The 144,179-nt window shown below is 45.0% G+C and overlaps 2 long non-coding RNA genes and 2 pseudogenes across 2 annotated transcripts; 2 read left to right on the top strand and 2 right to left on the bottom strand.

The window, feature by feature from the left end:
- Positions 1-33,133: 33,133 nt before the first annotated feature.
- Positions 33,134-42,651, bottom strand: LOC144582261 (serine/threonine-protein kinase PAK 4-like; annotated as a pseudogene).
- A 12,883-nt stretch (positions 42,652-55,534) lies between these two features.
- On the top strand, positions 55,535-63,956 carry LOC144582260 (uncharacterized). Its single transcript, XR_013534700.1, has 3 exons — positions 55,535-55,666; positions 62,967-63,076; positions 63,799-63,956. It is a non-coding gene; the product is annotated as an uncharacterized LOC144582260 (long non-coding RNA).
- Positions 63,957-63,982: 26 nt separating this feature from the next.
- Positions 63,983-65,985, top strand: LOC144582259 (uncharacterized). The gene is made up of 3 exons (XR_013534699.1): positions 63,983-64,285; positions 64,820-64,899; positions 65,517-65,985. It is a non-coding gene; the product is annotated as an uncharacterized LOC144582259 (long non-coding RNA).
- Positions 65,986-78,014: 12,029 nt separating this feature from the next.
- Positions 78,015-111,182, bottom strand: LOC144582386 (acid phosphatase type 7-like; annotated as a pseudogene).
- Between the last annotated feature and the right edge of the window lie 32,997 nt (positions 111,183-144,179).

Here is a 144,179-nt window from a genome sequence, read left to right as displayed (position 1 = left end):
GTAGTTTGATCTCTCCATCTTTCCATTTTGGACTGCATTTCTCTAGCTGGGAAAGACTAACTAACAAAGCAAACTCCAAGGTGAGGAAAGGGTAAGATGCACAAGGACCTTAACTTACAAAGGTCATCCAGCATAGAGACGTCGTGGGCCTCCAGATGGCTGGGTATGGGTGTCAAAACCTCACCACCATTCTCAGTCCCCTCCTCTCCTAACCTGCCTCACTTTTGCCCCAAAGAAGCAGGGATGAGTGTGGGAGAGAGGATGAGCTTATAGTAGGTGTAGCAATTAGGGAAGAATGCCATCACACACGAAAAAGCCAAATATATATGTCTGTCTGTGTTACGCTTCTTTTTTCTCTAATGGCAGCACAGGCGGCAAAGCTGGGAGAAAGGCTCTCTCTGCAGTTCCAAAATGCTGGTGCGGGACGGGCCGTAGGAACAGAAAGCCAAATGCTGATGGAAACAGAGAGCACCCCAGCTCTACCAATGGGAGCCCTCTAGAAAAGGCAGTAAGAATGAAACCGGTGAGGGGTGCGGCTGGAGACCATCAGGGGCTGTACCCTGCTTAATGGCTTTTCCCTCATGCATTGGGGGGTATCCACTGGGTGGAGGAAGAAAGCCCCCTCTTCTGTGGCAAACCAGAATTCAGCCTCTTGGAAGTGAGGGTGGACCTCAGCAGAGAGTCTCCTGTTGACTCTTGGGTTAAAAGAATGGGGACTGAAGGTTACTGTGTGTTCATGCCTCTCTCTTGCTCTCTCACCATTGTACCTAGATGGCCGCTGGAATTCTGAGATGAAGATGAAGTGTTTCTCTAGAGTTATGACTGACTGTTGAAGCAATAATTCAGAAATCCTGGCTATTTATTGCATTAGAAAACAAAACTATGAAAGCACTGAAGACAGCTCTTTAATGTCCCTGCCAAGGAGATGAAGCTGAAGTGCAACTCCAGTCACACTTAACCTTGGGTTCTTTACTGAATGGTACCACCATCCTCATCCATCCATAGTCTGTGGGTCCATGTATGCTGTGTGGAGGAAGAATCTGCCCACTCTCACCACTTCTATTCAACATAGTACTGGAATTCTTAGCCAGAGCAATCAGGAAAGAGAGAAATAAAAGGCATCCAAAAATGAGAAAGAGTCTCCTCTCCCTTTAGAAATAACATAACAATATAATTCTATACTTAGAAAACCATTTAGTGGCTGCCCAAACTCCAAGATCTGATAACTGATAAACTACATTAGTTGTTTCTCACATCTCATAATACAAAAACAATGTACAAAATTCAGTTGTATTATATGTCTATCAACATCCAAGCTGAGAGCCAAATCAAGAATGCAATCCAATTCACAATAGCCACAAGAAAAACAAAATGACTAGGAATAATGCTAATTAAAGGTGTGAAATATCTCTACAAGAAGAATCATATAACACTGTTGAAAGCAATCAGAAATGACACAAACCATTGGAAAAACATTCTATAATCATGAATAGAAAAAAAATCAATATGGTTAAAATGGCCATACTACCAAAAGTAATTTACAGACTCAATGCTACTCTGGTCAAACTACCAAAGCTATTTTTTTACAGAATTAAGAAGAAACTATCCTAAAATTTATATAAAACCAAAAAAATAGCCTGAATAGGCAAAGAAATTTTAAACACAAAGGACACCTGTGGAGGCCTCAAACTACCTGACTTCAAACTGTAATAGGAAAATAAATTTTGGAACCCCCAAATCACTAAGTTAAAAGAAAAAGTCAAGCTGGAAACCAGATGGCATACCTGCCTCTCATTATATTCAAAGTCATTCTGCTCACTGAAATAAATGCATAATTGATTCCTTATTTGTAGAGGCTAATCAGAATCTCAAAAATATGCAAATATTTGTCTCTTCTACCTGTAACATGAAAGCTACCTCTTCTCTTCAAGTTGTTTCACTTTTACTTCAAGTTGTCCCACTTTTTGGACTGAAACAATGTACATCTTACACACATTGATTGATGTTTTATGTCTTCCTAAATTATATAAAAACAAGCTGTGCTTCTACCAACTTAAGCACATGTCATTAGAACTACCTGAAGCTGTGTCATGAGCACACATCCTAAACCTTGGCAAAATAAACTTTCTAAGTTAACTGAGACCCACCTTGGATTTCTGGGGTTTACATTTTGGTAACGATGAAGGGATTCTGAGTGAAGATGCCCATGACTTTTGGCAAATTTCCTACTGATGGTTGGTAGCAGCATGAGCTAACTTTATGACTAAATTCAGTAGGACAATTTGCTGAGAATTCCTGATCTCTCAGAATTTGGCTAAGATCCAAGTTCATTTTGTTGTACAACTATATTTGGAGTTTTACTTGTTTCCAACAAGGAAGGCAAGATTTGCTCTTTCCATAATAATAGAAGGCAGATAAATTTTTAATAGACCTTGGTCTCACTCCCAGCAAAAAATATGAGTTTGAGGGTTTTTCCTACTTCTAGGATGGCATAAAACAATCTTATGTCTGAGACCCATTGCTAGGTAAGTAGATAAATTAAGATTTTGTTTAGGCTAAAGTTTAAAAACAGGCTGGTCTTACTTTTTGTACCATTAGAACACTCAGTGATTCATATTGTTGGATTTTTGCGTTTTTCCTTTTGTTGTTGTTGTTGTTTGTTTAGATCTTTCTCCCATCAGATTTGACCAACTCTACCTTACTTGGTCAAATCTGAGTGGAAATTCCAAATTATGAATAACAAATTCCCTCTAGTTTGGCTAAAATTTTTGACAAATGCAAAAGTAGAAAACAAAAAAAAATAAACAAATAAAGAAAACAAAACAAATGCACTTGGTTTCTGTGTTTGCTTCCCATCTTAAGAAAAAGTTCTCTCATTTACTTTATTTCCACCCTATATCTCCTTCCCCATTGCCATCTCTAGTAACAAAAATGTTAGGCTTATAATGACTTGAAGTTGTTTAAAGAATTCAGAACAAAGACACCCCTCACCCCTTTGGGTGTCTTTTTTTTTATATTGCATGAGCTGACCTCTTTGGCTTTGGAGGTACCAAAGGTTACCTTGTGCTATGGAAAAACTTGGCTTTGGCATGTGTAATGGTGGCCAAAACTACAAAGTAGGAGTGGCTAAGCACAGTTTATAGAAAGTGGTGCTTGCTGTTGTTTTTCTCTCCTAAAAATTTATTGTTTAAGGATCCTGATTCTAGTGTGGCTATGTATCCTAAGGGGTCTTCTCTATTGCTTTTTCTCCCAAAATTAATCTCGATTCTTCTTGTCTGTGTGCATTTGTGTGAGAAACTGAACTGTTGTTTTCATAGGTAAAGAAGAAACTTAGATTTCTCATCTCTGAAGAGAAAAGGTGTTTGTTTCTTCCAGGTGAAAGGCACTCCTGGGTGACTGGAGGCCTTACAGGAGTGTATGGGGGGTTGATCCTCCCATGACATGCAGTGGCTCCAAAAGGAAATCCCTAACAAAAAATAATTTTAAAAAGGCTTATCCAGGAAACATATATAAGGGTTGATCACCTGGTATTAAGCCCTCTCAGAGGACACAGATTTCTGAAGAGAGAAACTGAGACATGTAAGTGGGTGGAAACAATCAGTACTGACACACTGTGGAATCCTGTCCACAAACAACACACATAAAATAAAATCATAGCCCACGGATAAGTTCCTCCTTTAAAAATACGTTGGAAACAAATAATCTAAAAATGAGAAGAAAAGGAGAATTACTGTCTTTCAAGCACTCCATAGGTTCTATGACATATCTACTTGCCAAAGTTTAGGTAAAATAGAAGTAATATGTCCATTGTGCATATTTACATTAAGGAAAAAGAGCTCTAAGGTTGATTTGATAATTACAGAGTTTCTAAGTTTACTTTCTCTTTTGTGCCTGCTTGAAATCTGCTGTCAATTTTCTATTAAGAGAAAAATTACAGTTTTGATATAACAGAATTTTTTTTGCACACCAGTGAATTTGCATATATCTCATGGTGTGACCACCCAATGAGTTCACCTAGCTCACCACCTAAACAGAGTCAATTTTTCAAAAATGGGGAATTGAAATACAGAAAGAGTAATGCATACATAGCCAGCAGTGCAGGAGATCAGAGTTTTATTATTATTCAAATCAGTGTCCCTGAGCATTTGAGGATAACAGTTTTTAAGGGCAACTTGGTGGGTGGAAAAAAGCCAATGAGTCAAGTGTGATTATTGGTTGGGCTAAAATTGAAATCATAGAAAGTTGAAGCTGTTCTCTTGTGCTAAAGTCATTTCCTGGGTTTGGCCTCAAGATAAGATGAGCCAGCTAATCAATCAGCTGATCCATCAAGTGCAGGGTCTGAAAAATATCTTGAACACTGCTCTTAGAGGCAGCTTAGGGAGGGTCAAAATCTTGTAGCCCCCAGCTGCATGACTTCTAGGCCATAATTTATAATCCTTTGGCTAATTGGTTAGTCCTACACAAGCAGCCTAGCACTCAGACAAGAAGGAGGTTTGTTTTGGGAAAGGGCTGTTATCATCTTTGTCATAAACTGTAAACTAAGTTTTTCCCAAAGATAGTTCACCCTACATCCAGGAAAGAGTAAGAACAGCTTAAGGAGTAAAAGAAAGATGGAGTCAGTTAGTTTAAGACTCTTTCACTGTCTCAGTCATAATTTTGCAATGGTTGTGTCAATGGCTAAAGTTCTCAAGTAAATGATACAGGATTGTTGTGTGTATGTGTATATACATTTTAAAGGTCCTTATACTATTTACAAATTTATGTTAATTGGTAATAAAATCCATTTAATTTTTCTCTATCAAAATTTTCTCTCCTTGCCTTATAATGTAAACTTTGCTGTTTGATTTTCTCCTGCATTGTTTTCCTTAATATGCAAATTTAAGACTATCTAGCTGAAAACTGCCCAGGGTTATCATTAATGAATGCAGATTACATATTGAAACAGGTTATCAAGAATTTGAAAGTCTAAGATGAGAGTATAAGATTTTTAATGAATCTATAAGATGTACCTCTATTGGTATGCCTAATACGTCTATGTATTTCTGTGTTGTGTACATAATGTTTCACTACTGAAAACATATAACATAACATATTAATTGGCTTAAGACAATAAAAGTGTTTGAATCAAATAGTTTATCAGGAAAGTAGAAAAGACTAGTAAAATGTATTTTCAAGTTTACATAACAAGTAAAATTTTTAGTAAATAAGCTAACTTTAAAATTATTGGTAAAGTAATATTAGAAATGTATTACAAATTGCCAGCATATAATTTTATTTGCATTTATTAATGAAGAAATTTTATAGTAATCTCTGCCAAATACTATAAGGTGTCAACATTTGGCATAAGGAATTGCAAAATTGTAAACCCAGACCAAAACAGAATAATCTTGGTTTGTATCATCTTTAATATATAAGACATTAATAAAGGTTTAATACAAATAGCTATATCTTGAATTTGGTAAGATTACTATAATTTCTAATCCTGTGTCATTACGAGATCTAGCCCACAGGCAGTAAGGTTTGTTTTGGGAAGATACTAATATCATCTTTGTTTCAAAGATAAACTATAAACTAATTTACCCCAAAGTTATTTTGGCCTGCAACCAAAAATGAGCAAGAACAGCTTGAAGGTTAGAATCAACATAGAGTCAGTTAGGTCAGATTTTTTTCACTTTCTCAGTTATAACTTTCCAATTGTGATTTTATAACTTTAAATGATAGCTATTGCAGTTTTCATAAATAATCTATGTACATGGTTAACATAAAATAATTAGGTAAATGTAATAATAAACACATGTAGATAAATGAATCATAATTTAGTCTAAATACATATTAAATTAAATAATACATATTTTATTTTTTGGATATCATCCAATAAAATGTATTTTTAAGAAATATTCTCTCTTAAAAAAAGTTCTTTTAAAAAAGGTGAACAATATTTGTCTAATTCAAAGCTTAAAGGTTATATAAAACAAGGTAAATTGAACCAGAAAATAAGAGAGAAGTAAACAAAGTTAGAGAAATAAATTTTTTTTGTAAGAAAGTTTACAAAAGTTTTATATGAGAAAGACTCTGTATGGTAGGTTTAGTCTTAGAATAAAAAAAGTCCAAGAAAGTCATAAATGGTTTATGTGAGTCACAATAAGTGAATTTATTTTTAAAAACTGAAAACTTTTATATGTTAAGCTATCTATAATTAAAGAAAAATTATCATGGTCTTTCTAGAAATTCGACTTAATGTAAAAAACACTTACACACTAAATAATTGGTTAGAACAATGAAATTATCTTGATTGTTTTACTCCTAATACACTATAAAAATTTTTAAGTCTTTTAACTGAAAGTCCAACTTTTATTGCATCTTACCATTTTTGTTTTTTTCTTCTTTTAAAGCATGCAAAATGAAGATACTCTCCTTAAACTCATTTTCAGTTCATATAAGTATTTTTTTCCCTTCAGTTCTGTTTGTTATGGTCTGATTCTAACAATATTTTCTTAAAGGTTTAAAGAAAATGTTTTCTTCCAACATCATGTTCTGTACAGTGCAGGTCTTTTTTTTCTTTTTGATCACTGGCCTAGCAGATTTTATGGTCTATAAAAACAACTCCTATGTCATTATTATGAAGGTTTGCTTTGCTTAGGAAAAAAATTAATTAAGATTAATATATCCATGTATCTTTCTGTATAGGCTTTTAAAGTATTTGTGACATTGAGTTACAGGGCTTTGACTCCTGGGTCTAAAAAGACACCAAGTCCAGCTAAACCTTTAAGACTGACAATAATTAATGTCTCATCTTTAGGCCCAGGAGAAGATGCCAATGAAAATAAACTGCATTGTTGAGACACAGGGCCAGAAATTAAAACTACTCAACTCCTCAATGCCAAGGAACTGTCTTGGAAGAGGTAGGCATGTGAGATTTTACGGGACAAGTAATGTTAAAGGCACACTAATGCAGGACTAGCATATGAGTCCTGGTGTCAGCTTAACAATTTGTTTTTTCAAGCATTAACCAGCACCCTAATACACCTTATAAAGGTTAGAAAATTCTTACAAAAGGTATAGCTGGTGGCCAAGATTAAAATTTTATAAACCGTTTATAAAATTTTGAAAACAAATTTAATTGACTTCATACTGCTTTTAGTAGGGTTTATTATTTTAGAATTTAAGTTTCATCTCTCAAAGAATGAAGGTTTTCACCCTTTTAAAAAAATCGTTTCACTTTTGTCAAATGAATAACTTATTTTACAGTGACCTGTGATATCAAGTGTTCTAAACTCTTGATATTTAAAAAAACCTTAGTAAATCAAATTATAAATTTTGACCATGTATGACCTAATTAATTTTTTGAGATATTAGGTTTTCTAAAGTCCAATAAATAACATAATTTGGCTTATGTGGTATAAAAATTATGCAGGATGCATCATCAAATATAAAATGGTGTTTGCTTTCCTTTAGTCTATATTTGCATAAATATGTTATTGGCATGTGTTCCACAATTTTGTGAAACTCCTAAAATTTTGATATAACAATCTACATTATCAGTAATAATTATAAAACTTCTGTTAAATTATTGTGTGTCACAGAGTTAAAAAATTTCCTTGTCAATTTGTGTCTTTGACTTGGACACAAAAAGTTTTCTAAAACTTTTTATCATCCATGAATAATTTTTGTCTTGTTTTGGTCCTCGTTAGAAGGTGGTTTTATAATCATTAATAAAACTCTAATAGGTGCTCTTAATACAAGTTTCTGATAACTTTGATAACTGTGACGTCGGAATAGAAAAAAAAACTTTCAGTACTCATGGAGAAATGTAATATCCATGAATATCAAGCAGAATAGGCATTAACTACATGAACAGAACTAATAAAAGACTGAAGTAATCTTTTTACTTCTTTGTTTAATATGCGCTGATTCTTTGTTGTTTTTTCTCAGAGTCAAGGAAACTTCTTTTGAGCTATTGAAAGCTTTTAACAATTTTATATACTCATATGTAGAAAATTTAGAGCATGTTTGTTTCTTTCTGTTTTCTCCAAAATTTTACTATTTTTTAGTATTCTGAACTTACAGCCATACAGTTATTTGCATAAATAAAATAAGAATCTGTTTTCACTTATAATATGACACAATTGGATAAACTGGTTATTTCACCAAGACTTTGCCTGGAATGATGTTCTTTCCTTTTACAAATCAAGCTTGACTTATGAAGGCAATAAAAACCCCTTGGGAAAACTGACGTCATACCTTGCCTACACAGTCCTTGTACAGGGTTCCTGACCTGTGACAGGTAAAGAAAGTCACCTGAAACAAAGTTTCATGAAAGCCAATTTAAAAGCTTACCTAACAAAGAAAATTATTCCTGCTGCACTGCATACAAATAATCAGGCCAAGTATAATAAAGCAAATCGGTCCTACCGTGATTTATTTTTAGAAAAAATGAAAAACTGGAGAGAGAAAATTTATGTTTCAAAAACTATATTACACCTTTGGTTAGATTCTAGTCTTACCTGACGTTATTCAATTGTAATTATTTTCTACAGTTTAGACCAAATTCTAATTTTTCTTGGCTACAAGTCTTCAGAACATTCTCCTGAAATTGTTGTCTTCAAAATATTGTCAGCCACTTTCATACCTGCCTACTGAGGTATAGACTTCAGAGTAATATGGCCTATATTGATTTTCCAGGATTGTTATTTTATTCGTTTTTTCTTTCTTCCTTACCCTACTCATCTATAAAAAAACCATCCTAGCTATGAGAGATAAGAAAAAAATCTGCAATCGGGGACTCATTTAATCTGAAAATAATTTCTCCAATAGATTTTTTTTATTATTATACTTTAAGTTCTGGGTACATGTACAGAATGTGCTGATTTGTTACATAGAATTATATGTGTCATGGTGGTTTGCTACACGCATCAACCTGTCATTTACATTAGATGTTTTTCCTAATGCTATCCCTCCCCTAGCTCCTCAGCTCCCAACAGGCTCCAGAGTGTGATGTTCCTTTACCTGTGTCCATGTGTTCTCATTATTCAACTCTCACGAGTGAGAACCTGCAGTATTTGGTTTTTTATTCTTTTGTTAGTTTGCTGAGTATGATTGCTTCCAGTTTCATCCACATCCCTGAAAAGGACATAAACTCATCCTTTTTATGACTGTATAGTATTCCATGGTGACTGTGTGCCACATTTTTTATATCCAGTCTATTATTGATGGGCATTTGAGTTGGTTCCAAGTCTTTCGTTACTGTGAAGAGTGCCCGATACATGACCATGAGTCTTTGTAGTAAAATGATTTATAACCCTCTGAGTATGTACCCAGTAACGGAATTGCTGGGTCAAATGGCATTTTTAGTTTTAGATCCTTGAGGAATTGCAACACTGTCTTCCACAATGAGTAAACTAATTTACACTCTCACCAACACTGTAAAAGTGTTCCTATTTCTCCACATCCTCTCCAGCATCTGTTATTTCCTGACTTGTTAATAATCACCATTCTAACTGGCTTGAGATGATATCTCAGTGCGGTTTTGATTTGCATTTCTCTAACGACTAGAGATGAGCTTTTAAAAATATGTCTGTTGGCTGCATAAATGATTTTCTTTGAGAAGTTTCTGATTATACCCTTCACCCACTTTATAATTTTTTTTGTAAATTTGTGCACATTCTCTGTAGATTCTGGATATTAGCCCTTTGCAATCCAGATAGATTGCAAAATTTTTCTCCCATTATGTAGGTTGCCTGTTTCTTCTAATGATAGTTTCTTTTGTTGTGCAGAAGCTCCTTAGTTTAATAAGATCCCATTTGTGAATTTTGACTGTGTTGTCATTGATTTTGGTGTTTTAGTCATGATATCTTTGCTTATTCTTATGTCCTGAATGATATTGCCTAGGTTTTCCTCCAGAGTTCTTTTTTTTTATTAATCACTTTAGGTCTTACCTTTGTCTTTAATCCATTATGAGTTACTTTCAATATAAGGTGTAAGGAAGAAATACAGTTTCAGCTTTCTGTATATGGCTAGCCAGTTTTCCCAACACCATTTATTAAACAGGAAATTCTTCCCCCATTGCTTGTTTTTGTCAGGTTTGTTTTAGATCAGATGGTTTTAGATGTGTAGTGTTATTTCTGAGGCCTCTGTTCTGTTCCATTAGTCTATGTATCTCTTTTGGTACCAGTGCCATGCTGTTTTTGTTACTGTAGCCTTGTAGTACAGTTTGAAGTTAGGTAGCATAATGCCTCCAGCTTTGCTCTTTTTTCTTAGAATTGTCTTGGCTATGTGGGCTTTCTTTGTTTTTATGTAAAATATAGTTTTGTTTAATTGTGTAAAGAAAGTCAATGATAGCTTGATGGGCATTTCATTGAATCTATAAATTACTTTGTGCAATATGGCCATGTGCACAATGTTGAGCTTTCCTATCCATGAGAAAGAAATGTTTTTTCATTTGTTTATGTCCTCCCATTTCCTTGAGCAGTGGTCTGTAGTTCTTCTTGAAAACGTCTTTTGCAACCTTTGTAAGTTGCATTCCTTAGTATTTTATTCTCTTTGTATAAAGCAATTGTGAATGGAAGTTCACTCATGAATTGGCTGTTTGTTATTGGTATATAGATATGCTTATAACTTTGCACATTGATTTTGTATCCTGAGACATTGCTGAAGTTGCTTATCAACTTAAGGAGATTTTGGACTAAGATGATGGAGATTTCTAAACATACAATCATGCCATCTGAAACAGAGAAAATTTGACGTCTTCTTATCCTAACGGAATACAGTTTATTTATTTATTTTTGACTACTTGTCCTGGCCAGAACTTTCAATATTATATTAAATAGAAGTGGTGAGAGAAGGCATCCTTGTCTTGTGCCAGTTTTCAAAGGAAACCCTTCTAGTTTAGGTCCAATTAGTATGATATTGGCTCTTATTGTTTTTAGATACGTTCCATCAATACTTAGTTTATTGAGTTTTTTAGCATGAAAGACTATTGAATTTTGTCAAAGGCCTTTTCTGCATCTGTTGAGATAGTCATGTGTTTTTTGCCATTGGTTCTGTTTGTGATGAATTACATTTATTGATTTGTGTATGATTTGTGATCCAGCCTTCTATTCCAGAGATGAAACTGACTTGATCCTGGTAGATAAGCTTTTTGATGTGCTGCTTGATTCAGTTTGCCAGTATTTTATTGAGGATTTTTGCTTCGATGTTCATCAGGGATATTGGTTTGAAATTTTCTTTTTTTAATTGTGTCTCTGCCAGGTTTTGTTATCAGGATGATGCTGGTCTCATAAAATGAGTTAGGGAGGGGTCTCTCATTCTCTATTTATTGAAATAGTTTCAGAAGAAATAATACCAGTTCTTTTTATACCTCTGGTAGAATTTGAATATGAATCCATCTGGTCCTGGAAACTTTTGGTTGGTAGGCTGTTGATTGCTGCCTCAATTTCAGAACTTATTACTCTATTCAGAGATTTGAGTTCTTCCTTGTTCAGTCTTGAAAGGGTGTATGTGTCCAGGAATTTATCCATTTCTTCTAGATATTGTGCTTTATTAGCATAGAGGTGTTGTTTGTACTCTCTGGTGGTAGTTTGTATTTTCTGTGGGATTGATGGTGATATCCCATTTATCATTTTTATTGTGTCTATTTGATTCTTCTCTTTTTTTCTACTTTGTTGATCTTTTCCAGAAATCAGCTCCTGGATTCATTGATTTTTGAAGTTTTCTTTTTCCCTCTATCTCTTTTAGTTCCATTCTGATCTTAGTTATTTCTCATTTTCTGCTAGCTTTTGAATTTGTTTGTTCTTTCTTCTCTAGCTTTTTCAATCATGATGTTAGGGTGTTCATTTTAGGTCATTCCTGATTTCTCTTGTAGGCATTTAGTGCTATAAATTTCCCTCTACACACTGATCTAAAAGTGTCCCAGAGATTTTGGTATATTTTGTCTTTGTTCTCATTGGTTTCAGAGAACATCTTTATTTCTGCCTTAATTTTTTCAATTTCCATGTAGTTGTGCAGTCTTGAGTGAGTTTCTTAATTATAAGTTCTAATTTAATTTCACTGACTGTGGTCTGAGAAACTGTTATAATTTCCATTCTACTGCATTTGCTGAGTAGTATTTTACTTTCAATTATGTCATCAATTTTAGATAAGTGCAATGTGGTGCTGAGAAGAATTTATATTCTGTTGATTTGGGATGGAGAGTGCTGTGGATGTCTCTTAGGTCCACTTGGTCCAGAGCTGAGTTTAAGTCCCGGATATCCTTTATAATTTTCTGTCTAATTGATCTATCTAATGTTGTCAGTGGGGTGCTAAAGTCTCCTACTATTATTTTGTGGGAGTCTAAGTCTCTTCGAGGTCTCAAAGAACATGCTTTATGAATCTGTGTGCTCGTGTATTGGGTGCATATATATTTAGGATAGTTATTGTTGCATTGATCCTTGTATTATTATGTGATCCCTACTTTGTCTTTTTTGGTATTTGTTGGTTTAAAGTTTATTTTATGAGTGACTAGAATTGCAACCCCTGTGGTTTTGTTTCATTCCATTTGCTTGGTAAATATTCCTCCATTCCTTTATTTTGAGCCTATGTGTGTTTTTGAACTAGATGGGTCTCCTGAATATAGCACACCAATGGGTCTTGACTCTTTTATTTAATTTGCCAGCCTGTGCTTTACATTTAAGAGTAATATGACAATGTGTGAATTTGATTCTGTTATTATGATGCTAGCTGGTCATATTGCTCATTAGTTGGTACAGTTTCTTCATATCATCAATGGCCTTTACAATTTGTTATTTTTTTGCAATGGCTAGTATCAGTTGTTCCTTCCCATGTTTAGTGCTTCCTGCAGGAGCTCTTGTAATACAGGCCTAGTGGTGACAAAGCCTCTCAGCATTTGCTTGTATGTAAAGAATTTTATTTCTCCTTGTGAAGCTTAGTTTGACTGGGTATTAAATTCTGGGTTGAAAATTATTTTAAGAATGTTGACTATTGGCCCACACCCTGTTCTGGCTGGTAGGGTTTCTGCAAAGATATCTGCCGTTAGTCTTATAAGCTTCCCTTTGTGGGTGAACTGATGTTTCTCTCTTGCTGCCCTTAGCATTTTTTCCTTCATTTCAACCTTGGTGAATCTGACAATTACGTGTCTTGGGGTTCCTCTTCTCGAGGAGTATCTTTGTGGTGTTCTCTGTTTCCTGAACATGAATATTGGGCTGTCTTTCTAGGTTGGGAAAGTTCTTCTGGATAAGATCCTAAAGAGAGTTTTCAAACTTGGTTCCATTCTCCTGTCAGTATCAGGTACACCAATAAAATGTAGATTTGGTCTTTTCACATAGTCCCATATTTCTTGGAGGCTTTGTTTATTTCTTTTCCCTTTTCTCCAATCCTTTCTTGGAGGCTTTGTTTCTTTTCACTTTTCTCTAATTTTGTTTTCTCACTTTATTTCATTGAGTTGATCTTCAATCTCTGATATCCATTCTTATGCTTTATCAATTTGGCTATTGATACTTATCTATGTTTCATGAAGTTCTCGTGCTGTGTTTTACAGGTCCATCAGGTCTTTTATGTACTTCTCTAAACTGGTTATTCTAGTTAGCAATTCATACAGCCTTTTTTCAAGGTTCTTAGCATGTTTGTATTGGGTTAGAACATGCTTCTTTATCTGGGAAGAATTTGTTATTACCCACATCTAAAGCCTACTTCTGTCAGTTATCAAATTCATTATCCATCCAGTTTTGTTCCCTTTCTGGTGAAAAGTTGTTATCTTTTGGGAGAGAAAAGGCATTTTAGTTTTTGGAATTTTCAGCCTTTTTGCTCTGGTTTCTCCCCATCATGATGGGAATCTTTGACGTTGGTGACTTTTGGATGGGTTCTCTGAGTGGACATTTTTGTTGATGTTTATATTATTCCTTTCTTTTGGTTTTCTTTCTAACAGTAAAGCCCCTCTGTTCCAGCTCTGCTGGAGGTCCACCCTAAATCCCATTTGCTTTGGTATCACGAGCAGAGGCTGTAGAACAGCAAAAATTGCTTGCTGCCTGTTCCGTCCTCTGGAAGATTTGTCCCAGAGGTGCACCCACCAGATGCCAGCCAGAGATCGCTATGAGGTGTCTGTCGGCCCCTACTGGGAGGTGTCTCCAAGTCAGGATACACAAGGTTCAGGGATCCAATTGATGAGGGAGTCTTTTCCTTATCAGAGCTTGAACACTGTGCTGGGAGATCTGCTGCTACCTTCAGAGCTGTCAGGCGAGATGTTTAAATCTGCTGGGGGGTGCTTTTTCCCTGGGATATGGTATTATTTATAAGTTTCTGACTAGGGCTGCTCTCTTTCAGAGGTGCCCTGCCCAGAGAGGAGAAATCTAGACAGGCATTCTGGCCACAGAAGCCTTTCAGGGATGTAGTGGGACCCACCCAGTTTGACCTTCCTGGAAGCTTTGGTTAGCTATGAGGGAAAAAAATGCCTACTCAAGCCTCAGCAATGATGGATGCCTCTATCTTCACCAAGCTCAGTCATCCCAGATTGAACTCATACTGCTGTGCTGGTAGTTAGAATTTCAAGACAGTGGACCTTAGCTTGCTGTGCTCCTTGAAGGTGGGACCTGCTGAGTCAGATCACTTGGCTCCCTGTCTTCAGCCCTCCTTCCAAAGCAGTGGAGGATTTTGTCTTACAGGTATTCCAGATGCACCTGGGGTGTGAAAAAAGAAAAGCTCCTGCCATTAGCTCCATATCTGTCCAAATGGCTCCTTAGTTTTGTGCTTGAAACCCAGGGCTCTGGTAGTGTAGTGACTGGAGGGAATCTCCTAATATGCTGGTTGTGAAGATCATGGGAAAACCATAGTATCTAGATTGGAATGCGCTGTTCTTCCTAGTACAGTCTTTCATGGCTTCTTTGGCTTGAGGAGAGAAATCCTTGTACTCCTTGTGCTTCCTGGGGGAGGTGATTTCCCCACTTTGCTTTGGCTTGCCTTTTGTGGCCTGCACCAACTCTCTAACCAGTCCCAAAGAGATGAACTGGGCACCTCAGTTGGAAATGCAGAAATCACCCACCTTCTCCATTGATCTTACTGGGAACTGCAAACCGAATCTGTTCCTATTCAGCTGAAATGTGAGAATTTCCATAGATTTTTTAAAAGATAAAGGGAAAAATGTGAAAGAAAAATAAATCTTATGAACCAAAGATTTATATTGAGCTAAAAAGTCAAGTTGGAAACTGGTTAGGGCAAACCTGCCTTCCATTCTATTCAGAGTCATCCTTGTGCTAAGATAAATTTATATATAATTGTCTCATTTGGAAAGACCAATTAGAAAAATGAATGCAATCATTTCTCTCTTGTCTACCTATAACCTTGAAGCCTCCTCTCCACTTCAAGTTTTCCCATCTTAACCTCCAATTATCCCATCATTTCAGACTAAACCAATGTAAATCTTTCATACATATTTAATTATGTCTTATGTCTCCCTAAAATGTATAAAACAAAGCTGTGCCCTTGCCACCTTGGCCACAAGTTATTTGGACCTCCTGAGGCTGTGTCACAGGTGTGCATACCCAACCTTTGCTAAGTAAACTTTCTAAATTTACTGAGACCTGTCTCAGATTTGGGGGGGTTACAAACTATACTTCAAGGTTATAGTAACCAAAACATCATAGTTCTGACACAAAAAATAATTACAGAAAACCAATGGAACAGGTTAGAGAAGGTTGTAGGCTGCACTTTTACAGCCATCTGATCTTTGACAAAGTCTATAATTGGAAGCAGTGGGGAATGGATTCCTATTAAATGAGTGGAACTAGGATAACTGGTTAGCTATATTCAGAAAATTGAAACTGTACAATTTCCTTCTAACACATTAACAAAATCAACTTAAGATGGATTAAAGACCTAAATATAAAACTTAAAGCTAAAAAAAACTTTAGACAAAAGCCCAGAGTATAGTATTCTGAACATAGGCTGTAGCAAAAGTTTTATGATCAAATGTCCCATGTACTCACTTATTTCTGAAATCTAAAAATCAAAACAATTAAACTCATGAACATAGATGGTGGAAGGATGATAACCAGAGGCTAGGAAGGGTAGTGAGAGAGTGAGCAGCATGTGGGAATTATTCATGGATACAGAAAAATAGAAATAATAAAACCCAGGTGACCATAGTCAGTTAAAACGTAATAATATATTTGAAACTAACATAAAGAGTGTAATTGGAATATGTGTAACTTTAAGAATGATTGAGGGGATGTATACCCCATTTCCTATGATGTGCTTTTTTCATATTGCATGCCTTCCATATCAAAACATGTCACATATGCAATAAATACTATATACCCACAAAGTTAAAAATAAAATATAAAAAATAACCATCTTTCTGTGTAGTAAAGAGAGCTCCAAATCCAAGGCTACAGATTCCCAAGAAACAACATACACTCTTTTCACTTGAAGAGTTTTCTCTTTGCTCTGTACATAAGTATTTGTAGAAGTTGACATTCTTTAACATTGACTTCCAACATAGCAAGAGGGATAGCCACACATATAAAATACAAGGACAGAGCAGAACTCACCGGTGCATTCTGTTGAAGAAGTGAGCAAGCCAAATTAAAATTGTTTAACTAATTGATTTTAGCTACTGCAAGGTCTATAGGACATGATCGGAGTTTCTGTAGGACCTATGATTTAGAATGTAAACTTGAATGTGATCGCGATTATTAATGAAGTAATTGCTGTAAAAACCCAAGTTGGTGTTGCCCACATAGGACTACAACATTCATATGGGGAGAATTAGAGTGTTTCTTTGACAAGTTCCTTTAAAGGCGGTGGTAAACTTAGTGCCTTTCAGTGTTCTCCTTTTTGCCATAGACTCACAGAGAGTGAGAGACACCTGGCACCTCCATGTCACTTCCTTATCACATCCTTAGCAGCCGAGATCAGCATATCACCCAGAATGAATTCTGGCTGTGGGAGAATATGGCACACACAGAGAGATGTTTGGCATTTGGTAATACCTAGGTGAGAGTTTTCTAAGCTCTTATGAAGCATATGATGCATAAGGTCCATTTCTAAAGACAAGATACATCATGCTGTGAAAGAATGATGTTTCAACTATAGAAATCATGCAGAATGTCTATAGTTGATAATGCCATGCAAAAAAACATGGCAATGTCCAGTGTCAGTAGTTTGTGTTTCCTCATTGTGTCACCAGCCCAATATAAAGTACTGTCAAAATTACACCTGGAGGTGCTAAAAGAAAAATAGTCTGAGGAAATGTATATTTTCAGACTCAAGTTCCAAAGATTGATCATCAAAAAATATGTTTTTCTCTATCTCGGCTGTCACCTTTACTACACTGTAGTGGTCTGCAGTGTGAGGTGTGAACAATGCAGAGTTCTGGTTGCCCTTGTGAGGTTTGCTATCATAAACTTTGTCAAAGAAGTATACCTGATTACAGAAATGAATGTTGTTCTCTGCCAATCAATATAGAATCCTGGGTCATACTTCTCTTCACATTTAATAATGGCTTCTGCTACATTTGTGATGTTCTGTGGGATTATATCACCTATATCTAACATCTGAAATGTGATGCAAGGCACTTTCATCCAAAAGGTTCTAGTCACACCAGAGATGACAAATCCTGGATAGATGTATTCCACGTATCTTACTGTTCTGTAAGTGAGAGCTATCATGGAATAATCATTTTGGTCTTCAAGGCCAAAAGCAGAAAAATTCCTCATGGCAGTCTGTTATTAAAATGTTCCTGAGATCTATTTAGTTTTTGAATTCTCCACAAGAAGAAAACATGATAAAAGTACTTAGTTTCAATTTTCACTGTATTACCTCCTCTCATCTAAGAATACTGACTTGTTTTTCATTTCTGATACCCAATATGCCTAAAGTCATAAGGCAAATATTTAGCTATTTCAAATATGTTGCCTAGAACTATTTGTGTGGAGTCAGTTCACCAGGTTTTCAAAGCACCTGAATTGTGACATTTGTTTCCATGTTTTCTAGAAGCAAGTTATCATTACATTATGTTTACATGAACACAGTCTGTTTTGGTTTTCATAGTATGGAACCGTATTTGTCTGTAGAGGACCAATACACTTTACACTCCCCAGTGGTTTTCTGTAGATGCCCTTTACATAGGTTTCCACTCCTCTCTCTAGATTTTTGCCAATCTTTGGTGGAAAAAACTTTTTCTTCTATCTTTCTGGCTCTGGTGGCCATGACAAATGCCATTTGCAAGAAGCAGTCTAACAGCATTAGATAGATATAATATCCATGCACTACTCTCCAAATATCTTCATTGAGTGCTTGTTATTCTATCATTTAGCTCATCACAGAATAAAAAAATGACTTCTGCTTGAAAATTAAAGTCCAACATGAAAGAAGCATCCAGAAAGTTCATCACTGTTTAAAATCAATTCACACTTACTGACAACTCTAAAAAGCATCTTCTTTCTGTAACTTAAAAATTTAGTGGATAGCAACAATATTAAAATTCTTTCAAGGCATCCTGCAGTGCTTATGAAATCACACCTTTCTATCTCAACAGAATAATTTTGAATCATGTATTAAGCTTTACATGACTTGGCAAACTATTAATCTTTATTTGTATACTCCTCAATGTCATCTTGTAAAATGACATACTACCTGATTTTGCTGGCAAAAAACTGAGAACGTTTACATTTTCATCATGCTTAATTTATGGAAGTTTTCTGTATAAGTGGGAGGTAAATAATATACATGGACATAGAGACTGGAAAAATAGACATTGGAGACTCACAAGGGTGGGCAAACAGGGGCAGGATGAGGGATGAGAAATCACCTATTGGGTACAATGTACACACTTTGGGTGATAGTTGCAAGGAAAGCCTACACTGCACCACTGCAGAGTACACCCGTGTAACAAAATCTATGCTGTACTCCATAAATGTATAAAATTATAAGCAAAATTTAACCTCAAAAAAAATTTTTCACCCATTGGCAAAATTTTGTGCCTCTAAAGTACTTAGACTCTCATCAAATCATTTTTGTAGAGAAATAACACAAAGCATAAGATTTTTTATATCAGCTAGCAGGGAGTACTTTTTGTATCAGAACAACCATTTAATTTGTTCTAAGTTATATGCTGCAGTGCTTTCCTAAAAACATTAGATTTGCTTTTTTATGATGTGCTAGTACATGAACCCAGGTAGAGAAAGGAGTTTGAAACCTCATTTAACATGGGCTTATATTACTTTTCCAGGCATTGAGGAGATCATAGAAGCACCGTCAAAACTATAAGTTAAAGTACATTGACTGAATTTTTAAAATAGCAATGAGACAAAATAAGTTACAATTTAATTATTTTTGTTAAAACAAATGTTTTATAATTGTTAATATTTTCAAGAGTCAGGATCATGCTGTTGCTCAGGCTTCAGTGACAGGGTGCAGTGGCTGTTGACTGGCACCATCATTTCACAGTACATCTTTGAACTCCTGGGCTTAAATAATCTTTCTGCCTCAGCCTCTGGAGTAGCTGGGACTACAGCTGTGCATTACTGCACTTGGCTTTTGTGATTTTCCCGTGAAAAAATAGTCAAACCCTAGATAAATTTCTTAATAAGTCAAACATAGTTGAACTATTTGTTTTCCTTACCAACTCTGTAAATTAATACTCCTTGTCATTATTGGATTCACTTTGAGATGCCCAGAAATAGACTCTTACTATGAGTGAAATCATATGAAGATGTTACCCAGGCAATCCTTGCTTGTCTTCGTGGAAGAATTTACACAAAAGACCAATTTGTAAATAAAGAAACGTTTTATTGGGAAAGTACAAACACACTCCAAGAGAGGAGGGGGCTGACCCTGCTGGAAACATCCCCATGACATTCTGCATTGTTATCTTTTATTGCCTCAGTTATTCCTTTGCCCTGTTCTCAACAAATCTTGGGGGACCCTCTATTACTGTGCTTAATGCACATGCATGGGAAACATTAATCAACACGAATCCTATCTAATGGTGGCACTTCATATTACCACCACCCTGGGAAGGTATAGCTGTCAATTTTGTAATCATTGTGCCTGTTCAGCTCTCAGGAATTCCCCTTTGCCTTTTCTCCTTATCATGATCTAGTTAACAACATTCTGACAGTTCAAAGATAGAGTACTGAGTATCCAAAGAGGTGTTCTGGGGGGGTTCTTTCCAACATGGAAACCTCCACGTTGTGCCTGCTCATATCTGACTGTCTACTCCTCTTACATTCTCCTTCAAGTGGCTGGGACCCAGAAATCTTTGGGGAGATGGGGCAGACGTCATTCTCTATAGCTACTTCCTGCTGAAAAGGGACATCGAGGGTCTTCAGGGTCCTTCCTCCTTGCTTGCTGTCATGGTGAGGAGGTTTTGATGATTGTTGTCTCTTAGAAGATTTCACCAGTGCTGTTCAGACGAGACATATAGGGACTTGGTTGTCCGGGAGGGAGAGAAAAAGTTGATATCCTCATCACAAGACCATTTGAAATCTGATGGCTTCTAGGTGGGAGAAAATAAACTGAGAAGATTCAGAGAGCAAGGCTCAAAAAGGAGAAGGAAGATAGAGACCAGGGGTCCCAGAAAAGGGAAGAGCTATAAGAATGAAGACCAGGTGACACCCCAGCAGAGCCAACTCTTAATAACCCTTTACCAAAGATGAGAGGCCTGGTCTATAAGATCTCTAATGTACTCCTAGACCTACTCTGATCTGTTAACAGAAAAATACAAGAATTATGGTAGAAATCTGAAAACTACAGAAAAAGGATACTGTAACTTACCTTAGATAAGTAGTTCTCCATTCTGATATTTGAAGACAATGAGCTTGACGTAGAAATCCTTAAGTCTTCTCTTGGATTATGTATTCTGTTGAGACCTAAACTGTCATTAAACTTTCCATTGCAAGGTGATTCTAGGACTGGCATCATAGTATATGTGGCCAATAAACATCTGGTCTATTCCTTCACTAGAAGTCTGTAGTAAAATCTGCTAGAATTTCCTTCTGTAAGACTGCAAAAGATAAATGCTGAGTGTTTTTTCCCAAATGATATCTAAATAATGTGTGTGCTGTTTAAAAAGTTCACCATGAAGGAATAAAATATACCACAAATGATGTGCCCCTTTTCCAAGTCCATCTGCTCTGAGCTCCAGCTGGCTTGGAGATCCAATCACTCTGAGCTTCATTTTGTTCTGAGCATCATCTGCTTAGAGCTCCATCTTACTCTAAGCATAATCTTTTCTGAGCTCCATCTTCTCCAAACTCCAGCTTGCTCAGAGCTCCAATCACTCTGAGCACCATCTTGCTCTAAGCATAATCTACTCCAAATTCCAATGGCTCAGAGCAATGTTTGGAGTGCCAGTCACTCTGACCTCAATCTTGCTGTGAGCATCATCTTTTCTGAGCTCCATCTTACACCAAGCAACAACTGCTGCAAGCTCCATCTTGCTTGTGGGTCCTTCTTGCTTCAAGCTCTATTTATTCCAAACTCCACGTGCTCCAAGCTCCATCTTGTTCAGAGCTCCAATCACTCCAAGCATTATCTTTCTCTGAACACCATCTTCACAGACATTTATCTTACTCGGAGCTTCATCTAGTCAGAGATCCATTTACTCTAAGCTCCATCTTGCTGGGAGTTCTAATCACTCTATGCTCTATCATGCTGGGAGCTCCAGTCACTCCCAGCTCTATTTTGCTCTGAGCACCATCTGGCCAGAGCTCATCTTACACTGAGCAACATGTGCTCTGAGGTCCAACTTGCCTGGAGCTATAATCACTATGGGCGCCATTTTGCTCTGGGCTCTAAAACCTAGCAACATCTCCAAACTCCATCTTGCTTAGAGCTCATTTTTGCTCAGAGCTCTATATACTCCAAGCCGCATCTTGCTCAGAGCTCCAATTGTTCAGAGCAATGTTCAGAGTGCCAATCACTTTGAGCTGCCTCTTACTCTAAACACTATCTGCTCTAAGGTCCATCTTACACCAGCAACATTTGCTTCAAACTCCATCTTGCTTGGAGCTCCTTGTTGCTCAGAGGTCTATCTGATCTGAGCTCCATCTGGTTTAAAACTCCAATTACTTCAAGCTCCATCTTGCTCTGAACACCATCTGCTCAAAGCTCCATCTGATCTGAGCTCATCTTGCTTACAGTTCCCATCACTCTGAACTCCATTTTGCTCTGAACACCATCTGCTCAGAGTTTCATCTACTTGGAGTTGCATTTGCTTCAAGCTACATCTTTCTCAGAGCTCCAATCACTCCAAACTCCATCTTGCTCTGAGCACCCTCTGCTAAGATATCCATCTTCTCATAGGTCCACCTTGCTGAGATTTCCAGTCACTTCCAAATCCATTTTGCTCCAAGCACCATCTGCTCAAAGCTCCACCTTACACCAAGCAACATCTGCTCCAAGTTCCATTTTGCTTGGAGCTTCTTTTTGTTCAGAGCTCTGTCTGCTCTGAGCTCCATCTTCCTTGGAGTGCTAATGTGAGCTCCATCTAAAACCAAGAAATGTCTGTTCAAATCTCCATCTTGTTTAGAGCTCCTTCTTGCTCAGAGATCCATCTTGCTCAGAGTTCCAACTGCTCAGAGCAAAGTTCACAGTTCCAATCACTCCAAGCTCCATCTTGCTCTGAGCTCCATCTTACACTAGGAAACAACTTCTGCAAGCTCTATCTTAGTCGGAGGTACTTCCTGCTCAAAACTCTATCTCCTCCTAGTGCCATCTTTCTCAGAGCTTCAATCACTCTGAGCTGTATTTTGCTTTAAGCACCATCTGCAAAGAGTTTAATTTTTCTGAGTTCTGATCATTCTGAGGTTCATCTTTCTCTGCGCACCATCTACTTGGAGCTCCAGATTGCTCTGATTACCATCTGCATGGAAGCAATTTCTGTGAGCCCCATCTGTTCTGAGCTCTAATCATTCTAAGCTCCATCTCGCTGTAAGTACTATATGCTCAGAGTTCCATTTTGCTCAGAGCTCCATCTACTCTGAGTTCCATCTTGTTCTGGGCAGGCACAATTTGCTTGGAGCTCCATCTTGCTCTCAGCACCATCCATTTGGAGCTCCCTCTCACTGTGAACAACATCTTCTCTGAGCTCCATCTTGCTCTGAGCACTATCTACTTGGAGCTCCATCTTGCTAAGAACTTCCATCACTTCGAGCTCCATTTTGCTCTGAGCATCATCTACTCAAGAGTTCCATCTTCCTCTAAGCACTATCTGCTCAGAGCTCCATCTCACTGTGAATAACTTATTCGAGATCCATCTTGCTCTGAGTGCCATTTGCTTGGAACTCCTTCTTACTCTGAAAAACATCTTCTCCGAGTTCCATGTTGCTCAAAGCTCCCTCAGCTCGAAGGTCCATCTTGCTTGGAGTTCTAATCACTATAAACTCCATCCTGCTGTAAGGACCATCTGCTCTGAGCTCCTCCTAAAACCAAGCAACATCTGCACCAAGCTCCATCTTGCTTATAGCTCCTTATTGATCAGAGATCCATCACCTCCGAGCACAATCTTGTTGAGAGCTCCATCTTGCTCTGCACTCCATCTTACACAGAGGAACATCAGCTCCAAGTTTAATCTTGCATGGAGCTGCTGTTTTTCTGAGTTTAATCTGCTCAGAGCTCAATCTGCTAAGAGCTCCATCTGCTCTTAGCTCCATCTTGCTCAGAGCTCCATCTTCTCCGAGCTCCATCTTGCTCAGTGCTCAATCACTCTGAGCTCCATCTTGCTCTGAGCTCCATCTGCTCAGAGCTTCATCTGCTCTGAGCTTTATCTTGCTCGGAGTTTCATCTGCTCTGAGCTTTATTTTGCTCAGAGCTCAATCTGCTTGGAGCTCCATCTGCTCTGAGCTTTACCTTGCTCACAGCTCCATCTGCTCTGAGCTCCATTTGCTCTGAGCTCTATCTTGCTCAGAGCTCCATCTGCCCTGAGCTACAGCTTACTCAGAGCTCCATCAGCTCTGAGCTACATCTTGCTCAGAGCTCAATCTGCTAAGAACTCCATCTTCTCTGAGCTTTACCTTGCTCAGAGCTCCATCTGCTCTGAGCTTTATTTTGCTCAGAGCTTAATCTGCTAAGAGCTCCATCTGCTCTGAGCTTTATCTTGCTCAGACCTCCATCTGCTCTGAGCTCCATCTGCTCTGAGCTTTACCTTGCTCACAGCTCCATCTGCTCTGAGCTCCATTTGCTCTGAGCTCTATCTTGCTCAGACCTCCATCTGCGCTGAGCTCCATCTGCTCTGAGCTTTATCTTGCTCAGAGCTCCATCTGCTCTGAGCTCCATCTTGCTCAGAGCTCCATCTGCTCTGAACTATCTTGCTCAGAGCTCCATCTGCTCTGAGCTCCATCTTGCTCAGAGCTCCATCTGCTCTGAGCTCCATCTTGCTCAGAGCTCCATCTTCTCTGAGCTCCATCTTGCTCTGAGCACCATCTGCTCTGAGCTCCTTTCATTCCCAGCTCCATCTATCTCTTAGCTCCATCTTACACAGAGGAACATCAGCTCCAAGCAGGGATGCTGGATAGAATCACCAGGGCAGGTGTGGCCTGGGCTTCGGAGCAGCTCAAGGTCAGTGGAAGCACTAGCAGGATGCTACAGGGAAAATCAGAGGGATCTGGGGGAGGTGTTTCCTCTTTCTCCACATCACCAGATTCTTGGTTCTCCATGAGTTAGTTCTACATTTCTCTGGGGGTGGGGTGTATAAAAATACAGACACCTGGATTTTCCTCCCAGAAATTCTAAACTAGAAGGTCTGGGTAGGGCCCAGAAAATTGTATTTTAACCACGTGTCCCTGGAGATGCTGAGGCAGCCATCTTGCTACTATCTGAGGACAAGTGATCAGGAAGCTCTGCACCAGATGACTCACAGAAAGCCCTACCACCATCCCAGTGCTGCTCTTGTCTGGGAAGACTACTCAGTGAGGAGCTTGTGATCCATCCTCCCTTGCTATAATTAACAGACCCTGTGATTATAAGTTCTTCCTCAGTTTCAGGCTCTGCTACCTCCCACTTTCAGTGTCTTTTCTTCCCTGGTAATGGGAAGCCAGTCTCCCTGTGCTAACCCTCCACAAACGGGAAGCCTATTACTAGGTCACTTGTCAGCCTCTCTGTCCCAGTTAAATAATCCCCATTCCTCTCACCACTTATCCATGCTCCTGTTTTCCAACCAAACAATCATTTCCCCACTTTTCTCTAAATGCTTTCCAAGTTCTGTCCAGTCTCCCTGCACAAGTTGTCTTTGTTCCTAATTCCTCCCTTGAACAGTTTGTGTCTTGTGAGATTAAAAAGAAATTCTTGCTCCAAAAGGATCTGAAGGGTATTTTGAAAAGGTTAATTTAAGAAATCTCCCTGCAGCATCACAGCAATCCGGGAAAGAGGGCAGGTTGCATAATAAAGTCTAAGGAAGGTAGTACAATAAATACTCCATTGTCTCCATGGCAACACATCCCAAAAGTTTTCTGGATGCCAAAATAGGCAGGGAGGTCTGAAGGTCCACCTGCTGACTCACTGGAAAGCCAGGAAGGACGGCTTAGTTTTCCTTCCATTCATGTGGTAGAGATCAGGTCAGGCCAGGACTACCTGACAGACCGAGGAAGTGTGGGAACTTGAACAGAATCAACTGTGGGAACCAGAGAGGAAAGGGAACAGAATCAAGTGTGGGAACATGAACAGAATCAAATGTGGGAACCAGAGAGGAAAGGGAAGTAGTGTAGGAAATGGGTGGGTCATCACTGACCCCTGCTGACAATGGCAGCCATTTAAACCATAAGCAGAAATTCACTTTTGAGAAGATTCTTAAGGACATCAAAAAGCCTTCTCAAGGGGGTGATATGAAAAATCAGCCAGGCAAGGTGGAAGGAGAAAGAAAGGAAGTGAGACCAAGAGTAGAACACAAAGCAAGACAAAGTTCAGTGGCTGCTGCAGACCTATTTTCCCCAAAGAACAGAAGGAAAGGGAGAGGATGGCAGAGGGATGAGAAGTCAGCAGAAAAAGTGGAAATTGAGTGAGAATCTGCCTTCCCAGCCTTGGGGGTCCAGAAAATACAGCACATATACACCATGAAATACTATGTGACCGTAAAATGAATGAGTTCATGTCTTTTGCAGGGACATGGATGAAGCTGGAAACCATCATTCTCAGCAAAACAACACAGGAACAGAAAACCAAACACTGCATGTTCTCATTTGTAAGTGGGAGTTGCACAATGAGAACACATGGCCATAGGGAGTGGAATATCTCACACTGAGGCCTGTCAGGAGTAGGGGGAAAGGGGAGGAAGAGCATTAGGATAAATGCCTAAAGCATGTGGGGCTTAAAACCTAGATGACAGGTTGACAACTGCAGCAAACCACCATGTCACATGTATACCTGTGTAAAAAACCTGCATGTTCTGCACATGTACCCCAGAACTTAAAGTAAAATTTTAAAAATATTTTTTAAAAGATCAGCCTGGGCAACATGGCAAAACCCTGTCCCTATGATAGATATAAAACAATGATAATAATAATTAACTGGGAGTGGTAGCACACACCTGTACTTCTACCTACATGGGAGGCTAAAGTGGGAGGATCATTTGAGCCCAGGTAGGTCAAGGCTGCAGTGAGCCATGATCATGCCACTGCACCGCAGCCTGGAGAAAAGAGTAAGACCCTGTCTTGAGGGAAAAAAAGATGGAAGAGGAAGGTAGGAGTCAGGAGAGAGATTTGAAGATGCTGCACTGTTGCCTTTGAAGATGGAAGAGGGGCTATGAGCTAAGGAATGCAGGCAACTTCTATGGAAGTTGGACAAAGCAAGAAAACAGATTCTCCCCCTGCATCTCCAAATGAATGTAGCCCTGACAATATCCTGATTTTATCCTAGTAAGATACATTTCAAGCTCAGACCTCCAGAACTTAAAGATAATATACTTTTATTATATTAAGTGGCTAAGTGAATGATAATTGGCTACAGCAACCATAGGAAACTAATATAAAAACTAAGAGGCACAGTCGTTTCCCATTACCCACACTGTAGCTTTCTGCAGTTTCAGTTCCCTGAGTACATCCCCAAAATATCAAATGGAAAATTCCAGAAATAAAACATTCAGTTTTCATTTGCATACCATTCCAAGGAGCGTGATGAAATCTTACACCATCCCAAGTGCCCTGCCTGGGGCCATGAATCTCCCCTTTGTAGCCTATCCTCACTGTCTACACTAACAATTCTGTCAGGCACTCAGTAGCTGGTTCAGCTATCAGACTATTGCAGTACATGCATGGGGCAGCAGCAGTGGCAACCCTGGACACTGGCCTCAGTAGCATGAAACCCAGGAGCAGATACTGCCACACTCAACCCGCAGGTGCAGGATGGCAGGAGGTGCTCAGTCACAACTCTGTGGCTGCATAGTGCCCAGCACCCACAAACCTGTGCTCTGGGCCAGGGCCAAGGAAAAGTGGACCCTAGGGTGGGATGGTGGTACATTCTGTGATCCTCATGCCCTCGGGGAGCAGCCCCGCCAGAATCTGCTGTGCGCTCAGCCACAGCTGCTACCTGGAAATGGCACAAGTCAGTATCAATGGCAACCCTTGGCCCTGTCCTCCCCCACCCGCAACAGGAAACACAATGCCAGATGTCACCATGATGCCTAATTTAGGTGATCAGCAGCACAGCTGCAAGGGGATGAAACTGGCATTCAGCCTCATCCCAGGGGCTGCAGTGGGTCCAGAGCCCACAACCCCACACTCTGGGCTTGGGCAAAGGAAGCATGGATCTTAGGGTGGGGGGAGGTGCCTTGGGCGACTCCCAGGCTAAGACCAGCCCTGCAGCCTCCCGTGCATTCTGCTGCACCTGCCACTTAATAGATGGCATGTGGAAGCAGCGGTGGCAACCCCTGCTCCTGCCCTCCTCCACCAGCAACACGGACCCAAGAGCCAGACCCTGCTGTGGTGCTTAAATCAGGCCTCACAGGAGGAGGAGGACTGGAACTGGAGCCCAGCCCCATCCCAGTGGCTGCAGGGTACCCAGTGCCCACAACCAGCACCCTGGACCAGGGCCAAAAAGGAAAAACAGGAGGGTGGGAACTGGTGCTCAGTCCACCCCCGAGGCTGCACAGCACCCAGCACCCAGACTCTGCACTCTAGGCAGAGGCAAGGAAAATGGACCCTATGCGGTGCACTGAAAATTCTCAGGCCATCTAGGGCCAGCCTCTGCCTTGGGTTCAGCTGCAGCTGCCACCTGCACATGACCATGCAGCAGCCACATTGACAACCACTGATGCTGCCTGCCCACCCCACAACAGTGAGAATCCCAGGGCCAGAAGCCTCCATAGCTCTTCACGCAGGCAGTCGGCCCTGCTGCTGCAGGAAAGCAGGAACCGGCCAGTCAGCCTAGGGGATCCAGCAGCTGCAGAGCACCCAGTGATTGCCACCCATTTATCTGTGCATTGGCCAAGAAAGAGAAGCCCTAGGCTGGGAGGGTGGTCCACTGGACAGCCCTTGGGTCTTCTGGGACTAGCCCAGCCAGCTGATGCCACAGGTTCAGTAGCCCCTTGCAGATGGTGTACATCAGCAGCAGTGGCAATCCTGGACATGCACACGGTGGCCAGCAGCACAGAACCAGGGGCCAGATGCCACCATGGCCCTAACAGGGGCAGTGAAGCCCCAGCAGCAGGATGGTGGGAAGTGGTGCTCAGCCCCATTCTAGTGGCCACACAGTATAGAGACCCACAGCCCAGCACTCAGGAAGCCAACAAAGAGGAGAGAATCCTAGGGTGGGAGGGGAGTATTTTATGACCCTCAGACCTCACTCAGGTCTGGGACCTGCACTGCCACCCTCTGCTACGGGCTCAACTGCAGCTGCCACCTGCACAAGGCATGGCAGTAGTGGTAGCAACCCCATCTCTGCCTGCTACAACCAGCAGCAGGAGACCGAGGGCCCAAGGCTGCCTCAGAGGCTGCCACCTGGCCACCTCTGCACCTGTCCCTGCCCTGGTGGCAGCCAGCCATGCTCCTACCTCTCTGGTGCTCTGCAGTCCCCGTCACTGCCACCCACTGCAGAGAGGTGAGCTGTGGTGTCACAGGCTCCAGCCTCCAGCATGCAGCAGATGGCTCTTCCTTCTCCTGGCATGGAGCAGCAGGGCGGGCAAAGCCAGAAAAGCCTAGAATGGGACACAAAGAGTGGTAGCATTAGACCCCCACCTTGTCATGCTGGCCACTTGGTGCCACGGGCATTTTAGTGAAGACACTCACACCCACCCTCCAAAGTCCACAGCATCTCTTTTTGACCCAAACTGGCTAGGGAGTGGAGACCAGAGACACCATGGTGCCTGGGCTCCCCGCTTCACAGGAACCACTAGGACCACCCAGGCTGTGCTCGGGAAGGAGTAGCAGCAGTAACTCAGCCCCAGCCAGCCCTCCCCACCAACGTGCTGGTTCCCATTCCTGAGACCTCCATCCACAGGGCCCTGTCACCCCATGGTGTCTGCTACTGCATGCCTGGGCATCCTTGGCAGTCTATGCAACACAGAATGTGAGGGCTTGAGCCTGGGAACCATGATGGGTCTGGGTGCCCTGCTGTGATCAGGATTTTTACATAAACATGTGTTTGCCATGCAGGAGGAGATGGCCATTTAGAGTCTGGGGAGAGGAGGACCACTCCTCTCTGGAGTGGAGCCTCTCTGGAGGCTGGAGCAGTGGTCCTCCTCTGAGAGACCACCACTGTCACTGAAACTTTTATTGCCTGCCACCAGCACTGCAGCTTCTGACAGAGCCCCTAACCCGCTGCCACTGGCAGTGTAATCCCAGGATAGTGCCAACACTCCATCCCCCACCACCAGAAGCATAGCACGTGATGGCAGCCCCTAACCTGCCCCTGCCTTAGACACTGCAGCACTCGATGGCACCCACAAACCAACCCCCTGCCATGGGCAGCACATCCCGGGATAGTGCCCCAACTGGTTCACTGTGGTGGGCAGTGTAGCCACAGATAGCATCCCCAACCAGACCCCCACCGCAGGCAGTGATGCTCCCATATGGCACCCAAACCACCCCCACTGCGGGCACTGCAACCCTGAACAGTGAGTGCCCTAACCCACTCCCTGTCAGGAACAGTGCTGCCCTGGATAGCACCCCCAACCAACTCCCTGCCTTGGGCAGTGTAGCCATGGATAGCACTCCAAACTCCCTCTCCACTTTGGGAAGTACCACCATGGATACCTCAGGTAGCCCCTGATAGTGCCCTTAACCGCCCCTGCCATAATCAATGCAGCCTGGAATAGTATGCTTTACCCACTCTTTGCCAGCCAGTGCAGATCCCTGAGAGCACCCAACCCACCTGCTGCCTCCCTCTCACTCAGGCTGTGTTTCTGGCCCCAAAAGTGCCCCAACCAACCCTCTACCCTCTCCACAGGCAGTCCAACCCTGTGTAGCTCTTCCAACAAACTCCCCCACCTCTGTCTCAGTATAGTCTCCATAGTGCCTTTTAACACCCTCTATCCCCACCACCAGCAGTGTAGCACCCTACAGTAACCCTAACCCATCCTCCACCACCAGCACTACAGCCCTAGATAGTGCCCCCAACCTGCTCCCCATGTGGGCAATTCAGCCTTGCATACTGCCCCCAACCAGTTCCCAGACACAGGCAATGATGCCCTGGATATCACATCACCTATCCACTGGGGGCAATGTAACACTTGACAGCATCCCCAACCTACCCCTCACCACTGGCAGTGTTGCACCCCATAGTGCCAATAACCCATCCCTGACAAGGGCATTGCAGCACCCGACAGCTCCTTCAACTTACCCCCCACCTAGGGCAGTACATCCCCAGATAGTGCCCACAAAATGCCCCACTGCTGCTGGCAGTACCACTTGGGACAGGCCCCATCCCATCCCCTGGCAATAGGCAGCACACCCCAGGAAAGGACCCCCAACCCTCTCCCCTCCATGGGCAGTGGTGCCTCAAATAACCCCCCAACCTGCCTCCACGACACCAGCAGTGCCACCCTGGATATTGTGATAGTGCCCACTGCCCACGGCAGCACACCCCAAAGCCGTTCCCCATGCCTCAGGCTGTGCAGGCCAGGATGGTGAACCCGTCATCTTTTTACCTTTCCAGTTGCACTGTAATCTCAGTCACTGCCACCAACCGCAACAGGCAGGTGAGGTGATACTGCAGGCTCCAGCCTCCAGCATGGGTGGTGGGTGACTACTCCTCCTTCTCCTCTAAGCCAGCTCAGAGCAGGTGGGCCCACGTACTCAGAAGTATCTGAAATGGTGAGACCAATGTGTACAAAAAAAAACACTACAGAGTAGCAGAAAAATCCAATCTAGAACCTGACCAGACAATTCTGCAGACATAAAATCAAACAACAGATAAGAGATTAGGTCCTCAAAATGAACTATTCATTAGGAAACTAATTCGCCAGGCAAGGTGGCTCACGCCTGTAATCCCAGCCCTTTGGGAGGCCTAGTTGGGCAGATTACATGAGGGGTGGATTGAAGCCAGTCTGACCAATATGGTGAAACCCCATCTTTACTAAAAATACAAATATTAGCCTGGCATCATCATGGTGGGTGTCTGTAGTCCCAGGTACTCAGGAGGCTGAGATAGGAGAATTGCCTGAACCCAGGAGGTGAAGGTTGCAGTGAACCGAAATTGCAACACTGTACTCAAGCCTGGGCAACAGAGCCAGACTCAGTCTCTTAAAAAAAAAGTAGAAATGTATGTGTGGTTTTAGAAAAGGGGGAACTCATACACTCCAGGGGGAAATGAAAATTAGAATACACCAGCTTAGAGGGCTGTGGGGCATGGAGGGACCCAGGTCCCAGGCTTCACCATGACTCAGGACCTGTGCATTCCTAGATGCTGGATGTGGGTCAGATGCAGACATAGACTTCACAGCAGGGTTGCAGACACTGCCATGGCCAGGACCCTGCAATTTTGCCCCCACGCGTATGACTGGGGCCCAAATGCCCACAAAGAAGTCCAGGGCTGGAAAGCAGGGAGACACGGAGAAGGAGCAGGGAGGCCTGGAGGGTTCCTCGTGGGATACGAGTCCCCACCACTTACTGCAGAGACCTGCCTCCTCCTCCACCATCACGTGGAAGACACCACGACTTCTCCAAAGAAACTCTGACTGCGCCACCACCTCTGACGACTCCCTCTGGCCACGTGGCTGCCTCTGCCAACTCCCTCTGGCTGCGGTTCGGCTTTCACTGACTTCCTCTGGCCGCATCATGGCTCCTGCCAGATCCTCCCAGGAAGCACAGTCTCCACTTCCATAGGGCACACATGCTGGCAGCGTGCCTCGCCTCACGCTGAAGCACCACCCCCTCTTAAAGGGGCTGCAGCTCAGGGTGGCCAGAACAGCTTTGGGATGTGGCACAGGCTGAGCCTCTGTCCAGCCCCAGGGGTGAACTAAAGGCCTCTGGTCTCTCACCCTCCCTGGCTCTATGGCCCTAGAGGTGGCAGAAGTGGAGCCTTGTGACCCCATCCCTGAGATCAGCTCCCTTTGCCTGGGGAGCACCCAGGATCTGCCCCTGCTTCCTCTGGACCTCAGCTTCAAGATCTGTGAAGGAAGTGGCCTGGAGGGAACTCTGGGATCTGTCAAGCTTGGCACCACAGGATCCAGAATGGGCTCACTTCTTGCTTTGTCCTGTCTAAGGCAAGGAGGTGTGCATCTGCTCAGGCTTTATGAGCCAAGCTGGGGCCTTTACCCAAAACAGCCAGGGAAAGAGGGAAGCCCATAGGTGGGAGACATTTCCCAGAGCTGCTGAGGTGGGCTCTGCTCCCACAAAGGGAAAGCGGCCTGCCTGAAGACATCACTCAGAAATCACAGCCAAGGTTGGGAGCAGTGGCTTATGGTTGTAATCTCAGCACTTTGGGAGGCCAAGGCAGGAAGATCACCTAAGGTCAGGAGTTGTAGACCAGCCTGGCCAACATGGTGAAACCACAACTCTACTAAAAATACAAAAATTAGCTGGGCATGGTGGCAGGCACCTGTAATCTCAGCTACTCAGGAGGCTGAGGCAGGAGAATCACATGAACCCAGGGAGGCAGAGGTTGCAGTGAGCCGAGATTACACCACTGCACTCCAGCCTGGCAACAGAGCAAGACTCCATGTCAAAAAGAAAGAAAAAAAAAGAATGAATGAACAAATGAACATATGTATGCCTGCAGTACCTCCTCATCCAGAGCACCATGCCCAACCACTCCACAGGCTGAGCCTCACCTCCCGCCAGCACTGCAGCTGGACTAGAGCTGCTGACAGCAGGACAAGCAAGCCACCCTGGGGCTCACCTCTGGCCCATGGGGAAGGCGGGAGATGAGCTCTGGGGCCATCCAGTAGGGTTTGTTGACCAGTGACTTCCTCTGGGGCACTTCTTTGCTCACCTGGGTGCAGAACCCAAAGTCTGACAGGTTCACCTGGGGCAGGACAGAGGCAGTGGAGTCAGCAGAGCTGGCACAGTGGAAGGGTGAGCAAGGGAATCCAGCTGTGTAATTCCTCAGCTTTAGGCACGATGTGCGGCCCAGAGGTCAGAGCTGGGCTCCAGAGCCAGACCACTGCGGAGCTCTACCATCTCCCAGTGGGGGCTCGCAGGTGAGTCACCTCCCACAGGGTCCCCCCATCTCCCTCCCTGACGGCCTCTAGGACTCTTGGGGGCAGTGGCCTGAGTACTTCAGACAGCAAAGGCCAGGCAGGGCTGGGAATGGGTGGCCCTGAAAGCCTGTGCCCTGGGGCCCTGCTGCCCTGGAGCATCTTGTGTTGGGTTGAAGAGGAAGGCAGCCCTGCTCTGGGGCTGTGAGGGGCCATAGCCTACCTCTACAACAACCAGGCTCCACACCTTCTTAGGAACTGTGGGTCTTTTTATGATTTTTTTTAAATAGTCTTGCTCTGTAGCCCAACCTGGAGTGCAACAGTGCAATCTTGGCTCACTGCAGCCTCCACCTTCCAGGTTCAAGCAATTCTGCCTCAGCCTCCCAAGTAGCAGGGATTACAGGTGACTGCCACCATGCCCAGGTAATTTTTTGTATTTTTACTAAAGTTAGGGTTTCACTATGTTGGTCAGGGTGGTCTCAAACTCCTGACCTCATGATTCACCCACCTTGGCCTCCCAAAGTGCTGGGATTACAGGTGTGAACCACTGCACCTGGCCCACTTTCCAAATTTTGGGGATCTCTATGGGTCTTCTTGTCTCCATAGAACACCCCCACAACCACAGGAGGGCAATCTCAGGTGGCCTACAGATGCCCCAAAATATATCTGCAGACATCCTGAGATTTCCACGGACTGTCAGTAAAAGAGCTCTCTCTGCCTCTGCCTAGACTGAATGCTGCAGTTTTATTTTCCTTGGGGAAAGGGATGGAATCATCCACTTCTGAAATAATTTCATTGGAGTCTAGGGCCCTTTCTTACAGAAAGTCACATCCACCCTGCATTATAAGTGCCACAGCCCAGGGTTCAGAACCTCAGTCCAAAGTATCGGAGATAGGGCTGGATTCATGGCCCGACCTGGGTGCTTGGCCAGCGTGGCTTTTCAGTGGAGGGAGAAGCCTGTGGTGGGGGCTGCACTGTCTGCCCAGAACCCTGCCCCTGGGCCCAGCATCCAGTGTTGATGGAAGAGCCCCCATGAGCCTGTGTCCTCCTACTGCACAGAGCCCCAAGTAGCCCATGCCTTCCTACTGCACAGAGCCCCCACCAGCCCATGTCCTCCCACTGCACAGAGCACCCACCAGCCCATACCCTACCACTGCACAGAGCCCCCACCAGCCCGTGCCCTCCCACTATGCAGAGCTGCCACCACCTCATCTTCCCACTACACAGAGCCCCCACCAGCCTGTGCCCTCCCACTATGCAGAGCCCCCACCAGCCTGTGTCCTCCCACTACAAAGAGCCCCCACCAGCCTGTACCCTCCCACTGCAAAGAACCCCCACCAGCCTGTGCCCTCCCATTACACAGAGCAGCCACCAGCCTGTGCCCTCTCACTACACAGAGCCCCCACCAGCCTGTGCCCTACCACTACACAGAGCCCCCCCAGACTGTGCCCTCCCACTGCACAGAGCCCCCACCAGGCTGTGTCCTCCCACTGCACAGAGCCCCCACCAGCCTGTGCTCTCCCACTATGCAGAGCCCCCACCAGCCTGTGTCCTCCAACTAAGCAGAGCCCCCTCCAGCCTGTGACCTCCCACTACACAGAGCCCCCACCAGCCAGTGTCCTCCTACTGCACTGAGCCCCCAAAGAGTGGGAGCCTGACTCTGGGCTGCATCAGGGACTGATGAAGTCCTGGATCCTCGACACAGGTCTAGGGGGTCGAGTCCACCTATCCTCAAAGGGGATGGGGAAGAGACAGGGAAGCCCCACCATGGGAACCCCGACCCCCCCACAGCCCACCACCTGACCTCTCACCCTGTCGTCATGGGTCAGCAGGATCGAGTCACTCGTGATGTCCCGGTGGATGACGTCCTGGTTGTGTAGCACCAACAGGGCCTGCAGCACTGCCAGGCACCCTACCAAGATCTGCTCCTTGTTCATCCTGCGGGTGGGGGTGAGCAGGCAGGTCAACAGCCCACCAGGGGCTGAGGGGAGTGAAGCCCTGTCTTGGGCTGGGAGGAACCTGAGACAGCTTGACCCCACTCTGGAGTTGCAGAAATGGAAGACACAACCCCATGCCTTGGGGGGGTTGAGGAGTATGCAGCACAGCTGGTTTGGAGATGTGACCACACCCCAAGCATTCTGGAGGGGACCTGGTCATGTCACAGGAGGAGTCTGAGGCCCTGGCAGTACCTGGTATGGGTGACAATGTTGGTGAGGGCACCTCCTTCCGGGATCATGATCACCCAGAGCTTGTCCCACACCAGGCAGCTGTTGTACATCTCCACCACATTCTCATGCTGATAGTCCCGCGTGATCACCACCTGTGCAGGGGCTGGGTCAGCAGTGAATGGGGCAGGAGGTGGGCAGAGGGGGGCAGGAGGGCTGCCCAGGCCCACCTCAGACCCAGCCACTGCCAACCCCTGGGTCCCCTTGCAGTAGTTCTACATCGAGCTTGTGCTCATGGGGCCACCTGGACTGCCCTCCCCTACTACTACCACAGCCACATGGGCCTCAGAGGCAGACTAAAGCCCACACCTCCCTTCTGGGTGCACTCCCCTGGGACAACACCCATCTCAGGTCAGACCTGGGCTGGTGCTGGGTGGAGGTGGGAAGAGCATTCAAGCTCAGGGCTGAGACCCTGGACAAGCAGGTATTGGGCAAGGATGAGAGAAGAGGCGTGCTCATGGGGGCAGATGAGGAACCCAGGTGGGGAGCACCTGGTTCAGCTAGGTGCTGTGATGCATGGCAGGTCAAGAGGGGCCCCATAAACCTGGCAAAGGGGTGCAGGATTTCTCTTGTCAGGGTGCTGCAGGGCAATGCCAGGGTCTCTAAGGTGGAATTGGGATGAGGTGGGCCTGAACATGAGAAACTTCCTCTTGGTGGTTGTGTGGGCTGTGCTGAGGACTCCCGAGTGGAGGCTGGGGTGGGGCCTGGAGTGGGAGACAATGGGCTGTGCAGACATGGGGAGAAGCTGCTGGCATGGGGCTGACAGTCTGGGGCAGGGCACAGGGAACCCAGGAGGGGCAGCTCTGGAGGACACTGTACCCTAGAGCCTAGGTGGGCCTCAATGGGTGTGAGGGGCCTAGAAGACACTGGGTGGGTAGTCAGTGAGCCGAGGAACCCTGGGTCAGAGGCTCAGGGACAGAGACGTGGGTGAGGATGCTGTGAAGACAGAGGCAGGGATCTACCTGGGGTGGAGGAGATGGCCTAGGGGTGGGGAGCAGTGAGGGGAGGACAGGAGCCTAACCCAGCACAGAGGAGTGCAGTGAGAGGAGGGAGGATGGCTGGAGAGGAGGGATGGCAGGGAGGGAGGATGACAGGGAGAGGAGGGAGGGGCAGGGAGAGAAGAAGGCGGAAAGAGAAGGAGGGCAGAGCGGGAGGACAGCAGGGAGAGGAGGGAGGACAGGGAGAAAGGATGGCAGGGAGAGGAGGGAGGAGAAAGGAGGGAGGATGGCAGAAAGAGGAGGGAGGGCAGGGAGGGAGGATGGCAGGGAGGGAGGATGGCAGGGAGCAGAGGGAAGGGCAGGGAGGGAGGATGGCAGAAAGAGGAGAAAGGGCAGGGAGGGAGGATATCAGGGTGAGGAGGACGGCAGGGCAGCAGCTCCCACACCTTATTGAAGAGCAGCTCATGTCTCTGCCAAAAGGTAAGGCCAGGCCAAAAGACAAGATCAGGCCAGGCCAGAGCAAAAGGCCAGGCCAGGCCAAAAGACCAGGACAAAAGGCCAGATCAGGCCAGAAGACCAGGCCAAAAGACAAGGCCAGGCCGAAAGGCCGGGCGAGACCAAGAGGCCAGGCCAAAAGGCCAAGTGAGGCCAAGAGCCCAGGCCAAAGGGCCAGGCAAAGCCATGGCACATCGAGAGGGGCCCCATACACCCGGCAAAGGGGTGCAGGCTTCCTCTTTTCAGGGTGCTGTGGGGCACTGCCAGGGTTTCTAAGGTGGAATAGGGATGGGCCTGAACATGAGAAACTTCCTCTTGGTGGTTCTGTGGGCTGTGCTGAGGATGCCCGAGTGGAGGCCAGGGCGAGGTCTGGAGTGGGAGACAATGGGCTCTGCAGACAGTGGGAGGAGTGACTGGCGCAGGATTGACAGGCTGGGATGGGGCATGGGGAACCCAAGAGGACAGGTCTGGAGGACACTGTATCCTGGAGCCCAGGTGGGCCTCAGTGGGTGTGAGGGTCCTAGAAGACACTGGGTGGGGGTTCAGTGAGCCGAGGAACCCTGGATCTGGGGTTCAGGGACAGAGACATTGGTGAGGACACTATGTGGACAGAGGCAGGGACCTACCTAGAGTGGAAGAGATGGCCTGGGGGTGGGGAACAGTGAGGGGAGGAGGGGGGCCTGGCCCAGCACAGAGAAGTGCAAGGAGAGGAGGGAGGGCAGGGAGGGAGGATGGCAGGAAGAGGACAGCAGGGCAGCAGCTCCTGCACCTCATTGAAGAGCAGCTCATGCCTGTGCTGATTGCACAGGTCCATCTTCTTGATGGCCACCAGCTTGACTAAACTGCGCATGGTGGTAACGCACACGATACCTGTGGAGCCTTTGCCAATCTTGATAAAGTTGTACAGGTAGGATCTGGGGTGCCTGTGTCCACCACCAGCTGCAGGGCAGCCTGGAACTGCTCATGGGATATGTGCTGTGGCTCCTGCTGTGGCGAGTGGGGGCCAGGGGGCCGGGAACAGCAAGGGTGGTGGGGGCGGCAGTGACTTGGGCTGGAGGGGCCAGCTGGGGCTCTGAGGCGTGGGGGCCCAGCACTCCAGGGCTGGGGGTGCCTAGGGCTCAGGTGGGTGGCCAGGAGGAGGAAGAGGAGTGGGGGACCACCAGGCCACGTCATGAGACTTCTGTGAAGCAGAAGAGAGGTAACTGTCAGTGAAAGGTGCCTGGGGCGAGCTCTGCTCCCTAAGCAGGGGAGAGGCTCAGCGATGGGACAGACACATGGGTGGTCAGGATGAGATGCACCTTGGGTCATGCAGGGCTGGAAGGTGGGGACGGGAGAGCAACAGGCAGGGGAACTTGGAGGCCCTGGGGTGGGGGATGCATTACCTGGGCACCCTGGTATGGGTGGTTGGTGTCTGGTGTTAAAGGGCCAGCCAGCTGCCAGTTTCGCCCCACTGGCCAGATCAACAGGCTGCGGGGTGCTGACATCAGGCCCAGAGAGGGGGCGTTTGTCCCGGCAGGACTCCTGGGGGTGCCCTGAGCCCTCCCTGGAAGACTTGGGCCTCTTCTCTGGCCCCACCTGTCACCTGTCACCACTGCCGCCACCCACCTCACTGTGACTGGTGATCTGGCCTCGACTAACTGCCTTCCCCAGGACCACTCTGGCCATGGCAGCCGGCTCCTCTGGTATCCCATTTTCCTGGCAGGCACGGGCAAGCAGCAGCAGGCTACCTCTCCAAAGGGAGTTGGAGCCTGTCACCAACATGTTCTCAAACTCGCCCAGCAGAAGCGTGAGAGCCCCAACCTTGGCACGTTTGCTGCCCTACATCATGGTCTGGGGTCCTGGGCAATGGTGGGTGGGGGCCCAGCAAGAAGTGGGGCACACAGGATGGGCATCCAACATGCAGGGACAGGATGGCACGACACACACAGAGACAAGACACAGACACAATTAGGAGATACCGTGGAGTAAGGATGGCATAGGCTGTGGCCCCTCCCTCACTGGGACACAGAAGAGTGATGGCCACAGCCAGGCTGCTGCCTCCCTGGGCTGGATGGGACCACGGAGAGGCACCCCTTGTTTTTCTCCTGTTCCCCAGATGGGTGGGGTGGAGGGGAGGGAGGGCAGAAGCCAACCCCATAATCAGGCCAAGGTCTACAAATTACAGGATGCTGGGGCCAGGCCTGGGCTGGCACTTCCTCCCCTGTGGTCGCCAGAGTTCATGAGCCCCAAAACCACACTCTCTGCTCCCATGAAGGACAAGGGGTGGGGGATATGGAGAGTCACAAAGGCCTGGCCCCAAGGTAGAGGGCAAGGGGTTTCCAGGAGCTGGGTGCCAAATACAAACCCATGTGGGAACCATCCAGGGCCCCTGATTCCCCCCACCCCCAACCTCCATGGTCTGAGTTGTGTCATACACGGCCCCTCTGTCCCCTGCTCCATTTCCAGGCACACAGGTGTCCTCACTGCTCCACCTGCTCCTGCCCTGCTCCAGGGCCTCTGTGCTGGTGGCTCCCTCTGCCTGGAACATCAGCTCCTAGGGTCCCTGTGGCTCTCTCCCTCCACTCTTTCAGGTCTTTGCTCAAGCTTCCACTGGCCACCTGTCATGTAAAATGCCAGCCCCTGCCCTGCCTGTGTTCCACCAAGATCACCTGACAGCGGCCGACATGGAGCATGCAGGCATATGTCTGCTCCTGGCTCTGCCTGGGGCATGCTCCTGGGGGTAGGGATTGTTTTTTCCTGTCTGCGTTGGGTCCCACTAAATCTCAGCACCTAGATCAGCATCTGGTGCACAGCAGGGGCTCAGTGAACTTTTGCTAAACCAGATTGATGAGGTGGTTGTGCTGGGGCCACAGTGAGCTGAGAACATGGGCCCTGCTGATAGGGACCCTGCCCGGGGCTGCTAGGCATCTGCAGCTAGAGGCCAGCCTCTAATGTGAAGGAAACACTGATCCCACAAAACCCGTGGCCTGCTGCTGCCCCATCTCTCCTGGCCATGTCTGTCTGCCTAAAGCTGGGCCTTGCCCAGGGGCCCCAGGAAAGCAAAGTGGACATAAGGCCAGACTTTGCTGTTAGAACAGGGGGTTGAGGCAGGGTACGATGGCTCACCCCTAATATCCCAACACCTCGAGGGGACTGAGGTGAAAGGATCACCTGAGGTCAGAGTTCAAGACCATCCTGGCCAACATGGCAAAACAGTCTCCACTAAAAATACAAAAATTAGCTGGGCATGGTGGTGGGTGCCTGTAATCCCAGCACTTTGAGAGGCCAAGCAGGAGGATCACCTGAGTTCAGAGTTCAAGACCATCCTGGCCAACATGGTGAAACAGTCTTCACTAAAAATACAAAAATTAGCTGGCCATGGTGGTAAGCCCCTGTAATCCCTTGGGAACTACTCTGGAGGCTGAGGCAGGAAGGAGGCTGAGGCAGGAGAATTACTTAAACCCAGGAGGCGACAGTCACAGTGAGCTGAGATCACAGTGCCACTGCACTCCAGCCTGGGAGACAGAGCGGGACTCTGTCTCAAAACAAAATGAAACAAAACAAAAACCAGGGGGTTCAGAGGGCCCTGAGCAACCTGGGATCTGGCAAAGGGCAGCAAACACAAGCGCCCATGGGGCCCCAGGTGTGTGCTGGCCATGAGGCACTGTGTGTGAATTCAGGTGCCCTATTTCCTGGTGGGACAGTCACAGCCAGGCCTCACATCTGGTGAGCCAGGCAGGGGCCAGGATTTTGAAGACACATGCCAGTGGCCATGGAGCCAGGCAGGGCATGGAGCAGAGGGGGTCAGGTGTGGCCTGTGGCCCACAAGAGCCAGGGCCATACCTGCAGAGGCAGCTGCCACTCAGCTCCAGCTGGTCTGTCACCAGAAGTCAACAGCTTTGAAAGTGAAGGCTGTCACTTTTTAAGTAGTGGCAAAGAAGTCAAGGCATTCAAAAGTGCCCTGCGTGGGGCCACATGGACCCTTCCATGGGCCACCACATTAAGGCTGCACTTGTGTCTATGGCCAACTTGTGGGTCTTGGCAATCCTCCCTGCCAGGCTGGGCTGGGCACCAGGAGAGGTGAGTCCAGGCATATACATCACCAGCTGGAAACAAACCTGGTGAGCTTCCCCTGGCCTGTGACCCTTCCCAGTCCCCACGGACCATGGGAGAGAGTCCAGGCTCCAAGGCTGGCTTCCCAAGGCCCAGCACAGGCTCCTGCCAGGAAGCCTCATGCCAGGCCACACCCAGACAATGGCTCTGCAACTCTGATAATTTCACATGGAGGCAGGAGAGGTGTTAAGAGCATGGTGCTTGGAAACAGACTTTGGTTCAAATCCCAACCTTGCCATTTTGCTCTAGATGGCAGGTTAAAAAAAACCCAAAACCAAAAAGCCCACAGTGTCCCACAGGGGTGATTTCCTCCATGAAAGCCTGGCTTCCCCTGAATCTGCTGCCATCCCTCCTCCTCCTCTTCAGCCACGGTGCCCCCTCTTCCCAGAAGCTTGCCTGGATCCCTGGTCTGGGTCAGGTGCTTCCTCCAGGCACCCCCATCCAAGCCCTGACCACTGGGGACTGTCACCCTCTGGAAATGGGTCTGTCACCCACTGCCAGGAGCTCTGGAAAGGTGGGATGGGTGTGGTCCAGGGACAGGAGCATAGTGCCCAGGGCATGAGGCTTAGGTTGGAGGCTGGTGTGGGGGCTGTCAGATGCATCATGGAAGCCTCAGGTTGGGGTGGCATGGGATTCTCAGAACTTGGAGCCAGTGGGTGGAGGGTGGGTGAAGGGCCAGCCTTGGACCCAGGATCAGGGTGGAAGTCAGGGTTGTTTCCATGTAAATGAGAAGGTATTTGTTACAGGGTCGAGTGTGGGGTGAGGGCCAGGCCACTCTGGGGGTGAGTGTGGGCTGGGGGAGGTGGTGGTGGGTGCTGCATACCTTGGGGACCCTGGGCTGGATGGAGGTGATGCAGGCGGGGTCGATGAGGGGCTTGGGCCGGCGATCCAACTCCTCCATCAGGCTCTGCCACTGGTGGGCAGCCCAGTGAGTTTCTACTCATGCTGGTCAAAGTCCATGTGCATGCAGTGCTCAAAGTTGGATGGTGCAGAGATCTCCACCCGCTTCTTCCTCTTCCCAAACATGGTGCCGGGGTCTCGGTGCGACCCGTGTGAGGGAATCACGGTGGCTAAGTGGCAGCAGTGAGCCTGCCTGCATCTTCCTCCTCTGCCCGCCTCTAACCTGTCCCTTTCACCCTCATCTTCTACCAGGACCCACAGGAGGCAGCAGCCTCCTTCCTGTCTCCCTGCTCACCCCCTGCCCCATCTACATGGCACATGCAGCCAGAGGGCACCGGTGAGCACCCAAGGGGCCACATCCCTCTGCTCAGAACCTTCCTGCCTGTCTCTTTGGGCCCACAAGACCCCACCGCCTCTCTGTTCTCATCCCCTGGAGACCTCAGGGCCTTTGAAGGGGCTGCTCCCTCTGCCTGGAGCTCACTTCCCAGTGTCCACACAGGGGTGCCCCTCCCCTCCTTCAGTTCTCAGAGCAGCAAGGACTCCTTGCCTGACCACCCCAAGTTTGAGACCAACCTGGCCAGCATGGTGAAACCTCATCTCTACTAAAAATATAAAAATTAGTGGGGCATGATGGCATGCGCCTGTAATCCCAGCTATTTTGGAGGCTGAGGCAAGGGAATTGCTTGAACTCAGGAGGTGGAGTTTGCAGTGAGCTGAGATCGAGCCACTGCATGCTCCAGCTTGGGTGACAGAGTGAGACTCTGTCTCAAAACAAAACAAAACAAAACAAAACACCACACAGGATCCAAGGGGAGACATGCTGGTGGAGGCGTCCCACAGAGAGCCTGGAGAAAGACGTGAAGGGCAGCCAGGCAGCCAGAGTTCCACTCTCCACCACATGCCGCCTTGACCTTGGGCAAGTGACCACCTCTCTGTGCTGTGGATGAACCCCCACGGGGCTGCTGTGATGGGTAGTGGGTGACTGGGAGCAAAGAGCTCGGGGTGAGGCTGGGCATATGCGGGGGGGCCTGTCTGTGGGGACCACTGTGGTGGCTGGGGTGGTCCCCACAGTGCCTGTGGGAGGAGGGGCCCAGATCCTGCTTTCCTGGAAGGCCCCATCCCAGCTGTTCTAGGCCTGGGCCCTGGAGTTTCACATACCGGGTTTGATGCTGGTGGGACAGAAGTGCCCTCAGGCAGGTGACCTCTCCTCTGGGGGCATCCAGTTACTCATCTGTCAAATGTGAAGAATGCATCCATTTACTCATTCGTTCATTCATTCAGTAATTACTCAGCAATGGGCCTCCTCTGTGGCCACTGTAGTGATCCAGACAGCCTTTGACCTCATGGGAAGTTCATGTGGGGCATAGAACTGTCCCCATGCAGCAGCAGCCCAGAGTGGTTAGTGCTGAGTGGTGGGAGCATGGGACCCTGGAGGGATGTCAGGGTGGGCAGCAGGGAGGCTTCCTGGATGAGGGGAAGCCTGGAGACCAATGGATGAGGGGAAACACTGGTGGAGTTCCTGTCTTGTTCCCAGCTGGCTCCCCAGCACCTGGCATTGCGCCCAGCCCAGAAAGTCCTATGGCCCTAGTGAGAGGATGGAGGATGTGCAGATCCATGTGGCCCCTCCACACCTGCTCCTTCTCCTGGCTCAAGCTGCTTCCCTGGGAGCAGCTGGGAAGGTGAGGCCCTGAGGTAGGACCATCGATGGGAGCCAACCAGGGGTACCGGTTTGGCAGCAGGAGCCCCGTGGGAGGCAGGTGGGGACCCAGCAGCCAACCTGTCTCAACTGGTCCCAAGAGGCCAGCGGGTGGTCAGAGCCAGGCCTGGCCAGGGCCCCCAGAGTTGGCCCATTTTCCCTGCTTGCCCTGGGGCCTGGGATGGAGGGCAGGCATTGGGGAGGGGCTCCTTTGTCTCTGCCCAGCCCCTTCTCTGAGCCCAATGTCAGTGCCCTGAGCAGTGTCCACCCCTCCCTCACAGCCTTCTAGCCCTGCCCACCCCGTGGTGGCCCTAACCTATTCTCTCACAGTTTTCCAGGCTCAGCTCCTAGGGTCATCCACACACCCCAACTGTTCCCATCTCCCCACTCTGCCTGCTGTCACTCCGGATCTGCATCCTTTGTCCTCTGGCCTCTCTGTCCTCCCAGAGGTCCCTCCATCCCCTTTGGCCCCATGCCCTTCATCGTGAACTTGTGGCCCAGCCCATTTGGCCCCTCTTTGTGGCACTAGGCAGCTCCCACAGCCACAGGAAAAGGATCAGCCATGTGACCCTTCAATAATCCCAGAGGGTGGAGAGGGGGGCAGATCCTGAGGTCTGGGATGCCTGGGACTTGAGGTAGCAGCCTGGAGGATGGGCAGATGACCCAGCTAGCAGCACAGGGGCTGGGGATGTCCTCTGAGGCCTGGGCTCCTGCCCTCCCACCCATAAACTCCCAAGGGAAGGGGGCAAGGGACATGCCTCAGGATGTATGCCTGGTGCCACCCCTTCTCTCTGGGCACTGCACAGAGGGCAGGACAAACAGAGGAACTGACGGTGTTTGTAATAACCAGGCAGGGGCCCCACCCCAGCCCCTCCTGGGAAGCTCCAGGTGCTGCTATCTCCCCCAGCAGGCACTCCCTTCCCACCGTAAGCTCCTGACCTTATGGGGGCCCACAGAGGCAGTGCTGGGCCTGAGAGGAGGGAGAAGAGCTGAGCAGAAAGCTGGGCCGGCCCAGGTGAAAGGGAGGGAAGGGTAGGGGCTGGGCTTCCAGGTCAGCTCCAAGTTTGGCAGTCAGGCCACCCAGGGCTCCAAACCTCAGCAGGGCTCCTATGCCCTGCCCTGTGTGACCTCACTTTCTGTATTTGTGAAATGGGGATCTAACCCAATCTGGGACCTCAATGTGTGGCTCTGCATGAGCAATTCAGCCATGCTGTGCCTCAGTTTCCTCCTCTGTTCAAAGATGGTGATGACAGTAGCTGCTTTCTGGCATTTTTTAAGGAATTAGGGAGAACACAGGGCATGGAAGGCCTGGGCCAGAGACTGCAGCTGGGATCAGAGCCAAGGCAAAGCACACACAGCAAGTGCTCAGTAAGTGTTGTCACCATTACAATAGCAGCCAGCACTTACTGAGAACCTACTGTGTACCAGCGTTCTTCTGGGCACTTTATCTGGAGTCCCACATCTGACCCTGGAAGGAGGAGCTATTATGAGCCCCAGATTACAGACATGGAAAACAAGGCACGGAGGGGGTCTCATTAACCAAGGTGACCCAGTTAGAGTGACAGGGTGGACACCAGACTTCAGGCCTATCTGCAGAGATGCATGGGTCCCCTCCCTGCTGTGCATCTCATCCTGTTCCATCCTCACAAGGATCTTCATTCCAATTCACAAGTAGGGAAACTGAGGCCCAGAGAGGGGAAGGACTTTGTCCAGGGCACCCAGACAGTGAGAAGCAGCGAGGATTTGAACCTGAATGGTTGTGTGTGGAAGGCACTGAAGGCTGAGCTCTTACCTGCCTTTCCTGCTGCCCTGGAGGGCTGGGGTGATGCTGCTGGTTTTGCCTATTACTATTTATTATTATTCTTATTATCCTCCCAAGGCTGGTCCTGGCTCCCCTCTCCCTCCATCCCTCATTCTTTCTGTCCACCCCCAGACCTTGCCTTTCCTCTCCTGGCCTAGTCTCTGCTGAGTTAGAATCCCTCCCTCCTGTCTGACCTGTCTTGGACCCCACGGGAAATGGGAAGGAGCACCAAGTGGGCTCCAGGGCTCCCACCTCCCCCATGGCTGTTCACCACACTTTCCCACAGGCCTCTGCAGCAGAAAAGGTGCTTAAAACCAATCCCCACCACCAAATGCGGCCTGAGGCTCAGCTTGGTACCCCCACAACCATCACTGCCACCACAAAGGACCCATGGCCCAGAGCAGATGCTGACACTGAGCTCACCAGCACCCTCAGCCTCAGTGGAGTGGCCATTCTGAGCCCCATTTTGCAGATGTGGAAATGCAGGCTAACAGAGGTAAAATCTCTCACTAAGTTCACCAAGCAGAGTTGGGCCCAGAAGCCAGTCCTGCCCACTCTGGAGTCCACAGCCTGAAATGCTTTCCTGGCCCCCTCATGGCCTGAGAGTCCCCACAGGACACACCCATCACCAGGCTGCCCTCCTCTCCTCTAAGGAACCCCTGGGCTTTCTGTGCCCCAGCCACATAGGCCCCCCATGCTGTTCCTCAAATCCGAAACATGATTCCATCTCAGGGCCTTTGCATGGGTGAGTGCCCCACCTGAACTCTCCTCTCACTGGTCCCTAGGTGGCTCTCTCTTCCCGACTTCCCAGGCTCGCCTGTGCTCACAGGCTCTGCTCCTGTCCTGTCTCCCTCTTGCCTGTCTGCCTTATCTTCCCTCAGGGCTCTTACTATGTATATGAAGCATACATGTGCACATGTGTGTGTGCATAAAATTCTTTTGTTTTGAGACAGAGTTTCGCTCCTGTTGTTGAGTGTAATGATGCAATCTCAGCTCACTGCAACCTCCGCCTCCTGGGTTCAAGCAATTGTCCTGCCTCAGCCTTCCAAGTAGCTGGGACTACAGGTATCTGCCACCACGCCTGGCTAATTTGTATTTTTAGTAGAGATGGGGTTTTAACATGTTGGCCAGGATAGTCCAGATCTCCTGACCTCATGATCTACCGGACCTGGTCCCCCACAGTCCTGGGATTACAGGCATGAGCCACCACGTCCAGCCATGCGTGTAATTCTTTAGCATCTGCCTCTCCCCCTAGAATGTGTCAGCTCTGCAAGACAGGGACTATCCTCTGTCTTTCCCCTCATAGCCCAGGGCAGTCCACAGTAGGACTCAGTGAAATGATGGTCCCTGCCCACTGCACTACACCCCTGCTCAGAGGCACCTGAGAATCTTTCAGACAAGCAGCTTGGATCTTTCAGATAAGCAGCTTGGACCAAAGCGGCAGGAAGATGCCACTTTCTGCCCCAGCCAGGGCCCAGATACCTGTGAAGTCCAGTATTTAGTCACCAAAATGCAGGCACATTTTGTATCCTACTCTAAAATGTTTGTTTCACATTAAAAAAAATATTTTAGGGCCGGGCGCGGTGGCTCAAGCCTGTAATCCCAGCACTTTGGGAGGCCAAGACGGGTGGATTATGAAGTCAAGAGATCGAGACCATCCTGCTCAACATGGTGAAACCCTGTCTCTACCAAAAATACAAAAAATTAGCTGGGCATGGTGGTGTGTGCCTGTAATCCCAGCTACTCAGGAGGCTGAGGCAGGAGAATTGCCTGAACCCGGGAGGCGGAGGTTGCGGTGAGCCGAGATTGCGCCATTGCACTCCAGCCTGGGTAACAAGAGAGAAACTCCGTCTCAACAACAAAAAAATCTTTTAAATTGTTTAACATGTGGGACAGGCAGCGTCAACCCGGCCTAACAAACACTTCAGATTTTCCAGTCACCTCTGCATCCTCTGACCTTTTACAGGTGGAAGAGGGTACTACTGCCCCCATTCTCCCCCACAAGATAATCGGCCCAAATGGAAAAGCGAAAGCCACTGTGTCAAAGCTGTTGGTATGAGCAGACACCTGCAGAACCCCTCACCTCCTGCCCTGCCCCCTCCAGGCTCTGATGAAAGCTGCAGTCCCTGCAAGGGATGGGGCTGGCTTAGCTGGAATGCAGGGGCCCAGGGCAGAGCAGGGGAGATGGCCAGGCCTACAGGCATTCTTTCATCATCACCAAAATGAAACCCGAATCAGGAAGGGGGCCCAGAGTGCTCACTGTCTCCAGCCTGCAGTCAGGCTTCCACCATTGGTCCCCACTCACCACTCTACCACAGTCTTCACCTACCAGATCTGGGAGGGCCCCTCCCTGTCTCAGTTTACCCTCTACCTTCTGCAGATGTGCTCTGATGGTGGAGGCCCTGGGAGTTTGGCCTCCCATCCTGGCACAGCAGGCTCCTCAGTGTCCCAAGTCCCCCACACCAGTCCTGCCTCAAACCGTGGCTTAGCTCTTACCCCATCTTGCACAACCCCTGACCCTCCTCTATCCACATCTTTCTTCTGGCCTCCCACATTGAGCCTCGTTCCTCCAAGGAGTCCTCAGGCTTTGGGATTGACACATCCTCAAGGTCCTCCTTAGCAAATATCTACTTCACCCACAAGTGATCCCATCACACCCACCCATGCATTGACCCATGCATGAGTCAGTATCTACCAGGGACTGACTCTCTGCTGGGCCTGGGGCCCTTGCCAGTGCACCCAACAGTCAGAAACATCCCTGTCCTTGAAGCACTCACATTCTAGAAGGAAGAAGGGATTCAATGTGTGAGATAAATCAAAAATATCTACTAAGTTGGGTGAGAAATGCTGCAATGGAAAATAATGCAGTGATCAAAAGGGAGCTGAGGGGAGGAGGGGCTGGAATTTCCAATAAAGTGGTCATGCCTGTAATCCCAGCACTTTGGGAAGCAAAGAGGAAGTATCACTCGAGCCCAACTTGGGCAACCTAATGAGACCCTGTCTCTATCTCCAAAAATAGAAAATTAGCTGGGCATGGTGGTGTGTTCCTGTGGTCCCAGCTACTGAGGAGGCTGAGGTGAGAGCATCATCTGAGCCTGGGAGATTGAGGCTGCAGTGAGTGATCAAGCCACTGCACTCCAGCCTGGGTGACAGAGAGAGACCTTGTCTCAAACATAAGAATAATAGGCTGGGTGCACTGGCTCACACCTGGAATCCCAGCACTTCTGGAGGCCAAGGGAGGTGGATCACTTGAGGTCAGGAGTTCAAGATCAGCCTGGCCAACTTAGTGAAACTCGGTCTCTAATAAAAATGCAAAAAACCAGCCTGGCGTGGTGGTACGTGTCTATAATCCCAGCTACTCAGGAGGCTGAGGCAGGAGCATCACTTGGACCTGGGAAACGGAGGTTGCAGTGAGCCAATATTGTGCCACTGCACTCCAGCCTGGGCGACAGAATGAGACTCTGTCTCAAAATAATAATAATAATAATAATGATAATGATAAAGCAATCAGGCAGGCCTTGCTAAGAAGGGGACACCTGAGCAGGGACTTGTGTGAGGAGAGGTAAGGGAGCCATGTAGGGCTCTGGAGGAAGAACAGCCCAGGAGGAAAGAACAGCCAGGGTGGATGCCCTGCAGTGGGAATGTGCTTGATGGGGTCAAGGGGCATCGAGGAGGCTGTGGGACTGGAGCAGGGTGGACGAGGGAGTGAGTGGAAGGACAGGCCAAGGAGGTCATGGGGCAGATCAGGCTTTGGGGGCCACAGGGAGGGACCTGGTTCTTTCCTGAATAAGATGGAGTTGTGGGAGGCCCTGAGCCCAAGAGGGTCACTGCCTGACTCTGGAGTTCACAAGCTCCCACTGGCTGGAAACAGTCTGTGGGGGCAGAACAGAAAGGGGGACCAGGGAGAAGGTGGCTGTGATAGTCCAGTGGAAATCAAGGAAATCAACCTTTCTATCAGAAATGGACAGAGGCAGTAGACAGAAAATCAGTAAGGACATAGTTGAATTCAGCAACACTGTCAATGAACTGGAGATAATGGACATCAAAAGACAACTTCATTAACAACAGCAGAACAGACATTCTTCTTGGGGTCACATTGAACATTCACCAGAACAGATTACAACCTGGGCAAGAAAACAAACCTTAATATATGTAAAAGGTGAGGGCCAGAGGGGGGTGGGGAGCTAGGGAGGGATAGCCCGGGGAGAAATGCCAAATGTGGGTCAAGGGGAGAGAGGAAGCAAAACATACTGCCATGTGTGTACCTATGCAACTGTCTTGCACGTTCTGCACATGTACCCCAAAACCTAAAATGCAATAAAAATTAAAATATACATATATATATATATGTAAAAGAGGATAAATCACATAGTATCTGTCCCCAGACCACCATGGAAATAACCTAGAAATCAGTAACAGAAAGATAGCTGGAAAAACCTCCAAATACCTGGGAAATTAAATACCACATTTCTAAACAAAAAAAAAAAAAAGCTGCATGTGGGAGCTGCAGAGAGGGCAGCATGAGTGGGTTCCGGGCATGAGGTAAAGGTGAAGGTGGCAGGACTGGCCAAGGGCTGCAGCGTGAGCTCATGGGCAGGGGCTCAGCCTGGTCTTGCTCCATGCGGCACCCCAGAGTCTGGCCCTGAGCTTAGCACATGCCAGCCTGGCTCCATTCCCTGCAGGCCCCTCAGCATCACCTCACATGGCATGGTTGTTTGCCTGTCTGTTGCTGTCTTCCTTGCTAAGTCAGGGGCTCTCACAGGCAGGGACCACATTTTCCTTTCCAACACTGCATCCCAATGCCTAGAGCCAGGTGTGGCCTCAGTGGGGCCCCCTTCGTGGCTGCAGACTCGCCAGGCCCATGACAGACATGCAGGCCAGGCCTATGAGAGGCATGCAGACCAGGCCACACGAAGCCCTTTAAACAGTTCTGGGTGGTGGATGGGGAGTCCTATTCCTTTCTGTTCCCCAAACTGGAAAACTGAGGCCAGAAGATGGGAAGTCACTGCCCAGGGCCACCCAGTGCTAGGTCACCAAAGTGGCCACTCTGTCCCACAGAGAAGGCAAGTCAACACAATCCAGACTCCTCTTCCCCAGTGGCCCTGGCTCCAGCCAAGGCCTCCACTCTAGGGAAAGGACCCTGGAGGATTACAGGACAAAACAGGGAGGGACAACATCCCTGACAATGACCAGACCAAGACCAGAAAAGCCACATTGGTTAGAAGGGAATCTGAAGAAATGTCTTGTTTTCTATTTTTTTTTTTTTATTTTGAGACAGAATCTCAGTCTGTTTCCCAGGCTGGAGTGCAGTGGCACAATCTTGGCTCACTGCAACCTCTGCCACCCTGGTTCCCAGCAATGGAACAAGACTCTGTCTCAAAAAAAAAGAAAAAGATTGGTTTAAACTTCCTTGTGGCAGGGACCACTTCTGGCTCATCTGTGCCTTGTGCTGAAGACACAGAACAGCAGCTAGACCTGCCGTTACGTGCAGGCTCCATCCTAGTGCAAAATAAGGTGGTGGGGAGGGTGCTGTTCACACCCTGTTTTGCAGAGGAGTGTGCACAGAAAGATATGCCAGCCCTCAGTCACACAGCGAGCATATCAGAACCAGGAGGCCACGGCAGGTCTCACCTAAGCCAAAGTCCACTCACTTAACCATGTCCATTTTTCTATTCTTACTATCTGTCTATCTATCTATCTATCTATCTATCTATCTATCTATCTATCTATCATCATCTATCATCATCTATCTCTACTTACCTACCTCTCTCTCTATCTACTTACCTACCTATCTATCTTGAGACAGAGTCTTGCTCTCTTGCTCTCTCTCTATCAATTCATCTGTCCATCCATCTCGAGAAAGGATCTTGCTCTGTCACCCAGGCTGGAGAGCAGTGGTGCAATCATAGCTCACTACTGCCTCCAACTCCTGGGCTCAATCAATCCTCCCATCTCAGTCTCCTGAGTAGCTGGGACCGCAGGTACATGCCACTATGCCCTTTTAAATTTTAAATAATGTTAAAATTATTTAGAAGCAATCATTTTAAAATTGTTTGGTAGAGAGGTCTCACTACAGCCCAGGCTGGTCTCACGTGATCTGCCCACCTCAGCCTCTCAGCCTCCCAGAGTGCTGGGATGTGAGCCACTGTGCCCAGTCACACTCCTTCTTTCATTCGTTCATGCACTCAACAATTCCTTTTTTCTAAGACAGAGTCTTGCTCTGTCACCCAGGATGGCATGCAAGGGTGCTCTCTCAGCTCACTGCAACCTCTGTTTCCAGGGTTCCAGCAGTTCTCCTGCTTCAGCCTCCTGAGTAGCTGGGATTACAGGTGCATGCCACTACACCCGGCTAATTTTTGTATTTTTAGTAGAGACACGTTTTGCCATGTTGGCCAGGCTGGTCTTGAACTCCTGACCTCAGGTGATCCCCCAGCCTCAGCCTCCCAATGTGCTGGGATTACAGGCCTGTAATCTCAATCCAGAGGTTGCAGTGAGCCAAGATTGCAGCACTGCACTCCAACCTGAGCAACAGAGTGAGCTGCTGTCTCAAGAAAAAAAAAAGAAATAAATAAAAAAGAAATCTGGGAAGTTTCTGTCAAGGGAGAAGGGAAGCTAAAAGGCAGGGGGTGGGGTGGAGGAGGGAGATAAGAGGCAGAGAAGCAGGGAGGGAGACAGGAGTGAAATGTAGAAGGCCCAGACAGATGTCTGACAAACCAGAAATGGGAAGATAAGACAGCGACAGAGGCTGCAATGCCCTACTCGGAGGTTTTTGCTTGGCCTCAGTTGCCTCATCTGGAACACAGGCATTACAATCACACACCCCTGTGGCATGCTGTGACTTAACACCTCCATGTCAGAAGCCTAGAAAAGCACCCAGAACTCGCAAAAAGCTAAAACACGTTGTTGCCATTCCTGCAAGTAGGTAGCTCTCACCCCGGCTCAGAAGTGTGCTAGAGTCACCACGGGAGTATTGAAAACCCCAGGCCCAGACCCCACAGCTGGAGAGTCGGCATCAAATGGTCCAGCTTGGGCCCCTGCAGTGAACCCTCCCCACCCCAGATGGCCCCAAGGTGCAGCCAAAGTATGAGCAGGAGATTGGGGAGTGGGTAGGAGGGCAGATCCAGCCCCAAGGCCTGGGCAGGGGAGGGTGTAAAGAGAGACTGAGACAAAGTGATGGGGGGAGCAGTGCCCAGAAGGCCCTCTCCGACTCACCGTCCCCCACCTAGGGCCATCAGGAGTCTGAGGCCTGCTGAGGAATGCAAGGAATGAAGCCAGGCCTGGCACGGCCATCTCTGGGGTCCCCTCCCCCTTCACAAACTCCCAGGAGCCATTGCTGGTCCAGTCACCTTCAAGCCATCACTCAGTCCTCCTGGCCTGATCAGCCCCTCCCAGCCCCCTCCTCAGAGCCCCGGTCCCAAACCCTTTGTCCCACTGGGTACCCTGACACTGGCCTGACACATCCCCCTTAGTGTACTTCTCAGTGTCTGCAGGAGGAGCAGTGGATGAACAGCCGTGACCCCCAGAGAAGGCAAGGGGCCTTGAGGCTGATCTCCAGCTCTGGTAGGAGGGAGGCCTGAGGAGGCTTCCCAGAGGTGCTGACCTTTAAGACAAGACACACAGAATAAATGAAGTCAGAGCACTCCACAAAGTCCAGCGAGGCTGAAGTGCTGCAGGCAAGTGGGGAGCGGTGGGCCCTGCCAGTGCTGTTGGAGCGATGGGGCTAGCCCTTCCCCAGCAGGGGCTCTGGGAAATTATGAGAATAAGGGGAGGAATTGGCTGTCATCTCCATCACACCTGCTGTCCTCCACCTGTCACAGCAAGAAGGGGGATGGAGAAACCCCCACTGACCCACTGGAGGGTGCTGGGGTATCCCCATATCCTGCCACCCCCACAGTGTAGGGAGGGACCCTGGCTTCTTCCTGCCATGCTGTGGGGAGACCCCAGCTAAGCTGCTTCCTGCAGCCAGAGCCTGTTCCCTGATAATTAAACCATAAGCTGATTAGTCAAGGCAAACTTTAATTAGCCCTTGAAATTGTTCAGGAAAATTATAGCCTCCTTTCTGAGTGCTCTGCCTACCCTCTGTCAGGGTCCAGGGGTGGTGCCAGGGAAGAAGCAGAGAACGGGGAAAGTGGCCTCCTGCCACAACCATGAGGTCCTCCCCCAGCAAGGCCAAACCTATGGTGCAAGGCATCTCATGGAAGTGGAGGGCACAGACCCCCTGCCACATCATGAACTACCCCTGGACAAACCCACATGAGGTGGGCAACGCCTTGGCTGGAAAAGTATGAATGAGAAGACAAACCAATGGTGAGACATACCACGTTTATGGATTGAGAGACTCAGTGTTAGGTGTGTGCACAAGCACACACGTACATACACTGACAAGATTCTTGTCTAATATGCAAAGGGAATTACAAAAAGTCAAGCATGTGCTGGGTGCAGTGGCTCACACCTGTATTCCCAGCACTTTGGGAGGCTGGCTTGAGCTCAGGAGTTTGAGATCATCCTGCGCAACATGGTGAAATCCCATCTCTACAAAAACACAAAACAAAAACAACTGAGAACAGGATGGCCAGCATGATAAAACCCTATCTCTACTAAAAATACAAAAAATTATCCAGGTGTGGTGGCATGTGCCTGTAGTCCCAGCTACTCAGGAGGCTGAGGAGAATTGCTTAAATCCAGGAGGTGGAAGTTGCAGTGAGCCAAGATCTCGCCACAGCACTCTAGCCTGGGTGACAGAGAGAGATTCTGTCTCAAAAAGAAAAAAAAAAGGGAAAGTGCCCTGAAGTGGTTCTTCCTTCACAGGAATCCTGATGAAAAAATGAAAGCTCCCCACCTGACTGGTTACCAGAAAAATGCACATCAGACCACAGAGGAGATACCACCAGATCTGCTCTAGTTTGCAAAATGGGCCAAGGACGTACCAATGGTGCCACCCTCACCATTGGAAATGGGTCACAAGGGTGAAGCCACCTCCTGGGATTTCAGAGAGGCCCAGGCAGCATCTTGGGAACACTGGCCAGACACAGGGCCAGCACATGCAAACCCTCCATTCGTCTTCCCTAGGAATCACCCTGAAGATGATCCAGAATCATTTTCTGAATTCAGATTAAGGACTCCCAAGGCCCAAGGTCACACCAGGCCTTCCCCTGCCTCCAAACAGGAGTGCCCAGATGGCTCCAGAGGAAAGGCTCTAAAGGCCCACTACCGTGGGCCAGCACTCCACTGAATTTGTTGGAAAAAAATAACAATCACATTTATATTGATATGTCAGGAACCAGGATAAGTGTGTTAGGAGCAGAACTTCAGGGATGTCCAGGAACATCTAAAGCAGCCCCTTCTAGGGAGGAATACACGAAGGCACAGATAGGCTCAAGTGGCTGTCAAGATTGGAATCCAGACCAACCCAAGAACCAGCCTATTCATCTTCAATTCCTCAAAGGCCCCCTGCACTCCCCTGCCCAGAGACCTCTGCTATGCCAGCTGCCTCAGACTCCTCTTCCCTTGGTTAAGGCCAAGTTCCTCCTTCAAGTGGCATTTCCTCCTCAGGAGAAAACCTGCCTGCTGTGCTCTACCCAGGGAGGGTCCCTATTAGACACTCTGGCAGCCTGGCTTACAATAGTTCAGCCAGTCAGCCAGTCAATCAATATTTACCTAGATACCTCAACACCACAACCCCTGAGAACACAGCAAGATGCAGGGCAAGGCCCTGCTGGTCTAGCCCTGCCCCAGTGCCCTGAGGCTCAGTTATGCCAGGAGATGAAATAAACCAACAGACCCATACATCATAATGTAAGTAACCATCATGGGGGGTGCTAGAAAGAGGATGACAGGGGCTGCTCCTGGTGACCAGTGGCAGGGAAGAAAGGTCTCCCCAAGGGAGGCCACCATCAGCAGAGGCTGCCTGGATGGAGGGAGGGAGGGTACTTCCCCCAAGGGTGCAGCAAGGACAAAGGACCCCAGGTAGGACCCACCTGGAATGTTCCAGGAATGGTGACAGGAGAGGAAGGAAGGGGGCAGGCAGGAAAGTGGCCAGCTCACCTGGGGCCTAGCAGACTTCTCTCTTGGGAAGCCAGGGAAGGGTTCCTGACCTGACCAGCTGTGCCTGGCTCCCTCTGGCTGTGTGGGGACAACTGTGGGGACAGTGGTGGAGTAGAGAGCAGGGAGGCTGCCTCAATGGTCCAGGAGGGAGATGAGGGTGGCTCGACACTAGGAAATGATGAGGAAGGGGGGTGAAGAGGAAGAAGAGTGGGAAACACCAGGCTATGTTCTCAGGGGGAGTCACAGGCTTTCTGGACACTTGGATGTGGAGGGGACAAGAAAGGAGTCAGGGTGATGCCAGACTCAGAGAAGACTGTTCCTGAAACAAGATGAGGGATGGAGGTGCCTGTTCCCAAAATGGGGTCACTGAGGGATGACAGGGGTTGGGAACTTCCAGTCCGGCTATCTCTCTGTCACTCTTTGGTCGAGGTCTGTGTTCCCCAACCGGCTGAGCTCAGAGAGGGCTGCCCGTTGTCTGGGTTCACCCTTGGGTCACTGGGCCCTAGCACAAGGCTGGTCAAAGAATATGCACTTGGGCTGGGTATGGTGGCTGACACCTGTAATCCCAGCACTTTGGGAGGCTGAGACAGGCAGATCACTTGAGGTCAGGAGTTTGAAACCAGCCTGGTCAATATGGTAAAACCTCATCTCTACTAAAACTACAAAATTAGCCTGGCATGGTGGCACATGCCTGTAATCCCAGCTACTTGAGGGGTTGAGGGAAGAGAGTCCCTTGAATCTAGGAGGCAGAGGTTGTGAGCCGAGATTGTGCCACTGCACTCCAGCCTTGGTGATAGAGCAAGACTCCATCTCAAAAAAAAAGGAGTAAGCACTTGACTCCTGTCCACAGAATGGGTGAGAACCAAAATGGACAGGAGCATGGGTAGGAGAAAATAACACAAGGGGCTTAGCCCGATGATAACCAGTGGGGTTACTTTTGCAGAAGAAAAAGAAAATGTTCCAAAATAAACTAAAAAGTCTGACAGTACCAAATGTTGGCAAAGAGGTGGAGCAACTAAGATCCTCAGTCACCACTGCTAGGAGCACACACAGATATGACCACCTTGGGAGGCTGGGCAGCAGCATCCACTAAATGTGAAACTACCCTACCCTCTGCCCTGGGCCATGCACTCCCAAGTATATTCCCTGAAGAAATGCATGCTCTGGCACCCCAGGTGATGCTACAGAGATGGCTTACACCAGTGCTGCAGGAGATGGAGAAACAGAATATTATATAGGGCTGGGTGCAGCAGCTCATGCCTATAATCCCAGCACTTTGGGAAGCTGAGGGAGGTGGATCACCTGAGGTCAGCAGCTCAAGATCAGCCTAGCCAACATAGTGAACCCCAGTCTTTACTAAAAATACAAAAAATAAAATAAAATAAAATTAGCCAGGCATGTTGGTGTGTGCCTGTAATCCCAGTTACTCAGGAGGCTGAGGCAGGAGAATCGCTTGAACTCAGGAGACAGAGGCTGCAGTGAGCCAAGACCATGCCACTGCACACCAGCCTGGGCAACAGGCTGGAGTCTTTTTTTTTGAGATGGAGTCTTTTTTTGAGACTCCATCTCAAAAGATCCCATTTATGTCAAGTTCAAAAGCAGGCATGATGACATTCTGTAATTCAAGCATACGCACCTCATTGTAAAAACTATCAGGAAAAGCAAGTACACAGTGACCACCAAGGTCAGGAGAGCACTCATGACTGTGGTCATGACTGACAGGGGATATTGGGGGGCTTCTGGGATGCTGTGCTCTGTCTTTACTGAGGGCTTGGTGGGGAAGTGTTGTCCACTATGCAATTCCTTGCTAAGCTTACCTGTGCATTTTATGCATCTTTCTGTGGGCATATTATAATTGGCAATTATTAAAGGTTTTTGCAAAGCAGTGGAGTTAGAAGTGCTGTGTATATATACAGCATTTCAGAGTCAAATAACGTGGGGCGAGGCTGCAGCAGCAGATTTTCGGGGAAGGGATGACAGAACTAACTATGGAGGCCCCTTTGGGTGGCAGGAAAGGAGGGTTCCCAGGGAGAGAGGGACAGGGGTCACCTGTGGGGAGGGCAGTGAGGGGTCTTCACCTGGGGATAAGTCTGTGGAGGGGCCAGTGCCCTACAGGGTCCTACTGTTTCCCCACACCCAGTGCTGACCACAGACTGTGGGTGCAGCAAGGGAGGGAAGGAAAGGGAAGGGGAGGTGGCACCCCATTCAGCCCAGGAAGGCCGGCTGCCTTCTGCCTTTGGGAGTGAAGTGTGGGCATGGCAAAATCAGGTTGGGAAGCAAACTGGAAACAGCTGCACAAAGCCACTTTATCAGGAGTTCCCAGGACAGGGCCAGGTGCCTGGTGGCAGGAGAAGGGAGGGCCCAGGAGGGAGGCCTCTAGGTGAGGACCAAGCCTACCCAGTGCTCCCACCCCTCAAGGTGTCTGCTCAAAAGCTCCAGGGCAGCCTGCCTGGAATGGAAATGGCAGAACAAGGGTGGGGAAAGCAGGAGGGGCAGCTTTCTAATCCTTGGGCTTAGCCCAGGGGGGCAGGGGAAGCCACCACAGTGATTAGGAGCCAGGCCTCCTGCATACAAATCCAGCTCTGTAACCCAGGGCAGGTCTCCAGGCTCTCAGCCTCCTCCCTTAGGAAAGGGAGATGATAGGCCAGTGAGGTGGCTCAAGCCTATAATCCCAGCTCTCTGGGAACCCAAGGCAGGTGATCACAAGGTCAAGGGATCAAGACCATCCTGGCCAACATAGTGAAACCCGGTCTCTACTAAATATACAAAACTTAGTTGGTCATGGTGGTGTGCACCTGTAGTCCCAGCTACTCAGGAAGCTGAGGCAGGAGAATGACTTGAACCCAGTAGGCAGAGGTTGCATTCTAGCCTGGAGAGAGAGAGAGAGACTCCATCTCAAAAAAAAAGGAAAAAAAGAAAATGGAGATAATAATATCACGTGTCTCTTGGGGCTGATGGGAGGGTCCAGGAGGTTAGTTTACAGAAGGCACTCAAACAGTGCCTGCTCATGTTAATAACACAGCTACTAGAAATATAGCTATAATATTAATAATACAGCTACTAGCAATGCACCTAACAGTCTTTGAGCACCTGCTGAATATACCTTTCTAGCTTCAAAACAACCCTATGAGGAGATACCATTAGCACCCCCATTTTACAGATGAGGACACTTGGCCTCAGAAAGGTGACATGACTTGTCAGGGGTCACACAGCTAGTAAGAGACAAAGCTGGCTCTGGAGGCCAAGCCCTTGACCTATGCTGTGTCATATGGGTTAGGAGCTCCAGAATGGAGCCAGGGTTTGAGTGCCAGATCTGCCATGTATTTGCTGTGGGGCTGCTGGCCTATGCCTCAGTTTCCCCTTCTCAGAGAAAGTAAAATTATCAGGAATAAACAACTCCAAAAAAAGGAAGCTCAAGATGGCTTTCAAAAACAAAGCTGTCCCGCTTTGCTCTTATTAAAATCAGAATCACAATGGGGCCGTTTGTCACCTATCTCACAAAGATGAGAGTGTCAGGTGACACCCATCTATTCCAGCAGGGGAGTGAGGAAACCCTTGTGCCATCAGGCACTGGGGGTAAGAGTGTGAGCTGGACAACCTCCCTGGCAGGGTGAAACACTACTGGCAAAGCTAACGGGACGCCTGTCATGGACCACAAGGCCACAAGCTCAGAGTCACATCAGAGACGTGTGCACAGTCATACTCAGGCGGGCACAGCCCTGTTCACAGCACAGAAAGACAACCTTCCGTGGGGACATGCATGTGTATGGGACACTCGAGGCAGCACTCTGTCCTGAGAGCGAGCTTCGGAGCAGCAAATGCAAAGCACAGGACAGAATATAAACATGGGAAGTCTGCTGCATCTGAGTAAAAGCAAAAGGGAGGGGCAGGCACTGGGGGGAACACATATTCCAAGAAAGAAAGAAAAACCAGGAGTGATGATGCTATCTCTGGGAAGGGGCCTGGCAGGTGGCTGGGAAAGAGATTTGCTTGCCCCGTACATCCTTTTGTGCTGTGTGCAATTTTTCAGTGATTATTTAGGGGAATAGGTAATACATGCACATGGATCAAAAATGTGCTTTCTTAAAATTAAAACACAGGAGAAGAGAAATGAGGTTAATAACACCTCCTCCTCAGGGTCTCTGGGTAGAGATACACGACCATGCTGACAGATTTACAGCACACTTGTGCCTTGGCACACAGAGATGGGACACCACGGTCCAGGGTTATTATGCTCACTACGAGATGAAAACCCAGAGGGGGAACAGGGTGCAAGGAGATGGAAACTGTCAAAAGTACCAAGTTTGGGCCGGGCACAGTGGCTCATACCTGTAATCCCAGCACTTTGGGAGGGCAAGGTGGGTGAATCATGAGGTCAGAAGTTTGAGACCAGCCTCACCAACATGGTGAAATCCCATTTCTACTAAAAACACAAAAAAATTAGCTGGGCGTAGTGGCAGGCATCTGTAATTCTAGCTACTTGGGAGACTAAGGCAGAAGAATCGCTTGAACCCAGGAGGTGGAGGTTACAGTGAGCTGAGATTGTGCCACTGCACTCCAGCAACAGAGACTCTGTCTCAAGAAAAAATATATATATAGCACCAAGTTCAACATTTACCAAGCGCTTACTGTATGCCAAGCATTGGGCTAAGCATGATGTACACATGCTCACATAAACTCCCATCCTCCCACAGCCTGGAGAGGTGGCCGCCAACACTCCCTGTAACAGGCATGGAACCAGAGGCCTAGGGAAGATCCATCTCTTCCCCAGGGGCTCCCAGCTATTGGGAAGGCTAAGGGATGTACGTGGACTGGGCAGCCCCAGCAGGGGAAATTCCCAGTGCCCCTCAGGAAGGCAGCAGATGGCCTCCAAGCCTGGGAAGGGTCAGGGCCGCACCCCAGGAGACAGGCTTCAGTGAGCAGTGGCTTCTGTTGCATCTGCCAGAGCTGGCTCCCTTGGGATGGGAACGTGTTCCCCTTCTCACCCTCCCTGACCCCCCCCAACCTTCCTGAGGGCCCAGGCAGCTGGCAGACAAGAAGCCAGAGCCCCAGTGAGTGACTAGGGGAAAGGGCCCTACTTCTCTGGCTGTGACTTGGAAGGACACTGCTTCCTGCTGGCAGCATCTGTGAGGCTGGGCTGGGTGATGGGAGAAACAGCTGCTTGGGACACTCCTAACCAGTGTCTGGCCAGGAAGTATGGCTCACCATGAGCCAGCAGGATGAGGAGTAGGCAAGAAAGGAAAGGGAAGCTCTGAGGGAGGTAGGAACCCAGCACCTGGAAACTACCCAGTGGGGACAGGTTCCCATGGAGCTTCTGTCTAAAAAGGAGTCTGGGTAAGAACCTACTGGACAGGAATTGGGCCCGTCTCATCCAAGCCAGTTTGAAATCACAGGAGGGCAGCTCTGGTGGGCAGTGATGCTGAAGCCCTGAGGCCTGGGGTTCAAATCCTACCTCTGCCACTTGCCTGCTGTGAGACCTTAGGCAAGTCCCAGTACCTCTCTGGGTCTCGGATTTCTCATCTCTAGAATGGGGATGATACTAGCACCTACTTCACAGGCCGCTGTGAATTTCAAGTGAGGTAACCCAGGTAAAGTGCCAACAACCTCAGCTGGCATGAGGATGCTCCTCCATCACTGCCCCTCATCCTCTCCACCCTCTTCTGCCCAGACTGCCACAGCAGCCTCACTGTCACCAACCCCCACGATCCGTCCCCCACACAGCAGCCTGAGCAAGCTTTATAAAAGGAAAACCAGATGTCACTAAAGCCTCTGATGACTTCCCATTATGCACAGAATGGAATCCACAAACCCCACCTGGCTCTGCCCGGCCCTGCTGTAACTGCCACAGCCTCCACACCTCTGATGCCACACTGGCCATTTTTGGCTGTTTGACTTCTTCCTTTTATAATTTATGTATTTATTTAACTGCTCTTTGCAGAGCAAGGCTACCATGCAGGCTGAGTGCACCTGGTAGCCCACATCAGCCTGTTAGATGACCCTCGAACATCCAAGGTCACTCTGACCTCAGGGCCTTGGCACTTCTGTACCCATGACCTGCTACATTCTTTCCACTTCCTTCCAAGCCTTGCTCAAATTTTCTCATCAGTCAGATGTCATCTTCTCCAGAAAGTCCTCCTCTACTCCCCAGGCTGGGTCAGATGTCTCCTCTGGATTCCTATCGTCGCCATGCCTCCATCCCAGCCCCTGCCCCTCTCTGTGCCCCTCTCCACCATCCAGTCCCAACCCCTCCACCTGGATACACCTCCATCCCACCCTGAACCCTCTGCCTGGGTACACCCCTATCCCACCCTGACCCCTCTGCCTGGGTACGCCCCCATCCCACCCTGACCCCTCGGCCTGGGTATGACCCATCCCACCCTGACCCCTTGGCCTGGGTATGCCCCCGATCCCACCCTGACCCCTCTAGGTATGCCCCATCCCACCCTGACCCCTCTGCCTGGGTATGCCCCCATCCCACCCTGACCCCTCTGCCTGGGTATGCCCCTATCCTACCCTGACCCTTCTGCCTGGGTATGCCCCCATCCCACCCTGACGCCTCTGCCTGGGTATGCCTCCATCCCACCTTGACCCCTCTGCCTGGGACCCCCATCCCACCCTGACCCCTCACCTAGGCTTCTCCTTCACAGCCCTGGCTCTCTGTCACTGACAGGACAGCAGGTCTGTCTCCTTCACTGTATTATAATCTACAAGGGTAGAGCTGGGCTGTGCTGGTTACCACCGGGACCAACAATCAGAAAGAATGTTACAAGGCCTTGCCCAGCCTCGAACTTTCACCTCTGTTTTCCCTAAGAGGTTCCAGTCAATACAGTTCTCTTTCCCAGCTGTCAGCCCCCACACCTGTCCCCAAGGGCAGGTGGGGCAAAGCTGCAGTCACCGTCCTGGATGCCTGAGGAGGTAAAGGTGAAAGTCTTCCCAGCCTGCCTTCTTCTCTGAGTGTGGGGACTCGGTGGGGACAAGATCCTGGCTAAGCCAGTTGTGTGAACCATCTCCCCATCTGTTTCCAACCAGCCTCATGGGTGGGTGGGTCCATAAACTTCCCATCTCATGGCTGAGGAAATCGTTTCAATGAGGGACACAAAGCTGTGCAAAGCAGGACTTGGAAGGAAGGGAGGTCTGGAGCCTGCTGGGAGCACAGTGGTCCAGCCGCTGGGGGTGTCACTTGGCAACTGCAAAGAAAGGGCTCTGGCTTTTCTACTGCTAGGCATGTGTGGGAGAGACTCTGGCCATGGTCTACAGGGACACACATTCCAGAAGGCCTGTCACCACACCATTGCAGCCCCAACAGGAGACCACCTCAGTGGCGAACAACAGGTAAAGAGCCAACTCCCATGTGACACCAGCACAAAAAGAAATAGCAGCAGAAAAAAATGAATGGCCTGGCCCAGACCGCCACACATCCCCATGGAGAGAGAGCCAGACTCTAATGCTCAGCTCAAAGCCTGGTGCAGGGGTATGCGCCTGTAATCCCAGCTACCCAAGAGGCTGAGGTGAGAGGATCTTGAGCCTAGGAGTTAGAGTTCAGTCTAGGCAACCCAGTAAGACTCCATCTCAAATATCCCTACAATGTTGAGCAGAGTAAGTTGTAGAATGACATATTTATGGTGACACCATCCAACTGAACTGTGAAACAATGATGGACAGCCCCTGCTGGCTGTATGAACTGCCCAGGCAGGGAGCTTCCAAAAGACTGAGACCAGTCCCAGCCCAGGCCAAGTAAGTTGGAAAGAAAATTTCCATGGTAGGCCTGGGACAAAGCATCTTTTCAAAGCTCTCTAGGGGGTTCCACTGTGCAGCCAGCCAGGGGCAAGAGCTATTGTTGGTGAATACATCCAAAGGCAGTAAAAGCATGAAAGGTTGCAGAGGAATGGTGACTGCCAAACCCAGGACAGTGGCTTTCCCTGGAAGGGAGGGAGTAAGGGGTGTGAAGAGGAGACCCTTGGCCTCTAACTTTATCACAGTGCACTCTGTCCCAGGCCAGAGGCTGGCTGGCTGCATGAGTGTCATTATACTGAAAGCCCTGCTTTTTTCCCTAGCCCAGCGTGTGTTGAAGAAATGAAAGTGGCAAGTAAGAAATCATTTGTCCAAGGTTGGTAAGTGACAAGGGAAGGACCTGAATATGGGTCTCCAATGCCCAAACCCTATCCTTTCTTATCTGTGCCAAATGCTGAGATGCTGAGTGAGCTGGCACTGCAAGGCTGGAAGTCTGGGTCAGCCTTAGAGGCCTGCCTGGCAGTGTGCCAGCTCCCTGACCCTGACAGAGCCAGGTGGGGATGGGGTGGCAGCCAGAGAAAGCCAGGAGGCAGGAGGAGCTAGGGCCTCCACCGTCTCTCCTCAGGCAGTGCAGGGGCGGCGGCAGCAGCAAGACTAATGCTTACACAGCAACTACTGGATGCGGGGCCTTCGGCCACAGCTCTCTACCTGGCATCCTCACAGCAATTCTATGAGGCAGTGCCAATGCTATGCCCATTTTGCAGAAGAGGAAACAGAGGTCCTCACGCGCCCTGTGAGTGATGGAGCCAGGTACGTACCACGAACTGCTGGCCCAGCACTGCTCTCTGAATCACACTCCATCACAGCCTCACACAGCTCCACACACCGGTAATCCTCAGCCCTCCCCTGCTCCCACTGTCCCTCCCAGGCTGAGCCCCCTCAAGGTCTCACCCAGCACCTGCACAGCCTCCGTGTTGCCCTGGATCCCCAACTCTGCACCCTCAACTCACTCCAGGGCCTCTGCACACTGCTTCTCTGCCTGATGAGCCCATTCCCAGCCCTTCTCCTCATCCTTCAGAGCCTTCCCAGGGGAAAGGGACTTGGGCTTCAGCCCAGGGTAGGGACACTCTCCCAGCTTCCTGAATATGCCCTCGAAAGCCACATCACCATTTGCAGAGATGTAGCCTTGCATTACTGGCTGAGGGGCTGCTTCCACTCTGCTCCCACTGGGAGACTGGGTGCCCACTAAGGCTAGGGGCTCTGTGGGTCTCATCCCCTGCCCCACTCCCAGCACCTGGCACAGTGCCCAACAGTCAACCCCCAGCAACATCATATCCTCTGCAGACCAGACAGAGCTTCAGCAGGACCAGGACCAAGACAAGGAACCCCAAAGAATAATTCTGCCAGGCACCCTAATAAACAAGGTAAGGAGGGAAGGAAGGGCTGGGCAGATGAGAGAATGAGAGCCTGCAGCCAGTTCGAGCCAGGGTGGTACCAGGCCAGCTGAGAGTGAGCAACCTGTTGGAGACAGAGGACAGGGTGGGGAAAGGATTCCCAGCAGAAGGAATAGGAAAGTCAAAGAACAGGTGGAAGGCACAGGCCTGGAGTTAGAGAACAGCAAATGGACCAGGGAGAAATGGGCAGAGCCATAGAAGTGAGGTGGGAGTGACTGGGGACCACAGTGAGACCTTAGGGTTTTAAGAACAGTACTCAGGAGGCTGAGGCAGGAGAACTGCCTGAACCCAGGAGGCAGAGGTTGCAGTGAGCCGAGATCATGCCATTGCACCCCAGCCTGGGTAACAAGAGTGAAATTCTGTCTCAAAAAAAAAATTAATTAATTAAGAATAAAAAAGAACAGTGAACACCCAGCTCTGCCCAGGGTACCACCCAGGGACACCCTCCCCAGTCAGAAACTCATCCAACTCCCTCACTTGGACTCCAGGCCACCCACAAACACCCCACTCCCATAGGCCCACAGGAATCTTCCCTGCCAGATCACAGCCTTCCAAGGAAACCAAGCAGACAATCCTGTCCTGTCTAGGGAGTGGCCTAGCCCTGTCCGGGACTCTGCTTCCAGGAAAGACCTAATGGCTGGCTGAAGACAAGGTAGCAGCCAGGGGCAGGAGCCCTGAAATCACCCAGACCCAGCTTCGATTCTCACTCTGCCTTCAGCAGAAGCTTCTGAGCCTCACTCTTTCCATCTGTAAAGTAGGTTCATCCTAAGCACTCACTTCACAAGAGTGCAGCAGGGGTGAAATAAGACCTTGCACAGAGGGTGTGGAGCACAGTGTGAGCCTTCATTCAACATTAACCGATGGTATGATGCGTTGGCCAGAGCAGGGCTCTGGGCCAGAACTCCAGAGTTGGAATCCCAGAGCACAACTTATGCATCAGGTGACCTTGGGCAAATCACATTACCTCTTAATACCAGGTTAAGACCCTCTAAGACTGTAGTGAGGACTGAATAAGCCAATACAAGTAAAGCATTAAAAAGAGGGTCTAGCCCATAGTAAGTGCTTCATTAGTGTTTCCTATTATTATTTGCAGGAGGGTTTCCCTTCTCCAGCCACCAGGAATCATCTCTGACCATGCCCCAGGACTCCCCCCGACCCACGGTCCCCTGCAATATGCCCCTCCTTGGGTTTTAATTTCTGAGTCTGGAAAACACCTGCCCCACTGTGAGATTCTGAACTTTGCACCTTCTAGGCATGCCCCAACTTTCATGCCCTAAAAGATGCCCCAGAACCTAAAACTCATTCATCTGCTCCACTAGGGTCAGCTTTAAACCTCCACACTGGGCTGGGCATGGTGGCTTAAGCCTGTCATCCCAGCACTTTGGGAGGCCAAGGCGGGTGGATCATGAGGTCAAGAGATCGAGACCATCTTGGTCAACATGGCGAAACCCTGTCTCTACTAAAAATACAAAAAAATTAGCTGGGCATGGTGGCACGTGCCTGTAATCCCAGCTACTCAGGAGGCTAAGGCAGGAGAATTGCCTGAACCCAGGAGGCAGAGTTTGTGGTGAGATGAGATCGCGCCATTGCACTCCAGCCTGGGTAACCAGAGCGAAACTCTGTCTCAAAAAAAATAAAATAAATAAAAATAAAAATAAACTTCCAACCTGGCGCCCCCCGTGGCTGTGAGGCTGTGACCTCTGACCCTCGTAGGTGCAGCGTCCCCTCAAATTATAAACTTTGACCTTACCTTTTTTGAGACTTGCCCAGATCCCCTCCAACGTGCACCCAATTCGAATTTCAAACTTTGCACTCCCCTTCACCACACCACCTTTGCTAGTTTGACCTCCGAGCTTCACTACCCCTCCCTCCAGTCAGCGTTAACCCCTGACCCTTCGGAAAAGACTCTTCCCTCCACCAGTGAACTTTGACCCTGGCGGCCACGCCCCCTCCTCACAGAAATGCCTTTCCTCCGCCAGCACCCGACCCACTACAAGCCCCTGGCTAGACCCCTTATTCTACTGGCTCGGCAACGCAGTAGCTCGCAGCCTAGATGCTCCGCCTGGAACTCCGTGCCCTCTCACCTCCTTCAGCTCTCTTGCGCCACCGCCACAGCCACTGCCACCGCGGTTAGTGCTGCCATCATGTTGCATCCCCAGGGAATATCTGGGGCTCCCCCACCCCACCGCCCACCAGTTCCCATAGCAAAGAAGCTGACTGACAGTGGGCAAAACCAGAGCGGGGGCGGAGCCAGGCTCCTTGCCAAGCCCGCTCCAGCCTCTAATTGGTGCAAAGCATCCAATCGAAGACATTCAGGCAGAAAATGCCAAGCACGGACTCGAAATTTTGGAAAAAGTGCGGGAAGTGAAATTTTTGAAAAAGTGGGCTCCTGGCCCACTGAGGTCCTTAAAGGGGAAATGACTGTTGGCCCGGCACAGTGGCTCACGCCTATAATCCCAGCACTTTGGGAGGCAGGTGGATCACGATGTCAAGAGATCAAGACCATCCTGGTCAACATAGTGAAACCCTATCTCTACTGAAAATACAAAAATCAGCTGGGCATGGTGGCGCATGCCGATAGTCCCAGCTACTCGGGAGGCTGAGGCAGGGGAATTGCTTGAACCCAGGAGGTGGAGGTTGCGGTGAGCCGAGATCAAGCCATTGCACTCCATCCTGAGTAACGAGAGCAAAACTCCATCTCAAAAAAAAGAAAAAAAAAGATAAAAGACTGTTTTTGTGTGATACCGATTTCCCAACTTCCCCCAAAAAGGAGTTAGGGGCCGGGAGAGAGTAATGGGTTAATAATGGCCAGAAATAGTTTTTAAACACTTGCTAGGAACCAGGCACCTGGATAAATGCTTTATTTGCATTTTTCTCAGTGCATACACAACCCTGTGGTATAATATAATTAATACCCATTTTACCGATAAAGAAACTGAGGTTCAGAGGGTGAAATAGCTGGCTTGGCATCATAGAAAGAAGAAAATGAGTTTTTAATGCTGGTCTATTTGAGCCTGGGAAACTAATACTGTTTGATCTTTAATTTTTAAATAAATTTTTAAAAAGTAGCTAGTCAAAATATTGGAAAAAAACACCAGACATCCTATTTTTAGAATTCTTTCATTTTATTTTTAATTATTATTATTATTTTTGAGATGGAGTTTTATGCTTGTTGCCAGGCTGGAGTGCAATGTCACGATCTCGGCTTACTGCAACCTCCACCTCCCGGGGTTCAATAGATTCTCCTGCCTCAGCCTCTAGAGTAGCTGGAATTGCAGGCATCCACCACCATGCCCGGCTAATTTTTTTGTATTTTTAGTAGAGATGAGGGTTTCGCCACCTGGGCCAGGCTGGTCTTGAACTCCCAACCGCAGTTGATCCAACCCCCCTCGGCCTCCCAGAGTGCTGGGATTATAGGTGTAAGCCAACTCGCCTGGCCTTTTTCTTTTCTTTTTAAAGAGAGGGTTTTGCCATGTTGAACAGGTTGCTCCAACTCCTGGGCTCAAGCTATCTTACTGCCTCAGCCTCCCAAAGTGCTGGGATTGCAGGCGTTAGCCACCATGTGGAGCCAGACACCTTTTTCTCCACGATCTTATTCACTGGACGACAGCCTTCTTACTGTTCCTGAACACTCTCAGGTGTGCTCCCACCTCATGGTCTTTGCATTGGCTGTTCCTCTGTCTGGAACTTACTCTTCCCCTAGGTATCCTTATAGTTCCCTTCCTTCCCTCGCCTCTTTTTTTTAAAATAGGTTATTTTTGTTTTTGAGACAGAGTCTAACTTTGTTTTCCAGGCTGGAATGCAGTGGCAACATCTTGGCTAGCTGCAACCTTTACCTTGTGGGTTCTTGTAAACATCCTGGGTAGCTGGTATTACAGGCATGCGCCACCACGCCTGGCTGACTTTTGTATTTTCAGTAGAGACGGGTTTCACCATGTTGGCCAGGCTGGTCTCGAACTCCTGACCTCAGATGATCCAACCACCTGGGCCTCCCAAAGTTCTGGGGTTATATGCTTGAGCCACCACACCTGTCTCTTCCTCACTTTTCTGGGGCTTTATACAGATGTCACTTTCTCAGTGAAATAATTCCCTTGCTTACCCGGAGGAAAGCAGCAAACATCTCTGTCACATATTACCCAATTCTGTCTGCGTTTTACTTATTGCTCATTGCTAATTGCAGTTACTGCTCATTGGTTCTCTCCTCTGCTGGAATGTCAGCCCATGACAACATGGAATTCTGTCTTTGTTCACTGCTGCATTCCCAGTGCCCTGGTATATAGATACTCAGAAAACATTGATTGCAAATATCACCAGAAGGGATGTTTGAAATGAATGGTGGAAGAAATATTTGAATGAATGGTAATTCCATCTCTTCAGAGATACTTTTAAATGTCTGGTTCTTCTCCTCTGTTCCAGAACAGCTATATAGTAGGCATTTAGTTAATTTCCACTAATGTCGGTGGCAATAATGAATGAAAGATTGAATGATGAATTCATTTTTCTTTGTGTTTTACCTACCTTTTTTCTTTTCCTTGTTCGTTCTTTCTTTTGTATTTTTTTGAAAGCAGGGGGTCTTACTCTGTCACCCCGGCTGGGTTGCAGTCTGCAACTCCTGGGCTCAAGTGATCCACTTCCATCTCTCAAGTAGCTGGGACTACAGGCACATGCCACCACACCAGCTAATTTTTTTTTTGAGACAGAATCTTACTTTGTCACCCAGGCTGGAGTGCAGTGGTGTGATCTTGTCTCACTGCAATCTCCACCTCCAGGGTTCAAGCAACTCCTGGGTGACTGCCATGACTGGCTAATTTTTGCATTTTTAGTAGAGATGGGGCTTCCCCACGTTGGCCAGGATGATCTTGAACTCCTGGCCTCAAGTGATCTGCCTGCCTTGGCCTCCCAAAGTGTTGGGATTCCAGGCATGAGTTACCATACCCAGATGGAACTGATCTTAAAGAAGAAGAAAGACTGGTGTTGCTTTCCTTAGGGAAAAAGAACACATAGATAAAGGTATATATGTGCAAATATTATCATTAGAAAGTACAATTTTAATGTTTATTGTAAATATTGCTTTTTATATATAATATTACTGATGTATCATAATGTACTTGGGCAGGCACAGTGGCTCACACCTGTAATCCCAGTAAGTTGGGAGGCCAAGGCAGGCAGATCACTTGAGATCAGAAGTTCAAGACTGGTCTGGCCAACATAGTGAAACCACAGCTCTACTAAAATGTGAAAATTAGCCAGGTGTGATGGCTCATGCCTGTAATGCCAACTACTGAGGAGACTGAGGTGGGAGGATCACTTGAGCCAGTGGGGTATGGGGATGTGTGAAGGTTGCAGTGAGCTAAGATCAACCACTGCACTCTAGCTTGGGTGACAAAGCCAGACCCTGTCTCAAAAAAAAAGTGTCCGGGTGTGGTGGCTCACGCCTGTAATCCCAGCATTTTGGGAGGCTGCGGTGGGTAGATCACCTGAGTTTGGGAGTTCGAGACCAGTCTAAGCAACATGGAGAAATCCTGTCTCCACTAAAAATACAAAAAAATTAGCCAGGCGTGGTGGCACATGCCTGTAATCCCAGCTACTTGGGAGGCTGGCATAGGAGAATTGCTTGAACCTGGGAGGTGGAGGTTGCAGAGAGCCAAGATTGCACCAGCCTGGACAGCAAGAGCAAAACTCCATCTAAAAAAAAAAGTAATTGAATTCCCTATTGTTGTACATTTGGGTTGCTTCCAGGTTTTTTCCTGCCCTCTACGCCAGACCCTCTCTAAATCTACTTTACCTAAATGATCTTTTGTTTTGTTTTAGAAACAGAGTCTCTGTTACTCAGGCTGGAACACAATGGCTGGATGATAAAGCACACTATAACCTTGTATTCCTGGGTTTAAGTGATTCTTCTGCCTCAATCTCCTGAGTAGCTGGGACTACAGGCATGCACCACCACACCCAGCTCATTTAAAAATTTTGTGTAAAGACTGGGTCTCAATATGTTGGCCAGGCTGGTCTCCAACTCCTAGCCTCAAGTGATCCTCCCACTTTCACCTCCCAAAGTGCTGGGCTATAGGCATGAACTGATGCTCAGCCTAACTACTTGATCTTATCTAACTGTCATCATTTATATTTAAAGTGGGATCTTAGCTGGGCACTGTGGCACCTGCTTGTAATCCCAGCACTTTAGAAGGCTGAGGCTGGTGGATCACATGAGGTCTGGAGTTCAAGACCAGCCTGGCCAACATAGTAAAACCCCCTCTCTACAAAAAACACTAGCCAGGTGTCGTGGCACACTCCTGTAAACCCAGCTACTCAGGAGGCTGAGGCAGGAGAATCACTTGAACCCAAGAGGCAGAGGTTGCAGTGAGTCGAGACTGCACCACTGCACTCCAGTCTGAGTGACAGAATGAGACCCTGTCTGAAAAATAAAGTCTCAGTAAAGTTATATTAAAACAGATCATGAGGTCAAGAGGTCAAGACCAACCTGGCCAACATGGTGAAACCCTGTCTCTACTAAAAATAGAAAGATTAAGGTCCAGCATGGTGGCTCACACCTGTAATTCCAGCACTTTGGGAGGCTGAGGCAGGCAGATCACCTGAGGTCAGTAGTTCCAGACCAGCCTGGTCAACATGTTGAAACCCCATGTCTACAAAAATACAAGAATTAGCCCTGTGTGCACCTGTGATGCCAGCTACTCAGAGGCTGACAAAGGAGACTTGCTTGGACCCAGGAGGCAGAGGTTGCAATGAGTCAAATTCGTGCCACTGCACTCCAGGCTGAGTGACAAAGCAAGACTCCATCTCAAAAAAAAAAGTTAACTGGGTGTGGTGATGCATGCCTATGAACCCAGCTACTCAGGAGGGTGATGCAGGAGAGTCGCTTGAATTTAGGAGGCAGATGTTGGGGTGAGCTGAGATCACACCATTGCACTTCAGCCTAGGCAATAAGAAGGAAACTCTGTCTCAAAAAAAAGAAAAGACAGTAGAATAAAATTTGTATTTTAGTTAATAATAATATGTCAATATTGGTTTATCAATTTTAACAAACGGCCATACTAATATAAGATTTTAATAATAGGGGAAACTGGGTGTGTGGTTTATGGAACCTACTACCTTTACAATTTTTCTGTAAATTTAAAACTGCTTCAAAAAAATAGTTTATTTCTTAAAATAGAAAAAAATGCAGATGATTTCATACCCATGTTAATTTAAGCAGAAAAGCTACAAATCCTCCCATATCATATGATAGGATTTTCATTTAACAAAATTAAAGGTTACAAGGATAAATATTAAAATGTTAAAAGTTAGTAGCCATTAGCAATGAAACGGCAGCACTTTCCAGTTCTACATTCTTTTTTTTTTTCTTTTTGGGGCAGAGTTTCATTCTTGTTGCCCTGGCTGGAGTGCAATAGCACAATCTTGGCTCACTGCAACCTCTGCCTCCCAGGTTCAAGCAATTCTTCTGCCTCAGCCTCCAGAGCAGTGGGGATTACAGGCACACACCACCATGCCTGGCTAATTTATTTTTGTATTTTTAGCAGAGACGGGGTTTCACCATGTTGGCCAGGTTGGTCTCGAACTCGTAACTTCAAGTGATCCACCCACCTCAGCCTCCCAAAGTGCTGGGATTACAGGAGTAAGCCACTGTGCCTGGCCTACATTCTTTTTGTTTTATTTTATGTATTTATTTATTTTTATAGCTAGCTAGCTAGCAAAAACAGGGAGAGTTTCTTACTTTGTTGCCCAGGCTGATCTTAAACTCCTGGTCTCAAAAGATCCTCCTGCCTTGGTCTCCCAAAGTATTGGGATTTCAGGTGTGAGCCACTGCACCCAGACCTCTTTTTTTAAATTAGCAGGTAAAAGGTATGTGTGCTATAGCGGACCTAGAGTTAGAGCTTGAGAAACATCATTTTATAAGACAAAGTTGTTTTTTACAAAAATAAGTTGTACTGTCCCATTCTCCTTGCGATAACTGCTGACTTGGCTTCTGTAAACAAAACTGCTAGCTTTCTCTAAAGAACGTACATGGCTTGCCTTTTTCTTATCAGTAACTGTCTGGCCTTTGCTTATCAGTAGTTACTGTAAAGTTGCTTGCCCTGCATCCACTATGTGGTTTTTCAGCTTAAATACCCTGATCCCCCTGAGTATGGAGCCATGGGTTGGAGAGACGTGAGTCCTCCGTGGTCACCGGCAATAAAGACCCTGCAATTTGGCATACTTTTGTCTTGGTTGATTATTTCAATCTTGCATCCAATACTTCATTTGGAGGCCCCAGTGAGATATTAATTATATTTCTCCATCACCTAGACAAAAGCCATCTCAGAGTCTCACCTGGGCAGCCACTCCCACCTCAGGGACCGCTAGGGGAGGCACCCCCTGAGTTGGCCCAGGGCTCCAGAATGTCACCATGGAGGATAAGCAACCACCTGGCTGACATTCACCCAAAATTCTTCAGGGTCCTAAAAAAAAAGCCTCCAGAGGTAGGTCTGGAATCTGGGAACTAGTTCAAAGGAAGGGCCTGCATTGGGGGACTGGCAAGCCTCACTGAGGCATTTCTTGAGGCTTCTAGTGGCTGTCATAGTGGGTGGCAGCCTTCTGGTGGCTGTTGCAGTGGGTAGCAGCCTTCTGGTAGCTGGCATAGTGGGTATCAGCATCGGGTAGCTGGCATAGTGGGTGTCAGCATTTGGTTGTTTTTCATAACCTCTGTGTGAGTGAGAGAGTGAATGTGTATATATGTAGTCCCATGGCTGAAAAGCTATGGGGCTTCAGTGGGCCCTCACCCATGGTTCTACAGGAGTGTCATAAGGCATTACAGTGATTCACCTCAGAGCTGTCCTACTTGGACTTCCATCCTGAGATGACCAGGCCCGGGGATTATACGGGCACACCTTAGCCAAGATGCCCCTGAAACATTCCTTTGGGAACACGGCCAGGCAGGCAACTGATTGGCCCCACTTCTGGGGGACTCCCACCCTTTGTTTATCACTCTTGTATGTGGTTCTGTCTGGTCTGTAAATTTGTCAGTTTTATTAGACTTTTGCTAGCAGACATACACTGGCTCAGGCCATCCTCCCTTGAAGTAGGGGATATCTTGCATTGGTTGACAGACCACTGGATGCAGGGAACTTTTATTGATTACACCCCAGAAGAAATTATCCTCTTCTCTTTCTTTCTCATCTTCTTCTTCTATCACTGAGGCCTCACTCTTTCTTCCTTTTCCATGTGGCAGATAGTATTAACTCTAGTTGTTTTATTCTCTTAATTCGGGTGCTATAAACCACTAAAGACAGATTGGCAACTCTTTTGCACACTCTACAAATTGTGATGTACAGGGAGAGAGGCTGCCACCTTACCCTGGCCCTTACCCCCTGTTCCTTTGACTAGGACTAAAGATAGACCCACCAACTTAATTGTCTGGTCCTTGCAGGACCTGGCTGTAGAAGCCCTGCTAAAACCTGCTTTAAAGAGGGCCAAATTTGAATTTGAGGCTTTCCAAAATTGGCCTCAAAAGAGGAAGACACGAGTAGCAAGCAAGGGGCCCAAAAGGAGACAGCAGAAACAGAACGGAAAAGAGAGGAGAGAGAACATGAAAGTAGAAGAGGGAAAGAGAAAGTAGGGGAAGGAAAGAGAAGAGAGGACCAGAAAGTAGGGGAAGGAAAGAGAAAAGAGGATCAGAAAGTAGGGGAAGGAGAGAGAGAAAGTAAACAGGGAAGGAAAGAGGAGAGAGGGGATGAATAGAGGAGACAGAAAAGAGAAACAAGGAGAGAGAGATAGAGAGACAGGAATTTAATGCTTTTCAGGGTCCCTGTGTGAAGGGGCAGGGGCAGGGGCAGGGAGCTGGCAGCCAGCCCAGCGGCTTAGAGCTCAGTTTTTAAACTGACACAAAAAAGCATTTTTTTCTCTGTCTCTGCCAGCCAACAACCCCGCCTGGCTTTCAGGCAGGCCACACTGCCTCAGGGTGCAGTATTTGCATCTAAAATCTGGCTTTATGAACAGCTTTCTAACTCTTTGTAGTGCAAGTTACTTGTTAGAACAGTAGTTAAGGGGTGGGGCCCACGACTGCAAGATTGTTGGTTCAAATCCTCAGTGTAGCCAGTCTTAAATTAGTTAAATCTCTTGGAAAAATTCAAAAACTGAAGGAAAAACCAAATGGGCTCATCACAGTCCCGACCATGCACCCCCCTTTGATGCATGACAACAACTTTTAAAACAGGGTTCTCTGGCCAGTATGGTGTTAAACTAACCCCACAGAGGCTTCAGACCCTCTGTGAGTTTGAGTGGCTGGCCTTTGGGGTAGGCTGGCCAGAAACAGAGACATACAACCCCAAGATCACTCAGGCTGTCTGGAACAAGGTGACAGGGTCCCTAGGCCAAGCCGATCAATTTCCATACATTGATCAGTGGCTGAAATTGATCCAGCACCTTCCTCCTTGGCTGGAGAAATGCATAAAGCAGGCTGGACTTCAGATTATGCTGGCAGGCCCAAAGAAAAGCCCCTCGGTACCTGCTGTTCTTTCAGCCCCTGCTGAGGACCAAGAGTGGCCCCCACCTTATTCTTGGCCCTTGGTAACGGGGTCCAGACACTCCTCTTCAGACAGTACTAATAATCAGCCCTTGTCCCCCCTCCATACACAAAGTGGGGCCCCACACCCACCAAAGCTGCTGCCCCTCTGGGAAGCACCTCCCGCAGATGGCAGCAGCCGGGCCCACCCCTTCCTTGTTCATATCTCTTTTTCCTCTAGTGATTTGTATAATGGAAGGCTCAACATACCTCATTTTCTGAGAAGCCCCAGGCACTCACCGGGCTCCTGGAGTCAGTTTTACAAACCTACTGTCCTAACTGGGACAATTGCCAGCAGCTACTCCTGGTTTTGTTTACAACAGAGGAAAAAAGTAAAATTAGACAAGAAGCCCATAAAGCAATAATTGGGATGGGGGGAGGATCAGTAGAAGATCGCCAGGAACAAATTAATGCAATTTTTCCTTCCACCAGGCCCAAATGGGACCCAAACACCCCAGCAGGCACGCAGGCTTTGAACAATCTTCACCGGTACTTGTTAGAGAGGGTTAGGGGGGCATCCTGAAAACCCACGAACCTTTCCAAGGTAGGGACCATGACCCAGGGTCCACAGGAGTTCCCAGCCACTTTCCTTGAGCACCTACAGGGCGCCTACTGCACCTACACTCCTATTGACCCTGAGGTCCCAGCAAATCAGCGGGCCATAAATCCGGCTTTTGTTTCCCAGTCTGCCCCAGACATCAAAAGAAAATTGCAAAAATTAGAGGGGCTCCAGGGAATGAATCTAACTCAGTTGTTGGAGATTGCCCAAAAAGTCTTTAACAATAGAGACACCCTAGAGGCCAAGCAAGATAAGAGGATTGCTAAGACAGTGATAGCAGCACTCCAGGAAACCCAGGCTTTCTCCCAAAGACCAGAAACCCAGCAGAGAGGCCCAGGGGGACGGAGGCCCAAGTTAGGGCGCAACCAATGTGCATACTGCCGACAAAAGGGAGATTCACCAGAGGCAAGGGGAAATAAGGCAGCTGACCCACAAGCCGGCAGCAAAGGTCAATTCTTCCTCCCCTAGCCATGGGACCACCTCAGCAGATCCTTATCTCCTGTGCTGTCAGAGGAGTATCTCTTGCAGGAAGCCCTATCCACAAAGACAGACCAACCACCAATGCCAGACCTCCTCCACCAGTTCCAAGAGAATGTACCAGAAGTATGGGCTGAGACAAGTCCCCCAGGTTTGGCAAGTCACTGCACCCCAGTCATGGTCCAACTCTTGGCAACAGTAACTCTAGTCCAGGTGAAACGATACCCTAAGAGCCAGGAAGCCAGAAAAGGAATTGCTCCACACATCACCAGGCTCTTCAAGTGAGGAATCCTCACTACCTGTAAATCTCCCTGGAATATCCCCCTGCTCCCCGTGCTAAAACCAGGCACACAGGACTATCAGCCTGTGCAGGATTTGAGGGAGGTAAATAAATGGGTAGAAACTGTTCATCCCAGAGTCCCAAGCCCATACACCCTCCTGAGACTATTGCACCCAGACCCCCTCCACTATACTCTCTTGGACCTGAAAGATGCATTCTTCTGTATACTACTGTCTCCAGTCAGCCGGCCATATTTGCTTTTGAATGGACTGACCCTGATACAGGAGTCTCTGGGCAACTCACATGGACAAGATTGCTGCAGGGTTTCAAAAATCCCCCCATTCTGTTTGTTGAGGCGCTGAGCCAAGATCTCGTGGCCTTCTGAGCTGAACACTCAAGGTGTACCCTCCTTTAATATGTGGATGACTTACTCTTGGCCACAAAAACCCAGGAGGACTTTAAGGAGACCACCTTGTCCCTACTAAGGACCCTACAGACTTTGGGCTACCGGGTCACAGCCAAGGAGGCCCAAATATGCCAGTCGAGAGTCACTTATCTGAGCTGTATCATAGAAAAGGGAAACTGAGAGCTGGCACTCAGCTGAGTCCAAGCTGTACTGCAGATACCCACCCCTACCACCAAACACCAAGTTCGGGAATTCCTCGGGGCAGTAGAGTACTGTAGGCTATGGATTTTGGGATTTGCTGAAATAGCGAAACCCTTGTACGTTTGTAGTGGAGGGGACCAGCCATTGACTTGGATGGTAACAGAACAGCAGGCTTTTCACATGCTAAAAGAAGACTTGACCACGGCCCCAACCTTGGCTTTGCCTGACAACTCTAAGCCCTTCCAGCTCTTTGTACATGAAAAATGGGGTCATTAAGGGGGTACTCACCCAGACTCTGGGTTCCTGGTCCTGGCCAGTCGCCTATCTCTCTAAAAGACTTGATCCTGTAGCCTCCAGATGGCTGGCTTGCCTAAGAGTGGTGGCGGCCACAGCCCTATTAGTCAAAGAGGAAGACAAGCTGACTTTGGGGCAGGAGTTAAACTTAGTGGCACCCCACGCAGTGGAGTCACTACTCTGTGGAGCTCTGGGAAAATGGATGTCTAATGCCTGCGTAGTCCAATACCAGGCCTTACTTTTGGATCAGCCCTGCATAAAGTTTTCAAAAACAACAGTTCTAAACCCTGCCACATTGCTACCTGACAGCAAGCTAGAGGAGCCCATACATGACTGCCAACAGACAATAGATGTCTTCCATGCTGCGTGACCGGATCTCACCGACGTTCCCCTACAGAACCCAGAGGAGGTACTGTATACAGATGGCAGCAGTTTCATGGTCGACAGAGTCAGCTATGCCGGAGCAGCCGTGGTCACCCTAGAGCAGGTCATCTGGGCCCAGGCTCTTCCACATGGAACCTCAGCCCAAAAGGCAGAACTCATAGCTCTGATTAAGGCCTTGGACTGGGCAGAGGGAAAAACTGTCAACATCTACACTGATAGCCAATATACCTTTGCCACAGCTCATATACATGGAACCATTTATAAAGAAAGAGGACTACTTACCTCAGAGGGAAAAGTCATCAAAAACAGAGGAAATCCTAGCCCTACTAGAGGCTATATGGAAGCCCAAGACTTCTTGTATGCAAGAAGCATTAATACACTCTGTCCTTCTTGTATGCAAGTAGCATTAATACACTGCAAAGGACACCAAAAGGGAGATACACCAGAGGCAAGGAGAAATAGGGAAGCTGACCTGCAAGCCAGACAGGCAGCCTTGGGGCCAGTAAAACCTCTTCTTGTGACTCTGCTGGTCCCAACCCTGCCCCCTACCCCTATGTACTCACCTGATGAAGAAAACTTTGCTAAAGAACAGGGGGGATGACAAGATTCCACAGGATGGTGGACCCTACCAGACACGAGGATTGTGCTCCCCAAGACTCTAGGACATACTCTAGTTAAGGACACACACCAGGCCACGCACTTAGGACAAACAAAACTCACTGAGCTACTGAGGGCCAGATACTACATTCCACATTTACATGAAATTGTTAGGGAAACTACTACTCAATGTGATGTGTGTGCCAGGGTAAATCCAGGAGGCAGTAGGTCTAGTCAGGCAGGGATAAGACTTAAGGGTACTAGCCTAGGGGAACACTGGGAGGTAGATTTTACTGAAGTAAAGCCTCCAGCATGTGGCTATAAATACTTCCTTGTGTTTGTAGACACTTTCTCTGGATGGGTCGAGGCTTTTCCTACTAGGTCAGAAACTGCACTGGTAGTAACCAAAAGACTGTTACAGGACTGGTTCCTCGATTTGGCTTGCCCCTGACACTGGGATCAAATAATGGCCCTGCATTCACAGCACAGGTTTCTCAGGGCCTGGCCAAAGCCCTGGGCATATCCTGGAAACTATATTGTGCCTATCGCCCCCAGAGTTCAGGGCAGGTTGAAAGGATGAACCGGACCATAAAGGAGACTTTAACAAAATTCATTCTAGAGACCAGTGAAAACTGGGTCAACCTGCTTCCTTTTGTTCTCCTCCATACCCGATGTACTCCCTATAAAAAAGGCTTCACTCCTTTTGAAGTTTGGAAGGCCCCCTCTCTTACTCCCCAAACTTGCAGACACCATACATGCTGAAGTCCATAATCATACACTCCTTCAGTCCTTGCAGGCAATACAGTCTGTTCAGTCTCAGGTGCACCTGCTCATCAGGGGAATTCAACCTACCCCAGTGGACCTCACTGACCAGCCACACCACCCCTTCCAGCCCGGGGACAAAGTCCTGGTAAAGAGATTCACTGCCTCTGGCCTAACTCCTCACTGGAAAGGACCCTACACCGTGATCCTGATCACTCCCACGGCAATCAAGGTGGATGGACTGACTGCCTGGATCCACCACTCACATGTCAAGACTGCCCCCCCAGACACACAATGGAGAGTGACCTCAGCTTCAGCAGACCACCTAAAGCTGAGACCTTCATGCTCCTCACAGTAAACCTCCTTCTCCCCCGATTCCTGGTGTAGCCCCTCGGAGAGGACCCCCCTTGACTCCCACCTATTACCGGTGGGTCCTTACTAAAAGATCCACTGGAGGGTATGTTAGTTCCTTAATTGAAAAGGGATCCAAAAAGAGAAAAACTACTAAAGATTTCATACATGTTAAAATAACAGGGGGGAATGTGCTATAGCGGACCTAGAGTTAGAGCCTGAGAAACGTCATTTTATAAGACAAAGCTGTTTTTTACAAAGATAAGTTGTACTGTCCCATTCTCCTTGCGATAATTGCTGACTTGGCTTCTGTAAACAAAACTGCTAGCTTACTCTAAAGAATGTACACTGCTTCCCTTTTTCTTATCAATAATTGTCTGGCCTTTGCTTATCAGTAGTTACTGTAAAGTTGCTTGCCCTGCATCCATTATGTGGTTTTTCAGCTTAAATACCCTGATCCCCTGAGTCTGGAGCCACGGATTGGAGAGACATGAGTCCTCCATGGTCACCGGCAATAAAGACCCTGCAATTTGGCATACTTTTGTCTTGGTTGATTATTTCAATCTTGTATCCAACACTTCATATGTATTTAACGTGTATAACACGATGTTTGAAGTATATATACATTTCAGGATGACTAACTCTAGTTAATTAACATATGCATTACCTCACATAACTATAATTTTTGTGACTGCTTTATTCTTTATTGCATGGTTTGAGTTTATATCTTTTTAGCAATGAATGTGTTGCTTTCTCACCTGAAATAAAATTAATATATTTCCATTTTTAAAATTTGCTGAAAAGAAGCATCAAAGTTCTGGGAGGAGGACTCTTACCCAAGGAGGGAACCCATATAACAGAAGCCCCTAGCAGGGGGTGGTGGCTCATGCCTGTAATCTCAGCTCTTTGGGAGGCCAAGGCGGGCAGGTCACCTGAGGTTGGGAGTTCAAGACCAGCCTGACCAACATGGAGAAACCCTTTTTTCTTTACTAAAAAAACAAAATTAGCCAAGCGTGGTGGCACATGCCTATAATCCCAGCTACTTCGGAGGCTGAGGCAGGAGAATCACTTGAACCCAGGAGGCAGAGGTTGTGGTAAGCTGAGATCATGCCATTGCACTCCAGCATAGGCAATAAGAGCAGAACTCCATCTCAAAAAACAACAACAACAAAAAAAAACAGAAACCCCTGCAAAAATCCTCCAGGAGCATCCTGTCTTTTTGGCTGTGTGTGTGGAATCCAGGAGGAACTGAGGCTCCTGCTCAACTTTTTGCCCACTCCACATGCTCTCTCATCTCCCTCCATGTCCTTCTTGCTCAATCTTAGGGTGTCCAAATTTAGTCAATACAAATGTAAGATGCAGGCTGGGACTGGTGGCTCACACCTGGAATCCCAGCACTGTGGGAGGCAGGAGGATCTAGACCAGCCTGGGAAACATAGCAACCGCCCCCCACCAAACCTCTCAACTCCCCACCTCTCACTCCCCCCACCACCTCTGTCTCTACAAAAAAAATTAGAAAATTGGCTGGTCATGGTGGCATTCACCTGTGGTCCCAGCTACTTGGGAGGCTGAGGCAGGAGGATTGCTTGAGCACTGGATGTTGAAGATGCAGTGAGCTATAATTGTACCACTGCACTTCAGCCTGGGCAGCAGAGCAAGACCCTGTCTCAGAAAACAAAAAATAAAAATAGCCCAGGTGTGGTAAGTCACACCTGTAATCCCAGTACTTTGGGAGGCCAAGGCAGGTGGATTACCTGAGATTAGGAGTTCGAGACCAGCCTGACCAACATGGTGAAGCTCCATCTCTACTAAAAATACAAAAAAAAAATTAGCTGGGTGTGGTGGCACACACCTGTAGTGACAGCTACTTGGGAGGCTGAGGCAGGAGAATCACTTGAACCCAGGAGGTGGAGGTTGCAGTTAGCTGAGATTATACCACTGCACTCCAGCCTGGTAACAGAGTGAGATTCCATCTTAAAAAAAAAAAGGCCTTGCTCAGCTTCACCTCTCAGCAGCTTCAGAGTCTCTGACCCTACAACCCGCAACTTCCTGTGCAGGTCACATGGGGCAGGTGTTGCCATCAGTCCTGCCTGCCAGTATCCTGCACATCCAGCCATGGGGAGCTCCCAAGGGCTGAGCCTTTATCAGTCACCTAAGTCACTGTCGTTCCTACTGATTGTTGTGCATTCTTCAGTACCAGGCCCTGTGCTAAGCGTTTTACTTTTATTTCTCACTCCGTCCTTCTTGTATGCAAACCACGTTTTTTGAGCACCTACTACATACCAGTGATCAGGGTAACAGCCAGGAAACAGAACTGGCAAAAAACAACAACAAAAAACCCTGTGGTCCAGGGAACTCACATTCTTCTGGGAAAGACAAGGAACAAATAATTAAGCATGTATCTATATAGTGGGTCACAAGATCTAAATGCTTTTTTTTTTTTGAGATGGAGTCTTACTGTTTCACACAGGCTGGAGTGCAGTGGTGCGATATCACCTCACTGCAACCTCCCGGGTTTAAGCCATTTTCCTGCCTCATCCTCCCTAGTAGCTGGGATTATAGGGGTGTGACACCACACCCAGCGAATTTTTGTGTTTTTACTAGAAACAGGGTTTCACCATGTTGTCAGGCTGGTCTTGAACTCCTGAACTCAGATGACCTGCCTTCCTCAGCTTCCCAAAGTGCTGGGATTACTGGTGTGAGCCACTGTGCCTGGTCCTAGGTGTCTTGAAGAAATATAAAGCAGGGAAGAAGGATGGGAGGTGTGTGGGAAGATAAAACTATTTTATTATTAATTTTTAAGAAATTTATTATCATTATTTTTTTAGACAGGCTGTCTGTCATCCAGGCTGTGGGGTGACCTTGGTTCATTGCAACCTTGACTTCCCAGACTCCAGTGATCTTCCCACCTCAGCCTCCTGAGTAGCTGGATCATAGGTGTACGCCACCATGCCCAGCTAATTGTATTTTTCCTACAGAGAGGTTTTGCCATGTTGGCCAGGCTGGTCTCAAACTCCTGAGTTCAAGTGATCCTTTCACCCTGGCTTCCCAAAGCGCTGAGGTTACAGGTGTGAGCCACCATGCCTGGCCTTAAGTTTTAATTTTTGTTGGGTCCATAGTAAATGTATGTATTTATGGGGTACATTAGATGTTTTGACACAGGCATGCAACGTGAAATAATCATCTCAGGAAGAATGGGGTATCCATCCTCAAGCTTTTATCCTTTGAGTTACAATCCAATTACACTCTTTTAGTTATTTAAAATGTACAATTACAATTGAGTACAGTCACTTTATTGTGTGGTCAAATAGCAGGTCTTACTCATTCTAATTTTTTTAACCCATTAACAAAACCAAGGCCGAGTGTGGTGGCTCACGCCTGTAATCCCAGTGCTTTGGGAGGCCTACGCAGGTGGATCACTTGAGGTCAGGAGTTCAAGACCAGCCCAGCGCCAACATGGTAGAACTCTGTCTCTGCTAAAAATACAAAAATGAGTCAGATGTGGTGGCAGATGCCTATAATGCCAGATACTCAGGGGGCTGAGGCAGGAGAATCACTAGAACACGGGAGATGGAAGTTGCAGTGAGCCAATATATTGCCATTGCACTCCAGCCTTCGAGACAAAGCAAGACTTCTTCTTGAAAAACAACAAACCCACAACATAAAAAGCCCACCCCCATAGCCCCCACCCCCCTTCCCAACCTCTGGTCTCCTTCTACCCTCCGTGTCCGTGAGAGCAACTGTTTTGACTTTTAGCTTTCACAAACGAGTGAGAATATGTGACTTTGTCTTTCTGTGCCTGGCTTATTTCCCTCAAACTGATGACCTCCAGTTGGGTGTAGCTGTTTTAAACAAGAGGGTCAGAGAGGATGGCACTGAGGGCGGCACCTGAGGGAGGGATAACGGGAGCCACACAGTTCCCTGGGGAACAGCATTCCCAGCAGAGGGAACTCCCGGTGCAAAAGTGGGTGGGGAGCCCAATGCAGAGGCCAGTGTGGCTGCGGCAGAGTGGGTGAGTGGGTGAGTGGAGGGAGTGAGGACAGAGGGGTGACAGGGACAGATTGTCTGGGGCCTCATGGACCTGAGACAGAGCCACAGAGAGCTGCGAGCAGGGGCGGGTGTGATCTGATGCAGGATCACTTGAGGTCAGGAGTTTGAGACCAGCTTGGCCAACATGGTAAAACCCTGTCTCTGCTTTGGTTGTGTGTGGAGAATAGACCCCAGGGACCAGGAAGGAGCAGGGAGTCCAAGAAATCTGCAGAAAATGAGTGCAGACAGGACCAGGGTGGGGATTTTGGGGTGGCAGAAGTATAGAGAGTCTAAATTGAGCCGGGCACTGTGGCTCACACCTTTAATTCCAACACTTTAAGAGACCAAGGCAGGCGCATCAGAATTTCAAGACCACCCTGGTCAACAGTGAAACCTTGTCTCTACTAAAAATACAAAAATTAGCCAGGTGTGGTGGTGTGTGCCTATAATCCCAGCTACTTGGGAGGCTGCAGCAGGAAAATAAGTTGAATCCAGAGGTTGCAGTGAGCTGAGATCACTCCACCATACTCCAACCTGGGCAACAGGGTCAAAACTCCTTCTCAAAAAAAAAGAGTCTAGATCAATTTTGAAGGCAAACAGGATTTCTAGATACTCAGATGTGGAGCATGAGCAAAAGAAGAGTTAAGATCCATCCAAAGGTTTTCAATCTCATTTAATCCCAAGGCAGCTTCAGAGTATTATCATTCTTGGATTACAGATAAAGAAACAGAGGTTCAGTGAGGGTTGCTGACTTTCCCATGGTCACATGGGAAGTGGCAGAGCTGGGATCTGAGCCAGTTTCTGTTTGACCCCAGTGTCCGACCTCTGCCCTCTGTGGAGGTTGCCAGTTGGGAAGCACGAGTTTTAGCATGTCTCCTCTTCCCAGATAAGATGGTGCCAGGCAGGGAAACTGAGACATGAGGGGACCCTGGGTCACACTCCATGAGCCGTGAAGCAGGAGCCAGCTTCAGACCAACTCTCAGTGTGGGGCTCAGAAGAAAAAGCCCCCTGATGCTACCTGCTGGTGAGTAGTGTCACAATGATTTTGCCCACTTTGCTGATGGAAGGCTGGCGATGCCCTTGAGAGTTGGGCAGGAAAGGAGCTAGCCCAGGGACACTTTTGAGAGACCAAGGCATGTGCATCAGAATTTCAAGACCACCCTGGCCAATAGTGAAACCCTGTCTCTACTAAAAATACTCCTGATCTTGATCTTGGCTCACTGCAACTTCTGCCTCCCAGGTTCAAGCCATTCTCCTGCCCCAGCAAACATGCAAAGTCCACCGAGCCACAGTTTAAGGCTCTTGATTCCAGAAGCCCTACGGGCACCTCACTTGATCAGTGCTTTGCAGGAGGGTGGGGCCATGCCAGCAGAGGCCCACCCTGTGTCACTCTGTGCCTGCTCCCTCCACAGCCAGCCAGGACTCCCACCTCTCTAGGAGGGGACAGCTGCCCTAGCTCCATAGAGCGGCATGCAGCCTACATGGGGCCTCTGGATGGCAGGAATATCAGGACACACCCAACTCCCCACCCAGGTCTGGTCAGTGTCTGGTCAAAGCAGCCAAGGTAGCAAAATATAGGCTTCTGGAGGAGAGTGGCTCCCATCCCTAGAGGTACGTCCTCTGGCCAAACAGGGCTCACCACCCAGACATCATCTACAATCCATCCTGTGAGAGACAAAAACAGGGACAGTAGTTAGAGCTGAAAGCCTGAAATCTGGGGCCAGATGGCCTGGTTTCCAATCCCACCTCTGCCCTCTGATGGGCTGTGCAACCCTGAGCAAGGTGCTAGTCCTTTCTGGGCCTCAGTTTTCCTCATCTGAAAAGTGTTGGGAGAGTAACAGTAGCCACATCACTCATGTTGTGGGAGTTAAATGAGATAGTATTTGTAAATGGAACCACAGCATATGGAAAGGGCTGTGTGAGTGTAGGATATTTTTAGGGCACAAACTGTGGAGTCAGACAGACCAGACCTTGCCTTATATTCCAGCACATTCCCTCTCTCTCTCTCTCTCTCTCTTTTGAGACAGAGTTTTGCTCTGTTACCCAGACTGGAGTGCAGTGGCTTGATCTTGGCTCACTGTAACTTCTGCCTCCCAGGTTCAAGCCATTCTCCTGCCCCAGCCTCCCAAGTAGCTGGGAATACAGGCTTACATCACCATGTCTGGCTAATTTTTGTATTTTTAGTGGAAACAGGGTTTTTCCATGTTAGCCAGGCTGGTCTCAGACTTCTGACCTCAAGTGATCAACTCACCTCAGCCTCCCAAAGTGCTGGGATTACAGGCATGAGCCACTGTGCCTGGCCAACACATCCACTCTCCAGCATGTGGCTGGACTCTCTGAGCATAACTTCCATGTTCTATGCAATGCACAAAGTAATAGATAACCAGGGTGATCGCAAGAACCGAGTGATGTCAAATACACAAAGCATGTGGCCAGTGCCAGTGCCACTCAATAAATTGTAGTTATCAGATATCAACTTCACTGTCCTCCAGCTGTGTGACCCTGGGAAAATTACTTCCTCTCTCTGAGTCTCTGTTCCCTCACCTATAAAATGAAAAGGAAATCCACTCCTATGGGATTATTTTGGTGTATAAATAGCTGTTGGTGCTGGATGCGGTGGCTCACACCTGTAATCCCAGGACTGTGGGAGGCTGAGGTGGGCAGATCACCTGAGGTCAGGAGTTCAAGACCAGCCTGGCTAACATGGCAAAATCCCCTCTCTCCTAAAAACACAAAAAATTAGCCAGGTGTGGTGGCACATGCCTGTAGTCCCAGCTCCTCCAGAGGCTGAGGCAGAAGAATTACTTGAACCCAGGAAGTGGAGGCTGCAGTGAGCTGAGATCATGCCACTGTACTCTAGTCTGGGTGACAGAGTGGGACTGTCTCAAAAATAAATACATTAATTAATTAAATAAAGTGCTACTAAATACAGAACATCTAGGCAATGCCTGGTACGCAGTAGCTGCTCAATAAATCATAAATATTTTTATTATTTTAAAACTACAATGGCAAAAATAAAGAAAGGTGAGCCATTATTATTTGGGTCTACCTAACGGTAAGCCACTCCTTCTACACACCCCAGTTATTGTTTCCTCCCACGTGCATCCCACCCTGACCTTTATCTTCCCCTGCCTCTCAATGGTAAATACCTACAGAATTTACCAAGTTCCACACTGTTCTAAGCATTTTATATGTAATAAGTCATTCAACCCCCATATAGTCCTGTGAGATGGAAACTATGATCATCCCTCTCACAGACGGGAAAACTGAGGCTCAAAGAAGTTAGATAAGAAGCTCAAGATCATTCAGCTGCCAAGTAGCAGGAGCAGATTTCTAGCTCTACAATCCACATTTGTTTGTTTGTCTGTTTTGAGTTAGGGTCTCACTCTATTTCCCAGGCTAGAGTACAGAGGTGTGATTACAGCTCACTGCAGCCTCTAACTCCTGCACTCAAGTGATTCTCCTGCCTCAGCCTCCCAAGTAGCTGGTACTACAGACATCTGCCACCACACGACTAATTTTCATTTTGTTTTGTTTTGTTTTTTTGAGATAGAGTCTTGCTCTGTCACACAGGCTGGAGTGCAGTGGTGCCATCTCAGCTCACTGCAACCTCCACCTCCCGGATTTAAGTGATTCTCCTCCCTTAGCCTCCCATGTCACTGGGATTACAGACACCTACCACCATGCCTACCTAATTTGTGTAATTTTAGCAGAGACTAAATTTAGTAGCAATTACAGGCACCTGTCACCACGTCCAGCTAATTTTTGTAATTTTCACCATGTTGGTCAGGCTGGTCTCTAACTCTTGACCTCAAGTAATCCACCCTCCTCAGCCTCCCAAAGTGCTGGGACTTCATGTGTGAACCAGTGTACTTGGCCTAATTTTTGTATTTTTTTTTTGTAGAAACTAGGTCTCACCATGTTACCCAGGCTGGTCTTGAGCTCCTGGACTCAAGTAATCTTTATGTCACTGCATCCAGCCAGGAGTCCATGTTTTTAACAACTCATCTGCCTGGCTGGGCCTGGCTAGGCAGTAGGGTGACTTGGGCCTGCCCCTCACTGACCTGGTAGTCCAACACCTGCTGGACGTGGATGTAGGTCCCGTTGAGGATGTGCAGTCATATATACCCATACTCCTTCACACGCATGGCACTCCAGGACCTTGGGAAGACAGCAAAGGGCATCAGCTGCTCCTCAAAGCCCTAGGGGGGAGAACTGGTCAGACCCATGGCAGGTGGATGACCCACAGGGAAGCAAAAATGACCTGCCATTCCAAGACCCTGCTGCCTTCAAGAAAGACAGTCAGTTAAGATTTGGCCACCATAGAGGCTGGGCATGGTGGCTCCTGTAATCCCAGCACTTTGGGAGGCTGAGGTGGGTGGATAGCTTGAGGTCAGTAGGTCAGAGACCAGCCTGGCCAACATGGTGAAACCCCTTCTCTACCAAAAATACAAAAATTAGTCTGGTGCATGCCTGTAATCCCAGCTATTTTGGAGGCTAAAGCAGAACAATAGCTTGAACCTGGGAGGTGGAGGTTGCAGTGAGCCGAGATCATGCCATTGCACTCCAGCCTGGGAAACGGAGCAAGACTGTTTCAAACAAAAGCAAGCAAACAAACAAACAAAAGACCTGGCCACAATAATGCTCACAATTAAACATTCTGCCCCAGCCAGGCTTCCCTTGCTCCAGGTCTCTGACTTCTAGAAAAGTACGTGGCTGTCCCAGCATTTTGGGAGGCTGAGGTGGGCAGATCACCTGAGGTCAGGAGTTCGAGACCAGCCTGACCAATATGGTGAAACCCTGTCTCTACTAAAAATACAAAATTAGCCATGTGTGGTGGTGCACACCTGTAATCCCAGTTACTCCGAAGGCTGAGGCAGAAGAATCACTTGAAACCAGGAGGTAGAAGTTGCAGTCAGCAGAGATTCTGCCATTGCACTCAAGCCTGGGCAACAATAGTGAAACTCCATCTCAAAAAAAAAAAAAAACGAGAAAGAAGAAAAAGAAAAAGTACATGGCTGTATAAGGCTGCTCGCTACAGCATTACAATAAAAGCTCTGAACCAGAGGCCATCTCTACACCCATCAGGGAATCAGTTAAATACATTATAGCATAGCCATCGCAAAGCAGAGATGCAGGGTGATAAGGGAAGATGGCCAAGATGTGTGTGAAGGGAAGAAAACAATGTGAAGAACAGAGAAATCACTGGGTCTGAAGCTGGCTGCATGGTAGAACCTTCAAGAATGCGTTTTAAAACATTAGTGTCTGGGGAAACAGAATGCTTGTGTTTGTATGCAGCAGACAAGCTGGGAACGAGGAGCAGAGAGGTTGTTGGAGTGAGGAATATTACTGTTTTGCACCCAGCATTGTAATACCAGATTGAAGCAAGATTCATGAATGGATTATAAAACTAGCAGGGAAAGTTTGAGGCATAATAGGACATTTGCATAATTTCAAAGTATCTCTCCAGGAGATGCTTGTTAATTACAAAGGAAAAAAGAGAATCACATTATAGTGGAGAGGGCTGGCAGACACCTCTCTAACCAAGTGATCAAAGTGAACATCATCAGTAATAAGACCCATCCATATCACACTTTCAGCTTAGAAATCAGAGGCTCAAGGAGGTTAAAAGACATCGTGCAGCTGGTGCAGGATTGGTGGCTCATGCCTGCCATCCCAGCCCTTTGGAAGGTCAAGGCGGGCAAATTGCTTGAGTCCAGGAGTTTAAGATCAGCCTGGGCAACATGACAAAACTCCATCTCTACAAAAAGAAAAAATACAAAAATTAGCTGGGCATGGTGGCTTGCACCTGTAGTCCCATCTACTTGGGAGGCTGAGGCAGAATTGCTTGAACCCAGGAGGTGGAGGTTGCAGTGACCTGAGATCATGCCATAGCACTCCAGCCTGTGTAACAAGAGTGAAACTTCATCTTAAAAAAAAGGAATAAATCATAAGTGTGCCAATAACTTTGTTAAGCCCTATCCTATGTAGCTGTTAGACATGCCATGCTTACAGGCACGTAGTACATTCTATATCCTTGTACTTAAGATATCTGTGATGGAAGTTCTCACAGCATGTCCCAGCTCTCCATTGCTTTTACCTGTTTGAAAAAGTTTTAAGTTGTTAGCCAATCAGGTTTTAGTTTAGATTGTGGGGTCTGGCTCCAGGCAATGGAGATCAGACACAGCAGTAAGGGTGACCCCAAATGCATAAGGAATAAATGTGTGTGTATTCCCTTTGTCCTTTGTACTCTCTTGGCACAATGGCTGATAAGAGTACCTTTCATGCAATCCAGGAAGTTTAAATTGCATTACTGAAAGATCCTTTGCTTCAGTGCTAATTTTCCTTTGTGGCACCAAGCACCTATTTTCAATACCAGTGGACATGCTGCTGAGAGTTCCTGGCCTTAGGGCTGAGGTTGAAGTGATATCCACTGTGTAAAGCACCCAACACTCAGGCTAGAACAAAGCTAGCCCTCGAAAGGTAGGAAGAGAGAGAGAAGCCAAAGGCACCCTTCCCTCTGCTCAAAGCAGATCCTGTGATGATGTGGACAAGTCCCCTTGGGTTAGTGTAGGGCATATCTCTTGGCTACTGTTAAATATCTGTGGAGGGGAACAGCATTGAGTAGCGGGCAGTCATGCTGGGCCATGCTGGGGGCATATGCCACATGGACCCCAGCCGTGTGGGTGCTCAGCCCTTCACAAGCCTCAGCTGGTAGTTGTAAATAAGTCGTTTCTATGAGTGCTTATGAGCCCACAGGTGCAAGTCCACCCCTGAGACAGAGCAAGCCAGGATCAAATCTCTGAAGTGGGCAGAGGTGGAGTGTGGGGTGTGGGTCCTGAGGGTTGCTCACCATGTTTGTAGAAAAGATTGCCCAACCCATACAACTTGCCTCAGAGGCTTTTGTGGACCTGGGCAGGGTGAATGAGCTGGTGAGGGTGATGCAGACCAATGCCTGCCTGGATCTCAGCACCTCCCCAATGCCTCCCGGGACCTCCCTGATGCCTCCCAGGGAGGGGTCTCACCTTGCTCTCATGCCATGTGCTGTCGTCCAGATCTTCATTGGAGCAGTACATGGGCCAGTGTCCCATGGCGATGATCCAGGGCCAGGCTGCCCAGTTCCTATTGGCTTTTTAGGGAGAAGGGCTCAGAGTGAGGGGCTGGGGGTCTGGGGTGGAGGGGGAAGTGGGGCCAGCAGGGAACTAGCAGGGACCTCCACCCCGGTTACCTGGAGGTTGCTCTCCAGCCAGCAAAACTGCCTCTGTACCAGGTGGTGGCCATAATGGAGAAAGAAATAGACCTCAGTGGAGAAGGAGATGATGTGGGCGGGACCCAGATCCCAACTGGGAGAGGCAAAGGGCAGAGGTTAGGACCAGGCTCCACTGCATCTCCCACCCTTCAGGGCAGAGGGCCAGTGCCCCAGCACCCCCACATTACCTATACCACAGGCCCTCATTATCCCCAGGCATGCTGAAGCAAGCCTTGTAGTTAGAGAAGTTGCTATAATAAAGGAAGTACACGGGATGGAGGTGAGGGACTGAATTTCATAGCCCTGCTCCTATGCCCCTCCCGCCACTGTCAGGCCCTGAGTCTGGCTTCCAGCCCACCCCCACCTCCTCTTGCTACCACAATCGAGATGTTGCAGCATGAGAGACTCAGGGGAGACACTAAGAAGAACAGGACCATTTCCATTGATCAAGCTTTTATCCACCACCATGGCCCTTGGTCCTCACTAGCATTCTTTATAATTCCCAGGACATGTCATGTACGGCAGGCTGGCAGCCATGGGTTCAATGAGCCACATGAACCTATCCCTGATATGGGCCTTGTCCTGATTCATGTTGTAGGCAAAGGCTCCTGGGGGAGGGGGCGGAAGGATGATGGGGACCCAAACCAGTCTCTGCTTTCATTGGAATTGAAAGAGCCAGGTATGGTGGCTCATGCCTCATGCCTGTTAATCCCAGCATCTTGGAAGGCCAAGGCAGGAGTATCACTTGAGCCCAATAATTCGACTCCCAGCCTCCCAAAGGGATTGTAAGTGTGAGCCACTATACCTGACCGAGATGTTTTGTTTTGTTTAGATGGAGTCTCCCTCTGCCACCCAGGCTGGAATGCAGTGGTGTCATCTTGGCTCACTGCAACCTCCAGGATTAAAGTGATTCTCCTGCCTCAGCCTCCCAAGTAGCTGGGATTACAGATACCGCCTGGCTAATTTTTGTATTTTTAGCCAGGCTGGCCTCAAACTTCTGACCTCAAGTGATCCACTCACCTCAGCCTCCCAAAGTGCTGGAATTACAGGCATGAGCCACAACACCCAGCCCAAGATGAGTATTATTATTATTCCCATTTCAGATGGGGAAATTGAGGCCCCAGGTTTCACAGCTGGCTAGTGAAGATTTAGAAATAAAAACCGAGGGAGCCTGATTCCAGAGTCTGCACTTTGAAGCATACAATCCCCATCTCATTCCCTCCTCCCCTTAAATAACAACAGCAGCAATAATAATAATAACCAGCACCCTGCCCGGCAATGTGAACTCATGTAGTCATCACAACAGTCCTTCGAACTTGGAACCAGCTTTCTGTCTAATCAAAATACATGGGGAAAACCCTGCTCCTGGACAGAGGGCCAGAGTCAAGATTTTAACCTGGGCATGCTGAATGACCACAGACATGGTCTCTGCAGCCAGTCCCATCCCCTGTACCTTCAGAGATACACTGGCCCCAGCCCTGTCCCCTTCATGGTCCTGACACCACCCCTAATCCAGGCTCCCCCCACCATCCCTCCATGCACCCCCCACTGGACATTTCAGAGTGAATGGGAATATATGGTGTAATGAGAAATATCTGGTTCTAAAACAAAAATGAAGCTATCTAACAGAATGGTTGTCAATGTGTGCATTCAACTTACAGAGTTAAACTGATGTGTATGCAGCAGTTTGGAAACACTTTCTGTAAAGAATCTAGAAACAAATATTTCCAGCCAAATCCCAGCATATAAGAAAGAGCAATAAGACTGCATCTAAAACACAAAACAAACATATTTTTAAACTGCTCTGCTGTGTTTTCCTTCAACTAAGAGAGTTGAATCTATGTTTAGATTCAGTGAGTTAGTAACACCTTTCTTCCAAGAGCTGCACTTGGACATTCCAGAGTGAAAGGGAGTATATGCTGTAATGAGAAATATCTATTTCCAAAACAAAAACGGAGCTATCTGACAGAATGGTTGTCAATGTGTGCATTCAATGTAGTGAGTTAAACTGATGTGTGCCTGCAGCAGTTTGGACACACTTTCTGTAAAGAATCTAGAAACAAATATTTCCAGCCAAATTCCAGCATATAATAAAGAACAGGAAGACTGCATCTAAAACACACACAAAAAATGTATCTTTAAATGCCTCTGCTGTGTGTTCATTCAAATAAGAGAGTTGAATCTATGCTTAGATTCAGTGAGTTAGGAACATGTTTCTTCTAGGAGCTGCATTTGAACATTCCAGAGATAATGGGAGTATATGCTGTAATGAAAATTATCTGGTTCCAAAATGAAAGCGGATCTATCTAACAGAATGGTTGTCAATGTGTGCATTCAACTTACGGAGTCAAACTGGTGTGTGTATGCAGCAGTTTGGAAACCCTTTCTGTGGAGAATCTAAAAACAGACATTTCCAGCCAAATCCCAGCATATAAGAAAAAGCAGTATGACTGTGTCTAAAACCCCCCCAAAAATGTATCATTCAAAATGCTTTTCTGTGTGTTCATTCAAAAAAGAGAGTCAAATCTATGTTTAGATTCAGGGAGTAAGAAACACATTTCTTCTGGAAGCTGCATTTAGAAATTCCAGAGTGAATGAGAAATATCTGGTTCTTAAATAATAACGAAGCTATCTAACAGAACGGTTGTCAGTGTGTGCATTCAACTTACAGAGTTAAACTGATGTGTCCATGCAGCAGTTTGTAAACCCTTTCTGTGGAGAATCCAAAAGCAAACACTTCCCGCCAAATCCCAGCATATAAGAAAGAGCAGAAAGACTGTATCTTAAACACAAAACAAACGTATCTTTAAACTGCTCTGCTGTGTTTTCATTCAACTAAGAGAGTTCAATCTATGTTTAGATTCAGTGGGTTAGAAACAAGTTTCTTCTAGGAGCTGCGTTTGGACATTCCAGAGTGAATGGGAGTATATGCTGTAATGAGAAATATCTGGTTTCAAAACGAAAATGGAGCTATCTAACAGAATGGTTGTCAATGTGTGCATTCAACTTAAAAATGTGTGCATTCAACTCTCTGTACAGAATCTAAAAATGGACATTTCCCACCAAATCCCAGCATATAAAACACAGCAGTAAGACTGCATCTAAAACAAAAAACAAACCTATCATTCAAACTGCTCTGCTGTGCATTTGTTCAACTAAGAGAGATAAATCTATGTTTAGATTCAGTGAGTTAGAAACATGCTTCTTCTAGGAGCTGCATTTAGACATTTCAGAGTGAATGGGAGTATATGATGTAATGAGAAATATCTGGTTCTAAAACGAAAACGGAGCTATCTAACAGAATGGTTGTCAAAGTGTGATTCAACTTACAGAGTTAAACTGATATGTGCATGCAGCAGTTTGGAAACCTTATCTGTAGAGAATCTAAAAACGGATAATTTCTGCCAAATCCCAGCATATAAGAAAGAGCAGTAAGACTGCGTCTAAAACACAAAACAAATGTATATTTCAAATTTCTCTGCTGTGTGTTCCTTCAACTAAGAGAGTCAAATCTATGTTTCGATTCAGTGAGTTAGAAACATGTTTCTTCTAGGAGCTGCGTTTGGACATTCCAGAGTAAATATGACTATAGGCTGTAATGAGAAATATCTGGTTCTAAAATGAAAACAGAGCTATCTAACAAAATGGTTGTCAATGTATGCATGAAACTTACAGAGTTAAACTGATGTGTGTATGCAGCAGTTTGAAAACCCGTTCTGTGGAGAATCTAAAAATGGACATTTCCATTCAAATCCCAGCATATAAGGAAGAGCAGTAAGACTGTGTCTGAAAGACAAAACAAATATATATTTCAAACTGCTCTGCTGTATGTTCATTCAAGGAAGATAGTTGAATCTATGTTTAGATTCAGCGAGTTAGAAACACATTTTTTCTAGGAGCTGCGTTTGGACATTCCAGAGTGAATGAGAATACATGGTGTAATAAAAAATATCTGGTTCTAAAACAAAAATGAAGCTACCTATGAGAATGGTTATCAATGTGTGCATTTAACTTACTGAGTTAAACTGATGTGTGTCTGCAGCAGTTTGGACACCCTTTCTGTAAAAAGTCTAGAAACAAAAAATTTCCAGCCAATTTCAGCATATAAGAAAGAGCAGGAAGACTGGATCTAAAACACAAAACGAACTCATCTTTAAACTGCTCTGCTGTGTTTTCATAAAAATAAGAGAGTTAAATTTATGTTTAGATTCAGTGAGTTAAAAACATGTTTCTTCTAATAGCTGCATTTGGACATTTTAGAGTGAATGGGAGTATATGTGTAATGAGAAATATCTGGTTCCAAAACAAAAACGGAGCTATCTAACAGAATAATTGTCAATGTGTGCATTCAACTTACAGAGTTAAATTGACGTGTGTATGCAGCAACTTGGAAATTCTTTCTTTGGAGAATCTAAAAATGGACATTTTCAGCCAAATCCTAGCATATAAGAAAGAGCAGTAAGACTGCGTCTAAAACATGAAACAAATGCATATTTCAAACAGCTTTACTGTGTGCATGTTCAACTAAAAGAGTTGAATCTATGTTTAGTTTCAGCAGGTTAGAAACACGTTTCTTCTAGGAGCTGCGTTTGGAGAATCCAGAGTGAATGGAGTATATGCTGTAATCAGAAATATCTGCTTCTAAAATGACAACAGAGCTATCTAACACAGTGGTTGCCAATATGTGTATTCAACTTACAGAGTTAAACTGATGTGTGTATGCAGCAGTTTGGAATCCCTTTCTGTGGAGAATCTAAAAACGAACACTTCTAGCCAAATCCCAGCATGTGAGAAAGACTAGTAAGACTGCATCAAAAATGCACAAAAAAGTATCTTTCAAACTGCTCTGCTGTGTGTTTGTTCACCTGAGTCAGTTCAATCTATGTTTAGATTCAGCGAGTTAGAAACACGTTTCTTCTAGGAGCTGCATTTGCACATTCCAGAGTGAATGGGAATACATGCTGTAATGAGAAATAGCTGGTTCTAAAATGAAAACGAAACTAACAAAACGGTTGTCAATGTGTGTATTCACCTAACAGAGTTAAACTGATGTATGCATGCAACAGTTTGGAAACAGTTTCTGTGGAGATTCTGAAACAGACATTTCCAGCCAAATCACAGCATATAAAAAAGAGCAGTAAGATTGCGTCTAAAACCCAAAACAAAGGTATCCCTCAAACTGCTCTGCTGTATGTTTGTTCAACTAAGAGAGTTGAATCTTTGTTTACATTCACTGAGTTAGAAACACGTTTCTTCTAGGAGCTGCATTTGGTCACTCCAGAGTGAATTGGAGTACATGCTGTAATGAGAAATATTTGGTTCTAAAACAAAAATGGAGCTATCGAACAGAATGGTTGTCAATGTGTACATCCAGCTTCCAGAGTTAAACTAATGTGTACATGCAGCAGTTTGGAAACACTTTCTGTGGACAATCTAAAACAGACGTGTACATGCAGCAATTTGGAAACACTTCCTGTGGACAATCTAAAACAGACATCTGCAGCCAAATCCCAGCATATAAGAAACACCAGTAAGACTGCGTCTAAAACACAAAACAAACGTATCTTTCAAACTGCTCTACTGTGTGTTTATTCAACTAAGAGAGTGGAATCTATGTTTAGATTCAGCGAGTTAGAAACACTTTCTTCTAGGAGCTGCTTTTGATCATTGCACAGTGAATTGGAGTACATGCTGTAATAAGAAATATTTGGTTCTACAACGAAAACGGAGCTATCTAACAGAATGGTTGTCAATGTGTGTATCCAAATTACAGAGTTAAACTGATGCATGTATGCAGCAGTTTGGAAGCTCTTTCTTCTGTGGAGAACCTAAAAAGAGACTTTTCCATCAAAATCTCAGCATATAAAAAGGAGCAATAAGACTGCATCTAAAACACAAAACAAATGAAATTTTCAAACTTCTCTGCTGTGTGTTCGTTCACCTAAGAGAGTTGAACCTATGTTTACATTCACCGAGTTAGAAACACGTTTCTTCTAGGAGCTGCATTTGGACATTCCAGAGAAAATTGGAGTACATGCTGTAATGGAAAATATCTGGTTCTAAAACAAAAACAAAGCTATATAACAGAATAGTTGTCAGTGTAGTGCATTCAACTTATAGAGTTAAACTGATGTGTGTATGCAGCAGTTTGAAAATCCTTTGTGTGGAGAATGTAAAAACAGACATTTTTTGCCAATTTCCAGCATGTAAGAAATAACAGTAAGACTTCATCTAAAACACAGAAGAAACGTATCTTTCAAACTGTTCTGCCGTGTGTTTGTTAAACTAAAAGAGTTGAATCCATATATAAATTCTGTGAGATAAAAACACATTTCTTCTAGAAGCTGCATTTGGACATTCCTGAGTGAATGAAAGTATATGCTGTAATGAGAAATATCTGGACATTCCAAAGTGAATGAGGGTAGATGCTATAATGAGAAATATCTTTTTATATAATGAAAATGGAGCTATCTAACAGAATGGCTGCCAATCTTTATGCAGCAGTTTGGAAACTTTTTCTGTGGAGAATCTAAAATGGGACATTTCCAGCCAAATTCCAGCATATAAGAAAGAGAAGTAAGACTGCGTCAAAAACACACAAATAACGTATCTTTTAAACTGCTCTGCTGTGTGTTCATTCAACTAAGAAAGTTGAATCTATATTTAGATTCAGCGAGTAAGAAACACATTTCTTCTATGAGCTGTGTTTGGACATTCCAGAATGAATGGGAGTATATGCTGTAATGAGAAATACCTGGTTCTAAAATGAAAATGAAGCTATCTCACAGAATGATGTCAATGCATGCATTCAACTTACAGTGTATGTAACATTGTGGAAACCCTTTCTGTGGAGAATCTAAAAATGGACATTTCCAGCCAAATTCTGGCATATAAGAAATAGTAGTAAGACTGTGTCTAAAACCCAGAAAAAACTTATCTGTCTAACTTCTCTGCTGTGTGTTTGTTTAAATAAAGAGTTGAATCTATATTTACATTCAGTGAGTTAGAAACAGGTTTCTTCTAGGAGCTGTGTTTGGACATTCCAGAATGAATGGGAGTATATGCTGTAATGAGAAATATCTGGTTCTAAAACAAAAAGAGAGCTTTGTAACAGAATGGTTGTCAATGTGTGCATTCAACTTACAAAGTTAAACTGATATGTGTATGCAGCATTGTGGAAACACTTTCTCTGAAGAATCTAAAAACGGACATTTCTTGCTAATTCATGGCATATAAGAAATAGCAGTAAGACAGCATCTAAAACACAGAGAAAACGTATCTTTCAAACTGCTCTGCTTTGTGTTCATTAAACTAAGAGAGTTCAATGTATGTTTTGATACAGAGAATGAGAAATACATTTCTCCTAGCAACTGCATTTGGACATTCCAGAGTGAATGGTATTATATGCTGGAATGAGAAATATCTGGTTGTAAAATGAAAAAGGAGCTATCTAACAGAATGGTTGTCAATGTATGCATTTAACTTACAGAGTTAAACTGATGTGTCCATGCAGCAGTTTGGAAACCCTTTTTGTGGAGAATACAAAAACAGACATTTTCAGCCAAATCCTGATATGTAAGAAATAGCAGTAAGACTGCTTCTAAAATACAGAAGAAATGTATCTTTCAAACTGCTCTTGTGTGTGTCCGTTCAACTAAGAGGGTTGAATCTATTTTTAGGTTCAGCGAGTAAAAAACACTTTTCTTCTAGAAGCTGCATTTGGACATTCCAGAGTGAATGGGAGTATATGATGTAATGTGTATCTGGTTCTAAAACAAAAACAAAGCTATCTAACAGAATGAATGTCAATGTGTACATTCAACTTACAGAGTTACACTGAGTTGTGCATGCATCAGTTTGGAAACACTTTTTGTGGCAAATCTAAAACAGACATTTCCAGGAAAATACTGGCATGTAAGGAATAGGAGTAAGAATGCATCTAAAACACAGAAGAACTTATTTTTCAAACTGCTCTGCTGTGTGTTCATTCAACTAAGAGACTTGAATCTATGTTTAGATTCAGCGAGTTAGAAACACAATTTTTCTAATAGCTGAATTTTTACATTCCAGAGTGAATGGGAGTATATGCTGTAATGAGAAATATCTGGTCATAAATCAGAAAGATAGTTATCTTACAGAATTTTTGTCAATGTGTGCATTCAACTTACAAAGTTAAACTGATGCGTGTATGCAACAGTTTGGAATCCCTTTCTGTGGTGAATCAAAAACAAACATTTCCAGCCAAATCCCAGCATATAAGAAATAGCATTAAGACTATATCTAAAACACAGAAGAAACGTATCTTTCAAAGTGCTCTGCTGTGTGTTCATTAAACTAAGAGAGTTCAATGTATGTTTTGATACAGAGAATGAGAAATACATTTCTCCTAGCAACTGCGTTTGGACATTCCAGAGTGAAAGGCAGTGTATGCTGTAATGAGGAATACCTCATTCTAAAACAAAAACAGAGCTATCTAACAGAAAGGTTGTCAATGTGTGCATTCAACTTACAGAGTTAAACTGATGTGTGTATGCAGCAGTTTGGAAACCCTTTCTGTGGAGAATTTAAAAATGGACATTTCCAGCCAAATCCCGGCATATAAGAAATAGCGGTAAGACTGTGTCTAAAACACAGAAACAATGTATCTTTCAAACTGCTCTGCTGTGTATTGGTTAAACTAAGAGAGTTGAATCCATGTTTAGAATCAGCGAGTTAGAAACACGTTTCCTATAGGAGCTGAGATTGGACATTCCTGAGTGATTGCGAGTATTTGGTATAATGAGAAATAGCTGGTTCTAAAACTAAAACGGAGCTATCTAACAGAGTGGTTGTCAATGTGGCATTCAATGTAGAGAGTTAAACTTATGTGTATATGCAGCAATTTGGAATCACTTTCCAGGAGAATCTAAAAACAGACATTTCCAGGAAAATCCTGGCATATAAGAAATAGCAGTAAGACTGCTTCTAAAACACAAAAGAAACGTATCCTTCAAACTGCTCTGCTGTGTGTTCCTTCAACTAAGAGAGTTGAATCCATGTTTAGATTCAGCGAGTTAGAAATGTTTAGATTAAGCGAGTTTCTTCTAGGAGCTGCATTTGGTGATGCCAGAGTAATGGCATTATGTTCTGTAATGAGAAATATCTGGTTCTAAAATGAAAACATAGCTATCTAACAGAATGGTTGTCAATGTATGCATTTAATGTACAGAGTTAAACTGATGTGTGTATGCAGTAGTTTGGAAACCCTTTCTGTGGAGAATGTAAAAACGGACATTTCCAGCCAAATCCTAGAGTATAGGAAAGAGAAGCAAGACTGCATCTAAAACACAAAACAAATGTATCATTCAAAATGTTAGGCTGTGAACAGAGTCAAATCTGTGTTTACATTCAGTGAGTTGAAGACACGTTTATTCCTGAAGCTGTGTTTGGACATTCCAGAGTGAATGGGAGTTTAGGCTATATTGAGAAATATCTGGTTCTTAAATAAAAACGGAGCCCTCTAACAGAATGGTGATCAATGTGTGCATTCCACTCACAGAGTTAAAATGATGTGTGTATGCAGCAGTTTGGAAACTTTTTCTGTGAAGAATCTAAAAATGGACATTTCCAGCCAAATCAGAGCATATAAAAAATAGCAGTAAGACTGTGTCTAAAACACAAAACAAATGTATCCTTCAAACTGCTCTGCTGTGTGCTCATTCAACTAAGAGAGTGGAATCTATGTTTAGATTCAGCGAGTTAGAAACAGGTTTCTTCTAGGAGCTGAGTTTGGACATTCCAGAGTGAATGGGTGTATATGCTGTAATGAGAAATATCTGGTTCTAAAATGAAAATGAAGCTATCTAACAGAATGATTGTCAATGTGTGCATTCAACTTACAGAGTTAAACTAATGTGTGCATGCAGCAGTTTGGAAACATTTTATGTGGAGATTCTAAAAACAAACAATTCCAGGCAAATCCCAGCATATGAGAAACAGCAGTAAGACGGTGTCTATGGGCCAGGTGTGGTGGCTCAAGCCTGTAATTTCAGCACTTTGGGAGGCCGAGGTGGGTGGATCACAAGGTCAAGAGATCGAGACCATCCTTGTCAACATGGTGAAACCCCGTCTCTACTAAAAATACAAAAAAATTAGCTGGGCATAGTGGTGCATGCCTGTAATCCCAGCTACTGGGGAGACTGAGGCGGAGAATTGCCTGAACCCAGGAGGTGGAGGCTGCAGTGAGCCAAGATTGCGGCATTGCATTCCAGCCTGGGTAAAAAGAGTGACACTTTGTCTGAAAAAAAAAAAAGACTGTGTCTAAAACAAACAAACAAACGTATCTTTCAAACTTTTCTGCTGTGTGTTCATTTAACTGAGAGAGGTGAATCTATGTTTAGATTCAGCAAGTTAGAAAGACATTTCCTCTGAAAGCTGAGTTTGTACATTCCAGAGTGAATGGAAGTATATGTTGAAATCAGAAATATCTGGTTTTTATACAAAAACTGAGCTATCTAACAGAATGGTTGTCAATGTGTGAATTCAACTTACAGAGTTAAAATGTTGTGTGTATGCAACGGTTAGGAAACACTTTCTGTGGAGAATCTAAAACGGACACTTCCAACCAAATCCCAGCATATAAGAAACAGCAGTAAGATTGCGTCTAAAACACAAAGCAAACGTATCTTTCAAACTGCTGTGCTGTATGCTCGTTCAACTAAGAGTGTTGAATCTATGTTTAGATTCAACGAATTAGAAACACATTTCTTCTAGAAGCTGCATTTGCACATTCCAGAGTGAATGGGAGTATATGCCGTAATGAGAAATATCTGGTTCTAAAATGAAAACAAAACTATCTAATGAAATGGTTGTCAATGTGTGCATTCACCTTACAGAGTTAAACTGATGTGTGCATGCAGCAGTTTGGAAATTCTTTTTGTGGAAAATTTAATAACAGACATATCCAGCCAAATCCCAGCATATAAACAATATCAGTAAAACTGAGTCTAAAACATAAAACAAACATCTCTTTCAAGCTGCTCTGCTGTGTGTTCTTTCAAATAAGACAGTTGAATCTATGTTTAGATTCAGCTAGTTAGAAACATGTGTTTTCTGGGAGCTGCATTTAGACTTTCCAGAGTGAATAGGGGTTTAGGCTGCAATGAGAAATATCTGGTTCTAAAATGAAAATGGACCTATCTATCAGAATAGTTGTCCATGTGTGCATTCAACTTAATGAGTTAAACTGATGTGTGTATGCAGCAGTTTGGAAACCATTTCTGTGGAGAATCTAAAAACAGACATTTCTTGCCAATTACTGGCATATAAGAAATAGCAGTAAGACTGCATCTAACACACAGAGGAAAAGCATCTGTCAGACTGCTCTGCTGTGTGTTCCTTCAACTAAGAGAGTTGAATGCCTGCTTAGGATCAGCGAGTTAGAAACACGTTTCTTCTAGGAGCTGCATTTTGACATTCCAGAATGCATGGGGGTGTATGCTGTAATAAGAAATATCTGGTCCTGAATAAAAAACGGAGCTATCTGACAGAATTTTTGTCAATGTGTGCATTCAACATGCAGAGGTAAACTGATGTGTACATGCAGCAGTTTGAAAACCCTGTTTGTGGAAAATCCAAAACAGACATTTGCAGCCACATCCCAGCACATAAGAAATAGCAGTAAGACTGTGTCTAAAACACAGAAAAAAAGTATCTTTCAAACTGCTCTGCTGTCTGCTTGTTTAACTAAGAGAGTTGAATATATGTTTTGATTCAGCGAGTTAGAAACACATTTCTTCTAGGACTTGCATTTGGACATTTTTGGGTGAATTCAGGGTATATGTTGTAATGAGAATTATCTGGTTCAAAAATGAAAATGGAGCTTTCCAGGAGAATGGCTGTCAATGTGTACATTCAACTTACAGAGTTAAAATGATGTGTCCATGCAGCAGTGTGGAAACATTTTCTTTTTTTTTAAATTTTTTATTGCATTTTAGGTTTTGGGGTACATGTGCAGAATATGCAAGACAGTTGCATAGGTACACACATGGCAGTGTGTTTTGCTTCCGTTCTCCCCTTAACCCACATTTGGCATTTCTCCCCAGGCTATCCCTCCCCAGCTCTCCCCCCAGCTGGCCCTCCCCTTTTCCCCCCAATAGATCCCAGTGTTTAGTACTCCCTTCCCTGTGTCCATGTGTTCTCATTTTTCATCACCTGCCTATGAGTGAAAATATGCGGTATTTCATTTTCTGTTCTTGTGTCAGTTTGCTGATAATAATGTTCTCCAGATTCATCCATGTCCCTAACGACACAAACTCATCATTTCTGATTGCTGTGTAATATTCCATGGTGTATATGTGCCACATTTTCCCAATCCAATCTATCATCGATGGGCATTCGGGTTGGTTTCAGGTCTTTGCTATTGTAAACAGTGCTGCAATGAACATTTGTGTGCATGTGTCCTTATAGTAGAACGATTTATAGTCCTTTGGATATATACCCAGTAATGGGATTGCTGGGTCAAATGGAATTTCTATTTCTAAGGCCTTGGGGAATCGCCACACTTGTCTTCCACAATGGTTGAACTAATTTGCACTCCCCCCAACAGTGTAAAAGTGTTCCTATTTCTCCACATCCTCTCCAGCATCTGTTGTCTCCAGATTTTTAATGATCGCCATTCTAACTGGCATGAGATGGTATCTCAATGTGGTTTTGATTTGCATCTCTCTAATGACCAGTGATGATGAGCATTTTTTCATATGATTGTTGGCCTCATATATGTCTTCTTTTGTAAAGTGTCTGTTTATATTTTTGCCCATTTTTGAATGGGCTTGTTTGTTTTTTTCCTGTAAATCTGTTTGAGTTCTTTGTAAATTCTGGATATCAGCCCTTTGTCAGATGGGTAAACTGCAAAAATGTTTTCCCATTCTGTTGGTTGCTGATTCACTCTAGTGACTGTTTCTTTTGCCATGCAGAAGCTGTGGAGTTTGATTAGGTCCCATTTGTCTATTTTAGCTTTTGTTGCCAATGCTTTTGGTGTTTTTTTATGAAGTCCTTGCCTACTCCTATGTCCCGGATGGGTTTGCCTAGATTTTCTTCTAGGGTTCTTATGGTGCAGATGGATTAAAGACTTAAACATAAGACGTGGAAACATTTTCTATGGAGAATTTAAAAATAGACATTTCCAGCCAAATTTCAACATATAAGAAATAGCAGTAAGACTGCATCTAAAACACAGAAGAACCGTGTTTTTCAAACTGCTCTGCTATTAGTTTGTTCAACTAGGACAGTTGAATTTATGTTTTGGTTCAGCAAGTCACAAACACGTTTCTTCTAGAAGCTGTGTTTGGACATTCCAGAGTAAATGGGAGTATGTGCTGTAATGAGAACTATCTGGTTCTAAAATGAAAAGGAAGATATCTAACAGAATGGTTGCCAATGTGTGCATTCAACGTACAGAGTTACACTGAGGTGTGTATGCCTCAGTTTGGAAACTTTTTCTGTGGAAAATCTAAAAACAAACATTTCCAGGAAAATCCTGGCATATAACAAATAGCAGTAAGACTGAATCTAAAACACAGAAGAAACGTATCTTTCAAACTGCTCTGCTGTGTATTCGTTCAACTAAGAGAGTTAAATCTATGTTTACATTCAGCAAGTTAGAAATACTTTCTTCTAGGGCTGCGTTTGGACATTCCAGAGTGAATGGGAGTATATGCTGGCGTGAGAAATATCTGGTTCTAAAACAAAAACGATGCTATCTAACAGAATTTTTGTCAATATGTGAATTCAACTTACAGAGTTAAACTGATGTGTATGCAGCAGTTTGGAAACCCTTTCTGTTAAAAATCTAAAAACAGACATTTCAAGCCAAATCCTCACCTGGTTTCATTCAGTGGAGCAGGTCAGTGAGGAGGAATGGTGGGGTCTTAGCAAATAGGTGGAGGGTTGGCAGAGGCTCTCTTGTGGCCAGCTGCAGAGAACTTGTCACCATGGTGCCCTGATCTGTGTCAGGTCTTGTTGCAGTGGTGACGACTGAGGCTGTGGGCCTCCAACAAGGCAGGAAATGGGAGGCAACCTTGATGTGGCCCAATGCCCCCACAGCTTTCTCTACATCCTGATGGTTGCAGCCCCTAACCTAGTAGGCAAGCATCATCCTGAAGGCCAGAAAAAACAGGCCATTATTTGATGAGGTGCAGGTAGCAGGGGTAGAGTGTCTCAGGGCACAGGAAAATTTGGGCTGAGTGTGTGCTTTGGGAGTCAGATAGCTGCACTGGGCTCCCAGTTTCACTACTGCCCAGTCCCGGGACTGGGGTAAGCATGGGGTCCTGCTCTGGTACTTGAGGCACCATAGTAATACATTTAAAATGCCTTTCCAATCCCCTTTTTCCTGTTTCTATAATCACTAGGTACTACTGATCTGTTAGTGTTTTTATTCAAATTGATAAGTGTGTTATATGTTATATAATTTTTTGCATAATTTCTTTACTGTAGCTAATATTGAAAGATTATTTTCTATTAACACATTTAATTTATTGCACTTGAATCTTAGGGCATGCTCTATCAGAGCAGAAAAGAAACACGAAAGCCTTTTATAATTTGAACCTACTACATAGTATGTCTAGTTTCACAGACATTAATGCTCTTTCTAGTATGAGGATACTATAAATCCATCTCCATGGAAGGAAGCTGCATGAAGCTTCATGGTCTCTTGTCTATAGATTCCATAAGAATATTCTTCTAAGGAAGATCTGGTGGATTGCTTGGTTTCTGCTCTAATGACACTGTCTGATACTTTTTGCCTCCTACACTTCCTGGAATGTATTTAACAATAATTGTTTAGCATTTTAATATTAATTTTGAACAAGTTCATAAAGTAATACAGTATAACAGCAAACTTTCTCAAACAGTCCAAAAACTGAAGAAGAGGAAATACACCAAACTGATTTTATGAGGCCAGTATTATGCTGATATTAAAGCCAGAAAGGAAACTTTACATGAAAAAAATTATAGGTCAATAACCCTCGGGAGCATGCATGCAAAAATATTCAACAAAAAATTAGCAAGCAGAATTTAGGAGCACATTGAGAGAATTATTCACTGATTATGAGAGATTTATCCCTAGGATGCAAGGATGACCGAATACCTGCATCCTGTGGATACACCACATTAACAGAATGTAAAACAAAACCAAATGATCATATCAATAGATGCAGAAAAAATATTTGAAAAAATTAAATATCCTTATAATTTGTTGAATTACAAAAAAGTTTATTTCAACACAATAAAGGTTACATATGACATGCCCACACTAACATCATAGTTAATGGTGAAAATGTCAAATGTTTATATCTAAGGTCAGGGACAAGACATAGAGATCTGCCCTAATCTCTTCTATTTCAACTTAGTACTAAAAAACTTTGCCAGAGAAATTAGGTGAGAGAAAGAAATAAAAGACACCCAATTCAAAAAAGTAGAGTAAAATTGTCCTTGTTTACAGAAGACATGGCAATATATGTACAAAAACCTAAGTGCCACCAAAAAAATACAAAACTGCCATAAAAATCATTAGCTTTTCAACATGTTTTCAGTGAACTATCTGAAAACAAATCAATAAAACAATTTCATATACAATAGTTATTTTTAAAAATTAAGACAGGTTTCAAATTAATCAAAAAAGTAAAAAATCTGTACATTGAAAACTATACTAATAAAAGAAATATTAGCACCAATAAGTGGAAAGAGTTTCCCTATTCATGGATTGGAAGAAATATCAATTATTAAAATGTCTATACTACTCAAAGTAATCCTGAGATTCAATGCCATCTTTATCAAAATTCCAATGACATTTTTTACACAAATGAAAAATATCCTAATATTTATATGAAATCACAGTAGGCAACACAGTCATGAGTTAAGAACAATGCCGAAGTCAGACATCACACTACCTGCTCTCAAAATATTCTGTAAAGCTACAGTCATCAAAACAACATGATACCACACAAAAACAAACACTCTTACCCATGCAACAAGATACAAAACCAGAAATAAACCAACCAATTGACTGTAAATTAATTTTTGACAATAGTTCTAAGAACACTCAATGGGGAAAAAACAATTTATTTAAAATAGGATATAGAGAGAATTAGATATCCACATGCAGAATAATAGTATTGGAACCTTATCTTACAATATATAGAAAAATTGACTTGAAATGAATTAAAAACCTAAATGTGAGATGTGAAACTGCAAAACTACAAGAAGAAAACAGAGAGGGAAAACTCCACAACACTGGTCTATTCACTGATTTTTTTTTATTTAACCACAAAGGCACAGGCAAAAATAAAAATAGACAGATGGAAGTTACCTCAAATACAAAGCTTATGCACAAGGATGCAACTGACAGAGTAAGAGTCAGCTTTCAGAACTGGAAAAATTATTCACAAAGTATACATCTGCTAGGAAGTTAGTATTCAAAACCTGTAAGGAACTCACATGATTCAATAGCAAAAATAAAAATAATAATAACAAAAATGGTCAAGACACCTGAATATATGTTTCAAAGAAAGATATAAATGGCCAACAGACATATAAAAATGTGTTCAATATCACTAATTATAAGGGAAATGCAAGTGAAATCACAAGAAGTTATCATCTCATGCATGCAAGAATTTCTCTTATTAATAAGATGAAGGTTAACAAGTGTTGATGAGGATATAAAAATAAGGGAAAAGATGTACACTCTTGGAGGAAATGAAAATGAGTACATCTCTAATGGATAGAGGATCCCCCAGAAATCAGAAATAAAACTGCCATATGATTCAGGAATCTCACATCTGAGTATATATACAAAGGATTTAAAACGGTGAAGTGATAACTGCACTCTCACTTGTGAAACTGATAACAGCACTGTTTACAACAGTCAAAATGTGGGGAAAAAACCTGCGTTTTTATGCATTGAAAGATACATAAATAAAACGTGGTGTGTGCTGTGTGTGTATTAATAATGAAATACTGTTCTGCCTTAAAAAAATACAAAACTGCTATTTGGGGCAACATGGACTAACCTAAGGGACATTATGGTGAGTAAAATAATCCAGGTACAGAAAGACAAATACTGCCTGATCTCATTTATATACAGAATCTAAAAAAGTTGAACTCATACAAGCAGAGAGTAGAATGGTGTTTATGAGAGACTGGGGTGGGAGAGAGTGGAGGTACATGGTCAAAGATACAAGTTACAGTTAAAGGAAGTATGTTTTTGAGAGATGTTGCAAGTGTGGTGAGTAGGTTAGTAGTAATGTGTATTTTAGAATTGCTAAAAAAGTAAATTTCAACTGTTCTCACCACACACATAAAATACGTTGAAGTAATACAAGTTAATGAGCTTGATTTAATTATCCAATCATGTGTACATACATACAAATATCATTTTGTACACCAGAAATATATTAAACTCTTATTTCTCAATTAAAGTTAAAGAAGAGAAATCAGAAATAGCCAAGAGAGGGCTTCCAGGCTATAGGAAGGTAACAGACAAACAGTTGCATTCTCTTGAGTTTCTGATTAGCCTCTTCAAAGAAGGCAATCAGACCCATTTATCTCAGAGAGCAGAAGGGTGATTTTGAATGGAATGGGAGGCTCCTTTGCCTTAAGAAGTTCCCAGATTGACTTTTTCTTTTACCTTAGTGATTTTGGGGCCCCGAGATTTATCTTTCTTTTACATTTCCTGCTTTTCTTTTTTAAAAATCTTATGGGAAAAGCATTTTAAAGAAAATAAGTCTCTGGTCACAAGTTTCATCTAATCTCTCATGGCTAGAATAATTTATTTCTAGATGGGTAGGTCCCGAGTTATTAGGCAAGTCCATTTTTAGCAGATTGTAAAGTCTCATGTCTTATGCAGAGAAAATAAAGGGAGAAATAAAGAAAAACAACAACAAACCAAAGAACAATTCTGAAAAAATCAATATAGGCAATGGGTTGCTGTTATTTTCTTTTGAGATTTAAGTTGTCCAGCTTTAGTTCAAAGGGATTTGCAAAAGCACAGCTTAGTTTTTGTTGACTACAAATTAGAAAACAAAAGGGAAAAAAGAAGGAAAAAATTGAAAATGGTTTTTTACAAACTTGTATCCAAGAAAAATTAGAATTCAATCCAAACTGTAGAAAATAGAAAAAATTGAATAATATTAGAAGAGATTAGAATTTAAACACAGATGTACTATAGTTTTTTAATAATTTTTCTCTCCACTTTCTTATTTTTTACTGAAGACAAATTGTAGTAGGACTGATTTGATTTATTACACTTAACCTTGTTATTTGTATGCAGTGCAGCAAGAATATATATATTTTCCATAGAATTTTTAAATTGGCTTTGATGAAAATTTGTTGTACAGAAGGGTAAGTCTCAGATAAGACTTTTGAAAAGCTGAACCCAGCCATGAATTTGTACTATGAAATGCTTATGAGTTAGGTGAATTCTCCTTCTCTTGAGGTTCCAAGATAAATGTTTCTGTTAGACTTTCAAATTCTTGATAACCTGTTTTACAACCCTAGGCAGTTTTCTGCTAAATAGCCTTAAATTTGCATATTAAAGAAAACAACTCAGGTGAATATCATATAACAAAATTTACATCTTAAGATACAGAGAGAAAATGTCTGCTGGTGCTAGATGGAGATTAAAGATGAATGCCAAATTAAACATAAAATCATAGAAATCTTTCATGCGATTGTGTAGACCAATTCTATTTAAATGAGGATTACCTATCTTTTAACTAGATCTCTGAGCTCTGGGCAGAGCCCACACTGAATCTTTAATCTCCAAAAGAAAAAAAAATAATGAGACTAGATCACATGATGTTTTACAGTTCATTCACCATGGAATATTATGCAGCAATCAGAAATTATGAGTTTGTGTCATTTGTAGGGACATGGATGAATGTGGAGAACATCATCCTCAGCAAACTGACACAAGAACAGAAAATGAAACACCGCATATTCTCACTCATAGGCGGGTGATGGAAAATGAGAACACATGGACACAGAAAGGGGAGTACTAAACACTGGGGTCTATTGGGGGGAAAAGGGGAGGGCCAGTGGGAGGGGGAGGTGGGGAGGGATAGCCTGGGGAGAAATGCCAAATGTGGGTGAAGGGGAGAAGCAAAGCAAAGCACACTGCCATGTGCGTACCTACGCAACTGTCTTGCATACTCTGCTCATGTACCCCAAAACCTAAAATCCAATAAAAAATTAAAAAAAAATTTAATCGAAGACACTTCAAATGACTAAACTACACTCTTTCTTAAAAACCCAAAGTAGCTAGCCTCTGTGGCAATAGCTATTTTAGTTAAAAATTCAGGTGACACAATACAAAAGCAACTATTTTAAAAGCTGAGATGAACTTATTTGTTTACCCCAAGAAAAAAAAACAGAGGTTTTTCCCAAAAGGAAGCCTGTCACTTTCTCCATTTTCTTTAAGAAACTCCAGGCTATTATAAACTATTTTAGGTCACTCATGCAGCAGACTGCAAGAGAAAGGAGAGAGCACAGAAGCAAATGAAGAAAATGGAATTCAGTTAACTGAGAAGAGAAAAACTCTGCTCAAAAAAAGACAATCTTAAAGATAAAAAATAAATAAAAATTTAAAAAAAAGACAAGGTCCTAGAAAGAAAAAGAAGATATTGTAAATACAGACATGCAAGTGTGCCCCCCCACTCACACACACACATACACACACCTTGAATGTTTGCTTTTAATTAAGCTGACTTTAACCAATGAGCTACTTCAAAAACATTTTTTAATATTCTTACCATATTTAAGCTGTGGCAAATTCCTGCTATTTCAGAAGTACCAAATATCAAGCTGAAACATGATTGATTTAGGAAATGAACCCAGGCTATCATGGTGGAAAAGAAGAATCTTAGCTATCCAACTACTGCATGGGATAATAGCCATTGCTCTTCAGATCTGTGTCACTAGTAAAAAGGTGGCCTTGTTTTGTAAATAAAGCCCTTTTAGTAGTCAAAATCAAAAGCCTTTCCTCCTTTTATGTTGCTGGCTGTTTTTCTCTCCCACCACACCACCTTTTGTGGGGAAAGTAGGGAATTTACCCATGTAAAAGGTCTTGTTCCCCATAATTCGAAACTTTCTTCATCAAGTCAGATACAGTTGGTCTAACCCAATGAGAGAAAGACTGAAAAAAACAACAAAAATATAAACAAACAACTACACAAAAAGAACCAACAGTTAAGCAAAACAATCACAGAAATGAGTGCTATAATTGTAAGGAGAAATTAAGATTAGCTGGAGGTTAAACTTCAGGAAAGGCAAAACTGCAGTTCAGCTACTTACCTAGGGATAGATCTCAGGCTGAAGACTGTTCTCTACCATCCTAGAACAAGAAAAATATAACCTCGAACTTGTCTTCTCTACTAGGAGCTCATAATACATAAAAATGTTACCTGCCTTCCGTTGTCATGGAAACAGGAAATCTTGCCTTACTTGTTGTAAGCAAGTAAAACTCCAGAAAGAAAAAAAAAAAGGAGCTGTAAAGCAAAATAAACTTTAGATCTCTACCAAGTTTGGAGAGATGAGGGATTCTCTAGAGGAGGTGCTGCCAGATTTCAGCAAGTTGTCCTATTAGTTTGAGCCATAAAGTTAGCTCATTCTGGTACCTAAAAATCAGATTGCAAAAGGAGATTTGGTGAGGCCAAGCAAACTATAACCAAACGACAGTGATGATTTTGCTAGATATTAAAATTTAGTGTGATATAGCTGGCCTAGAATTAGAACCAGTACACTGCCATTTTAAAATGGGAAAAATGTTTCCATTCTCCTCACAAGGACTGCTAACCTTGGTTTCTGTAAACTGCTAGATTATTTGCAGGATGCAAAGAGAGGTAAAGCTGCATATTTTCTCTTATCTGCCAGAATTGCTGGCCTTTGTTTCCCAGAGTAAGCACCCCCAGATAATTCCATCCTGATGCCAAGCAACTGGAAATCTATTTATCCCACCCCTACCCAGATGATGTGTAAACGAATGCTAATCTTAGCATCTGTGAACTCCTTAAGTGACAATCAGAATAGTCCCCTGGCCCTCAAAATGTCCGGAACCCCCTCACCCTCATCTCCCCCCAGAAGGTGATCTGAATCCACTGGCCCTTGGAGTGTCTGAAGCCCCTCACCCCATCCTCTCCCCTCATCTCCAAGGTGATTTTACGGGTATAAAAAGGTCTTGTCACCCTTCTTTCTCTGCGATGGGTTGGAGAGACACAAGTCCTCTGTGGTTGCCGGCAATAAACCCTGCAATTTGGCATACTTTTGTTCTGGTGTTGATTTTCTGTGCTCAGTTCAATGCAACATTAGTTCATTGTTACAGTAATCAAACAGTATGATACTGGTGGAGAGATAAATACACAGATCAATGGAACACAATAACAAAAACAAGAAATGAACCCATTCAATTATGCTCAACTCGTTTTTGACTAGGTATAAAAGCATGGAAGGAGAAATGATAGTCTGTTTATCAAATGCTACTAGAGACAATAAGCATCCAGCTCAAAATTTCAGCCTAATCTTAACACCTTATCCATAAAAAAAGGATCACAGGCTTGTAAATAAAATCTACATTACAAACCTTTATGTATACCTACACTTATACATTATAATGTATGTATTATTACTTATGCATTATAAACACTTATATACTGTTTGTGAGGATGTAAATTAGATCAGCCACTGTGGAAAGCAGTTTGGTGATTTCTCAAATAAATTAAAATAAAAACACTACTATTGACCCAGCTAACCCATTACCAGGTATATACCCAAAAGAAAATAAATCATTCTACGAAAAAGACACATGTGTTCTTATCTTCACTGCAGCACTATTCACACTAGCAAAGACATGAAATCAATCTACATGGCTGTCAACAGTGGGCTGAATAAATAAAATGACATGAATGCAGCCAGAGGTCATTGTCCTAAGTAAATTAATGCAGGAAGAGAAAACCAAATCCAGCATGATCTCACTTACATGTGGGAACTAAGCACTGAGTACACATAGACATAAAGATGAGAACAGTACATACTGGGGAGTAACAGAGGGGGAAGGAGGGAGGGAGGAGGACATTGCCTAAAAAACTTCCTACTGTATACTATGCTTTCTACCTGGGTGATGGTATTATCTGTACCCAAACCTCAGCCTCACACAATGCATCCGTGTAACAAAACTGCAAACATAGCCCACGAATCTAAAATAAAAATATTGCCTTTGGTAACCATTTTTAAAATAAATTTATGGCATATTTCAAAGAATATTTTGAACAATTTTACTTTTTCCAAAATTTTACTTTGAAGAATATCAGAAGTTATAAGAATATTTATAATTTACCTATAAAACAAATAACTTAGATTGAATAATTGGGAGTTTCTTTGCACCATTACATTTGAAGGCTTAATGCTATTTTATTCTGAAAGATTTTTCTGAAAACAATTCTTTGACTACTTGAAAAAGTTAAAACTATTTTCAAAAATATTATTACCAAAAATATATATTATTACAGTGGTTCAACTAACATCTGAGGCAGATTAGAAAGCATTGATTCCTTTCCATTAATTAAGAAGATTTTATGAAATGATTTTTAACATGGGCCACAGTAAGTACCAGGAGTATGGTTGGGCACACATCCCTCCTCACTTAGCCCACAAGAAGCTTTCAGGGTGCTAGAAGCAACATGTCCAGGTGTACAGAGGCTGTCATAAAAAAAGAAAAACCAGGGTCCTTGGTAATCCAGGGCCTGGTCTCATAGCGGAGTCCAAAAAGAACAAGACCAACAGTAACTCCCCTGTGAACCAAGCCAACCTAGATAAAGCTATGTTGATTACATTCAAGATGAGAGAGGAGCACAGCCTGAGGAGCTGTGGTTGGTCTCAGAAGGACAGAATCAAAAGAAACTTTCATAGGATATGGACTGTGATTGGGTGATCTGGGGGAGTGTCTGACAGTGTGGGGGTGTCGCTCTAAGTTGGATACCTTCTGATGGAGGAGGCTTTTCTATTGTTCCATATCTCAATGAATCTTATCTAGAAGAGGGCAGCCAATGGCCAGGAAAAAGCTGCTACTGGGAATGAGGTGGATGTCACTCATTTTGACCAAGTCAGCGAAGTGTCTGGTATTTTGGGGTGTGGCACAGTGTTCTTGAGTTTCTCTTCACTTGGAAAATCTTGTAAATGGCCCTCATCTTGTCTTGCTTTATCAAGGTGTCAGGTGAACCTTGCTTGGGATCGGGGATCTGTGACACCTTCTGTGAGTGACAGACCCCCTTCTACATATCAGGGGCTGCTCTTTTTCAGTTTCCTCATACCAGGAAAGAAAACATAAGAGGGAAATTCTTCATTCAAGAGTTTAAGAAATCAATGCAAAAATACAGACCTTTTAGCAGACCCACTCCATGTATAAAGGAAAAAGTAAACCAGGAGAGTGACGTGCAGTGCATGTAGGAGGGAGGGATGACTTCATATTACCCTGTGAAGGTTCACTGAAAATCAACTAACAAAGGCACATAAATAGGTGAAAAGACACACACATTTATGCAATCACAGTTTGACATGACACAGAAACTTTCAGAATGAAGACTCAAAGATACAGGAAAAACTGTACATTTTTCTTTAATAACAACTTTATTTAGATATTCACATACCATATAATTTACCTGGTTAAAGTGTACAATTCAGTAGGTTTTAGTATTTTTACAGAGTTGTGTCAAGAATTACTGTAGTCATTTTTAGAACACTTTCATCTCTCCTAACCCTCTATTTTTTGGTGTCTGCTAATCTACTTTTTATTTCTATAGATTGGCCTGTTCTGGACAATTTGTAACTTGCAGTTATACAATATGTGCTTTGGGGGGGATTTGATTTCTTTCACTTAGCATGTTTTTTTTTTTTTGAGACAAAGTTTTTGCTCTTGTTACCCAGGCTGGAGTGAATGGCGTGATCTCAGCTCACTGCAACCTCCACCTCCTGGATTCACACAATCCTCCTGCCTCAGCCTCCTGAGTAGCTGGGATTACAGGCACGTGCCACCATGCCCAGCTAATTTTTTGAATTTTTAGTAGAAACGGGGTTTCATTATGTTGACCAGGATGGTCTCGATCTCTTGACCTCGTGATCCACCCATTTGGACCTCCCAAAGTGCTGGGATTACAGGCGTTACCCACCACACTGGGCAATTTTTTTATTTTTTTATTTTATTTTTGTTATTGCATTTTAGGTTTTGGGGTACGTGTGAAGAACATGCAAGATTGCTGCATAGGTACACACATGGCAGTGTGATTTGTTGCCTTCCTCTCCTTCACCTATATCTGGCATTTCTCCCCATGCTATTTCTTCCCATCTCCCCAACCTCCAACAGACCCCAGGGTGTAGTGCTAACCTCCTGTGTCCATGTGTTCTCATTGTTCAACACCCACCTATGAGTGAGAACATGCCATATTTCATTTTCTGTTCTGTGAGTTTGCTGAGAATGATGGTCTCCAGGTTCGTTCATGTTTCTACAAAGGACATAAACTCATCTTTTTTGATGGCTGCATAATATTCCATGGTGTATATATGACACATTTTCCTTGTCAAGTCTATCATTATTGAACATTTGGGTTGGTTACAGGTTTTTGCTATTGGAAACAGTGCTGCAGTGAACATTCGTGTGCATGTGTCCTTATAGTAGAATGATTTATAATCCTTTTGATATATACCCAGTAATGGGATTGCTGGGTCAAATGGAATTTCTATTTCTAGGTCCTTGAGGAATCGCCACACTGTCTTCCACAATGGTTGAACTCATTTAAACTCCCACCGGCAGTGTAAAAGTGTACCTATTTCTCCACATCCTCTCCAGCATCTGTTGTCTCCAGATTTTTTAGTGATCGCCACTCTAACTGGCATGAGATGGTATTTCAACATAGTTTTGATTTGCATTTCTCTAATGAGCAATCATGATGAGCATTTTTTCATATGTTTGTTGGCCTCATGTATGTCTTCTTTTGTAAAGTGTCTGTTCATATTTTTTGCCCACTTTTGAATAGGCTTCTTTGTTTTTTCTTGTAAATCTGTTGTAGTTCTTTGTAGATTCTGGATATCAGCCCTTTATCAGATGGGTAAACTGCAAAAATGTTTTCCCATTCTGTTGGTGGCCGATTCACTCTAATCACTGTTTTGCTGTGCAGAAGCTGTGAAATTTGATGTGGTCCCATTTGTCTATTTTGAATTTTGTTGCCAATGCTTCTGGGGTTTTTGTCATGAAGTCCTTGCCTACACCTATGTCCTGAATGGTTTTGCCTAGATTTTCTTCTAGGGTTTTTTTTTTTTTTTTGAGATGGAGTTTCACTCTTGTTACCCAGGCTGGAGTGCAATGGCGTGATCTCAGCTCACCGCAACATCCACCTCCTGTGTTCAGGCAATTCTCCTGCTTCAGCCTCCTGGGTAGCTGGGATTACAGGTATGCACCACTATGCCCAGCTAATTTTTTGTATTTTTAGTAGAGACGGGGTTTCATCATGTTGACCAGGATGGTCTCTATATCTTGACCTCATGATCCACCTGCCTCACCCTCCCAAAGTGCTGGAATTACAGGCTTGAGCCACCATGCCCAACCTTCTTCTACGGTTTTTACAATGTTAGGTCTTTTTTTTTTTTTTGAGATGGAGTTTTGCTCTTGTTACCCAAGCTGGAGTGCAATGGTGTGATCTCAGCTCACCGCAACATCCACCTCCTGTGTTCAGGCAATTCTCCTGCCTCAGCCTCCTGGGTAGCTGGGACTACAGGTATGCACCACTATGCCCAGCTAATTTTTTGTATTTTTAGTAGAGACGGGGTTTCACCATGTTGACCAGGATGGTCTCTATATCTTGACCTCATGATCCACCTGCCTCACCCTCCCAAAGTGCTGGAATTACAGGCTTGAGCCACCATGCCCAACCTTCTTCTATGGTTTTTACAATGTTAGGTCTTTTTTTTTTTGAGATGGAGTTTTGCTCTTGTTACCCAAGCTGGAGTGCAATGGTGTGATCTCAGCTCACTGCAACCTCCGACTCCTGGGTTCAGGCAATTCTCCTGCCTCATCCTCCTGAGTAGCTCAGTTTATGGGAACATGCCACCATACCCAGGTAATTTTTTGTATTTTTAGTAGAGACGGGTATTCACCATGTTGACCAGGATGGTCTAGATCTCTTGACCTCGTGATTCACCAGCCTTGGCCTCCCAAAGTGCTGGGATTACAGGCATGAGCCACCGTGCCTGGCCCCTGGTGTTAGGTCTTATGTTTAAGTCTTTAATCCATCTGGAGTTAATTTTAGTGTAAGGTGTAAAGAAGGAGTCCAGTTTCTGCTTTCAGCACATAGCTAGCCAGTTCTCCCTACACCATTTATTGAACAGGAATTCTTTTCCCATTGCTTGTATTTGTCAGGTTTGTCAAAGATCGGATGGTTGTAGATATGTTGTGTTGCTGCCAAGGCCTCTGTTCTGTTCCATTGGTCTATATCTCTGTTTTGGTACCAGTACCATGCTGTTTTGATTACTGTAGCATTATAGTACAGTTTGAAGTCCGGTAGTATAATGTCTCCTGCTGTGTTCTTTTTGTTTAGACTTGACTTAGCTTTGCAGGCTCTCTGTTGGTTCCATACGAAGTTTAAGGAATTTTTTTTTTCTAGTTCTGTGAAGAAGGTCCTTAGTAGCTTGATGGGGATAGTGTTGAATCTGTAAATTACTTTAGAGAGTATAACCACTTTCATGATATTGATTCTTCCTAACCATTAACATGGACTGTTTCTCCATCTGTTTGTGTCCTCTCTTATTTCATTGAGCAGTGGTTTGTAGTTATCCTTGAAGAGGTCATTTACATTCCTTGTTAGTTGTATTTCTAGGTATTTTATTCATATTGTAGCAATTGTGAATGACAGTTTATTCTTGATTTGGCTCTCGTTCAGTCTGTTATTGATGTAGAGGAATGCTTGTGATTTTTTTCACATTGATTTTGTATCCTGAGACTTTGCTGAAGTTGCTTATCAGTTTCAGAAGATTTTGGGCCGAGACGATGGGATCTTATAGATATACAATCATGTGGTCTGCAAATAGAGACAATTTGGCTTCCACCTTTCCTATTTGAATGCCCTTTATTTCTTTCTTTTGCCTGATTGCTCTCGTAAGAACTGCCAGTACTATATTGAATAGGAGTGGTGAGAGAGGGCATCCTTGTCTAGTGCCCGATTCAAAGGGAATGCTTTCAGTTTTTGCCCATTCAGTATGATATTGGCTGTTGGTTTGTTGTAAATAGCTTTTATTATTTTGAGATACATTCCATCAATACCGAGTTAATTGAGGGTTTTTAGCATAAAGAGCTGTTGAATTTTGTCAAAGGCCTTCTCTGCATCAATTGAGATAATCATGTGGTTTTTGTTTTTGGTTCTGTTTATGTGGTGAATTATGTTAATGGACTTGCATATGTTGAACCAGCCTTGCATTCCTGGGATGAAGCCTACTTGATCATGGTGGATAAGCTTTTTGATGTGCTGTTGCAATCGGCTTGCCGGTATTTTATTGAAGATTTTTGTGTCTATGTTCATCATGGATATTGGCCTGAAGTTTTCTTTTCTTATTGAGTCTCTGCCGCGTTTTGGTATGAGGATAAGGTTGGTCTCATAAAATGACTTGGGAAGGATTCCCTCTTTTTGGATTATTTGGAATAGTTTCAAAAATAATTTTAACAGTTCTTCTTTTTGTGTCTGGTAGAATTCAGCTGTGAACCCATCTGGACCTGGGCTTTTTTGTGTGGTATGCTCTTAATTGCTGCCTCAACTTCAGACCTTGTTATTGGTCTATTCATAGTTTCGACTTCTTCCTGGTTTAGGCATGGAAGGACACAGGAGTCCAGGAATTTATCCATTTCTTCCCGGTTTACTAGTTTATGTGCATAGAGCTGTTTGTAATATTCTCTGATGATGGTTTGAATTTCTGTGGAATCTGTGGCGATTTCCCTTTATCATTTTTTATTGCATCTATTTGGTTGTTCTCTCTTTTCTTTTTTATCAATCTGGCTAGTGGTCTATTTTGTTGATCTGTTCAAAAAACCAGCTCCTGGATTTATTGATTTCTGAAGGGTTTTTTGTGTTTCTATCTCCTTCAGTTCTGCTCTGATCTTAGTTATTTCTTGTCTTTTGCTAGGTTTTGAGTTGTTTTGATCTTGCTCCTCTAGCTCTTTCAATTTTGACGATAGGGTGTCAATTTTGGATCTCTTCACTCTTCTCATGTGGGCACTTATTGCTATATATTTTCCTCTAGAGATTGTGCTAAGTGTGTCCCAGAGATTCTGGTATCTTTTGTCTTCATTCTCATTGGTTTTGAAGAACTTCTTTATTTCTGCCTTCATTTTATTGTTTATCCAATTAACATTCAAGATCCAGTTGTTCAGTTTCCATGAAGCTGTGTGGTTCTGAGTTAGATTCTGAATTCTGAGTTCTAAGTTGATTGCATTATGGTCTGAGAGACAGTTTATTATTATTTCCGTTCTTTTGCATTTGCTGAGGAGTGATTTACTTCCAATTGTGTGGTCAATTTTAGAGTAGGTGTAATGTGGTACTGAGAAGAATGTATATTCGGTGGATTTGGGGAGGAGAGTTCTGTAAATGTCTATCAGTTTTGCTTGTTCCAGGTCTGAGTTCAAGTGCTGGATATCCTTGCTAATTTTCTGTCTGGTTGATCTGTCTAATATTGACAGTGGAGTGTTAGAGTCTCCCACTATTATTGTGTGGGAGTCTAATTCTCTTTGTATGTTATTAAGAACTTGCCTTATATATCTGGGTGCTTCTGTATTGGGTCTATATATATTTAGGATCGTTAGCTCTTTTTGTTGTATTGATTATTTTACCATTATGTAATGACCTTCTTTGTCTCTTTTGGTCTTTGTTGATTTAAAATTTATTTTATCAGAGATGAGAATTGCAAGTTCTGATTTTGTTTTGCTCTCCATTTGCTTGGTAAATCTTCCTCCATTTCTTTATTTTGAGCCTTTGTGTATTCTTGCATGTGAGATGGGTTTCCTGGATACAGCCCACCGATGGGTTTTGGTTTTTTATCCAATTTGCCGGTCTGTGTCTTTTGATTGGTGCACTTAGCCCACTTACATTTAGGGTTAATATTGTTATGTGTGTATCTGATACTGCCATTTTGATGCTACCTGGCAGTTTTCCCTATTAGTTGATGCAGATTCTTCATTTTGTTGATGCTCTTTAGCATTTGGTATGCTTTTGGAATGGCTGGTACTGGTTGTTCCTTTCTATGTGTAGTGCCTTTTTCAGGGGCTGTTGTAAAGCAGGCTTGGTGATGACAAAATCTCTGAGTACTTGCTTGTTCGCAAAGGATGTTATTTCTCTTTCACTTTTGTAGCTTAGTTTGGCTGGATATGAAATTCTGGGTTGAAAGCTCTTTTTTTTAAGGATGTTGAATATTGGCTCTTACTTTCTTATGGCTTGTAGGGTTTCTGCTGAGAGATCTGCTGTGAGTCTAATGGGCTTCCCTTTGTGGGTGACCCGACCTTTCTCTATGGCTGCCCTTAGCATTTTCTCCTTCATTTCAACCCTGGTGAATCTGACAATTATGTGCCTTGGGGTTACTCTTCTTGTGGAATATCTTTGTGGTGTTCTCTGTATTTCCTGGACTTGAATATTGGCCTGCCTTGCTAGATTGGGGAAATTTTCCTGGAAAATATCTTGAACAGTATTTTCCAGCTTGAATTCATTCACTTCGTCACATTCAGGTACACCTATCAAACGCAGATTAGGTCTCTTCACATAGTCCCACATTTTTTGGAGATTTTGTTCATTCTTTTTTGCGCTTTTATCTCTAATCTTTCCTTCTCATCTTATTTCATGGGGTTGATCTTCAACCTCTGATATCCTTTCTTCTGCTTGGTCAATTCGGCTGTTGAATTTTGTGCATGCTTCAGGAAATTCTCATGTTGTGTTTTTTAGTTCCATCAATTCATTTATTTTTCTCTCTAAATTGTTCATTTTTGTTATCATTTTCTCAAATCTGTTTTCAAGGTTCTTAGTTTCTTTGCATTGAATTAGAACATGTTCTTTTAGCTCACAGAAGTTTCTCATTACCCACCTTCTAAAGTCTGATTTCATCATTTCACCACACTCATTCTCCATCCAGCTTTGTTCCCTTGCTGGTGAAAAGTTGTGATCCCTTGTAGGCGGCAAGGTGTTCTGGTTTCGGGTGTTTTCCTTTTTTTGTGCTGTTTTTTTCCCCATATTTGTGGATTTATCCACCTGTCGTCTGTGTAGTTGCTGCTTTTCTGATTGTGTCTCTGAGTGGACGTCCAGATTGTTGATGATGAAGTGTTTCTGTTTCTTAGTTTTCCTTTTGATAGTCTGGCCCCTCTGCTGTAGGACTGCTGAGGTCCACTTCAGGCCCTGCTTGCCTGGGGAACACCTGCAGCAGCTGCAGAACAGTAAGGTTTACTACTAGTTTCTTCTTCTGTTATCTTTGTCCCAGAATGATGTCCGCCAAATGTCAGTTTGATCAGTCCTTTTTAAGGTGACTCTTTGTATATACAAAGGTCAGAGACATGCTTGAGGAGACAGTCTGTTCTTTATAGGAGCTCAAGTGCTTAGCTGTGAGTTCTGTTGTTCATTCAGAGCTGCTAGGCAGGTACATTTAAGTCTGCTGCAGCAGAACTCATAAAACCCCCTTTTTGTCCCCAGGTGCTCTGTCCCGGAAAGTTAGGGCTTTATTTATGAGTATCTATGGCACTGTCCTGTCCCAAAAGACAGCAGCCTAGTCACTGCCTGCCTGCAGAGGCTTTGCTGAGCTGCTCTGGGGTCTGCCCTGCTACCACGGGCTTCACCCTGCTGTTGTGGCCTCTGCTATGCTGCCACGTGTATTTCACTGCAGTCCTGTTTATATGGGTGTGGTCAGAACTGCCGTGGTGATGATGGCCCACCTCTGTAATGGCGGACTTTCTCTGTTATGGAGGGTTGCCTTGGCAATGGCAGGCTGCATCAGCAATGGGAGACTACCTCCATCGGGGTGGAGTGCCTTGGTAATGGCAGATGCCCTTCCCCCACCGAGCTGCACAATCCTGGGTTCAGCTGTGCTTGTCATGAAACTCTCAACTTCGAGGGACTCAAGAAGGCACAGTGAGAACAACCCAGGATTGAAGCTCTTGGTGAATGCACGAAGAGAGTGAGTCAGGGCCGCATTTTCAGATGGATCTTTGTTGCCCACAGAACGGGGAAATTCCCAGGTATAAAAGAAATGCGGGACGCCAGGCAGAGATTTTGGCTGGTGCAGCTGGCAGCCAGTGCAAGTGGGGGCTGGTGCTGTAGTGCAATGGCACTACACAGCGCTCCCCACAAAGTGCACTGGTCAGGGTGCCCTGTTGAACCAGCAATCTGAGACTTGAGAGGGCTGAACTTGAGACTGAATGAGACTTGGACAATGAGCCAAACAAGGAGATTCCAGGGAAACAGCGTTTGGGGTAGCGCAGTGGGACAAACAAAATGGTGATTCCAAACGCTCCTGGTGGAGAGGTTCCCTGCGGGCACAGCTGAACCCAGGATGGTGAACCTCTGTGGGGGAGGAGCGTCCACCATTACCAAGGCAATCTGCCCCTACTGAGGTACACGGCCATTGCTGATGTGGCCTGCAATTGCTGAGGCAATCTGCTAAAACAGAGAGACTCTGCTACAGGGCATAGCCTATGGCAGCAGGCTGGAGGCCACAGCAGCAGGGCAGAGCCTGCAGCAACAGGGTGAACCTCACACAAGCAGGGTGGAGCCTTGGCAGGCAAATAATGACTAGACTGCCTCCTAGCTGGGCAGGACAGCACAATAAACACTCACAAAGAAAACCCCAATCCCCCCCAAGATAGAGCATCTGAGAACAAAAGGTTTTTTTATGAGTTCTGCTGCAGCAGAATTAAACGTAGCAGCCTAACAGCCCTGAATGAACAACAGAGCTCACAGCTAAGCAATTGAGCTCCTATAAAGTACAGACTGTCTCTTCAAGCAGCTCCCTGACCCCTCTATATCCAAAAGACTGACATTTGGCAGGCATCATCCTGGGACAAAGATAGCAGAAAAAGAAACTGGTAGCATCCCTCACTGTGCCACAGCTGCTAGAGGTGCACCCCAGACAAGCAGGGCCTGGAGCGGACCTCAGCAGTCATACAGTGGAGGGGTTAGACTTGTAGAAGGAAAACCAAGTAACAGAAATACTACATCATCAACAATCTGGGCATCCACTCAGAAACCCAATCGAAAAGTCAACAACTACACAGACGACCGGTGGATAAATCCAAAAAGATGGGAAGAAACCAGGGCAAAAAGGAGGTAAACACCTGAAACCAGAAAACCTCACCTCCTACAAAGGACCAAAACTCCTCACCAGCAAGAGAACAAAGCTGGACGGAGAACGACTGTGACGAAATGATGGAATTAGACTTCAGAAGATGGATAATGAGAAACTTTTGTGAGCTAAAAGAACATATTTTAAATCAATGCAAAGAAACTAAGAACCTTGAAAAAAGATTTCAAAAAAGATTTGAGGAAATGATAACAAGAATGGATAACTTAGAGAGAAATATGCATGAATTAAAAAAGCTAAAAAACACAACATGAGAACTTCGTGAAGCATGGACAAGATTCAACAGCCGAATTAACCAAGCAGAAGAAAGAATATTAGAAGTCGAAGATCAACTCAATGAAATAAAACGAGAAACCAAGATCAGAGAAAAAAGGGCAAAAAGGAATGAACAAAGTCTCCAAGAAATGTGGGACTATGTGAAGAGACCTAACCTACATTTGATTGGTGTATCAGAATGTGACGAAGAGAATGAATCCAAGCTGAAAAATACTCTTCAGGACATTATACAGAAAATTTCCCCCACCTAGCAAGACAGACCAACACTCAAATGCAGGAAATACAGAGAACACCACAAAGATATTCCACAAGAAGGGCAACCCCAAGGCACATAATCTTCAGATTCAACAAGGTTGAAATAAAAAAGAAAATACTAAGGGCAGCCAGAGAGAAAGCTCAGGTCACCCACAAAGGGAAGCCCATCAGACTCACAGCAGATCTCTCAGCAGAAACACTACAAACCACAAGAGAGTGGGGGCCAATATTCAACATCCTTAAAGAAAAGAACTTTCAACCCAGAATTTCATATCCATCCAAACTGACCTTCATTAGTGAAAAAAAAAATAAAATTATTTGCAAACAAGCAAGTACTCAGAGATTTTGTCACCACCAGGCCTGCTTTACAAGAGCTCGTGAAAGAGGCACTACACATAGAACGGAACAAGTACCAGCCATTCCAAAATCACACTAAATGCTAAAGAGCATCAACATGATGAAGAAACTACAACAACTAATGGGCAAAACAGCCAGCTAGCATCAAAATGGCAGTATCAAATTCACACATAACAATATTAACCCTAAATGGAAATTGACTAAATGCACCAATCAAAAGACACAGACTGGCAAATTGGATAAAAATCCAAAACCCATCAGTGTGCTGTATCCAGGAAACCCATCTCACATGCAAGGATACACAAACACTCAAAATAAAAAGATGGAGGAAGATTTACCAAGCAAATGGAGAGCAAAAAAAAAAAAGCAGGCATTGCAATTCTCATCTCTGATAAAATAGACTTTAAAGCAACAAAGATCAAAAGAGACAAAGAAGGCCATTACATAATGGTAAAAAATTGATACAACAAGAAGAGCTAACGATCCTAAACATATATGGACCAAATACAGGAGCACCCATATACATAAGGCAAGTTCTTAATGACTTACAAAGAGAATTACACTCTCACACAATAATACTGGGAGACTTTAACACTCTACTGTCAATATTAGACAGATCAACCAGACAGAAAATCAACAAGGATATCCAGGGCTTGAACTCAGACCTGGAGCAAGCAAACCTGATAGACATTTACAGAACTCTCCACCCCAAATCCACAGAATATACATTCTTCTCAGCAACACATCACACCTACTCTAAAATTGACCACATAATTGGAAGTAAAGCACACCTCAGCAAATTCAAAACAACTGAAATCATAACAAACAGTCTCTCAGACCATAGTGCAATCAAATTAGAACTCAGAATTTAGAAACCAACCCAGAACCGCACAGCTTCATGGAAACTGAACAACTGGCTCTTGAATGTTGTCTGGATAAACAATGAAATAAAGGCAGAAATAAAGAAGTTCTTCAAAACCAATGAGAACGAAGACACAACATGTCAGAATCTCTGGGACACATTTAAAGCACTCCCCCCAAAAAAATATAGCAGTAAGTGCCCATATGAGGAGAATGGAGAGATCCAAAATTTACACCCTATCGTCAAAATGGAAAGAGCTAGAGGAGCAAGATTAAAACAAAACTCAAAACCTAGCAGAAGACAAGAAATAACTAAGATCAGAGCTGAACTGAAGGAAATAGAGACCTGAAAAACCCTTCAAAAAATCAATAAATCCAAGAGCTGATTTTTTTAAAAGATCAACAAAATAGACAGACCACTAGCCAGATTGAATAAAAAGAAAAGAGAACAACCAAATAGATGCAATAAAAAATGATAAAGGGGAAATCACCACAGATTCCACAGAAATTCAAACCATCATCAGAGAATATTGCAAACAACTCTATGCACATAAACTAGTAAACATGGAAGAAATGGATAAATTTCTGGACTCTGGTGTCCTTTCAAGCCTAAACCAGGAGGAAGCTGAAACTATGAATAGACCAATAAAAAGGTCAGAAGTCGAGGCAGCAATTAAGAGCCTACCTCACAAAAAAAGCCCAGGTCCAGATGGGTTCACAGCCGAATTCTACCAGACACACAAAGAGGAGCTTGTACCATTCCTTCTAAAACTATTCCAAATAATCCAAAAAGAAGGAATCCTTCCCAAATCATTTTATGAGACCAATGTCATCCTGATGCCACAACCCGGCAGAGAACAAACAAGAAAAGAAAACTTCAGGTCAATATCCATGATGAACATAGATGCAAAAATCTTCAATAAAATATTGGCAAGCTGATTGCAACAGCACTTCAAAAAACTTATCCATCATGATCAAGTAGGATTCATCCCGGGGATGCAAGGCTGGTTCAACATACGCAAGGCTATAAACGTAATTCACCACATAAACAGAACCAAAAGCAAAAACCACGTGATTATCTCAATTGACTCAGAGAAGGCATTTGAGAAAATTCAACAGCCCTTTATGCTAAACACCCTCAATAAACTCGGTATCGATGGAACGTATCTCAAAGTAATAAAAGCTATTTACGACAAACCAACAGCCAATATCATACTGAATGGGCAAAAACTGAAAGCATTCCCTTTGAAATCGGGCACTAGACAAGGATGCCATCTTTCACCACTCCTATTCAACATATTACTGGAAGTTCTAGCCAGAGAAATGAGGCAAAAAAAAATAATAAAGTATTTTCAAATAGGAAAGGTGGAAGCCAAATTGTCTCTATTTGCAGACGACATGATAGTATACCTAGAAGACCCCATCGCCTCAGCCCAAAAACTCCTGAAACTGATAAGCAACTTCAGCAAAGTCTCAGGATATAAAATCAATTTGCAAAAATCACAAGCATTCCTCTACACCAATAATAGACTTAAAGAAAGCCAAATCAAGAACAAACTGCCATTCACAATTGCTAAAGAAAAAATAAAATACCTAGGAATACAACTCACAAGGACCCTAAGGGACCTCTTCAAGGAAAACTACAAACCACTACTCAACGAAATGAGAAGACACAAACAGATGGAGAAACATTTCATGTTCATGGTTAGGAAGAATTAATATCGTGAAAATGGCTATACTGCCCAAAGTAATTTACAGAATCAACGCTATCCCCATCAAGCTACCATTGACTTTCTTCACAGAACTGGAAAAAACCACCATGAACTTCATATGGAACCAAGAAAGCCCGCATAGCCAAGTCAATTTTAGGCAAAAAGAACACAGCGGGGGGTATCACACTATGAAATTTCAAACTATACTACAAAGCTACAGTAATCAAAACAGCATGGTACTGGTACCAAAACAGAAATATAGACCAATGGAACAAAACAGAGGCATCAGAGGCAACACAACATATCTACAACTATACAATCTTTGATAAACCTGACATAAACAAGAAATAGGGAAAGAATTTCCTGTTTAACAAATGGTGTTGGGAAAACTTTCTAGCCATGTGCAGAAAGCAGAAACTGGACCCCTTCCTGACACCTTACACTAAAATTAACTCCAGATGGATTAAAGACTTAAACATAAGACCTGACACCATAAAAACCCTATATGGAAAAGTAGGCAAAACCATCCAGGACATAGGAGTAGGCAAGAACTTCATGAACAAAACACCAAAAGCATTGTCAGCAAAAGCCAAAATAGACAAATGGGATGTAATGAAATTCCACAGCTTTTGCTTGGCAAAAGAAACAGTCACTAGAGTGAATTGGCAACCAACAGAATGGAAAAACATTTTTGCAGTTTACCCATCTGACAAAGGGCTGATATCCAGAATTTACAAAGAACTCAAACAGATTTACAGGAAAAAAACAAACAAGCCCATTCAAAATTGGGCAAAGGATATGAACAGACACTTTACAAAAGAAGACATATATGAGGCCAACAATCATATGAAAAAATGCTCATCATCACTGGTCATTAGAGAGATGCGAATCAAAACCACATTGAGATACCATCTCATGCCAGTTAGAATGGTAATCATTAAAAAATCTGGAGACAACAGATGCTGGAGAGAATGTGGAGGATAAGGAACACTTTTACACTGTTGGTGGGAATGTAAATTAGTTCAATTATTGTGGAAGACAGTGTGGCGATTCCTCAAGGCCTTAGAAATAGAAATTCCATTTGACCCAGCAATCCCATTACTGGGTATATATCCAAAGGACTATAAATCGTTCTACTATAAGGACACATGCACACGAATGTTCATTGCAGCACTGTTTACAATAGCAAAGACCTGGAATCAACACAAATGCCCATCGATGATAGACTGGATTGGGAAAATGTAGCACATATACACTATGGAATATTATGCAGCGATCAGAAATGATGAGTTTGTGTCGTTTGTAGGGACATGGATGAATCTGGAGAACATCATTCTCAGCAAACTGACACAAGAACAGAAAATGAAATACTGCATATTCTCACTCATAGCTGGGTGATGAAAAATGATAACACATGGACACAGGGAGGGGAGTACTAAACACTGGGGTCTATTGGGGAGAAAAGGGGAGGTCCATTGGGGGAGAGCTGGGGAGAGATAGCCTGATGAGAAATGCCAAATGTGGGGTAAGGGGAGAAAGAAAGCAAAACACACTGCCATGTGTGTACCTATGCAACTGTCTTGCATGTTCTGCACATGTACCCCAAAACCTAAAAAGCAATAAATAATTTAAAAAAAAAGAGAAACCCTCAACTTCGAGTGTTTCCAATGGCAGCGTTTTTTTGTTTGTTTGTTTGTGGAGTGGGACCCACCGAGCCTGATCACCTGGTTCCCTGCTTCAGAGCCCTTTTTTTTGTAAGTTTTATGGTTGACTCTCTCCCAGGTGTTCCAGTTGCCTGCTGAAAGGGCTCCGGGATCTGTTTGATTTCCCATGCGGTGACCCACTGCATTCGCTGAAACAACGTCGCTGACCAGGAATCTCCTGGTTTGGCTGTATGTTTGAGACCTGTTTAATCAGATAAATGTGCTAATCTGCCTTCCCAGATATCTAATTGCCAGTTTAGCAGGGCAACCAGACCAGCGTATTTTGTAGGGCGAGCCGCTGCCCTGCCGTACTGGCCGAAACAGCTGCACCAGCTGAAAAAGCTGTGCCCGCCAAAACTGTCACCCTGGTGACTTGTGGGGCTCCTCCACCTGAGAATCTCCTGGTCTGTGGGCAATTAAGATCCGTCTGGAAATGTGGCATCCACTCACCCTTGCGCTTTCACTGGGAGCTGCAATCCTGAGCTGGTCCTACAGCGCCCTCTTCCTTTTCTCTCTCAGGGTTTTTTTAAATACGTGCTGGTAAATTTTTGTTTTGATGAGTAAGGTCCTGAATTCAGAAGAGGGGTTTCACATCTCATTTAATCCGACCTCTTACTTGGTGGGAAAATTGTTGTCTTATTCTTCTCTGACACAAGTGTGAATATCCTCCACATCATGGAGCTCACTGCTTCTTGGGACTGCCTTTCACCTCCTTGAATTCCCCACTGCCTCCTGCCCCACAAGGGCTGCCCACTGCCCTCTGAGACCTCCCATTCTCTCCTGGGATTCTCTCTACCCCTTTAGAATCCTAAACCACAACCCCATTTTTTTTTCCATTGGAGGAGTCTGTGCTGTGGGTGTAATCTGTGCTGGACTGTGAGTGCTTATTTATAGTGTGTCACAGTCATCATTTAAGTAAACAAAATAGAAAGTGTTAGAGAGATTGCTTCTGATAAGAGTCAGTGTTTCTTCTGAGGTGTTTGTATTTGTTGTGATGCGTAGGTAAATAATTACATAAATCGTGATCACGGCCTGCTCAGTTCTTTGTGGTTATGTGTGTGTGTACTGGGGTTTGTGATGTTCGAGACTCTTAAGAGTGACTGCTAGTGCAGAGTAGAAGCTTTTCTCCTTATTCAGGCCCTTCACATATCTGAAAACTCTTGTTGGGGCTTCCCAAGTCCTCTTTCACCTAGACTAAATATGTCCAACTTCTCTGGTTCTTTCCTTTTGGGAGCACTCCAGTCACTGGTCCTTGTAAAATTTTGCACCTCTTATAGACTATGGTAGCTCTGAAAAGGTCTCCTTAATGCTGAATGTCATGGGAATCGTCACTCTTGCAGTCTGGGAACCCATTGCCTGTATGATCTGCTGTTTCTTTGTGAGCTTGTTTTAATCTGTAACCATCAAAGGGCTTGGTCTGAATCAGACCTCCCTCATCAAGCCATGTTTATTATTTTTTTCTTTTCCTTTATTTTCTAACCTAGCCATCTATCAAGTTTCAATTTCCTGTCAGAAAAAAGTTAATTTTGAACTTAGAATATTGTGTTACATTTCGTATTAAATGTGATTAGAAAAAAAAAAATCTGCTAAAGACTAAAAAAAAACACTGATAGGCGGGTGTTGAACAATGACAACCCATGATGGACACAGGGAAGGGAGCACTACACACTGGTCTGTTGGGGAAAATAGTGAAGGGACAGTGGGGAGTGGGGAGTTGGAGAGAAATGCCAGATATAGGTGAAGAGTAGGAAAGCAGCAAATCACACTGCCACATGTGTACCTATGCAACTATCTTGCATGTTCTTCACATGTACCCCAAAACCTAAAATGCAATGAAAATATTATATATAGTATATTACTGTATATAATTGAGTATTTAGCAGCAAAGGTTTTTTTCTGGTTTGAAGAAAGAAATCTTCATTAATAATCTTAATAATGATAATATTGTTAATTTGAATGGTCACAATTTAGAAGCATACAGAACGGTAAGAAAGGAACTCTGGGGCTCAGCTTCAGTCCCAGGGATCTGGGCGAAGGGGGGGAGTGGTGAGCTGTGCAGGAGAAGGGTCTGGAACCTCTATACAGAGGGACAGTGGCTCTGTATAGAGGACAAAGCCGGAGGGAGGGCTGGGGCTATGTACAATGGGAATAAAAAAGGAGAATTTCATTTCGAGAGCTTCAGTAGCTGATGCGGAATAGAAAGTGAGGTGTATTTTAAAATCTTTGACATTTCATGAGACAGCAGAGCTGCATCTGGAGCCTGGATTTTTTGCTGCTTGCCTACTCCAGTGCTCCCTACCTTGAGAGGGGTTCCTCCCTGCCACCTGCTCTACTCCTGCTCTGCCTGCCTGAGAGCTTGGCTGTCCTTGGTGCTGCTCCTGCCACCTGGACACCTGTCCTGGGAGCAGGGAGGGGTGGGCTCAGGCTCCCCCACCCCCTGCCCTTCCCATGGGCCTCTGCTCTGGCTGTGTCCATCCTGGCCCACAGCCACTGTGACTCCTAACCTTGTAGTGCAGCCAGATGTTGGCCCATCCCTGGGTACCCCTAGTGGGACTGGGCTCTCAAGGGCACGGCAGGAAGAGCTGGGTCCCAGCAGGCAGCAGGAGGTCGGCCTTGGTGTGCACAGGCCCCAGGCCTCCTCCAGAAAGCAAGCGACGGCCAGGCGCAGCATGTCCTCAGCCTCAGGGCCTGCCTGGCCATGTTCAGCGGTGTGAGAAGTGGCTCCTGGCTGGCCGGGGTTCCTTCGTTCTCCCCTGGGGTGCACCTGAGTCTTGGAGCCAGGTCAGCTCTTTCTGTTGGAGTCTGCCATGGGCTGCTCTTGGACAGCTTTCTCACCAGGCTGGGGGCATGGGCAGGACTGCTGAGCACAAGGGAGGTGGGATTCAGAGGACATGACATAAGCTTGATGGGGCCCAGTGAGTCCCTGGGATAAAAGCCGCCTGCACCTTCAGCCCTACCGGCCCCACCCTGGCACAGCTGGCCACAAAGGTAAGTCTTGTTCACAGTGCCTCCCTGCTCAGGCCTGGGCCTGCTCCACGCTGTTGTGCCCCACATTGCCTTGGGAGTAGGGGACTGGGAAAGGAAGACTAAATGGAAAATAGAGCCCCCCACAGGCCCCACAAGGGAGGCCCCTTCCCCTCCAACTTCCCCACTACCTGAGATGGAGGGGGGCATCCCCACTGCGCTGCCAGACAGGGTGGGGATAAGTGACAAGGTGGGGCCATGCTGTCCTGGGGCTCCCTAGAGCCCCTGCCACGTGCTCCCTCTGTGTGGGCATGTGGCTGTGATGCAGGACATGGACTCGGTTGGATGCCTCTTGGTTTGGTTGGATTTTTTGTTGTTTGGATCTTAACACCTTCTTTGTTTTGTTTTGTAATTCTGTTTTTGTTTTTGTTTTGCCCTTCATGGTCTGAGAAGGAAACGGTGGAAGGTTTCACTACAACAGAAACAGAAAGGCAGGACTTGCAGCTTTGCCCTGGCCAGGCAAATTGAGGAAGTTTTTACACAACCTCCTCAAGCCCTCAGTCACGCCCTCCATCCTGATGGCCTTGAGTTCCCTGTTCAGCAACCAGCAGTGAGCGAACCAGAGTGTTCTGGGCCTTTCACCGGCTCTGCCTTGAAATGGTTGTTTGGGCCTTTCTTTTTCTTTTTAAACAGGAAACTTTTAATGAACTATTCATTTAACATTGACTTCTCAATGAAGTTACATTCTTAATCTCTTCCTAATAATGATTTTTACTTTTTTTTTTTGAGATGGAGTTTCGCTCTTGTTACCCAGGCTGGAGTGCAATGGCGCGATCTCGGCTCACCGCAACCTCTGCCTTCTGGGTTCAGGCAATTCTCCTGCCTCAGCCTCCCGAGTAGCTGGGATTACAGGCACACACCACCATGCCCAGCTAATTTTTTGTATTTTTAGTAGAGACAGGGTTTCACCATGTTGACCAGGATGGTCTCGATCTCTTGACCTCATGATCCACCCGCTTCAGCCTCCCAAAGTGCTGGGATCACAGGCTTGAGCCACCGTGCCCAGCCTGATTTTTACTTTTAAGTCACTTTTGAGCTCACTAGTGGACCAACCAGAAGTGATTGCAGTCGAGTCCAGTTTTGATTTTTAATAATGTTGTTGAAGTTTTATTTTTTACTCTTTGTTGACTTTGCTGCTTATTGGCACCAGGCAGAGTTTCCAGACACAATTTTATGGATTTGTTTTAATTTTAAGAATGTGTCTCTGCAATGATTCAGATTTTCAGTCTCGTGGCATCTTAGTTTTACTTTTTATCAGAATGACATAGTAGCCACCAGTGGAAAACAGCCTGGGGCAGCACAGTCACTTCTGCCTGTTGCTTTGGCACCAACCCAGGCTGCTCTGCTGTGGCTTCTCCTGGGCATTAGTTGGCCTGTGTCACATTGTCAGAACATGTGACTGCTGTGTGGTGGCATCGAGTCTCTGGTAGTTCCCCTTGTCCTGGTGGGGTCACCCATTGCCTAAGGAAGCCCACCTACCTGGCAGGTGACCTGGAGAAGTAGCTTCCCTGAGGACCCTTAGGCTTGGCTTGTGAGTGCCCAAATCCATGACTTTAAAGCATCCTGGTTACCCTCCAAGTGTGGGTTTTAACATCCCTGTGAGATTGAATACCTGTGCCACAAATGTCACAAAGAGTATGGAAATAAAAGAATATTTATCTGCAGTGAAAAAAAATTGTATTTAGAGATTTTTTAAATTTATTTAATTATTTACAGAGTGAATATTTTTATATTTATATATACCTGTTTATGAAAAAAGGTATTATACGTTTACCTATTTTATGTATATTTTATATATATAATTATTTAAATTAACAAATATAAAATTTTACATGTATAATATATATATAAAATATACATATTGTACTTTTTCAGTCTATACTCACCTTTATTGTTCAGTATGACCCCTGCATTATCTTCAAAATAAAGAAACATGCCATCTTTTCTCCAGTATGACTTTCATTGTCGAATGACCACTACTGGTGGTACTTTTTTTTCTCAATTCTGGTTTGCCTTTCTTGACTGTGGCCATCACCATGTCACTGACACCAGCCACAGAAAGTCTGTTCAGCCATCCCTTGATCCCCTTCACAGAGATGATATACAGGTTTTTGGCTCCTGTGTTGTCAGCACAGTTGATCACAGCTCCTACTGGAAAAGCCAAAGTACTTTCTTCCTAAAAGTTATACTATAGCTCTAAATTACTGTATAAACAGCTGATAATGGTGGTCTATACATTATATTTATATACAGGTATATATAAAATATATATAATATACATATATACATACATATGTATGTATATATGTATGTTAAACTGTTGAAAGTGACAGCACACATCACAAAGCAGTTTCAAACATAGTTTCCCATGAGTTTATAATGTGAGATATTTCTCTCGTCACCATAGGCTTTCATTCAGTCTGAAATGTCCCCTTCTAGATTTCACATTAAGTGGGTTTCTAAAGTGCTGAATCAAAACATAGGCTAAACTATCTGAGCTGAATGTACACAGAGCAAAGCAGTTTCACAGATAGCTTACTTCTAGGTTTTAAAGCCAGTTATTTTGTTTCCCCCGTAGGCCAGAGTACAGTTGGAAATATCTGCTTTAACATTCTACTCAAAAAGTGTTTCTAGACCACTAACTCCAAACATAAGTTAAACTCTGGAAAGTGAATGCACGCATTGCAAAGCAGTTTAACAAATAGCTTCCCATTAGTTTATATCATGAGATATTTGCCATTTCACCATGGACTTTCATTCAGTCTGAAAAGTCCCTTCTAGATTCTACACCAAGTGTGTTTCTAAACTGCTGAATTAAAACACAGGTTCAATTCTCTCAGGCGAATCCACATGTAGCAAAGCTGTGTCACAGATAGCTTGCTTCTAGGTTTTAAAGCCAGTTATGTGGTTTTTCCCACATAGGCCAGAGTGGCATTGAAAATATAGGTTTTTAGATTCTACACAAAGAGTGTTTCTAAACTGCTGAATAAAAAAAAAAGATAAACCCTGGAAGGTGAGGCACACATCTCAAAGCAGTTTCACAAATCACTTTTCATTAGTTTTTCTCATGAGATATGTTTTTACCATAGGCTTCCATTCAGTCTGAAATGTCCCTTTCTAGATTCTACATGAAGTGTGTTTCCAAGCTGCTTAATGAAAATGTAGGTCCAACTCTCTGAGGTGAAAATAGCAAAGCAGTTTCACAGATAGCTTGCTTCTAAGTTTCAAAGCCAATTATTGGCTTTTCCTCCATAGGCAAGAGTGGAGTGAAAAATATCTGTTTATAGATTCTAACAAAGAGTATTTCTAACCCGCTGAATCAAATCATAAGTTAAATTCTGGAAGTTGAAGGCACACATCACAAACCGGTTTCACGAATAGCTTCCAATTAGTTTTTAACATGGGATATTTGTCAATTCTAAGTCAGCTTCAATTAAGTCTGATATGTGCACTTCTAGATTCTACATGAAGTCTGTTTCTAAACTGCTGAATCAAAATATTAGTTAAACTCCAGAAGGTGAATGAACACCTCAAAAAAGAAGTTTCACAAATAGCTTCCCATTAGTTTTTATTAAAAAATATTTGCCTTTGGCCGGGCATGGTGGCTCAAGCCTGTAATCCCAGCACTTTAAGAGGCTGAGGCAGGTAGATCACGAGGTCAACAGATCGAGACCATCCTGGTCAAAATGATGAAACCCGTCTCTACTAAAAATACAAAAAATTAGCTTGGCATTGTGGCGCCTGCCTGTAATCCCAGCTACTCAGGAGGCTGAAGTAGGAGAATTGCCTGAACCCAGAAGGCGGAGGTTGCAGTGAGCTGAGATCGAGCCATTGCACTCCAGCCTGGGTAACAAGAATGAAACTCAGTCTCAAAAAAAAATAATTTGCCTTTGTACCATAAGCTTCCATTCAGTCTGAAATGTTTCTTTCTAGATTCTACATGAAACTGCTGAATTAAAACATAGAGTAAACTCTCTCAGGTGAACTCTTACACAGAAATGCAGTTTCACAGATAGCTTACTTCTAGGTTTCAAAGCCAGTCATTCAGGGTTCCCTCAGAGGCCAGAGTGGCATTGGAAATATCTGTTTTTAGATTTTAAATGAAGAGGGTTTGTCAGCTGCTGAATCCAAACACAGGTTAAACTGTGGAAGGTGAATGCACACACTGCAAAGCAGTTTCACAAATGGCTTCCCACTAGTTTTGATCAAGAGATATTTGTCTTTTCACCATAGGCCTCCACTCAGTCTGAAATGTCCCTTTCTAGATTCTACACGAAGTGTGTTTCTAAACTGCTGAATCAAAACATAGGTTCAACTTTGAGGTGAACACACACAAAGCAAAGCAGTTTCACAGGTTTTAAAGACAGTAATTTGGGTTTCCCACATAGGCCAGAGTGGAATTTGAAATATCTATTCTTAGATTCTACACAAAGAGTGTTTCTCAGCTGCTGAATCCAAATGTAATTTAAACTCTGGCAGCTGAATGCACACAGCACAAAGCAGTTTCACAAATAGATTCCCATTAGTTTTGATCAGGAGATATTTGCCTTTTACCATAGGCCTCCATTGAGTCTGAAATGTCCCTTTCTAGGTTTGACATGAAGTGTATTTCTAAACTGCTGAATCCAAACATAGGTTCAACTCTCTGGGGTGAATGCACACAAAGTGAAGCAATTTGATGGATAGCTTGCTTCTAGTTTTTAAAGCTAGTCACTCAGGATTACCCCATAAGCCAGAGTACCATTAGAAATATCTGTTTTTGGCTAAGTGCGGTGGCTCACACCTATAATCCCAACACTTTGGGAGGCCGAGGCATGTGAATCACGAGGTCAAGAGATCGAGACCATCCTGGTCAACAAGGTGAAACCCCATCTCTACTAAAAATACAAAAATTATCTGGGCATGGTAATGCATGCCTGTAGTCCCAGCTACTCCGGAGGCTGAGGCAAGAGAATTCCTTGAACCTAGGAGGTGGAGGTTGCAGTGAGCTGAGATCGTGCCATTGCACGCCAGTCTGGGTAACAACAGCAAAACTCCATCTCAAAAGAAAAAATCTGTTTTTAGTTTTCACAAAAAACTGTTTCTCATCTGCTGAATCCAAACATAAGTTAAACTCTGGAAGGTGAATGCACACATTGCAAAGTAGTTTTACAAATAGCTTCCCACTAGTTTTCATTGGGAGATATTTGTCTTTTCCCCACAGGCCTTCATTTGGTTTGAAAAGTCCCTTTCTAGATTATTCATGAAATGTGTTTCTAAACTGCTGAATCAAAACATAGTTTCAACCTTCTGATATGAATGTACACACAGGCCAGAGTGACATTGGAAATATCTGTTTTTAGATTCTACCCAAAGAGTGTTTCTCAGCTGCTGAATCCAAATATAAGTTAAACTCTGGCAGCTGAATGCACACAGCACAAAGCAGTTTCACAAATAGCTTCCCATTAGTTTTGATCATGAGATATTTATCTTTTTACCATAGGCCTCCATTCAGTCTGAAATTTTTCTTTCTAGATTGGACACACAGTGTGTTTCTAAACTGCTAAATCAAAATATATGTTCAACTCTCTGAGGTGAGTGCACGCACAGTAAACAGTTTCACAGATAGCTTGCTTCTAGGTTTTAAAGCCAGTCATTTGTGTTTTTCCCATAGGCCAGAGTGGTGTTGGAAATATTTGTTTTTAGATTTTACACCAAGAGTGTTTCTCAGCTGCTGAATTAAAACATGAGTTGCTGGGCTGGGGGCGGTGGCTCACACCTGTAATCCCAGCACTTTGGGAGGCCGAGGCGGGTGGATCACAAGGTCAAGAGATAGAGACCATCCTGCTCAATGTGGTGAAACCCCGTCTCTATTAATAATACAAAAGATTAGCTGGGAAAGGCAGCACGTGCCTGCAATCCCAGCTACTCAGGAGGCGAAGGCAGGAAAATTGCCTGAACCCAGGAGGTGGAGGTTGCGATGAGCCGAGATCGCAGTATTGCACTCCAGCCTGGGTAACAAGAGCAAAACTCTGTTTCAAAAAAAAAAAAAAGAAAGAGAAAGAAACATGAGTTGCTAGGTCCAGTTATACCTCATTATCTCCCTTTTTGTCAGGGCTAAGGAAAAGGAGGAGAGTCAGAGCTAAAGAAATATGATGTCTCTGTGGGCAGGGCCTATGCATAAGAGTTGCATCACCTAGCCATTGAAGCCAGCTATATATAAAAATACACAGTATATACAGGGCCCAGTCAAAAAAAGGAGAGTAATATCACCTAGGCACTGGGTCCAGCAATATCTCACAACACTTCCTGAAGGGAGAGTCCGGGCAACACGGTAACATTACCTAAGTGAAGTATAAAAAAGTTGTTTCAATGCCCCTGATGGGTAGAATTTTGAAAAAGAAGTAAATAACCTAGGGACTAGGCCTAGTTATGTGTCAGATTCAGCCCCAAGCTGGGGCTCAGGCATGAGAGAAAAGTCACATCATGTAGGTACTGGGCAAATTAATAGGTCACAGTCTTTACTGTGAGCATCCATAGGAAGAAGTAGAGAGTCACATAGTCTAGGTGATGGGCCCAGAGGTATTTGACAGTAACCCCTGTAGGTAGGGGACAGGAAGAAGAATCACATGACCTGCATGCTGTGCCCAGTTATAAGTCACACTTCTTTCAATGGGCCTGACTCAGGCAGGAGAGAAGAGTCACATTATCCGAGTTCTAGACCCAGAAATATGTCACAATCTTTCTTATGGGGAATATTCAGGTAAGAGATAAGAGTCACATCATCTAGGTGATGGACCCAGAGGTATATCACAATGCCTTCTGTTAACTTGATCCAGGCAGAAGATTCACATCAACTTGGTGCTAAGGCCAGTAACATGTCAAAATCCCTTCTGTGCAAAGGGACTAGGCAGGAGAAGAGAATCACATTACCTGGTGATGGGCACAGAGATATGTCATAATGCCCCTTGTAGGCAGGGCCCAGGGAGTAGAGTTACATTGCCTGGGTATTGGATATACAAAAGTGTCCCATATGGGCAGTGCACAAGCAGGTGAGTCACATAACCTGGGTGAGGCAAAACTATATACAACAATGCTTTCTAAGGGCAGAACCAAGGAAGAAAAAAAGACTCACATGATCTGGTTGCAAAATCTAGCCATATGTAAAAATGCTCACTGTGGGCAGTGCCAAGGGAGGGGAACAGAGTTACATCTTCAAGATGCTGGATCCAGCAATACATTAATATCCCATCTGTGGGCTAGGTCCATGCAAGAGCATCAAGTCATTCAGGTGCTAAGCACTGGCAGATTTCACAGTCAAACCAGCAGAATGGCCCAGAAATGAGATGAACAATCCACAACTGAGTTGTAGGTATGGCATTCAATACCTCCTGTATGTTGGGTGTAAGCCCAAGAGTAACCAGCTCAACAGCCAACTGGATTTGTGCATGACAGCATCAATTTCTGTGCAGACTGTGTCTCCTTAGGGAAGTCACAGCCTCACAGGTGTGTTAAATCTTGTTCTGAGAATCACCAACCTACATGTATCTGTGTATGAGTCAATTTTTCCGTCTTTGGCTGACTATAGGTGTGAGATTCAGAACCTAAACAGTGGCGTGTGTTTATGTCAGAGGATGACAATATTTACTGTTGGCTGGGTGTGCATATGAGTGTCAGAATCTCACCTGTTGTGCTTGGCCTGGTTAGCACACTCTGTATACTATTCAATGGCCTTATACAGTATGAATGAGAGTTGCAATCAATTTTAAGACCTTCCTGCTGGTATGAATCCATTATTGCACCTGTGGCATTAAGTTTGGGTATGAGAGTCAACATCACTACAATTAACTAGGTCAAGATAGGAGAGTTCTCTCTTGCCTGTGAGCTGGATTTAAAAATGAGTCACCCTGGCTGGGCACAGTGGCTCATGCCTGTAGTCCCAGCACCTTGGGAGGCTGAGGCAGGCAGATCATGAGGTCAAGAAATCAAGACCATCCTGGCCAACATGGTGAAACCCCGTCTCTACTAAAAAAAATACAAAAATTAGCTAGGATTGGTGGTGTGTGCCTGTAGTCCCACCATACTCATAAGGAGGCTGAGGCAGGAGAATTGCTTGAACCCAGAAGGCAGAGATTGCAGTGATCCAAGATTGCACCACTGCACTCCAGCCTGCCGCCTGGTGATGAAGTGAGACTCTCTCAAAAAAAAAAGAAGAAAAATGAGTCACCCTTTCAACTGTGGTTGAATGTTTACATATAAACATGAGCCTACAACCAAGATGATGTGAGTCTTTGGCCTAAACACTTCAAGCAGGGGGCAGTGGAACATATCTCTGGGCCTATCTGAGCTTTTCCCATAAAACGGATGTGACATATGTCTAGATCCAGCACCTAGGTGATGTGACTCTCCTTTTTTGACTAATAACTGTGTATTTTGGGCATTGTAACATATCTCTGGACCTAACATCTAGAAGGTAAGGAGACTCTGCATGGGCCATACCTAAAAAGTTTCTTGTAACGTATTTCTACATTAATCACCTTGGAGAGATGACTCTCCTCTCTTACCTGGGCGTCGCCCATAAATTGTCACATACCTCAGCACCAAGCACCTAAATGCCATGACTCTTCTTTCTTGCCTGGGTCATGCCCACAGATGAAAGAATGACTTATCCCTCTGTCTAGCACACTGGTTATGTAATTATTCTGCCTGATTTCTGCTCACAGGAGGCATTGTGACATATCTCTGGGCCCAGAAACTATTTAATATGACTCTCTTCTATTACCTTAACTTTGTGCATAAGATAAATTGTGACATTTCTCTGGGTCAGCACATAGGTGACATGACTCTCCTTTTCTGCATGGGCTATGTTCACAGAAAAGAGACTGACGTGTTGCTGTGTTAACAGCTGATGTGATACCTCGGTTCTTGTCTTCTTAGTTTAGTGCACATGTGCAGCAGCTTTACGTGCTTCTTCATATGTTGTATGACTCATTAGCATCTTAGATCTCCACCTAGGAGTGTATGTTCGTTGTTTGTTTGTTTGAGATGGAGTCTCACTCTGTTGCCCAGGCTGAAGTGATCTCCAGTCACTCCAACCTTCTCCTCCTGAGTTCAAGTGATTCTTGTGCCTCCTGAGTAGCTGGGATTACATGCATGCACCACCATACTCGGCTGGTGTTTGTGTTTTTAGTAGAGATGGTGTTTCATCATGTTGGCAAATCTAGTCTCCAGCTTCTGGTTTCAAGTGATTCACCCTCCTCAGCCTTCCAAAAGTGCTGGGAGTACAGGTCTGAGCCACTGTGCCTGACTGGGGGTTGCATGTTTTGCTATTAAAATAAGCAAAAGTTAAGTTTAACGACAGGTAAAATCAAAGTGCACATGCTCTCCAGAGCAGAAAGTTTTTAATGAAGATAGCTTTGCTTGAATATGCCCAATGGGAATGCTAAGGCTTATTATGTTGGCTTTGCAGTCACCACAGTTTCTGTATCCCAAGATCATGGCTATTTCCTTGACTATCTTTTCTGCTTCAATTTCCCCCTAAGAGATCTTACAGTCATGATCACATTGGAGGTTGAGGGGTTAGGTCATTTTTTCTGGAGCTATTTTCTGCTGAGTGGGTGTTATTTCTGCCAAGCCTGGGCCCTAAAGTTTTTTCCTGTGTGATCTAACGGGGTGTAAACCACGTATTTATGGAACAAACAGGTAAGGTGTTGGCAGCCAAAGGTTGAAAGCCTTGAAAAACTATCATACAAAAAAGGAACTGCTGTAAGCAAGACAGCAAGAAATCAGTTAACATTTTAAACAAAGTTGGAACAAAAGTTAAAGCTGAAAGTATAGTAATGACTGATACTATTAAAGAAAGCAAGGCAGTTAATAGACATTGCTTTCATGTTCCAATGGAAGTTCCTAGAGATTCAATTTTGTCTGTCTGGATGATGATATTATTACTATTTTCTTGGAATGAACCAGAATAATTGGTCTCAAAAACACCATTCTTCTTTTAGACATAAACATGTTCCTCAAAGCCTGGCTGTGAGAAGATCCCAGACTCTTTGGTTCTGTAGGACTTCAGTGGCCAAGGAGTACAGACGTTGTTGAAGTCTACTGAGGCCCTCTGCTGCTTGTTGGGAAGCCATTGTGGTTTCCTGAGATCCTTTATACTAGATTCCCAAGGCTCCACCTTATGGTGACATTTGTGCTGCAAAAGTATTTTGCATTAAAGTGGTGAAAGCAGTGAAAGTTTTAGTGTTTTCCGTTTTTTGCAAATAAGCAAGTTTTGTGTAGCTAAGTTGACAGCAGTAATTGGGTCTATTTATGGATGATAAAGCTGAATGGTGGACAAAGAAGTCTTCAGTAAACACACTGAAGTTCTCTAAGAGCCATCAGAGTTGTTCCTTACATTGGATTAGATCATTTATTGAGAATAGAACATGCAATCTGATGGTTCTCTCTGCATTTGGAACTTTCTGTAGGAGGAGCAATTTTGCTGGCCCTGGATGGTATGAAGTCCCACTGTGAGTTTTGCAGCTGGGCTGGTCTCTATTGTACCTGTCAAAGGCCTTCAAGGATGACTGTAAAGAGGAGGTTAAACAAGATTAGATTCTACAGAAGGCTCTGATAGTGTGTGGGATGATGGGGATTCTAAAAGAGGTGTGGGCTCCTGAGAGCCCCTATCTGGAGCTGGTGTTGAGATATGGGGTCTGGAGTCTCTTCCCCTTAATAAGAATGGGTCTTCTAATGGGTCTGAGAGGTTTCTTGCTTACTAGGCTTTAGCCCACAGGTGCTGCGTAGAACTGGGTTTTGTTCTCAGGCCATAAAGGCTTGCACATAGAATACTTCAGATCATTTCCCCTGATTTCTACAGAAAAGATCTCGCTGTAGGATGCTATTAAAGTTCACAGTCTCATTCTCCAGTCATGTTTTGTCAGCTACTCTGTACATAGGCTAAATAGTGTTACAAAAGAAGATAAGACTATTTTTTTTCAAGTTCATCTAGCAAAAAGCCATTCCAATAACATCCTGGTGGTGTTTTGATAACAGTAGAGGTAAATGCTCCCCACAGTGCTGAGAGAATCCCACAATGACAGAACATGTATGAAGTCCAGGAGGCCACGGGCATCCCCATGAGCCAAGTGGAACCACCAAGGTGTCCAGAGAATCCCTTCAAAACCCGATAACTAAAGCTCTAGGAGGCCATAGGCATTTGCCATACACTGTCCTACCTCTCACCAGTACTGGACATTTCCAGCCCTACTGAGATGACTCCCATTGCTGGCTGTGGGGCAGATGTCCGGCTGACAAGCCTTTTCTTAAATCACCAGTTTGCCATTTGTGATGCTCAATTATTAATATATGGAATGATCAGATGCAATCCTCATGACCGGGCATCTACATGACTGCACTTTTTGTTCAGCAAAGAAAGCCTGTTGAAGAACAATGTCAAGGAGCTGGAAAATTTGCAAAGCCCGAAGGGACAGGGTGCTCTTATTCTGCCCCTTAAAACAAAACAAAACAAAAATTTTGTATACAGAAAACCTGATCAGAAAATAAATTACAATAGCCAGTAGGTGGCGATTGAGTATTGCTGAAGGAACAGCAAACGGTAAGCAGAGTCTGAAGTGTGGCCAGAAAGATGTGAAACTAAGCACCAATGTACCCGAATATGAAATGTTGAGAGTGACCCATGTGGTTAGTGTATTTATGGATAGTATAGAAGTCGCAGCCAAAAGGAGATCAGACTTTAAGGTGACTTAAAAACGTTTCCCTCAGAACTTTACTGAAACAGCACTGGAACAAGCTGTGATAGTTAACCAGGTAGTCTGGAACTGCTATAATATTCACTTCAAGTAAAGGGAAAGTGAAATTAATAAAGCGGACTAGCGTCTCACCGGGCCATGGCACCAGAAATGTTGATGGCTGATGTAATAACTTGGTTTTTATCTTCTTAGTTTAAAAGAATTTTTTTTCCTTTTTTTCCAGAAATTTTTTTTTTAAATTTTCTATTGGATTATAGGTTTTGGGGTACATGAGAAGAGCATGCAAGACAGTTGCGTAGGTACACACATGGCAGTGTGCTTTGCTTTTCTTCTCCCCTTCACCCACATTTGGCATTTCTCCCCAGGCTATCCCTCCCCACCTCCCCCTCCCACTGGCCCTCCCCTTTTCCCCCCAATAGACCCCAGTGTTTAGTACTCCCCTTTCTGTGTCCATGTGTTCTCATTTTTCATCACCCACATATGAGTGAGAATATGCGGTGTTTCATTTTCTGTTCTTGTGTCAGTTTGCTGAGGATGATGTTCTCCAGATTCATCCATGTCCTTACAAACGACACAAACTCATCATTTCTGATTGCTGCATAATATTCCATGGTGTATATGTGCCACATTTTTCCAATCCAGTCTATCATCATTGGGCACTTGGGTTGATTCCAGGTCTTTGCTATTGTAAACAGTGCTGCAATGAACATTCATGTACATGTGTCCTTATAGTAGAACGATTTATAGTCTTTTGGATATATACCCAGTAATGGGATTGCTGGGTCAAAT

The sequence above is a fragment of the Callithrix jacchus genome, chromosome 4 (genome assembly GCF_049354715.1).
Source record: "Callithrix jacchus isolate 240 chromosome 4, calJac240_pri, whole genome shotgun sequence".
NCBI lineage: Eukaryota > Metazoa > Chordata > Mammalia > Primates > Cebidae > Callithrix > Callithrix jacchus.
Note: the sequence above shows the minus strand (reverse complement) of the source record. Positions and strands in the feature narration are given on the sequence as shown.